At 41.0% G+C, this 144,179-nt stretch overlaps 1 protein-coding gene across 1 annotated transcript; it reads left to right on the top strand.

Moving 5' to 3' along the window:
* Positions 1-44,690: 44,690 nt before the first annotated feature.
* Positions 44,691-106,003, top strand: fmn2b (formin 2b; the record flags this gene model as incomplete). Its single annotated transcript, XM_083933397.1, has 19 exons — positions 44,691-46,300; positions 49,149-49,390; positions 51,043-51,221; positions 60,648-60,798; positions 81,846-81,895; positions 85,299-86,182; positions 87,987-88,131; positions 91,540-91,627; positions 93,591-93,652; positions 95,540-95,631; positions 95,759-95,888; positions 96,161-96,307; positions 97,994-98,053; positions 98,386-98,506; positions 98,674-98,766; positions 99,977-100,028; positions 102,621-102,770; positions 103,040-103,121; positions 105,977-106,003. The coding sequence occupies 19 exons, from the start codon at positions 44,691-44,693 to the stop codon at positions 106,001-106,003; spliced, it is 4,365 nt and encodes a 1,454-aa protein (XP_083789523.1).
* Between the last annotated feature and the right edge of the window lie 38,176 nt (positions 106,004-144,179).

Here is a 144,179-nt window from a genome sequence, read left to right as displayed (position 1 = left end):
AGGAAAAGTGGGTGATATCAATTAAATAATGCAGTTCCTTTGTCACTTTTCTTATTAAATGTTGATTGATTTTTCTATTAGTTTGAAGATGCCACAGGGGTCAACTACAACCACCTGCGTGGGCTGCAAAGCAACTATTGGTGTGGCCACGAAGAAGTTCAAGTACTGCCAGTCGGAGCAGCCGAGGAAGCAAAGACTGGCCAAAAAACTGCAAAAATTTGACGCGAGAAAGGAGACGTGGTTAAAAAAACAAAAGAAAAACCAAACCTCCACACATTTTTTGGATGAGGCTACTGTCTTGGTATGTGTTTATAAATTATGGAAAGCTAGTTCAGGCAGACAACTCAAGCTGCGCCCATTCAGATCAGCTGATCAGTCAGTTGCTCTTCTCGACCAAATAGGGCGGGTTATTTGAACTTGCCTGCTTATCCCTGGCCATGCTGACGCTATTGCTGCTGCTGCTGCTGCTGCTGCCACTGGTTTACAAACTCACCTTCTCCTCAGCATTACTTTGTGGGCTCTGTCTCTATCATCTCCTGCGAGGGTCTGCTTCATTCCCTATAATGTCTGCCAAAGCAGATCATTCAGGATCGAATAACTGAGTCAGAGCCTGACACTAAACCTGCTGCAGCCATGCTCAAGGATACATGCTGTGCTTCAGCTTGCAATGCTTACTGTAATCTCAATTCCTGCTCCAACCATGCTCAAGAATATGCTATCTATGCTGTATTTCATCTTGCCATGCTTACACTTTATAAATAATGTATTATTATGTAAATAATAATTGTCATTCCAGAGTTGTCTGACTGAACTTCTGTAGTTATTATTTACATAATTACAGCCCACAATGTTTCACACATTTATAATTGTTTATAAATTATGGAAAGCTAGTTCAGGCAGACAACTCAAGCTGCGCCCATTCAGATCAGCTGATCAGTCAGTTGCTCTTCTCGACCAAATAGGGCGGGTTATTTGAACTTGCCTGCTTATCCCTGGCCATGCTGACGCTATTGCTGCTGCTGCTGCTGCCACTGGTTTACAAACTCACCTTCTCCTCAGCATTACTTTGTGGGCTCTGTCTCTATCATCTCCTGCGAGGGTCTGCTTCATTCCCTATAATGTCTGCCAAAGCAGATCATTCAGGATCGAATAACTGAGTCAGAGCCTGACACTAAACCTGCTGCAGCCATGCTCAAGGATACATGCTGTGCTTCAGCTTGCAATGCTTACTGTAATCTCAATTCCTGCTCCAACCATGCTCAAGAATATGCTATCTATGCTGTATTTCATCTTGCCATGCTTACACTTTATAAATAATGTATTATTATGTAAATAATAATTGTCATTACAGAGTTGTCTGACTGAACTTCTGTAGTAATTATTTACATAATTACAGCCCACAATGTTTCACACATTTATAATTGTTTATATTTCTGTATACATTGTATAATATATATATTTATTTTCAGGTTGAAAAGTTAAACAGTCTCGGATATAAAGCAACTGTCTTCATTGCCAAGAAAAAAAGGCAAACACCTGGTCTGCGCAAGTCTTGCATCCTAGATGGCAGCTGACAGACCAGAGTGACAAATGCCTTGACAGGATGAAGGTTCTCTACGAAGTTTTCATTTTTGGTAAGTGTGTGTGATTATTTAAAATCCTACTCCACAGTCAACATACAAAGAAATGTGGCAAATGTGGAAAAAATAGCAATTCCCCTGTTGATTCATCAAATTAGGTCTTTGCTTTATCCAGTAGGTGTTTCTTTTAGAGCTATTACTTGATATTTAAGATTAATAATCAATTAAAATATTAATCACAAACAAGTTTATATATTAATATACATTTCTACATCAAAACTGGTCAGAATTTAAAAAAAAATCTCCTGATGCTTTATGGACCTTTGGCGAGCGTAGGGAGGACACAAGACACAGATATAACAAATTGCCTGTGTTCAAAGGGTAGGACTGCGACAGCGCCACCATGGGACTTTCACCCAAAGATTTAACTCCGTCAATTGATCTCAGTGTAGGAGAGTAAGCCTACCTTTATTATGGCTAGAATATATTAGTCGCTGAATCAATTATGAATTAACTTTAAAATTTAGGATTTATTCTACCTCGAAGTAGGGCACCACACCAAAATAAGACAGGATGTTTATTAAACTTTGGTGAAGGTTTAATACCTGTTAGTGATTTAAAGTAATCGATTGTTTAAATTTTATCAGTCTCGTCTTGAACGCGTTAATTCGTACCACAACCAAACTCACTGACTTTCTAGACTGGGTCAGCTGCGCGGTTGGATCGGCGGGGCTCGTCTGCTCCCGTCCCGGCTTGGATTCGACTCTTCAGGTGGCTTGCCTCTGGCTGTTGTTTGTGGGTTGACAAAAATGTTCTGATCGGTTCTGGACTAGAGTTTGATGCAATTTGTCAGCCGGATAAAAGGGAAAAGAAGAAAAAAAAAAAAAAAAACTAGTCGTAGAAACTTATAAAGTTGCGCGGTTAAAATAGATTAATATACGAAAATACTTAAGTAAGAAAACAAAATATAAAGTAACGTCTCTTGCTAACTTTGGGGAAACAAAGGAGACAAAACGCAGGAAGCGCAGAAGAGGGGGAGAAGAAAGAAGTGCAGGAGGTGAAGTAAAAGAGGGGGTCATAGGTGCGAAGAGGTGCAGAGATGCAGAAGTGAGTAAAAGAAACCTCTGTCTGTTCCTTTATCTCACAGTTGAACGAAAAGGGGGGGTCTTGGCATAACCCAACCATTTGGCTCTGAGCGAATCAACTGCTTTTTATGCCAGAATTATAACAGGGAAGATTAAACTACCTTTGGTTGATTTTCCATTATTAAGCTTTCTGATATCCAATTTAACCAAAATCTTTAGGCAGACAGTTTTAACAGATACAGATACTGAGTGACGGGCCTATTATTAAAACACAAAATATTTCAGGAATTAGACAGAGACTTTGCACTTCTGAAACCACATAAACATAATCACAACAAGATACAAATAATGCATATACTGTTACACACTTGCAAAAATGTCTTTGAACAGCCAGTTGCAATGAAACATCGAACTTTAACTGTTTTCCAAACTTTTACTCAACACACACACACTTTGTGAATAACGAAAAATCCCAGGGAAACACAGCACACAGGGAAGGAAGGGACACCACCACCCCGGTCCCCAGCACCACCACCACCACCGGCCTCTGCAAAGAAAACAAACAAAACAATAGTCACATAGTGAAACAAAACTAGTATAAAAATGGACACTGGGCAAATTATGATTAAACCAAACAAAATATATATTGCCCGGAATAAACCACGAAAAGAAAACAAATAGCACCGATTGGATGCAAACAAAACTAAACCCCACCTGTCCTAAACAAAGGAATTGCACTAGTTAATTAAATCAAATTAACCCAAAGGATATCAAAGTCAAGACAGGTGGGAGGAAGGAAACAAATTAACAAAAAAACAAGTTACGGGGTCAAAATGAAGCTAAACACATCAATGAAGGCACACATGGTAACAGTGACCTGGCCACGAACAGCCGCCAGCAGCAGAGAGAGCAGCAACAAAGATGGAGACAAAGCAAAGCAGCAGCGGTCAGCTGATTGTGACTTCTCTTATATCACATGGATCGTTCAGCCCAATGGCCGTATCTCATCTAAAAAAAAGCACAAAACATTAAAATGAGCCTACCATACTGGTTCCAAGTAGGGCACGTCGGCTCAGCCGCTCTGCAGCAAAACATACATGTGCTCTAAGAACAAAAGGGTCAACACCTGGCTACGTGGTAAGGACGAGCAGTGTGCAATCCTACCTGCCGAGAGCCAAAACTGCAGAGGTCACTGGGGGATGTTGCCTAAGGATCAACAGATCATAATCAAATGCAGTCATTCTCAGCAAGTGGTTGTTCCACCGATGGTGGATCTTGAGAGGGAGCACAACCGGATGGCTCTGCGCCAACCACAGCTTTCAACATCTTGCCATCTCTGCTCAGCTGCAGACAATTTAGCAGAGGACAAGCTATCGGCCGCACCTTTCCTGCTTGTTCCTGAGAGAGCACTGCCCCCAAGCCACCATGACTCACATCCACCTCCAAAACGAAGGGGAGGGAAAAATCTCCCTAGGCCAATACTGATACCCCAAACTTAGACTTTTTACCCGTCTTAGTGTTTCCAAACTCTGCCACAGCCTTATGCAGAGGGGCTGCCAACTTGGCAAAACCTTCCACAAACCGCCGATAATAACTGGCAAAGCCAAGAAAAGGCCGCAGGTCTGACACTGTCTGGGGTGTTGGCCAATTAGCAACTGCCTCAACCTTGCTGGGCTCAGTGGAGACATCATCTCCAGATATCACATGGTCCAAAAAATGCACCTCCTTCTGGAAGAAGGAGCACTTGCTGAGCTTGGCCTTGAGGCCCTCTTTTTGGAGTCGGTCAAGCACAACCCGCAACCGCTCCAGATGTTGTTCCACGGTCGATGAAAAAACAACAATGTCATCAAGGTACAGCAGTAATGACTCACACTGTTTATCCCCAAAAATACGCTGCATGACCCTCTGAAACGTGTTGGGTGCGTTACAAAGCCCAAAGGGCATTCTGTTCCACTCAAACAAGCCAAATGGTGTACAGAAGGCAGTTTTTGGCTTATCCGACTCAGTAACTGGCACTTGATTGTAACCAGTGGCCAAGTCCAGGGTGGTAAACCAGCAGGCACCTGAAAGCGCATCAAGGGACTCCTCAATGCGAGGCAGAGGAAAGGTGTCCTTCATGGTTTTACTATTGAGTTGTCTGTAGTCAACACACATACGCAGGCTACCATCCTTTTTCCTCACCAACACAATGGGGGAAGCATATGGGCTGCTACTCTCCCGGATTACCTGTGACGAAAGCAGTTGATTTATGTGTTCCTTCACCACTTCATATCCTGAGGGTGGGATGCGCCTATAACATTGCCTTACAGGGATCTCATCGGCCATGGGGATGTCATGGGAGATCAAGTTGGTACAGCCCAGATCCCCATCGTGGGCTGAGAAGATGGGGGCGTACTGCCCAAGCAGAGACCTCACCCGGAGCTGTTCCTCTGAGGACAACGATGACGGGTCTACACCCTCGACCTGCTGCTGTATAGTAGGGGCCACTGTCTGAGCGACAGAGTGGCAACACAAGGGGGCACCTCACTGACTCCCGATGGGAGGCTGATGATATTCACAGCATCTAGTGTGCCAACAACAGTGCGGGCATGCAACAACACATCGGTGAAGCCTACATTAACGACCGGTATGTAAGTCGTACCTCTGATCACTTGAACCAGGGCAGGGGACGCAAGCAAGCCAGCAGGCAAACCAGAAGCAGGGGGCTCAAACAACACTGTGGCACCAGGATACGTTTCAGCGCATATGGCTGCCACGATCTTCATGATGCCGCCAGGAATTCGCCAAGCCCTTTTACCTCTGACCTTTGCCCTCCCTGAACTATCCTGATGGGTCTGAGCATTTGCACGCTGACACTGCTGCGTTACAACGCCTGCATATGACAGGGTCTGCACGAGAAGGACGGCTGCGCCAGTTTGAGTCCTGCAACCGTGCGATGCTTTCAGTGAGCTGGTTGAGCTGCTCTTGTTGCCGCTTAAGCATCTCTCTCATCTCACTCACATCAGGAACTGGGGGTGAACGGACAGCACCATGATGGCCACCTTGAACACCATACTGGACACCAAATACCAAGGGGACCGAATGACTGCTGCCTCTCGCCCCGCCAGGCAAACCTTCCCGCTCCCAAGGTGCAATCAGGCTGTTAACGCACAAACAGCTTTAACTCACGACGCAGGGAACCCTCCAACACATGCTCAAGGAATTGGTCTCTCAGAAGAGCTTCGGCATTTAGCATCCCAGTAGGTGCATGCTGTCTCACCTTCTCAACGAGAGCCATCAAAGCGAGGGAGAACTCCTGAAGAGTATCTCCCTCTTGCTGCTTCTTAGAAAAGAAGGCCTTCTGCAGTGCAACATAAGACTCGGTGCACCCGTATAGTTCCTGCAAGATAGCAAGTATTTTATCAGGGTCCTCTCTGTCTGCACAAGAACGATGCTTGATCTCCTCCTTAGCCTCACCCTCTAGATGGTCAGACAGGAAAAATGCATGTCATACAAGGATAAACGCTGCGCCCTCATACATGCTTTTACCTCTTCTATCCACTCAATAAGGCCTATACCCGTCCTCCCCCTAAAGATGGGACACTTCCTATCTCGGAGTACGAAGACTAATCTCTCTGATACAGGGACATTAGAAGTGGAAGGGGGGGTAGATGTCGTGGAAGATGCACTAGTGCCAGCTTGCTCCTGCCGCAGCCGGTCGTTGTCAGTTTTTAACTGTGCAACCAATGCTCTAAGTTCCTGTAACTCTTCCCCCATGACTCGAACACTCACTACACAACAGGTAAATACTATGGCGCAATAGCACAGCCAACACTAAACCTGTAGCAAGAAACCTCACCCGAACTGACACGGAGATCCGCTGAAAACCACTGCTGCTTTGTCTTTTACAGCTGCCCAGTGTGCCTACATGAGAAAACACAAGGAAATGGAGAAAGGATAATAATTACATGAACACACGTCTTGTGGCAAGGAGGAGGTGAAAAGAAAAGAAAAGAAAACTAATACTAAGAGCTTGACTACGGCACCATGGGAATTTCACCCATATAATTATTTATCTTACGCAAGGCACACAGGTTCATAGTTACTTAAAGGTGAGAGACGTGGTAACAAGTTTTTAAAAAAGCATTTTATTTTAATATATTTTTAAAAATCAATAAACTCATTCACACAAAAAAACAAACCCTATCAGGGCTGAGGCCGAGGTGATGGACGAAGACTAGTGCAGGGGAGGAATCCACCAAAATAAAGAAACAAAATTAAATCACCGGGCACACGTGGCAGACACACTCAGTGAAGAAAAACCCACTCCAAGGGCACTGAGCGCTGTGACTGCCGTTCTCCATAGGATTTAAATTAAAAGTAGACGCCAAGAGAGCCAAAACCGTGTTTGGTGGACACAGCCCCTTATACACAGAAGAATACAAAGGGCATAAATTCCCTTATGGGGCACACTCACTGATAGAAAAAAAGGGGACATATGTTCTTTTTACAGGAGGTTAATTATTTCCTTTGCCTTTTTGTGCCATTGAGGTTGTACTAACCAGCAGCCCACCATCCAGCCACCATCCGGCACCCCATCCAGCCTACCACCAGTTCCACCATCCAGTCCAACATCCAGTCTACCACCAGTTCGACCATCCAGCCTACCACCAGTTCCACCATCCAGCCCACCATCCAGCCCCCCATCCAGCCCCCCATCCAGCCTACCACCAGTTCCACCATCCAGCCCCCCATCCAGTCCAACATCCAGCCTACCACCAGTTCCACCTTTTAGTCCCCCATCCAGCCCACCACTAGTTCCACCATCCAGTCCACCATCGAGCCTAACACCAGTTCCACCATCCAGCCCACCATCCAGCCTACCACCAATTCTACCATCCAGTCATGCAGTAGGTGTTTGGAGCCTCATTTGTAGTGGTATAGAAATCACTTCACAATGTTTCCCCTACAGTGTATTTGGCGGGGCGGTCGGGACAGGACAGGACCCTCACCAAGAGATTCAAGAGATTAAAAGAAAGGAGCTATAATATCCGTCTAATGCGTTGCTATCATTTCATTACATTCATTACGATGCATTTCTCCTCTCTCCTCTGTGACGGGTGGTGCTCCTCCACACCCCTCTCACACACATGCCCTCAGTGAGGCATGTGTTCATCCCCGTCCACTACGCTTTCTAAGCTCCTTCACCAACTGCCGACGCCACTAGTGGACCTTTTGGTCCGAGTGGACCTGAGGCCTGTGCTACAAAGCACGATTTGAGCTTAGTGAGATAACTTCATGGTTAACTCTGGGTTTTTTGTACTACAACAGTGGTTAAATTCTTACTCGGATATGTAGGTACTGTAGGTTTATTGGATCAAAAGTGTGACTATCAAATTAAATATTTAAAAAAGAAAATGTATAACTTTAATTCATTAAAAACTTCACACGGAGAACCAATTTAATGTAGGGCCTTGACTCACGTTCAGATTATGAGATTGAGTATTCTCAATAAACGTAATAATAATAATAATAATAATAATAATAATCGTTAATCAAGTAAATATAAGCTAAAACCAATAATTATCAAAGATAATAATAAAAATTACTCTGTTTGAACCAGAGTTCCTCGGGGCACCAGCGTCATAGATGGAGTGACAACTAATATAAAAGTCTCATTAAATATATTTAACTACTAATTAAGGGTTGCACACCGGTAAATGTAATAGTTTAATCAGTTGAAGGATTTAAAAGTTCTTTTCTTAGTAGAGGCTGGCTCAATTATCTTTGTGTAATATTAAATAAACAGACATATGGTAAACACAAACATTTATTAAAAAATAAATAAATGCAACAAACAAAACACAATAAACTAACTAAAGCTAACAGCAAATAAGACAAAGAGAGAGGGAGGAAGGGTGTGGGGCTTGGACCCCTGCAGAGGAGGTGTGAACATTTAAGTCACACAAAAGCCAGCAGGCTGAAGATCTCAGTTCTTATTCAGGTTATAACAAAGTTACAGTTCTATGCTTAGCCGTTCATACAGTCTTATAACATGTAGTAATGCCCAGTTGGTTATTAATTACCAGTCCATAAGATGGGAGATGTCATGGTTGTTGCTCTTAGAAAAAAGAGGAATCAGGTTGCTCTTTGTTCTGCTCAGCTGAGTTGGTAACCGGTTGGTTAACCTGGCTGATGATCCTACTCCATACAAGCCATGTTCAGGGCCTAGGGAGGCCTTCTCATAATCAAACTGAAAGTTCACGTTAATCCAGAAATGAACAATCATCTTTGGGATGCCGGTTGCACCTACAAATACATCGCCATGGTTACTTATGCTGAATGGCTAACCTGGTCCGGTGCAGGTTATGCTCCAGATTGAGATCGCCAGCTAGAAAAATTCGGGCTCCTGACCAATCATTCTCTTGGGAAATTACATTACCATGACACAATGAGCGCACAACACGGTCTGATCAGCTGACAGGTGGTCAGTCCCTCAGATGAAAATGTATCGCTCATATAGCCTATATGTGGGAATAGAGAGAGAGATCAATACATTTATTACAATTATTTTTAAAGCCTATATCTATCTACCTATATGTGATATATAAAGTTCTCTTAGAGATGATCATCTAAAAACTACCAATCCCAAGGGTCTGACGGCACCTGAACACTCTCTTCTGACTGACCCTCTCAAGATCAGCGCTCTGACCATAGGCCGAGTTTTGGTTTTTTTTTTTTTGGACAATTAGTGTACCCTATGTCAGTATTCACACACGTTTAGAGGAATACATAAATGTGATTCCTGTCAGAGCAAACACATATAAAATATGATTTAGTAAATTTACGCATTTACACAGTTAGTAATTCTCTTCAGCTCGTCCTTCACTTTGCTGCAGTGACTGTTTCTTTCTCTCTGTATTTGATCTTTCAGTTCTTCATATTGTTGCATAATCATTTTCTGCTCCTCGTTAATTAAACACTCCACTCTGCTGCTGCAGCTTCTGTCAGACGCGTCCATGATGCTGCCCATTTCATGTGAAAGCGCCTGTGAAACCCAGAGTTGACTTAGTGAGTCCATAATCACACTTGTGTGACCGCTTAGTGGGATCGTCGTTGTTTGGTGAAGTGAAGCCGGGTAACTGAAAGATACCCTTGGTCTGTTGAACCTGCTTAGTAGTAGGCCCCTGTTGGTCTGACTAGAACAGTTCCTCTACCCGAAGCACCCGGTAAGAAGCTGTAGACGGATCGAAACGGCGCTATTCCACCTCTGTCTGATTTTTAAATAACATCGCTGATTTTTAAATACCAACATTGCTTTAGTCTACTGTGTATATCGTGAGCTCCAGCATCTTTTCTTCACCTATTACTCACCTGTCTCCGGCCCTGAGACCCACTGGTCTGCAATCCAGTCCACCTATTGTAAGATTTTTAATGTTAAAACCGAAAAGCTTTATTGTTTGTTTGCAAAGATTCATATTTTTAATGTCATGGGGAATGGGTATGCCATGGACACTAACACACCCCCATAGAATCACAGATGTTGGCTTTTGAACTTAGATTTTATAACAATCTGGGAGGTCCTTTTTCGTCTTTATCCCAAGGCACTTCGCGTCCATGATTTCCAAAAACTATTTTAAATGTGGACAGCACCTGTAGCACATAGTGGCCGTAGTGGCAAACTGTGTTAACTGACAATCATTTTTGTCAGGTTCAAGCAACCTAAAACATTCAAAACATAACAAAAGAGAGAAAGACAAGAGTTATATGTTTTACTTGCAAGGAGAACGGACAGAGATGCGTTCAGTTACAATCTCCTCCCGCTCTGAAGCACACTCTGCCGAGCCCTTTCTTTTTATTTCCTTTAGTCCCTATTTACAATATGAGTTAAAGCTCTAAAGGTGAGGGGGCACACAACTGCAACTCGTCACATTTAAACAATTCATTATCTTTATGAGTTTACAACTCTAAGGGAGAGGGGGCACATGTTACTCGTCCTTAAAACATGTTCTGTCTTTAATCAGATAAGCAGTGTCTGTTTTTGCACAGATACCTCTTTGGTGACTTATCAGCGGTCATGCTTATCTGATTTCTTCTACCTGTGAAACAACTCTACACAAATTAGCTGTTCACACACACCAAGTAAGGTTAGATTATATGTAAAGGCAATTTGAGTAAATATGAGATTACTTTATGTACAATTATTCCAACATTTCCCTCCTTTTTATCACATATTTGCTCAAATTCTCACATCACTTTTAGTCAGCCACGTGTCTGATTTTCAGCTGTAGGATTATTTTCACGAGCACAAATACATTTACACTCAGAAGTTTCTTAATACTTGTCAGAGTCATAGTCTGTTGGATCAGGATGCAGTTCCGGCAAATAAAAAGGATTTTTCTTGTCGTCGTCATCGTTGCTTTCATCATCACTTTGGGGATCGCTGCCGAGCAAAGGATACATTTGCTCCACTTTGTTCTCCATGGGTGAAATAACTGTAGTAATGAGAGGGTTAAGCAAAGCACACAAACAGGGAACACAACAGCATCCACACAAGGTTAAAATTGCAGCAAAAACCGCTTTGGAGACTAGGACAGAGGACACCAAAGTTCTATACTTCCCAAAAGCATCCATCCAGGAGTCCCACATAGTGGTATCGACTCCTGAGTGTTCTTTCATTTTACTGTTGAGAGTACGGAGCCCTTCTAATTCAATTCAATTCAATTTTATTTATAGTGTCAAATCATAACAAAAGTTATCTCAGGACACTTTACAGAGTAGGTAAAGACCACACTCAATGACTTATTTATGATTTACATAGACCCAACAATTCCTCTGTAGAGTACAGTGGCAACGAAAACCTTCCCTATAACAGGCAGGAACGTCAGACAGACCCAGCTCTGTGGAGGACGGCCATCTGTCTTGACCGGTTGGGGAGGAAGAAAAGGAGAAAGAGAGAAAAGACACACAGATGGACAGAGAGAGACAGACAGACACACTTCCAGAGATGCAAGCCAAGCCTAACAGTAACTATAATATTTATAGTAATGTGAATATAACGTATATGTTAAGGCAGTTAATACAACAGAATAGTAGAAACAAGCACAGCTAAGGTGACAGAATATGAAAATGATAATAATTATGGTGGCAAACATGATCAATGATGAGTAGTGGCAATAGCAGCTACGATACAGCTACAAATTTTATAGTGATAGTATATATGAGTAACAGTGACAATAGCAGCAGGAAGCGTCATGTAGGACCACGGCAGCAAGCACCACCACGATCAGCAGAGACCTGCGAGACGACAAAGCACAAACAGCTCCGGGGAAGAAGCTGAATCAGTAACATGCATTGATGGGACATGAATGATTCAGACGGAGAGGAGAGAAGCTCAGAGTATCAGGAAAAGTATTATCCCCCGGCAGACTAGGCCTATAGCAGCATAATTAAGCAGAATAAAGTCTCATCGTAAGCCCTAGCTGTAAGCTTTATCAAAAAGGAAAGTTTTAAGTTTACTTTTAAATAAGGGGACAGTGTCTGCCTCCCGAATAACATTTGGGAGTTTGTTCCACAGGAGAGGAGCTTGGTAGCTGAAGGCTCTGCCTCCCATTCTACTTTTGGAGACTCTAGGAACGACGAGTAGCCCTGCATTCTCAGAGCGCAGAGATCTAGTTGGGTGATACGGTACTATGAGCTCTTTAAGATACGACGGAGCCTGACCAATAAGAGCTTTGTACGTAAGGAGAAGGATTTTAAATTCTATTCTAGATTTTACAGGTAGCCAGTGCAGAGAAGCTAATACAGGAGAAATATGTTCTCTTCTATTTGTTTTAGTTAGTACACGAGCTGCAGCATTTTGGACCAACTGGAGACTCTTAACAGACTTATTGGAGCAGCCTGATAATAAGGAATTGCAATAGTCCAGCCTAGAAGTAACAAATGCATGAACAAGTTTCTCTGCATCTTTCTGAGACACAATGTTCCTAATTTTTGCAATATTACGCAGGTGAAAATATGCAGTCCTTGTTGTTAGTTTTATGTGAGAATCGAAGGACATATCCTGATCAAAAATAACACCCAGATTCCTTACTGTGGTGCTGGAGGACAACACAACATCATCCAGAGTAACAATGTCTTTAGCTATTGAATTTCGGAGGCCTTTGGGGCCAAGTACAATAATTTCAGTTTTGTCTGAGTTTAACATCAGGAAATTGCAGGTCATCCAGCTTTTTATTTCCTTAATGCACATTTGAAGTTTATCTAACTGATGGGTTTCTTCTGGTTTGATCGACAAATATAATTGTGTATCATCAGCATAACAATGAAAATTTATGGAGTGCTTCCTTATAATATTTCCTAAGGGAAGCATATATAAGGTGAAAAGAATCGGTCCAAGGACAGAACCCTGTGGGACTCCGTGACTAACTTTAGTGTGCATGGAGGATTTGTCATTAACATGTACAAACTGAGATCTATCTGATAAATGACTTAAACCAGCTCAGTGCGGTTCCTTTAATGCCGATCAGATGCTCTAGTCTGTGTAGCAGGATGTGATGGTCAATAGTGTCGAAGGCAGCACTAAGATCTAGTAAGACAAGTACAGAGACAAGTCCTTTGTCTGAAGCTATTAGAAGGTCGTTAGTAATTTTCACCAGTGCTGTCTCAGTGCTATGATTTGCTCTAAATCCTGACTGGAAATCCTCAAATAACTCATTCTTCTATGGCCTTAGTGAGGCTGCCATCAGCAGCAGTGTTGTTAGGGATAAAAGTGCAGCACTGTTCACCTGAACATCGCACAAACCCCTCCTTTCTCGGCCAATAGCATGTCTAGGGCTATTCGTTTTTGGAATGCCATGAGGGAAGTTGCAACTTATTGATCGTGAACTGCTTCGAAACCACTTTGTGTCCAATTTCCTAGCTTTTGCACGTTGTAGTGGATGTAATTGATTCTGTATACGTTCTTGTTAACTGTACACCACAAGCAAAAAATAGATTCAAAACCTGAAGATATCTGGTTGGCTACTTTATATTCATCTGACACCCCTCGTTGAACTCCTATAGCATCAATGTATGTTGGATCTTTTACATCTACCCATTTCGTAGATCTTTTCTCATGTTGCCACTGTTCAGGCATTACACTGGATCGATGAGCTGCTAAATATGCAGCAGACATAGGATGAATAGATATTGGCAAGAGCAATGTTATGAGAGCACAGTATCCCGTCTCATCTCTCTGGAATTTATCAAACAATCTCTCGTCCCCACACCACCACCAGTTTGCGAACTGCAATGCTCTATCTCAACTAGTTGCCAGGTGCGCTTGTGCAAGCTGGCTATTTCATTGTCTTTGTGACCTTGACTGACTGCCAGAAGTTTGTGTGCTTTTGGAGAAAGCAGAAAAGCTTGAGCCTGGTCAAATAATAGCAGAGGCACATACTATCACATTCTTAAATGATTATACTTTTTGCGTCTTATTATCACACTCTCATTAATCATTACTAATACACACACAATGCACTGTCAACACGTTTGTGTGACCTGTTACTGCTGCTTTTTCTGTTTCGTCTGCAAATGCATTTCCTAGGGAAACAGTATCTGTGCTGGACGTATGTGCTGCACATTTACATATTGCTAATGCTTTTGGCAGTTGCACTGCTTGCAATAGATCTGTTAAAAGTTCAACATGTGTTACTAGTTTCCCTGTTGAGGTTATCATGCCTCTGTTCTTCCAATATTGTGCAAAAGTATGAACTATAGCATATGCATATTGACAGTATATATATATCAGTATAGATAGTTACTTCTTTGTTTTTCATTAATTTACATGCTTCAGTTAGTGCTATTAATTCAGCAGCCTGTGCTGAATAATGTGATGGCAGTTGTTCTGCTTTTAGTACCGTTGTGTGAGTTACAACTGAATCTCCTGTCAGGGTTTTACGTAGTTCATTCTTTTTAGAATAACCATCTACAAATATCACTCCTCCTTTTTGTAATGGTTGGTCTCTCAGATCGGCTCTGCTCTCAAACAGTGAGGCAGTGCACATGCTACACTGTCTAGTTTAGATGAAAAATATGCTATAGGTTTCTATATGTCTCCATGTTGTTGTTCTAATACAAAGGTCATAAAATATAATTTGCAATCTACCATTTGAACAAAAGGTTTACTATAATCTGGTAATGCTAGAGCTGTGCTACATACCAAAACTTGTTTTCGTTAACAGAATGCTTCTTCAGCCTCTGCATTCCAGCATAATGGGCATGTCATTTTTAGATCTTCTTTATACATGAATTTACTCAAAGGTGCCATTATTTCTGCATAGTTAGGCACCGAAGTTCTACAATAATTTGTCAATCCTAAAAATGACATAATCTATTTTTTTAGTCACTAGTTTAGGAGCTTGGAGGATTGCAGTTTTTCTGTCTTCTACTATTGTTCGTCCTCCTGCACTAAGATTGTGTCCCAAGTATTTTATCTATTCTTTGCACATCTGCAGCTTATTCTTACTTGCTTTGTGACCTTCAGCTAAATATTTTAGGAGTGCTATTGTGTCTTTTGTACATGTCTCCATATCAGGGGAGGCTAGTAAAATATCATTTACATACAGGAGCACTTGGCTTCCCCCTGGAGGTTTGAATTTAGCCATACTTGCACTCATCACTTGAGAGTAAATACTTGGACTCTCACAATAGCCTTGGGGCAGTCTTCTTTAATTATTACTCCTACAGCAATTAAATCCTCAATTACAGGTTTTATTCCCTCTTATGCATCCTGTTTTAATGGATATTGTTTCACACATGGTCTGTACTCAGTTTAAGGTCTTATTTGGACTGGTAATGCTCCTTTTACTTATCCCACATCAGTTGGTCCTTTAGACCATAATTTATCTGTAACACTTTTTAGCAGTTCTTCCTCATTTTCCGTTAACATGATGTTTCAGTGAGCGCTTTCGTCCAGATGAGTATCTCCCTGTATTTGTACTGTCGTAAACAATGCTTTTCTGGTCAGACCTGTATTTGAGCTGTACCACGTGTTCACTGATGTGGCAACCCAGTCTGTTACACTCTCCCCCATTTGCACTATTTTACCCAGATCTTTCCATTGTTGATTTTTACTTTTATACAGGGAGATGTGAGGTGGGGTCCACATCCGATACAGCTTGGAGGTTTCACCAAACCGCTGTACTTTCTGAATCTCCATACAAATAAGTTACAGTGATTTTAGCAGGAGTGGCTTTCTCTAGCTTAGCTTCGTATTCTCTATCTGGTCCAGGTGTAGGTAGAATAGAATAGAATAGAATGACTTTAATTATCCCAGACTGGGAAATTATTTTGTAACAGCAGTAGTGGGTCAGCAATTAAAAACTTTGTACATAACATAAATAGAATCCAATATATACATAGTGTATATATACAGTGCACAGTGTGCTATAAACAATAAACAATAATAATATATACAACAAAATATGCAAAATATACTATAACAATAATAATATATACAAAACAGAACAACACCAAAAAAACAGTAGAGAGAGGGAATGTTAGGATGCAGCGTCTGTATCTGGGCGACAGCGGAGTGGATGACGTCACAGGCCAGCGCTGCATCAGCTGAAGGAGGAACGTAGACACCGATAATGATGGCAGATGTGAATTCCCGGGGCAAATAACAAGGCCTCATCCCCACAGTAAACAGTTCAATGTCCGGGGTACAGAGACGTCTCCCCACGCGAACGTGTCCGGGACCACACCACCTCTCACTCACGTACAGTGCAATCCCTCTTCCTTTTTTCTTTCCGCTGCTTGTCACGTCCCTGTCCGCCCGAACAGTGCTGAAACCGTGAATCGCCACGCTGTGGTCCGGGATGTGTGAGTGAAGCCATGTCTCCGTGAAACAAAACACACTGCACTCACGATATTCCCTCTGAGCCTTTATCAGCGCGGCGAGCTCGTCTTGTTCCCCAGAGACCTCACGTTTCCCATGACTATCGCCGGTAGAGCCGGTCTGTGTCTCCTTCTCTTCACCCTCCGTTTCACTCCAGCTCTGCAGCCACGGAGTCTCCTCCGCAGCTCCTTCAGGACCTCAGGTCTGGCTCCGGGCAGCAGTACAGGTTCACACAGCGCAATCAGCTGGTCCATGTGTAAACAATGCGCTCAGTGATGCTCCTGGCCCTCCGTTGCTAGGGTTAGCGAAACCATCACAAAAACAAAAACAACACAAAAAGTGCCGTGAAAGTTCAAAAAAAGAAAGGTGTTCGTCCTCTCCCAGTCTCCGGAGAAGAGTCGCCAAAAGTTGAGCAAAAACCAGAACACAAACACAACAAAAACTTTTTTAAAAACTTAAAAACTTAAAAACCCACGGGAGCTGCTGTTACAGGCTGCCACCTAGTACGGCTCCATAGCATTATGGTATTTTATGGCAGGCATTAGTGCTAGTCCTAACAACAACAAGCGTCTCTGCCCAAAAGGTTGACTGGACATTCTGGAAACATTAAGATGGACAGCTGACAAGACAGCCCAGATGGATCTGGGTCTCTTATCCACATGGGTTCGGTCTCTGGCACCTGAGTCAGCTTTCCACTGGCAGATCTCACAGTGACACTTGTTTGATTTGGTTTAAACCCTGGTATCCACATAGTATATTGTAATATAGTGTTTATCTGCGATACAGTACTCTTATTATAGTTTATGTTTTGTATTGTATATTGTGTTTTATTTTATTTTTTTATTATTATTTTTGTTACTTCTGATTGTTTTGTACCGCTGCTACGATGACCTAATTTACCCTCGGGGATAAATAAAGTTATCAATCTATCTATCTATTTATCTATGTATTTATCTATCTATCTATCTATTAGTTATCTGCAGGTAGTCCTGCAGGCACCTATGTCACATAAAAAGGTAATAGGTTTACCTTTCACATACAAAATGACCTCTGGTTTTATACTATCCATAGAGAGCAGGTCCTGATAATTTAACAGCACTTCCCCTGTGTCCCTGTCTGTTTTGCTCTCTCTGAAACCTCCACTACCCCTACCTCCTTGGTAGTAAATCTCCTCTTCCTCGTCCTGAAAGAAAGTACTAACATAATCTCTTCACTACGACCTTTTGGCCCTGCAGCAACCACTTGCTTTGCAGCAGCTCCTCTTCTTCACTTTCCTCATCCCTATGTCTCTCCTGTCTTCTTGTCACTGGCCCTGTCTCATCATCCTCCTTCCTATGAAACAGCACCTCTTTGGCATTAGCTTTCTCTACACTTTCAAGTATCTGTCTTTTACTTTTTCTTTTCTCCAGCGCCTTCATCCAATACTCCCTATCCTCATACCCTTCTTGTTTAACCTATTTTGGATTATTTTTGGTCTTTGTTTTTAATTGCATCTTGTAGTGCAATTATCTTTGTGTGTTCAGCCGGTCTTCAAATTTGTATTTTTTATCCATTTATTTATTTAATTTTATCAGGATCCTGTTTTTCTATAAACTTCCAATCTTTAATTAACAGTTCATCTTTTGGTTCGATTTTGCTTCCCCCTTTTCCCATTTTTGACATTTTGGTCCAGTCCTGTTAACACCTAGGGTGTTCTAAAAACTGTTTTTAATCAGTAGGGTAGCGATTAAACTACCTTTTGTGGTAACTCTCACTTCAACTCTTCCGAGTGGAGAATTCTTGCCTTTGCATCCACAATAGGTTCGCTACTTGTAGTCCTACTGTTTGCATGAGGTAAAATACCTAGTGGTATTTTGATCTCCAATCACACTTACAATCACACTTTCATTCGCACAATTTTACCGGTTTTTACTTCTGAACTTTTAAGACGTCCGGACCCCACTTGTCCTTTTACACAGAGCTTTCGGGTCTCTGTCTCCCAGTGGGTTTAACATCACAGGACCCCGCCGTCCTTTAGACAGAGTTATTCATTTTTATTTATTATCATTTTTTATTTTATTTTTAGTTTTTTTCGGACCTCCATTGCCTCTACTGGATTTAAGTGATCGCTTTTACCTGATAGTGTCTAGAATTGTCAGGGCTTTATACACGCAATGACCCTCAGTCATTCGTCATCTTTTTAAGTGAAACAGTCACCACTGTGGCACCACTGTTGTCTTTCCCCTTTACGGATTACCGTCAGCCGCCAGATCCCAGCGGGTGGGCTGATTTCCAGTTCTGGAAAAGGATCTTAAAAGGCTCACTCTATGGAATCTGCCGTGGCCACGGTCTTTCCTGGAGTCCCCCACCCCCGCCGGAATCCTTCAGGCGTGTTGGTATCCGGCTCGAAGGACCAAGTAAATGTCAGGTTCAAGCAACCTAAAACATCCAAAACATAACAAAAGAGAGAAAGACAAGAGTTATGTTTTACTTGCAAGGAGAACGGACAGAGATGCGTTCAGTTACAATATCCTCCCGCTCTGAAGCACACTCTGCCGAGCCCTTTCTTTTTATTTCCTTTAGTCCCTATTTACAATATGAGTTATAGCTCTAAAGGTGAGGGGGCACACAACTGCAACTCGTCACATTTAAACAATTCATTATCTTTATGAGTTTACAACTCTAAGGGAGAGGGGCACATGTTACTCGTCCTTAAAACATGTTTTGTCTTTAATCAGATAAGCAGTGTCTGTTTTTGCACAGATACCTCTTTGGTGACTCATCAGCAGTCATGCTTATGTAGCACTTTATGTATAGGACCAGAGTCTAGGTTCAGGTGAGTGGTTGGTCCTAGTGTAAGAATAACAGACCACAGACCAGTGAGATAATTTTAACTGCCGGCTTTTATATGTAGAGAACGTAAGAACAATTGGTACCAAACACTTTCACATACATACAAGACATGAATTACTAAATCTCCCCTCAACCATTCAAAATGAAACCCAAAGTTCAGAAAAATAAGGTTATTTTTCCCTATTTGCTATTTGGATTAAATCCAGCCTATTTGAGCTGAGATAAGTTTGTACTTAGGTTCCTATGTTGGTTGTTTAGTTCCTGGTATCTATTTCGAGTTTACTCAGTTCAAGTTCTCATTTTATCTTAGTTAGGCCTATTTATGAGTTTAGTTCTATGTTTCTGTTTTCTCTTTGGTTTGCTTAACCAGCTCTGTTTAAGCTTCAACTCAATTTATACAACCCATCCCTGTAATACCAATTCGGCACACAGTAAGGAAAAATTAATAAACAAAATAAAACATAGTTCAAGGAAACTTATCAAAATACAAGTCAATCCAATTTCACAGATTAGTATAACCAGTAACTCAGATCTCCTCTGCTTGGTATATGACCGGTCTTCCAGTTAAGTCCTTTATCAGTTCAAATTAAATCCACCTTGTATTGCTGCAAAACCTGTAAGTCTTGTCCTACCGCGATCCCAGTGTTGACGTTAGTGTCTTTGTCCGCGTGTGCAGGTGAGTTTTGCAGAATAGGTGATCATCCACTCCAACTCGCTCTCTCCTATGGGTGGCTCGCCATCTTCTTTCCACAGCTCCAGGGGTATTCACACATCAGTGATCCACACTAAAAAAACCTGGCCTGCCATTCAACAAGGCAATGCACATGCAGAATTTTAGCTTCACATAAATCATGAAATTAAATGAAAATAAAGTACTAGTACTGAAATACAGAGTAATTATCGACTCAAATCCAAACCGCACCCTAAAATGGCGGCACTGCGCTCGCTTCAACTCTGCCGCGAGGCAGACTTGACCGCGTTTGCAGTTTTCTTTTTAGCTCTTAACTACACAGTGCACAAAATAAAATAACAAAATACACAGCATGACAGTTATTTAGACTTAGCTTAGCTGCGAGTAATATCTCCTTCACACTGAACTCATACGAAAAACGGATACCTGCTAACACACGCACTTGAAAAAATATATACTTTTCCACTCACCAAATCCTTGTTCAAAAATGAAAGAAACAGAACCCAGCAACGTGAACAGCAGCTGAGTACGATATCCTCCCAAAAATGAAGAAACAAAGTGTAAAACATCAAAATACACTCGTTTTACTCCTATTTAGTGACTCTTTTCCTCACGTTCTAGTCTTTTCCATCTGTAGCGTTCTGCTCTTGCTCTAATTATCCTCTCTCTCTCCAGCAAGCGGCGCTGCAGTCGCCTGATTGGCTGTTACCACTGCACTTGCTGAAGGAGCAGTACACACAAAATAAATGATAAACTAAGCAGTAACTGCTTTTATTACATTCTTTTACGATAAACAGTCATTTAGTTTACGTTAAGGTTTGATCTTAGGTTCTATCAGTTTATTACCTTATTCACCTGGGTTACACCCTCCCCCGTAAACTCTATGCAAGTCCCTTTGCATAATATTTACAGCTCACACTATTTCCGGTTCGGGTAGTGGTGTAAGACTAGGTTCCATTAGTGAATCTGTTATTACTGCGCTTAAGCTTTGAAATAGGGATTGGACAATAGTCACTAAGGGGTTCCCTAACTCAGGATATGTCAACCTTTTTGACTGTTCTCTTCGCCTTGATGATCTTCTCACATCACTTATCGTTTCACTTCCACTTTGGTCATTTCCTGCTCTGTTGACATCTGCTTCAGTTTCATGTGTTACTTCATTTTCAATATGTTCAGATTCATTACATCTCTCATCATTTTCTCCATCCAGAACTTCCTGTATGTCTCCAGCTTTGGCTGTGACTACTTCGGCTTCTGTTTTATTCATAGACTCATCCAATGTTTGTCCAGGTAGGTTTTCCTTTTCAGGTTTGTCACTTCTGGGTTCAAGTTCCAAGTCAGGTTGGTAATCTCTTTCCAGTAATGTGTCACTTTCAGGTGATGTTTCAGCTAATTCCTCTTGAGCATCGCTAGAAAAGGCTTCAATGTCATATTCCTGAGTGAACCTGGTGGTTCTCAAGGATGGATCTAGAAAGGAATATGTTAGATTGACGTCCTCGTAATCAGAGTTGAACTCTAGTTCTTGTTCATCAGGATTAAGATCTGGATGCCGACGTGTGCTTGGACACGTGCGAGGTTTGTTTGACACTGCAGGTGGGTCGGCCTCAAGCGATAAGAACCCACATGATAACAAAAGATCTCTATGCAAGGTTCTAAGAGGACCATCTTGGTTTTCTGGCTTGACAGTGTAAACTGGAAGATCGGCACAGCGATTGACAACAACATACACAATTCCTTCCCACTTGTCTGCCAGTTTATGTTTTCCCCTCAGACGCACATTCCTCACCAGCACACGGTCGCCCACATCCAAGGACGATTCAGTGACATGTTTGTCAAACCTGATTTTGTTTCTTTCAGCAGTCTTCGCTGCATTTTTGAGAGCAAGTTGATAACTTTCTTGAAGATGGGTTTTCAGAGTTTGCAAATATTGTGAATGAGATTTGTGATGATCACGGTTCAATGGGACATTAAAGGCAAGATCGATAGGCAACCAAGGTTGACGCCCAAACATTAATTCATAGGGTGTGAACCCGGTCGTGTCATGTTTTGTACAGTTGTAGGCATGTACTAACGGCTTTACAAAATCTCGCCAATGCTGTTTTTCATCTGTCTTGAGTGTACCAAGCATGTTTAAGAGAGTTCTGTTAAACCTTTCCACAGGGTTTCCCCTTGGGTGGTAGGGTGTGGTTCGCACTTTACGGATCCCAGCAAGATCACAGAGCTCTTTGATTGTTTTTGACTCAAAATCTGGCCCTTGATCGCTATGCAATTTTTCAGGGAAACCGTAATGAACAATAAAATTCTCCCACAAATGCTTAGCTACAGTTCTAGCTTTTTGGTTAGGAGTTGGTATTGCCACTGCATATTTTGTGAAGAAATCAGTGATTACCAGCACATCCTTTGTGTTGCTGCGGTCTGGCTTTATCGAAAGAAAGTCCATACAGACTAACTCAAGAGGTCTGGTGGCCTGAATGTTCACCAAAGGCACTGCCTTCTCGGGCAGTGCCTTTCGACAGACACAGCGGCCACAGCTCTTGATTTTTTTCTCAATGTCATTAGCCATTCTGGGCCAAAAGAATCTGGTTCGTGCCATGTCAAGGGTTCTATCAAACCCCAAATGACCCATGTCATCGTGAAGACTACGCATAACCATGTCTCGCAGCTCCTCTGGAAGGACTAGCTGATAATGGTTTTTCTCACTAACTTGCCTCTTTCTGTAGAGAATTCCATTTTGGAGCTCAAATTTATTCATCTCTCGCAAAAGGATGGAAAGTTCTGGAAGCTCTCTTCTCACAGTTGGAGGAGCAGTATCGCCTGTCTCCAACTGATGAATGATTTCACCTATAGCAGGATCAGCCCTCTGCTTTTGTTTTAGTTCCTCCTCCGATATGCTTGAAATGGTCGGAAACCCATCACATTGCTCAAAGCTGTCTTGAACCGCTCCAGCTGACATGGCAAGAGACGTCACCAGAGGAACAATGGAACCATTTCCATCATTGTCCACAGATGGACAAACAAGATGTTTCTCACAAACAGCACTAACAACGTTACAAGAGACATGAGTGACATCGTCACACTGAGGTGAGTGATGCTTCAAGAATTGATGAATTCGCTCCTCCTCTTTTTGAGATACTAAATCATTGACAGGTGCAGGATGAGGGCGTCGTGAAAGGCCATCTGCGTCAAGATTGCGTCTCCCTGCTCGGTACTGAAGTTGGAAATCGAAAGTGGAGAGGGCAGACAACCAGCGATAGCTTGTTGCATCTAACTTAGCTGTTGTCAGAAGGTAAGTAAGTGGGTTGCTGTCTGTGACTACTGTAAAAGAACTACCGTACAAATAGTCGCAGAATTTATCGGTCACAGCCCACAGAAACTCAAGTTTGTGGGCTGGATACCGAGATTCGCTTCTAGACAACCCACGGCTGGCAAACCCAATGACACGCATCATCCCATCTTGCTCTTGATAGAGCGCTGCCCCTAATCCAACTGTACTTGCGTCTGTATGTAAAACGTATGGCAATTTTGGGTTGGCAAAACCCAACACAGGGGCTGTAGTGAGCCTGTCAATGATTGTTTCAAAAGCTAGTTGACAGCTGTTTGTCCACCTCCCACCAAAGAGTTCACTAGGCTGGAAGTACTGACCACTGCCGTCCTTTAATCTGCTACCCTTCTTTAGGGGTGGATACCCAACAGTGAGGTCATTCAATGGCTTTACGATCTTAGAAAAATCCTGAATGAATCGTCGGTAGTAACCGGCAAACCCCAAAAACGAACGCAACTCTTTAAGGTTTCTCGGACTTGGCCAGGTTTTAAGGGCCTCAATTTTCTGGGGATCTGTCTCAACACCTTCCCGGGACACAATGTGTCCTAAGTACTTCACTGATGCTTGGAAAAATTTACATTTCTCCAAGGACAGTTTTAACCCATATTCTTTAAGACGATTGAGCACATGGAGAAGACGGGTTTCGTGTTCCTCGAGAGTGTCTGAGAACACTATCAGATCGTCTAAAAACACAAGGACTTCTTTTAAATTGATGTCCCCCATACACCTTTCCATCAACCTCTGAAAGGTACTGGGAGCATTAGTTACGCCCTGGGGCATCCTATTAAACTCCCAGAAACCCAAGGGACATACAAAGGCAGTTTTGTGTTTATCAGTCTCATCTACCTCGATCTGGTAATAACCAGATTTGAGGTCTAACACTGAAAACCATTTGGAGCCTGAGAGTGCAGAGAAGGTCTCCTCCAGGTTAGGCAGAGCATAGGCATCCTTAATCGTCTGTAGGTTTAATTTTCGATAATCAATGCAGAGTCTTATGTCTCCATTTTTCTTTTTAACCACTACAATGGGTGAAGAGAAACAGGATTCAGACTCACGGATTACTCCTGCCTCCCTCAGCTCCTGCAGGTGCCTGCGAACAGCGTCGAGATCTTGTGGCCGTATGGGCCTGGGTCTATGTTTAAACGGGGTTTCGTCACTTAACTTAATTTGGTGCTTTACTTTGTTTGTTCGACCAAAATCAGAATCATGTTGAGCGAATACCTCTGGCATAGCGCTCAGCTTCTGCTCGACTCGCTCTCGCCATTCAGGGGGAAGTGGAGAGTCATCGAAGTTAAAGTGTAACCCTACATCTTCAGGTGACATTGGGACGCTAGTTGGTGGCGTTGTGTCAGTCAGATTTTGTTTAGATGAGAACACTTCCTGTAAGGCATGAATTTCAGCTATGACACTTTTTGCTGGAATAGTGATGTCATGCTTACTTTCATTTCGCAACACAACTGGCAACCTTTGGGAGGGACCATCTGGGAGACTGATTAAACAGTTTGTTACCATCATCCCTCCTGGCAAGGGTGATAATGAAGGGGGTTCAATCACAATCCACCTGTCCGATGTCTGGCTGTTGACATGAACTAACCCCTCTAAGACACAGCTTTGACCTGCTGGGACAACTTTAGGGTCTCTCCCTGTCAGTCTCACTAGCCCTAAACTGCTGTTCTTTTTTTGTTTGTTTCTCTGCTGCATTATTTTCAGAACAACTCTATAACCATAAGGAATGGCTTGGGGAGCTGTATCGGTTGTGGAATAGACCTCATATACTAGATCCAATGTGTTGGTGCCAATCAAGAGTGCATTAGACTGTATGTCTGGGACAACCAACGCAAAGGTGGACACAGTAATCTCAGACCCAAAACAATCATTAGGAAATGTGATGTCTACTTCTATGAAGCCTAAGTAGGGCACAGTTTGACCATTTGCAGCCTCTATCTCTAGCAGCTCGTTCAAGGGATGGATGTCAAGTTTGGAAAGATAACTCATAGAAAGACTGCGATACTGTGGTCACTTGTGACCCGGTATCCAGAAGGCAGGTGGAAGCCTGTCCATCAATGAGTACACTGGCAGTGTACTTAGCTCCAACCAATCCCTTAGGTATTGTTGTAGGGATGAATCTTGTGTGTGGGAAGGATCTCTTTTGTTTCTTGGCTTTGCGACCAGCATCAGAAGTGGGACTGTCATTACTGCTTTCAGCTCTCATCTGTCCCGTAATGAGGGCTGGGTCTAGTTTAAAGGCTGAGAAGCAATTGAACCGGTTTGATTTTCCTACAGAAACTGTTTTTCCTTTAATTGCTTCCTCTTAGCAGCCACCAAAGTTGGATTTGGATCATTAGGACATGAAGATGCGATGTGGCCATCCTCACCGCAATGAAAACAGTACCATGGCTTTGGTCTGCTGCTTGGCCTTGGTTCTGCAATGGAAGTGGACTCTTTGGGCTTAATCAGCGGCTTTGCATTGAACTTTGTGACACTGGTCTTGATCTTTGGAGGTTTCTGTGCTTTTAGGTTTGTGAGCTGGCTCTGGAGCTCAGTAACCTGTCTCTTTAATTCAGCGACAACGCTGTCTTGAGAATGCAGACTGGGCTCTGCTTTCGATGCTCTTAGTCTGGTAAGTTGACTTTGCAGCTCTGTGACTTCCTTTCTCACATCAGTGAGGTCACTATTTACTGTTGTGTCATTAACAAGGGGGCTTGCAGTCAAGAGATGTGCATTAACCTTCTGCTTCGATGAGCCAAGGTGCTTTCTCATCCGGTTCTCTTTCGCAGAGTGTCTATCCTCCTCCATACGTAGATGTAACAGAAGCTCAGAGAAGGGAGGTGGGTCATCCCTTTTACGCTCAAGCTGCAGGTCAGTTATTAACACATCATCCCAACACCCTCTACAAAATTGTCGCAAAAGGTGTTTGTTAGCTTCACTGGCCGATACACCACCTCTTTTCAATGCTTTGGCAAGAACTGTCTGTAATCTGTACAAGAAGTGAGATGGTTTCTCTCCTGCGTCTTGCAGTGTGTTAAGGAATTTGGCAAAAAGCTCATCGCCGTCTTCTACTGTTCCGAAAGCTGAATCAAGTAGTTCGAGATAAGCTGAAGGCAAGGCTCGTGGACCCAGATGTCTTACAACATCAACAGCTGGTGGAACAAGGCTATCCAAAATTTTCCTCGAACGCTGCAAGTCAGAAAGGGCTGTATCTTGCATAAGGAGGTCAACACTGTTGCGCCAAGCATCAAAATCAGTCTCATGACTGGGGCAAGGAGTTTTGCTAGAAAAACTTCTGAGTCTGAATGACACATTCATTTGCGAGACGAGAGCTTCACTTATCACTATGTGTTCTACAACCATTCGCTGCACTTCTGGATGGTTAACATAACTTATGGCTCCCTTAGGTGTTTCATCTCCTTTAGTGTGACTGGGTGTGTTGCTCAAAAAAGTTTCTTCCAGTTCTGTTGTCCTCTCTGAATGAGCTTGATAAGTTACCTGAGGCACAGAAGCTGGCGATTGTGTCAGCTGGCTTTGGAGCACTGCAATGGAAGGTTCGCTTGCAGGCTCACACATGGAATCTGTTTCAACCGATACAGATTTACTGCATTCGGAGAGCTGCTCTTTCAAGATGTCTTCAAAGGGTCTGCCACTAAGTTTAGCAATATTTTGCAGTTCGCTCAAAAAGCACTGGGTGGCGCTACCAGTCACAATCGGCACATATTCACCTGAAAGGGCTCTTATTTGGTAAGTAACTTGACTGGAGCTCTCGAAGCTGTATGGAAGTACAGGTTTGAGGGCATTCAATGCAGATCCACTCTCATACTCTACAATGGCATTTTTGTGGTATGGAGACTTGGGGTCATCTACTCTTACTGTTCTTGCAATAAGCCCATATTCGTTTAAGAAATCAGTTAATTCCTCATCTGACTCAGTATCAGTGAGCCCATTAACAATAACTGAGTTAGGCACTTTAATGTCCTCTCTTTGTACAACTTCCATATTACCGGACTTTAACTATTTTAGGTCTGTGTGGTCTGAAAAATAGGTCAGTTGATTATTTATTTATTCTTTTTCTCTAGTTGGACTAGCAACCACTCCTGGCTGGCTCGCCACTTTTGTAGCACTTTATGTATAGGACCAGAGTCTAGGTTCAGGTGAGTGGTTGGTCCTAGTGTAAGAATAACAGACCACAGACCAGTGAGATAATTTTAACTGCCGGCTTTTATATGTAGAGAACGTAAGAACAATTGGTACCAAACACTTTCACATACATACAAGACATGAATTACTAAATCTCCCCTCAACCATTCAAAATGAAACCCAAAGTTCAGAAAAATAAGGTTATTTTTCCCTATTTGCTATTTGGATTAAATCCAGCCTATTTGAGCTGAGATAAGTTTGTACTTAGGTTCCTATGTTGGTTGTTTAGTTCCTGGTATCTATTTCGAGTTTACTCAGTTCAAGTTCTCATTTTATCTTAGTTAGGCCTATTTATGAGTTTAGTTCTATGTTTCTGTTTTCTCTTTGGTTTGCTTAACCAGCTCTGTTTAAGCTTCAACTCAATTTATACAACCCATCCCTGTAATACCAATTCGGCACACAGTAAGGAAAAATTAATAAACAAAATAAAACATAGTTCAAGGAAACTTATCAAAATACAAGTCAATCCAATTTCACAGATTAGTATAACCAGTAACTCAGATCTCCTCTGCTTGGTATATGACCGGTCTTCCAGTTAAGTCCTTTATCAGTTCAAATTAAATCCACCTTGTATTGCTGCAAAACCTGTAAGTCTTGTCCTACCGCGATCCCAGTGTTGACGTTAGTGTCTTTGTCCGCGTGTGCAGGTGAGTTTTGCAGAATAGGTGATCATCCACTCCAACTCGCTCTCTCCTATGGGTGGCTCACCATCTTCTTTCCACAGCTCCAGGGGTATTCACACATCAGTGATCCATACTAAAAAAACCTGGCCTGCCATTCAACAAGGCAATGCACATGCAGAATTTTAGCTTCACATAAATCATGAAATTAAATGAAAATAAAGTACTAGTACTGAAATACAGAGTAATTATCGACTCAAATCCAAACCGCACCCTAAAATGGCGGCACTGCGCTCGCTTCAACTCTGCCGCGAGGCAGACTTGACCGCGTTTGCAGTTTTCTTTTTAGCTCTTAACTACACAGTGCACAAAATAAAATAACAAAATACACAGCATGACAGTTATTTAGACTTAGCTTAGCTGCGAGTAATATCTCCTTCACACTGAACTCATACGACAAACGGATACCTGCTAACACACGCACTTGAAAAAATATATACTTTTCCACTCACCAAATCCTTGTTCAAAAATGAAAGAAACAGAACCCAGCAACGTGAACAGCAGCTGAGTACGATATCCTCCCAAAAATGAAGAAACAAAGTGTAAAACATCAAAATACACTCGTTTTACTCCTATTTAGTGACTCTTTTCCTCACGTTCTAGTCTTTTCCATCTGCCGTCTGTAGCGTTCTGCTCTTGCTCTAATTATCCTCTCTCTCTCCAGCAAGCGGCGCTGCAGTCGCCGGATTGGCTGTTACCACTGCACTTGCTAAAGGAGCAGTACACACAAAATAAATGATAAACTAAGCAGTAACTGCTTTTATTACATTCTTTTACGATAAACAGTCATTTAGTTTACGTTAAGGTTTGATCTTAGGTTCTATCAGTTTATTACCTTATTCACCTGGGTTACACTTATCTGATTCTTCTACCTGTAAAACAACTCTACACAAATTAGCTGTTCACACACACCAAGTAAGGTTAGATTATATGTAAAGGCAATTTGAGTAAATATGAGATAACTTTATGTACAATTATTCCAACATTTTTCCAAGATGTTCCTAAGCCTATGTGGTAATATCAGTTACAGCTGTGATTGCCTAGGCACATTGAGTACAGAATCTTCATACTTTGTCAATTACTCAGTGAGACCCTGTGCCCTGTGGATTGAAGCATTATTTGTCTGGAAGACACAAGCCCCATCAATATTGAAATTATGGGATGAAGGAGATCTGAGTGGGAGGAAATACATTCATTGTTTTCCTCTAATCTTCCAGGCTTTTCCCTCAATTGCTCATCTGTTAGTACATCTTGTAGTCTATAACCCTTGGTAAAGCAAAAAAGTGACCATACAGCATATGGTTGAACAACAAAATGCTAAAGATTACAATCTATATCTTTCCAATTGTAATGTGGCATTATATATTTGTTATTGGAAAGGCATTTAGACCAGTATTCATTCCTAACAGCTCTTAACTGATACATTTCCTTAATCTCAACAGATATGTCTGAAAAGAAAAAAAACTGAAGAATTCTTCAGCTGTATCAAGGAGGAAACTGAGGGGGTCAAAATCCCCAAGAGCTTATTAAGCTTGCACCTTTTCAAACCAGTCTTCAAATACATTGATTCTTTTGCTTTGGCCAGATATACATAAGTAGTAAATACTTTATGCAATGTGTTGTCTGTCAAAATAGTTTTTAATACTGAACAGTGATGAAGATGTGTGAGGTCAAACTTTATTGTACTTTATTTTGCTCTTTCAGAATGTGACCATGGGATCCTAGAAGGGGACTATTACCCCGTGAAGGCGGTGATCCACAGCAAAACGCTGAGGGTTAGCTTTACTATGATTAAAAGTCTTATATGTACTCAGTGGATTTGCAAGCACCCCAACTTGAAACCCCTTAAGCCCTCAACTTTGATGTTTGTTTAGGGGATCAAAATGGAGTTGGTGGAGTGGGAGCCGTGTTTACTCTGGTATGTACAATTTTTCATAGTTTTGATAGTTTGGAATATTTTAATACTTAAGCACTTTAAAACTTCACATAATAGCCTTGGCTTGTATTTGTTGGCAGCTGTGGCTCAGTGTGTGGAAGTGTGCTTGGGCAAGACACTGAACCCACACTTGCCCCCTAATGTGTCATTGGGTGTCTGAATGTTTCCAAATGGTTGGTCTCGGAAACCTGTCTGCGAACAGTGCTGTATGAATCCCAGAGACTATTCACTGCTTCAGACACTTACTGTAACTCAACAGGGTGGTAGTATTTGGGATGTGGCTTACCTTAAATTTATTTTGTGCAAAACTCTTGCTCAAATCTAAACAAATTATAATTGGGTGCCTGTGGGTACCATCAGATTAATTGAACAGATTAATTGTTTAGAAGGATACTCTGAAGAAGGGTAAACAACTGAAACATTGGCCTTTTAATAAATAAAAAACACTGCAAATAAGAAGAATATGTGTGGGAGCCAGTCAACGTTGCTCTCCTCCAATGCACCTTTCTGTTACCCGGTGTGAAAGAGTTTTCCACTGTAGAATGGAAACTGGAAAATGATTACCTTAACCAAAATATTACTGTAATTTACAGTTATCAGGTTAGTGTACGTGTATAAACATACTGAATGAAGGGGTCTCTTGCTGATCTCATTGCACTTAACCTGCTCATGTTTTGAATTTCATGCATGGCTGATGTAAACACCTAAATTAATAACAATCTCTTTTTATTACAGTGGGAAAACGTGGTCGCCACAGTGGGTGAAATGTGACAACACCAGCAATTAAATAAATGTTTGGCTGAAAGTTCTGATGGTTGTGAAATGTATGTTGCTCTATTATACAGCAAAAAATAAAAAGACTGAATATACTCCCACTTTGTCTCTCATCTCTCAAGACAGACAGACAGATAGATTGATAGATTGATAGATAGATATTGCGTAGTTCCATGAATGAAGTTAACTAAACTTGATCAAGAATTCAGGGAGACACGGTGAAATGGTTGTTAGCACTGTTGCCTCACAGTGAAATGGTTCTTGGTTCAAATCCCGGCTGGGGCCCTTCTGTGTGGAGTTTGCACGTTCTCCCCGTGTCTGCATTGGATTTCTCCAGGTTCTCCGGCTTCCTCCCACAGTCCAAAGACATGCAGGTGTTAGGTTCATTGTTGACTCTAAATTGCCCATAGGTGTGAATGGTTGTCTGTCTGTGTGTCCTGTCCAGGGTGTTCCCCAACCTCATACCCGATGTCAGCTGGGATCGGCTCCAGCCCCCCGCTACTGGTGGGGTCAATTTGACACGCTAGCTTCTATATGATAGCAGCCTCAATGAACGACAACTACTCTGCTAAATAAACAGTCACAGAAGAAAATGAAATGAATGGAAATTAAGTTACATGTCGGGCGTCCATGTTTCATGGATTCAGTAAGAAAGGCTACATGGTAAGCTAACAAAGCAACCCGAGCTTATTACCCTGTTAATATTGATAATATACAAATTCTATACAAAATATAAACAATCCAGTCATCATTAACTTACATCATCACTGACGCACACTGTTGTACAAAGGAATAAAGAAGTACGCTGACGATCGGTGAAGATTAACTCAACTGGTTAACTGCATGGAACGTTGTATCAAACACTGCGCATGCGTAAACAGTCTGTAAGTATCTGCATAGAGCAGTTTGCTGTGGCGTGTACTCCTCCCAGCTGGGAATTCACAACAGTGGTCATTTGTGTCTTTTTTATTTATTTATAATGCTGTCTTTTTTGATCATTTATAGGCACGGCATCTTTATTTATATAGCACATTTCATACCAAGGCAACTCAATGTGCTTTACATAAAGACAAAACCTTTTTTAAAAAGAGCATTAAAAAAACAGTTAAAAGCAGGAGCAAAAAAGAATAAAAAAAGTAAAAGAAAAGAAAATAGATTAGCCCACGTTTAAAGTTATAAGGGGAGCAGCATTTTTGGTCCGCTGTCTGTTCATTTTTATATGTCCATGGCAGGCCCGGAGTGGCTAATCGGGAGGACCGGGACAATTCCCGGTGGGCCGGTCTGACTTTTGGGCCGCGAGGGCCGGTGTTCAATTATTATTTTTATTTATTTTGTGCCGGTGTTCAGTCATGGCACTGAGTGGAGTGGGTATCACGTGTATGCTGTTACCGCTGTCGCTGGTCATATCAGGGAGCTGGCGGTCTGTTAGATCATGCCAATGAAACTGGGACGCGGACGCAGGTTAAGGGCACGCCCACCAACAAGACGCAGACGCAGCCTGATGTAACGTACGTGTCGTGCACTAGTCCGCACACTTCAGTGGTGTTTGCCTAGCTCCAACCACAGATGTACAAGGAAAATAATAAACCAAAATGGAAAATAAAAAGAGCAAGGGTGGCGCAGAAAAAGCGAGGATTAAAAAGAGAAAAGCCCTGGAGACAGATGCAGCCAAATGTGCAAAAATCGGCAACTCTCCTCTCACACTCGGCAGCGCCTGGCAGCGTGCAAATTCTCGGTGACAGCGTCTTATAACGATCATATAATAGTATAATATAATTTTATATATAATATCACGGCCAAAAGCTCTGTGCGCCTCCGGATGGCCGTAGCACGAGGAGCTCTCGTAGGGATTGGGCTTCCCGGGGTTTGTTTACCGGCGTTGCTGTGTGGAACCGGTCTTCCGCGTTCCACACAAGACCGGATTTTTTTTTATTACTGGAAAAAAATAATACAAAATAACTCGGTGTTGGCCTCAACCACTGGTAATACCGCATACCGCGGCAACCCTGAATGTTACTAATAATTGGCATAATAATTTCTTATAGCCTGTCTAACCTAACGTTACATAATTTAAATAATATTATGATGCAACGCCACATAACTGGCCACAAACTTTAGGGGATTTGTAGCCCTTCAGATACAAGATGCATCACCAAGCACCAGCCATTAGCCCACAGGTCCAGAGTGTGCAGGTAGGATTGCTCATTAAGTGAATATTGAGGTGGTTCAGGATCATCTGGTAAGGATGAACCCTGGGCGCCTCCCTAGGGAGGTGTTCCAGGCACGTCCAGCTGGGAGGAGGCCTCGGGGAAGACCCAGGACCAGGTGGAGAGATTAGATCTCCACACTGGCCTGGGAACGCCTCAGGATCCCCCAGTTAGAGCTGGTTTATGTGGCCCGGGAAAGGGAAGTTTGGGGTCCCCTGCTAAAGCTGCTGCCCCTGAGACCTGATCCAGGATAAGCGGATGAAGATGAGATGAGATGAGATGAGATAATGAGGAGTATGGTGTAGACCTAGCCTGGTCCTACCAGACTCGTACTTCATTTCATTTGCACAGAGAGTCTGGACCTACTCAATTGATAGACTTTAACTAACTTGGCAGGCAGGTGTCTGTTGAAATTTAAAACTATTGGATCTGCCCAGTGCCACTCTGGATCTGCCATAACCAATCGCTAACGTTTGGCCGGGAATCACGTTGCGCGCAGGCTGTAAACAAACACTGCATGAAGATGTAAACGAGAGCTGATTGGACCCAGATTGCAATTGATGATGATAGAGGATTCAGCACTACAATAATGAAACTGACTTGAATTTTTGACTTGAAAAAGGGGAGATTTGTGACGAGATTTATGAACATTTTTATGATTTAGAGTCAGAGGCAGAGCCAGGAGCCAGTGGTGAGGAAGAAACAGGTGAGCTAGTGTTTGAACAAGCAAGCATCAGTTCCAATAAAACCACTTTCTTTGCCCCACTGATAGTAGTGGCCCGTTATACTTTTGATCATTAGTAATAGTAAGAATTACAGTAGGAATTACAAGGCTTTAGAGAACAGTGCGCTATTGTTTGCTTAACATGTAAAGTTATAATTACATTATTTTAATATAATAGGTCGTGATCTAAAGTGGGCCGGTCTGAGGTATGAAACTCCAGGGCTGAAAATGAGTACCACTCCGGCCCTGGTCCATGGTCAAAACCCATCAATGAGATCGCACCAAACAGGAAGTTTAATGCATTTAGCATCCGGTAGATTTAAAAATAAAACACAGTAGCTGACCAGCAAATCGACATCAGACGCAACACACGCAGACGGAGCAAAATGGTAAGGGCATCCTATGTGGAATCGGGGGCAGCAGCTAAATGTTAGGCGATAGCAGCCTCCATAGCAGCCAAAACGTTGCAATTTCACATTATCCTAACCAGATCAAAACAATCTTAGCAAAAACCAGCAAGAGAAGTAGCCTATTATGTAAATTCGCTGAGTAAATATATTGAAATCAAACCGTACTTCTCGCTAGAAATGTAATCAAAACCCATTTTAATGCAAAAACTAACTCAAAATATAGATTTTCAACTAAAAATGACAGCCATGTTTTTATCAAAACATTGCAATTTCACATTATCCTGACCAGATCCAAACAATCTTAGCAAAAACTAGCAAGAGAGTTATTATGTACATTCACTGAGGAAATATATTGAAAATAAAATATATATTTATTGCTAGAAATGTAATCAAAACCCATTTAATGCAGAAAGTAACTCAAAATATGGATTTTTTTTCCTATAAAAATTAGCGAATGTCGGTCATGTTCTTTCTTCTCCCAGCCGGAGTCTTAAATGTCACGTGAGGTATAGGCAGAAAAAATGTAACAGTTCCACAATAAAAAGGGCCATTATTGTAACCCCTCTACGTTTTGCACTGTGGACCAACGTAGTCAGGGTGCATTTTCCTATGCGGCTGGGTTGTATTATATTACATTATAATATTACCTTCTGTTTACTAATGACGTGCTGTTTGTTCAAGATATCAGCAGATGAAATGAGCTTATTTAACTAGTTTACACCACAGAATACTGTCCGAGTGCAGCTCAGCATTATGTGAGTGTGTTAAGAATTAACGTTTGTACACTTTTTTTTTTACACTTCCTTTCAACTGCATTGTTATTTATGTTAATGACATTAAAAATATTTAACTAAGAAGCCATTGATATTAATCTTTTATTTTAGGAATAAAAACAGTTACAGTCACCATGGCATGTGCACCCACACTATGTGGTATGAGTAATTAGTTACATATCTATTGCTATTTAATGTAAAAGAGTACAGCAGACATTCTATTTTTTATAATTAAGGCTTTACCTCTACAGCCTTTCTGAGGCTTTCCTCCCATTACAATGTTTTCTGTCCATCCAGCCAGTGTGTGGATCATAGGAGACTATGTCCGGTGATGGGCTGACAGAGCTACAGAGAACAGGGGAACAGCCTTGGCACTGAGGGAGCTGACTTACTGCATATTTTTTTATCAATTATTAATTAATTCTTATTCATTACATTCTTCTGTACACATTTAATTAATTTAATTATTATCTTTACAGGGTTTACATGGATAATGGAATGAATTCAGATTTTAATGGAGGGTCCATCATCCGGCCTGCTCTGCTGGGACGTAAGCTGACGGCGATGCAGGTGGACCCTCCCCTGGTTTCCTGGATTACGGATTACTTGACGGGTCGACCACAGAATGTCAGACTGCAGGACGGAGTGTCTGACACTGTGGTCAGCAGCACTGGAGCTCCACAGGGAACTGTTCTTTCCCCATTTCTGTTCACCCTGTACACCTCAGACTTTCAGCTCCTCTCTGAGTCCTGCCACCTGCAGAAGTTTGCTGACGATTCTGCAATTGTTGGCTGTGTCAGTGAGGGAAAGGAGGAGGAATACAGGGGCGTTGTGGACTCCTTCGTCGACTGGTGTGCAGCTAATCACCTGATTCTAAACGCCACCAAGACTAAGGAGCTAGTGGTGGATTTCCGCAGGAGTAAATCTGCCCCCACACCCATCTCCATCAACGGCGTGACTGTGGATGTTGTCCAGGATTACAAATACCTTGGAGTATACCTGGACAACAAACTGGACTGGTCCAAGAACACTGAGGCTGTTTACAAGAAGGGCCAGAGTCGTCTCTATTTCCTGAGGAGGCTCCGGTCATTCAATGTATGTAACACCATGCTGAGGATGTTCTATCAGTCAGTGGTAGCCAGTGCCATCTTCTTTGCTGTTGTGTGCTGGGGCAGCAGACTGAGGGCAGCAGACGCCAAGAGGATCAGTAAGATCATCAGGAAGGCTGGTTCTGTCCTGGGGGTCAAACTGGACTCTTCGGTGGCGGTGTCTGAGAGGCGGATGCTGTCTAAACTGCACAGCATCCTGGACAACAACTCTCACCCTCTCCACCATCTGCTGACTTCCAGCAGAAGCACCTTCAGCCACAGACTCATTCTCCCCCGGTGTAATACCGAACGCCGGAGGAAGTCTTTTCTTCCGGCGGCCATCAAACTTTATAATTCATCACCCCCTGGTCAGGTAAGGAACAGTGGAGACACTGTATCCTGATAAATGTCACTTCGTCACTTTATATCATCACTATTTATTTGGTTGTACTGTCACTTACTTCAGTAAGAAATGCTGCTACACTTACACTGTCACTTTATACCACCACTACATCACTTTATTTTGTGGTAATGTAACTTACTGCTGCTACACTTTACACTGTCACTTTATATCACCACTACTTCACTTTATTTTGTGGTACTGTAACTATCTGCTACTACACTGACTGTGCTTTAGGACATGCTGCTACATTTCACTGTGGTTTACTGTAACTTACTGTAACTTACTTCAGTATGTAATGCTGCTACACTCCACTGTGCCATACTGTCACTTAGTTCTGTAGGAAATGCTGCTACATTGTTAACACTTATAACTTATCGCTCCTTCTTACTTATTTAGTTTGTACTTATTTAATTTTAATCTGCTGCTAAACTGCACAGTGCGTATTGTTGTATATTGTATATACCTACGCTTAACCACAATGTCTGCTGCACTCGTTAGCTTTATTTTGATTTGATTTATGTTTCTATGCTTATTGTTACTCTGACCCTTTCCCACCTTTGTATTGAAACTGTTGCACAATAATTTCCCTCGGGATAAATAAAGCTTCTTGAATCTTGAATCTTGAATGTGCAATAAAAGTTCTTATGAAGGTCTTGCCAAAAGTGTGTTGATGTTTTGTATGGTGCAGATCTGGTATGAATTTTAACATTATCAACATGTACGATTTTGTAATCATACAACACATCGATAAAAGTTTTTTCCACTACTTGTAATCAGTTACACCGCTCCTTATGTTAGCTGTTATCAACATTATAGAAATGTGTGATTAACCAAGCAAGAGTATTCTGTAGTTCATGTTACTCAGTACTGTAAAATCACAGCAGGAAAACAGAAAACTACATCATTTATTACATTTTTCATTTACAGATAGAAGATGTAGATATGAATAAAAGTAGTGTGCACATTAAGGACAGAGAATAATAAATGAATTACAAAAACTGCAGTGGGTGATTTAAAGAGCTCACAACATTAACAGAGCCTGGTGAGCATCAGTGATTGGGTGATGATCCTCCTTAACAATAAAACCGATTTTCTCTTGTGTAGCATAAAGTGAATACAACTTGCATTTCATTGTGCAACCCTGTGTCGTAGAATCACGTATAAATCCATCCATTCATTATCACCACACATTTGAGAACTAAAAAGGTTGTCCATGCAGTCGCCCTTCTCTACAACCAGATGAATGACACCAAATCTGCCCCTCCACAGATTAGCTCTTCCTTCTGTTGGCACCGGTCACTCACTTTTCTCTGTGTGGAAACTCTTTACAGATGTAGCAAAAAGACAAACAACATCAAATCAATAAATTATACCCCTTAAAATAAAGAGAAAACCTCAAACGTTACCGGATGTTAGTTTTTATATTCACCACTAGTATTGATCCATTTACTTTGTAATCAGTGCATCATAAAGCATCTGTCTACCTTCTTGTCTAAAAATAACTGATCCTCCTCAGAGTGTGTACTGCACAGACCTGACGTGTCTGATGGATTCAGTTGTCTCCTCATGTTCACCAACCACTGCATCAGCCTGCCTCCATCACCTGAAGGAAATCTGTTTGAAAAAACGTGTTTACTGTTGTGCTTTCAGATTCTTCATTATAGTATAACGTGTATATTCACATTAGGTTTTTCCCACTAACATGTGACCACATCTGCAACGTACATCTGCAATGAATATGAGGATTGTTTATGACAGTTATCTATCACAAAATGATGTGCAAATAAACTGTATAAACTAACAACTTACTACATCTGCAATATATAATATAATATAAACTATGCAACAGTTACCGACAACAAGCAGCTACTAGCACATAAATGACGAAGGTAATATCAGTTAACATTATCGCTAGCTTGGTGAACAACGTGCATCCATGTTAACTGTGATATTAGCTGACATGCTAAGTTTGGTTAGCGAGAGTTAAGGCTTAAAATAACATGCAACGTTACTTACCGGATAAACTGAACATCCGACTCCTTGGAGTGTCTTTAGTTCAACCGGTTAAACTGAAAACAAACTGCGAACACTGAAGAACAACATCACGGTGCACCCCCCCATTTTTCTGAAAAACATGAATTGTCCCCCCAATAAAAATACCCTTAATTATTCAAAATTGAACATATGTATTTTCAGACTTCACATTATAGATTCACTATCTAAAAAGAAATGATTCGACAAATCTATTTCTGACTCCACATCCATCTCTGCTCTCCTCCACTGCAACACAAATGAACAGGGAGTTTCTTACACAGACACTGATGATCAGCAGGCTTTTAAAAAAAGGGCTTTATATTTGATATTCATCCATATCAATGAATCCTGCATAAAGTAGTCCCATACACTTGGAGAAAAGGAAGATGGAGAGAAGGACTGGGGCTGAGCAGACATTACATGCATGAGACCCTTATAATGATGATTAAGTAATAAAAAAAACGAATGTAACAGTTGGCAAGCTGCCACACCTACAATATTCGGGCCAGTCAAGTCCATTGCCTGTGGAAGATTTTCCCTGGTATAAGGTTGGTCATAGAGCTGCAACAGTCTGCTCCTGTTTAATCATCAGCATCATTTACTTTGAATATTTGCCCATTTGTTGTTTTTCATTATAGATATTAATCCGACACAGTCTGACACAGCACCGTGAAAGTGAAACTACAGCTCTAAAAGCACCGTCAGCTATTGTCAAAGAAAGATACAAACAAAACACATTTATGTTACAACAACAAATACTTTTGAAGATGCTCCTATCAGAAATCAGAAATCACATCTCTCAGTAACCCTTTGCCTGACACGCGTGACCGTGCAGCGCTGGCCTCACGCGCACCCGCCGCTGTCTGCTTCATGTCTATGGCTCGCCAGCCCGGGTCGGAGGGTTTTTCATGAGCAAAAAAAAACCTGATTCGACGATTAGTTGACTATAGGCAAGACGTGGCCAATCAGATTCGACTATGAAAAGTTTTAGTCGGGGGCACCCCTACTTAACATGTTTATTTTAAGTGCTAGATGTAGCATGCTGAATTATTATTTGCCTAGAAATGGCTTGCTGTTACATGGTCCATATTGTGTTAGCCTTATGTTTGTCAATATTCATCTTTGGGCCAAATGTAATCTTATTTAGCTTTGACCATGCCACACAGATATTTTGACATACTTCCACTTCAGTGGTGCATAAGTTGATAAGTGACTTAATGTCATGATGGACTAATAGGGACACTGTGTCTGTCATGTCAAATGTCATGAGAAATTACATAAGAAAAATAGCATGATGAAGATAATGTATTCTGTGGTAACAGGGCAGGACTAGATATGCTTGATAAGCTTTTGCTTCCATCACTTTACCATTTGGAATAGTGAATTGTATGATTTAAACTAAGATAATGTGTGATGATGATGATTGATCTAACTGATAAGCCCGAAATAAACGAAAAAATAAATAAATGTTCTAATTTTTGACCGTGGACTATACGGTTACACATCAATATTGTCAATGACTTTTGCTTCTACTCCTTGCGGATGCCAGTATCCTTGTCTTTCAGACAAGGGCTATAGCCGGCTCAGTTTAGAGCTAAGAAAGGCATTGGTACCAACCTTGTTATGCAATCGCTGTTCTTTTGGCCTATTCTAAAATGAAGTATTTGAATATTTCTCTTCTTTATCTAGGAGTTGCATTAATTGTTTCTGACTGTAAAGCTGAGACTCTTGTGGATTCAATGAGCCCTGGGGCCTGTTTCACAAAGCAGGTTTAGTGAAAACTCTGAGTATGTTAACCCTGAAATGAGGGAAACTCTGAGTTTTCCGTTTCACAAAGGGAGGTAACTCAAACCAGAGACAGAGGGGTAACTCTAGCCTGTTTCACAAAGAGAGGTAACTTAACCTCTTGGTCAGTTACCATGGTAACATGCTCTCTGAAACTAACCTGGTCGGGACCAGGTTTTTCTCAGAAAACCTTGAGTTTCTCTCTGTCTCCGCCCTCTTTCAGCCACACACGGTGTTTGATTTCCTCATTCATTCAGTCAGCGGGCGAGTTTTGGCGAAGTATAGTTCCGTCTGTTTTTTCAGAAAATCACTGCAAACATCAGACATTAGAAGTTATATTAGGTGGCAGCTATTTCACTACCATGGCGTGTCCTTCTGATAACAATCCCGTGGATGAAGCTGCAGCATTACTGCGCAGAGAATTAAATATTCGTCGGGAGATGATTATCAAACTATTGATTATAGATGTTCTTGCATTTCCAGGCAATTCTCTTATTGAGCGGTACCGTTTTATATCACAGCAGATATTCTGTGTTGCGCTGCGTTTTTTTGCAAACGGGAGTTTTTGTATACAACGTATAAAAGTCATTCAGTAGGCCTACATTAGAAGTTATATTAAGTGGTGAATATTTACACTACCATGGCGTGTCCTTTTAATAACGATCCCGTGAATGAAGGTGACGCATTTCGCAAAGAGAATTAAATATTCGTCGGGAGAGGATTATCAGACCGCGCATAGACATCCTTAATATACTGCAGCCATAACTACAAAATGAATGAAATGGATCTTTTGAGCAAGTTGAATGTATTTGACTTAGCGTTTCTAAATATAATCCCAGCTTTTCTTGCAATATATAGGTTCAAAAGTGTGTGCTTTTAATTGGGTTACCGCTATATAAACTACTCCTATATTGCCTTCTGATCCAGAATATCACCTATAATGCGAGGGGGCTGAATACGGCACAACACCGTTTCATGTCACAGTCCATCTCATCCCTCCTTACATTTCCAACATTAACAACCAGTCATGCTCTCATATCACAGCAGATATTGTGTGTTGCACTGCGTTTTTTTTGCAAATGGGAGTTTTTTATACAACATTGATATGTTGTATAAAAAACAGCCACTTACGGTAATATTTACTTTACGATGTAAAACATGCTCAAAATGAGGCGTCACCATGAGACTGTGCTGAGGTTTTACCTGTTTGAAAAATGTTTTTATGTTTCATCTTAAGCTGCGCTTCTCCCCCGCGGGGTTGCACTTAAATGAAATAAACTAATAGGCTCCCACTCATGCAGTTCCCCCTGTGATATTACTGTGATTGCAACAGGACTACATTTAAACTTATGCACTGACTCGAGCCGTAATGTTCTCCAGCACCGTCTCCCTCTCTTTTGCTGCAGCAGCGGTGTAAACCTGCTCAAACTCTCCGTATGAGCGCATTAATATTTCCACTTCCAGTTGTAGCGTAGCCCTTCGCTTCCCCGTTGCTATGGTGACTCGTCGAATCAGGGCTCCATTGATGCTGTCTTTTTTTACTTGTGGTGCACGCGCTTAACTCCAGGTCAAACTACTCTGAGTTGATCAACCTAACGCAAATCTGCTGTTCTGGAACCGAAAACTCAGAGTTTCCTATCTCAGAGTAGATCAACTCAGAGTTCAGGGTTAGACTCAGAGTTTTTTGAACCTGCTTTGTGAAACAGGCCCCAGCTGTTTTCATGTGTGATGATGTTAGTTGTCATAGGAGCCATTTCATGGTAGTGAGATCATTTTTTGTATACAATGAGCTGTTGTGAGCTCTAAGGTCATCACAGCCTCATGATCTAGAATATCACCTATAATGCAAGGGGGTGCATTTCGCGGCAGGGGTGCTGAATACGCACAACACCGTTTCATCACAGTCCACCATTTACATACACAACCTCATCCGTCCTTACATTTCCAACATTAACAACCAAAGTCATGCTCTCCCATCACAGCAGATATTGTGTGTTGCGCTGCGTTTTTTGCAAATGGGAGTTTTTTATACAACATATAAAACAGCCACTTACGGTAATATTTACTTTACAATGTAAAACACGCTCAAAATGAGGCGTCACCATGAGATTGTGCCGATGTTTTACCTGTTTGAACAATGTTTTTATGTTTCATCTTAAGCTGCTGCCGAGTGCGCTTCTTCCCCGTGGGAATGCACCTAAATTAAATAAATTAATAGGCTACCACCCAAGCAGTTTCCCCTGTGATATTATTGTGATTGCAATGGACTACATTTAAACTTAGGCACTGACCCGAGCAGCAATGTTCTCCCACACCGTCTCCCTCTCTTTTGCTGCTGCAGCGGTGTTACACTTTCGGCGAAAAACATGCTCAAACTCACCGTATGAGCGCATTAATATTTACAGTTGCAGTTGTAGCGTAGCCCTCCCCTTCCCCGTTGCCATGGTGACTCGTCGAATCAGAGCTTCATTGATGCTGTCTTTTTTTACTTGTGGTGCACGCGCTTAACTCCAGGTCAAACTACTCTGAGTTGATCAACCTAACGCAAATCACCTTTTCTGGAACCGAAAACTCAGAGTTTCCTATCTCAGAGTAGATCAACTCAGAGTTCAGGGTAAGACTCAGAGTTTGTTGAACCTGCTTTGTGAAACGGACCCCTGGAGCATTCAGAGGATGGATGGATTTCCTATGTATACTGACAATAAGAAGGTTTCTGAGCAGTTTCAGCTTTTCAGTTTGTGTGCTGTTCAAATCAAGTCAACAAATCAACTTTATTTATATGGCACTTTTCATAAATTTGACTAGCACAAAGTGCCTCACAAACAAAACAAAACAAAACCCAACAATAAAAACAAAACAAAACAAAACATCTTCAATTCAATTCAATTTTATTTATAGTGTCAAATCATAACAAAAGTTATCTCAGGACACTTTACAGAGTAGGTAAAGACCACACTCTATGACTTATTTATGATTTACATAGACCCAACAACAGCTGCTGATGGTGAGGTTCAGTTTCCCTTTTCCTTCTTTACCTCTTCCTTTTCTTCCCTCCCTATTAATTCTATTACATTATCAAGCTGGCAGATGTCAACAGAGCCTACATGGAAAAAGGGAAATTTGGTGACAAATCCATGTGTTGAGGAAGATCATGCGATGTGATTGAGAGCTCCTGAACAGCTCCTAAGGGGACCTTGTAGTGAGTTTTTTTCTTTTTTTCAACTAAAATGATCACTCATCTCACTCATCTTCAACCGCTTATCTGGGGTCGGGTCGCATGGGCAGCAGCTCCAGCAGGGGACCCCAAACTTCCCTTTCCCGGGCCACCTTAACCAGCTCTAACTGGGGGATCCCGAGGCGTTCCCAGGCCAGTGTGGAGATATAATCTCTCCACCTAGTCCTGGGTCTTCCCCGAGGCCTCCTCCCAGCATTGATCTTAAAGTAAATGTAGTTGTAGTAGTGTTTCGATAATAATTAGAATGAAAACTTATCAACAATGATATAACTGAAACCCACGCTTCTTGTACTTAAACAAATGGTTAAGCTTCATTTTTATTAAGAAAAAGCATTATTATTTGTGTGTGTTGAAAATGAAAATGAAGGCCATTTCGGACACAAGATTCCATATTCTGCAGTGACAGAGAGCTGCATGAGTCTGTCCCATACTTAGAACTATTGTGTATTGTGGGCAGGAGTTAGGGAATCATGGGAAATGTAGTGAGCTACTGTGTGATAAGCTGCAGTGACAGATCGCAGGAGAATGCTCAGCCATTAGGAGGGTTCACATTTCTACCCCCACATCCAGCCCCTGCAGCACCGGCACAGTGTCACAGTCACTGGCAGCTTCTTTATTCCGATGAGGAATTTTTATTCTTCATCAGGCTTAGCTTTGTGTCCCCATCCTTGTAGCTCTGCATCTCTCCAAGTCTGCCTCACTGTCAGACATCCAGTGAGCATGCAGTGCTTGCGTCACTCCTTTCAGCAGATGGAGAGGAGGAGGAGGGTGGCAGAGAGAGAAAGGGGAGGAGGAAGAGCGCGCTGTATGTCTCTCCTGCATCAGCGTCAACATCACTGTCACACCAGCCTTCGTCACCGGAAAACAACGAGGGAGATCATCGCACAACAGAGATGTAAAAGAACCACCATTAGCACCAGCAGCTCCTCCTCCACCAGACCCGAATCCACAGATAAGGCCAAGGCGGTTCTCGGTTCCACCAGGCACAGGCATCCAAAAGCTCCCCCAGGGCAGGAGGAGCTCTCATTAGGCATGACCTGAAAGGAGAGGCAGGAAGCCATTGGACGCTCTCTAGCAACATGGGCAACCAGGAGGCTAAGCAAAGGAAAGCTGCAGCAGCATCGGGTAATGGAAGCTACCCTTCACTCGATGAAGGATGGAGAGAAGGAGGAGGGGACACCACAAAAAAAGGAGGAAAGAAACTCCACGGTAAGCATGGAGGTAAAGGAGCAGCCAGCGGGGGAGGAGGAGGAGGAGGGGGGATGCATGGCACAGGACCAGGAAAGAAGAAAAACAAATCTGAGTCCAAGTCCTCTGTTTTCTCCATCCGGAAGAGAAAGGGCAACCTGAAGGGGAAAGGAGATGCATGTCCGTCAGTAACAGGCTCAAAGGAAGACGTTTTGCTATCTCAACATGATGAACTGGACAGCACAAAAACACCTGAATTGTCTGCAGATGAGCTTGGACAGTCAGACACTGAGGCTGAGAAGAAAAAGATACAAAAGCCAACGAAAAAGGATGAAGATGAACAAGAGCAGAAGCAGGAGATGCAGCGGAAAGCCGCAACAGCAGCAACATCTCCCACAGAGGAGGGAGGGCAGAAAGGAGGGAGCTCGGGGTCCGACACAGATATCTACAGCTTCCACTCAGCAGCTGACCACGAGGATTTGCTAGCAGACATCCAGCTCGCTATAAGGCTTCAGCACCAACAGGAGCATGGAGGGATTAACTCACCACAGGGAGGGGCAGACAAGGATCTGAGCTGGGGGCGCAGAGATGGGAGGAGGGAGCAGAGTAATGGAGTAATTAAATTAACTCCTCCCGAGGTGCTTGACCTGACTCCAGAATTAGAACTGGGATCTGATGCCCTGTCATTCCTGGAGACGGTAACTCTGTCTGGCTCTGTCAAGCACACAGGACTGCCACCACAACCACACCTCCCCTTCCACCCAGAGGTGCACGAGAGAAGGGAGGAGATGGAGAATGAGGGGGTGGAGCAGCCGGAGCTAAATGGGAAGGGGCAGAGGGGGAGTGAAGCCTCTCTTTGTGTTGCCACATGCACAAAAGACCAGCATGCTTTGGTGCAGCAGCCCCCTCACACAGCCATCACCATGGATACTATTGGGGGGGCAGCAGTCAGCCCAGTCACCATGACAACCAGTGGTTACAGCTTCCCTGATCTCACATTTGACAGTGCTGGGAACCCCCTAGGCAATGAAGAGGAAATTGGAGGTGAAGTAGAGGAGGAGAGGGATCCTGGGATGGATGTGGATCTCTGTCCTCCACCCACAGACAGTCCTGAACCCACCGAAGGGCTAGGCTCAGGGCCCGTGTTTGAAGAAGGTGAGGGTCAGTTGGGCTTGGGTACCAGTGCCGAGTCCCTTGAGGACTGCACTGGATCCAAATCCAACAACTCTGTATCTGCCAGCACCAATGACTCTCAGTCCAGGAGGAGCAGCGTGTGCTTCACCCCGCTGCCTCCCCAGGAGAGCTCCATATTGGCCAAACAACTCCTCAGGTCCTCCCACTCCTCCACCTCCCCTCTCCCTGTGGTGAAACCCTACCCTCCCATCTTCCCCTCTTACATCAAGACCACTACGAGACAGCTCAGCTCCCCAGGACACTCCCCAGCCTGGTCCCCCTCCCATAGTCCCCTATCCCCGCGCAGGGCCTACCATCACCTCCACAGGTACCTGTGGTGTTGCAACATGTTAATTATAATAATTATATTATAATAATTATGTTATTATCTTTGATTGGTTTTACCTTGAACCTTGAATTTTATTTTAACTATATCATGTGATGTTAATTAGGGTTGCAGATAAACTGAATTCCTGGAAACTGGATAGCTAATTAGTAATTGCAGTATATATCGATTTGGGAGTTATTTTAGCAATTTTGAGCATCATCCTTATTGATACATACTCATAAAATTACTGAGGTCTGGTGAACTATTGTTGCTAAAATGAAGACAGATGGCAAGAAAACTAAAGAGTCTGATGATCACAAAGCTTGTAAACAAACCTCCTGGTTTTGTCAAACATTTCAACAATTATAAAATTATAACCCAAACTTCTATCAGTTTACATTTCCTGGTTAAACCCTGACCTACTGTACTATTCTTGCTGCCATTTCCCTGTGCAATTAGGGATAACTAGCATTTCAACATTTGAGTTTTATTTCCAAATATAGTGGAGGAACCATTGGTTTATATAGTTTGGCTAAAATATAGGCCGGTTTACAACCTGTCTGACTGACTGACTGTACCGTGTAGTAATGTCACCATGTTTCCAGATCTTGCCTGTTAAGCATTCCAATTTCAGACTGAACATCTTGAACTGTAATGGCGGTGGATTTACCATTGAAGTAGACGAAATGCAGTCTATTTTGGTCGACTGTCTGTTGCTGACTGTAATTATTTAGGCAGATTATCTCTAGTCTAGTTGTATCTAACTAGTTAACAAACATCGGGATCAGCATGCATGAACTAGCATTGTAAGAGTTCAAATTACAAAAGAACAAGGAGAGATTAATATTTCAAATGCAGTTTGAATGTTAAAAATCGGTGGAAATGTAAATTTTAAAAGTCAAGAAAACTGTCATGGCCTTAAATTTGCGGGCAATTTGAGAAGTCTAACATCAGCAAGCTATAAGCTGTAGATGGGTGGTTTAGACCATACATTTGACTTAGGGAAAATCATTGATACATAAACCCTTTGAAAGGTCTACTTAATGAGTCATATGAAGAGGATCTTGAGCTAGGGAAGATGGGAGCCTCGGAGTATAGAACCCTGGGAACATAGATATGCTCCCCTAAAGCTCTGTGAGTTGGCTGAAAACTTAACCCCTGCCTGACTCATATGATAATAAGAACCCTGACAAGATGTCTTGAATACGCTTTTGATGGCTACATACGTACATGATATTATGTTAAGAGCACATTGAGTAGGATTTTCCTAATGGACTCAAAAACAATCCCTCTTAATCATCATTTATGACACACTAGAAGTGTGTGGTTGTGTCTGTATCCAAAGAGATCCTGCCCTCTGCCTGTATTTTCTTAATTGGCTGTGTTAGGGACATATTTGGGCATCAACCGCAATAGAAAACATAGTGACCAGGCACCAGACTGTAAGCATGCATCCAAGAGGAAACTATGAAAATTGCGGACACAGTGGCAAAAAATGCTATAGCGAGGGAAACAACGTATGAACAAATCTTGCTCCAAAATAAAAGAGACTCAAGAGTTTTCCTTTCACCTGCTAGCAAGCACTATAACCCTCAATGAGCTGGGGAAGGGGGCCGATTTTGAACGTTGCAACCGACAAATCCATAATCATACTGCATTTAACTGCCTGCTTTGTAATGATGCAAGAGGCTAAAGCTAAGGGGTAAAAGTCAGCATCCTCACTAGTTGATCCTGATCCACGGAGAAGTCATAGAAATAACAAGCAGAAATGTTCTTCTTCTTTGGTAGAGCTAGCTTTTCCTTTATTTTCATTAAGCATCTAAAATCACACCCATGTTTTTGGCCTGCTCACAAGGTTTTACAGACAGGAGATTTAACAAAAAGTGTATTTGATGCCTCAAAACTCTGGAATCTACTAAAAGAATCTCTCTTTTGTCCTAATCTATCACTATTGTATATTTGATTAGCAGTGCACTGAAGGAGGTCATTTACTAAGGTAGTTGGCAGACACCAGATATGTAGAACTGTGTCATCAGCAAAGGAATGATATGAAATGTTGTATCCTTGAATGATGGACCCAAGAGAGCTTATACAAATTAAAAAGTAGTTGACCAATAGTTAGCTGGACCAGATTAGCCCATTCACCAAAATCCCTTACAGATATCTACCCCTGTATGTTATATAACAGTCTCAATCTCAATACTCCTGCACTGCAATTTCCCAGCTTGGGATCAATTAAGTATTTTTATTCTATTCTACAAGGTGCCAAATATCACGTGAGCTTACAGCTCATTCCATAAATATCCTTTCATGTCTTAATTATAGGGAACGTTAGCATAAAAGTTACAAAAAGTAATTACTTGGATAGATGAAGCCAGCTTTGTTACGATTTTCATGTCTGGAAACAGTAAACCTGCCTTTTCCAATTCAAGACAGCAATATCTTCCATTAATCCCCATATAGTATTAAAGTCAACTTGCACAGACAAAATATTCTGGTGATATGCATTGATTAACAGTAAGAATGATGCCTGTTTATGTTGTTGTCAAAATAACGATTTTGTATGAAATTGCAGTGCAGATCAGTGCCCCTTTCATTTGCATTCATATTTAGATGGGTTACTTAACTGAAGCAGGTTTTGGGTTTTTATAAGTAGACTTTCATAAATTAATGAAAACAATTGGCTGCTTGAAAAAAAAATCGTAAACACCAATACTCAATTTTCATACCGAATATACTGCAAAATGCAAGAACAGTGGTTTTGTCCTTCAAAACCTATTTTATATCATTCCAATATGTCCTGTCGTTAAATAGTACTAGTGATAACCTGAAATGTCATTGTTGACAGGACGATGGCTGAAGGTCAACAAGTCCGTAGACAGCGCTCTCGAAGTCTTGCTGGGTCTCTGAGTCGTTCGGCTGACTGGACGGAGGAGCTTGACAGGAGGTTGAGGGGCAGAGAGGAGGATGGAGGAGATTCAGGAGAATATCTGGTGGGCTACAGAGGAGGGGGCAGCCAACCCCTCTGTGCTACCAAGGGATCCTCCTGTGGGCAGGTTTCTACCTGTGGCTTTCAGGATGTCTTCACAGGTGAGTACAGGGCAGTTTAAATACTACTTCAGTGATTATTATTGTTTCCTTGTTGCAAAAAGAAAGCAAGATACTAAATGTATCAAGTATGCATTAAAGGCTCTGACGACACAAAGAAAAGAAGTCAGCATACAGAGAATAGTCACAATTCCATTTAGGTAAAATGTTGCCACCGGTAAAGTTTCAGGGCACGCCCTCTCAAATGTCCTGCATTAAAAAAAAAAGACCCCATAGGTATTTACCAGACTCCAGAGGTGACGTTCTCACACTGAAGGGGTTTCCATCGTTGCAGAATCATTTAGCGACAGTTTCAACCGTGATGTCACATACGCAACGCATTTACCACGTGAGATTATACCATCTAGTCTAACCATTCACACCACATTCACACACCCATGCACAGCACAGGGAGCAATTCGGGGTTCAGTGTCTTGCCCAAGGACACTTCAACATGCGGACCGGGGGAGCCGTTGATTGAACTATGGATCTCTCTAATGGAGGACGACCCACTCTTCTACTGAGCCACAATATGTTAAAACTCTACTGGTTTTGTTTTAATAAACTCACAAAGAACAACTTTTTCTGCATTCTCCTTTTGTATTATTGAAAAAGGTAGAAGACAAAAAATCACTTTAACAAATCTATGAAAAGGTTCACACAGCACACAGTAAAATAAAACGTTTGTAGCCTATAAATACTAAGAAATGTATATAAAAAAGGCACACGGTTATAAGAATGCAAAGTACAAAGGAATAATTATTTGTAAAGGAGTAATGGCTTGAGTATGCAAATGGGCCATGACTTAAATAAATGCTCTGCTTGTTTTCTTCTGCTGATCCATCTTTTTCTTCTTCTTCTTCTTCTTCTTCTTCTTCTTCTTCTTCTGGATAAAAATACTCTCTACTTTGCTGGCTTATGGTGTGTGTTGTTGTGGTGTTGAGTACTACCTACGGCAGTTATATCAATCAGCAAACAGGCTTTTTTCAGGGGAAAAAGGGACCTGCTCTTCGCCAGGGCCAATAAAAGCAAACCAGCCTTTAGGGGCACATTCAAATAAATGGCCTTTCGGTGAAGGCAACCCACCTTATACCGGTTATTCCACTGTAATTGGTTTATCCACTGTAATTGAAACACACCTACACACTTGGTAATCCAAAGTCCACACCTACACACTTGGAAATCCAAAGTCCAACTCAAACTGAAACCAACACAAATTCATCTCAAGTTTACTGAGACAGTAAACAGTTTACTGTTAAATACAGGTACAAGTTCTAAGTAAACCCATGTATTCTCATCAATAGGTTAATATCATAGAAACAAATTAGTATGATATCTTTAAAATATGACATTCTCTTCAATGCCGTAAAACAGAGACCAGTAGTTGACCGTCACAGTTATGTTTAGGCATCAAATGATTTCGTTAAGATTAGAGTACAGTACAGTTCAAACTGCTTTAAAGTCTACATTCTTCACTTTGCTGTCATTCCAGATGTGTGTAAACAGTCTGATTTTCTGTTTAACCTGTTTTCCCTCATCTGAGATTTTAGTAAATTGCTTTATAAAATCCCATAAATTTTCCTACTCGCTAAGGATTTGTGGCCGCAGGTTCTTACATACAGTCATGAGCCTTGTTTTCGTTGCTGTCTGTCCAGGTCGAACTCTTCTGGAGAAGCTGTTCCTGCAGCAGCAGCAGGAGGAGTCGGAGGAGGCTGAGAGGCTCTGCTCCAGAATCTTAGCCATGGGTCTGCTGTTGCCTTTCACTGACTGCTTCAGAGAGCAGCTGGGAGGCAGCACCACCCACATCACCTCCACAGCATCAGCCAAGTTTGACGTATGTAGTCACACTTTATACACCTTTCCCCAACTTTGTAGTTAGATTATGTTTGTTGTTGAGTTGTTTATATATGTGTTGTAAATGGAGGCCTCTTCACACCAAGCTCCCACCACAGTGACTTCCTGGTTGATCCACTAAGGAAGTGCCAAAAACTACAGTTATCTGAGTGTCCACTAGGTGGCCTCTTGAGTGACAGCTAGCCTCTGGCCCTCACTTCCCCTTGGAGGTAAACGTCAGCCAGATGGACGTATCTCCCTCCCCCCCAACGTCATATAAATGCCCTTTTTTGGTAAGAGGAAATGAGGCTGAGTCAAAGTCCGACAAGATGGAGAATCCTGTAGGTGAGGACGATTGGATTAAGTTGAGAGAACGGACCTTAACGGGTATGCTACGCCCATTTTTTATAGAGTCCATGTTTCACAATGATAGAGGGTTTGGTTTTAAACGTTATAAGCATTTTAAATATTGCATAATTACGCAATGTCAAAAATGTATTATCATTCAATTTGTGAATTCGCTTTTTTTCATGTTTGGATTTAAACCATCATCATCAATTTGTTCGTACTGTGACCTGCAAAAGGGGTATTTTACTCACCACAGAGGTGTCAATCTTTGTCTTGACCAGTAGTGGTTGTAGCCTTGGAAGACCGCAAGCAAATATGTGAATTCTCTTACCCATCAGTGCATTAGCAAAGAAGCATGTTGCCACAAAAGCAACTTGATCCAACTGACTGCAAAATGATGTGGGATGTAATGAGATTGGCTCATTTCCAGTCTCAGTTCAAATTTATATTTTACATCCGTCAGTATTTTAAAAATCAAGGTACAGATTCAGTTTTCATACCTATAAGTTGCATTTGTTTGTTTTCTACCACGCAAATGTATCATTTCCAGAACATCTGGAAGTCAATATGAATCCTGATTCCATCTCATGTATTAGCATCTCTGGCCCCGATCCAGTTCTTTGCTATTATGGTTACTGTCAGGTTTAAGCAACCTAAAACACCCAAAACTTAACAAAAGAGAGAAAGACAAGAGTTATTTTACTTGCAAGGAGAACGGACAGAGATGTGTTCAGCTACAGTCTCCTACCGCTCTGAGGTAATCTCTGCCGGACCCTTGATTTTATTGGCTTATGGTGTGGTTACAATGTTTACAATGAATTACCATTCTTAAGGTGAGGGTCACATAGCTGCAACTCAAGACATATGGAAAATTCATAGTCTTTATGACTTTACAACTCTAAAGAAGCCTTAAAACATGTCTTGTCATTAATCAGTTGAGCAGGGTCTGTGTTTTCACAGACCCCCCCTTTTGGTGACTCCTCAACAGTCATGCTTATCTGATTTCCTTGACCTGCATCCACTCAGCACGAATTGGCTATACACACACACCAAGTAATGTTAGTTTAAATGTAAAGATAATTGGAGTAAATATGGGATTACTTTATGTACAATTATTCCAACATTTCCCTCCTGTTTATCACATATTTGCTCAAATTCTCACATCACTTTCAGTCAGCCACGTGTTTGATTTTCAGCTGTAAGATCATTTTCATGAGCACAAATACATTTACACTCAGAAGTTTCTTAATACATGTCAGAGTCATAGTCGGTTGGATCAAGACACAGTTCCGTCAAATCAAAAGGAGTTTCCTGGTTGTCGTCATCTTTGCTTTCATCATCACTTCGGGGATCGCTGTCAAGCAAAGGATACAGCTGCTCCATTTTGTTCTCCATGGGTGAAATAGCTGTAGTAATGAGATGGTTAAGCAAAGCACACATACAGGAAACACAACCACATCCACACAAGGTTAAAACTGCAGCAAAAACTGCTATTGAGACTAGGACAGAGGACACCAAAGTTCTTTCCTTCCCAAACGCATCCATCCAGGAGTCCCACATAGTGGTATAGACTCCAGAATGCTTCTTCATCTTACTGTTGAGAGTACGGAGCCCTGCTACGGCCTTGGTGAGGCTGCCATCAGCAGCAGTGTCGTTAGGGATTTAAGTGCAGCACTGTTCACCGAACATTGCACATACCCCTCCTTCCTCGGCCAATAGCATGTCCAGGGCTATGACATGAGGGAAGTTGCAGCTAATTGATCATGAACTGCTTCGAACCCACTTTGTGTCCAATTACCTAGCTTTTGTACATTGTAGTGGATGTAATTGATTCTGTCAACGTTCTTGTTAACTGTACAACACAAGCAAAAAATAGATTCAAAACCATTAGATATCTGATCGGCTTCTTTATATTCCTCTTGCACCCCTCGTGGAACACCTATATCATCAACGTATGTTGGATCTCTTACATCTATCCATTTTGCAGATCTTTTCACACGTTGCCACTGTTCAGGCATTTCGTTGGATCGAGTAGCTGCTAAATCTGCAGCAGACATAGGATGAATAGATATTGGCAAGAGCAATGTTATGAGAGCACAGTATCCCGTCACATCTCGGTAATTTATCAAACAATCTCTCGTCACCACTGCACCACCAGATGTCGCTCCGTGACACAGGTTTATATTGTCCATCTACGGGCACAATTACTTCACACCATTCATTTGAGAGATTGCCTAGTCGTTTTTCTCCTTCTGTCATGTTTATACATGTAAAGTTGCCTGGTGCTACTTTTCTAGAAAACATTACTTTCTTAAGGTCGATCGCAGTGATTGGGAAAATAGAATCCCAGTATCTACAATTTTCCCTAGGATTTGTGTTATTCATTATGTCAGCTACACATATTTAGATAATTATAGCTGGGAATATTTGTAAAAGGGGTCTAGGACTCATACATGCTACACAATTCTGTTTAGACATGTTAGCAGCTTGTTCAACCATTAATAACCAATTGGTATTATGTCCAGATACCCTCTGTTGCCGCCTGGAACCATTCATCTGGAGTATACGCTACTGTAGGTTCTCCAAATGCAAAAAGTCCTTGTTCACTACATTTATACATGCATAGACTTATTAGGAACAAAGGATCATTATTATTAAACAGTTAGATGTCACTCAGCAATAAATGGCATCTCCTAACAATCTTTGGATCATTTTGGCCAAATCTCCTCTACTTGGTTTGGTGTCTTATAAACGCTTCACTGACTTTCGGGTCTATCCAGCCTCTACACGTCTGAATCCACCCTATTATCAGATTTTGCTCACCTCCCCTAACGGAGTCTTTAACCGAAATGACCTTTTTGCAATGTGTTAGATGGATCCATGTTAATCATTCTGCTATCTTTACTGCTGTGGGAGTTGTTAGCAATACCTGATACTACCCTTCACACTTAGGTGAATACCAATGTTTCTTTTTATGATTCTTATTAAACCCAGTCTCCCAGTTCCTAGGTGGAGTTCCTGCTGGGGGACGGAAAGGTTTTTCATTAGTTTGTTTCTGTTTTTGTTTTTCCAACATGGACCTCATCTAATCAGCTAATTTAGCCTCATCATCCGTTTCCCATTAATTAATTTTTTTTTAATTGGGGTAGTCTATATGGTTTTTCAAAGAACATTTCATAAGGTATCAATTTAAAAAGTACAGGTGATATTTATGTATAAGTTTACTAAATCCAAACATTGCGTCCATGTCTTTTCTTCAATGCACTTCTTTAATCTATTTAATAGTTCCGTTCATTATTTCTACTAGGCCAGCACTTTGTGGTTGGTAAGCACAATGATTCTTCAGATCAATATAAAACATTATATTATATTATATTTTTTACTATCTGGTTTACAACATGAGTTCCATTATCACTATAGATTTTCTCAGGTATCCTTTACCTGGGAATAATGTCTTGTCAAAGCATCTATTATGAATGGACTACTTTTTCCCACTTTTTCCTTCACTTTGGTTTAATTCTATAAAATCCATGTGGATTATTTGGAATGGATATTTAGGTGTAGGAAACGTTCTTCTACGCGGTCTTAGATTACCTTGTGGATTGTGCCTGGCACTCGTCAGACATGCTCTACAGAATTTCTTTTTTTAAATTTTATTTTAAATAAGACTTGAATCCATAGGTTGGTGTATCTGTCCTACCATCCCTCCTGTTGAGACATGTGTTAACCCATGGCTCAATATTGCCGCCCATTTATACAAGTTTCTTGGTAGGATAGGTTTGTATTCTAGTCATATACATGTTGCCTTGTAGTTTTGCTCCATTTCTTATCCAAACTTCTCCTTTAGTTTGTTCTCACATTTATTTTAAAGTAGTTTGATCTAGAGTTGTGCATTATTGCACTGTCAACACAGTTGTGTCACCTGTTGCTGACGCTTTTGCTGTTTCGTCTGCAAATGCATTTCTTAGGGAAACACTATCTGTGCAAGACGTATGTGCTGCACATTTACATATTGCTAATGCTTTTGGAAGTTGCACCGCTTGCAATAGATTTGTCAAAAGTTCAACATGTGTTACTAGATCCCTGTTGAGGTTATCATGCCTCTGTTCTTCCAATATTGTACAAAAGTATTAACTGTAGCATATGTATATTGACTATCAGTATAGATAGTTACTTCTTTGTTTTTCATTAATTTACATGCTTCAATTAGGGCTATTTATTCAGCAGCCTGTGCTGAATAATATGATGGCAGTTGTTCTGCTTTTAGCACCGTCGTATGAGTTACAACTGCATCTCCTGTCAGGGTTTTATGTAGTTCATTCTTTTTAGGGTAACCATCTACAAATATCACTCCTCCTGTTTGTAATGGTTGGTCTCTCAGATTGGCTCTGCTTTAGCTGTCTGTTTTGCTAGTTCCTGGCAATCATGTTGTACACAATCCTCTAGGAGGGGTAACAACGTAGCAGGATTCAGAGTTGTACATCTTTCAATGGTCAGATGGTGTTGTGACAGCAAAGTAGACATGCAAGACAGATGTCTAGCCGGTGATTTGTCTCCATGTTGTTGAGATAATACAGAGGTCACAAAATATCCTTTGCAATCTACCATTTGAACAAAAGGTTTCCCATAATCTGGTAATGCTAGTGCTGTGCTAGATACCAAAACTTGTTTTATTTTACAGAATGCTTCTTCAGCCTCTGCATTCCAGCATAATGGGGATGTCATTTTTAGATCTTCTTCATACATTAATTTACTCAAAGGTGCAGTTATTTCTGCATAGTTAGGCACCCAAGTTCTACAATAATTTGTCAATCCTAAAAATGACATCATCTATTTTTTCAGTCACTAGTTTGGGAGCTTGGAGGATTGCAGTTTCTTCTGTCTTCCACTATTGTTCGTCCTCCTGCACTAAGATTGTGTCCCAAGTATTTTATCTGTTCTTTGCACATCTGCAGCTTGTTCTTTACTTGCTTTGTGACCTTCTTCAGCTAAATATTTTAGGAGTGCTATAGTGTCTTTTTACATATCTCCATATCAGGGGAGGCTAGTAAAATATAATTTACATACAGGAGCACTTGGCTTCCCCCTGGAGGTTGGAATTTAGCCATACTTGCACTCATCACTTGAGAGTAAATAGTTGGTCCCTCAGTCTTGGGAAAGTCTGGTATATGTGTATCTTTTCCCCCCAAAGGTGAAGGCGAACCAGAATTGACCTTTTTTTTTTAATTTAATTTTTTTCTACTGGCACCAAAAAGAATATTTTACTGATATCTACTACAGTGAACACTTTTGCATCTGGTCTTAAAGTATTTAGCAGCGTATGAGGGTCAGGAACACACGGAGCTCTTTGAATTACAGCATTATTTACTGCTTGTAAATCTTGCACCATGCGCTGGAAAAATAGGAGTGTTGCAGGGGGAGTCTTCGCATATAATTATTACTCCTGCAGCAATTAAATCCTCAATTACAGGTTTTATTCCCTCTTGTGCATCCTGTTTTAATGGATATTGTCTCACACATGGTCTGTACTCAGTTTTAGGTCTTATTTGCACTGATTATGCTCCTTTTACTTGTCCCACATCAGTTGGTCCTTTAGACCATAATTTATCTGGAACACTTTTTTAGCAGTTCTTCCTCATTTTCCACTAACATAATGTTTCAATGAGCTCTTCTGTCCAGATGAGTACCTCCCTGTACTTGGACTGGCCAAAACAATGCTTTTCTGGTCATACCTGTATTTTATCTGTACCACGTGTTCACTGATGTGGCAACCCCGTCTGTTGCACTCTCCCCCATTTGCACTATTTTACCCAAATCTTTCCATTGTTGATTTTTAATTTCATATAGGGAGATGTGAGGTGGGGTCCACATCCGATACAGCTTGGAATTTTCACCAGACTGCTGTACTTTCTGAATCTCCATACAAATACGTTACAGGGATTTTAGCAGGAGTGTCTTTCCCTAGTTTAGCTTCGTATTCTCTATCTGATCCAGGTGTAGGTATTCGTGCTAGTCCTTACAACAACAAGTGTCTCTGCCCAAAAGGTTGACTGGACATTCTGGAAACATTAAGATGGATAGCTGACAAGACAGTCCAGGTGGATCTGGGTCTCTTATCCACAAGGGTTATGTCTCTGGCAGTCAGCTTTCCACTGGCAGATCTCACAGTGACACTTGTTTGATTTGTTTTAAACCCTGGTATCCACATAGTATATTGTAATATAGTATGTATCTGCGATACAGTACTCTTATTATAGTTTATATTTTGTATTTTATATTGTATTTTATTCATTCTTTATTATTATTTTTTTATTTATGTTACTTCTGATTGTTTTGTACCGCTGCTACAATGACCTTATTTCCCCTCTGGGATAAATAAAGTTATCTATCTATCTATTTATTTATCTATCTATTCATCTATCTATTAGTTATCTGCAGGTAGTCCTGCAGGCACCTATGTCACATAAAAAGGTAAAAGGTTTACCGTTCACATACAAAATGACCTCTGGTCTTATACTATGCATAGAGAGCAGGTCCTGATCATTTAACAGCACTTCTCCTGTGTCCCTGTCTATTTCGCTCTCTCTGAAACCTCCTCTACCCCTACCTACTTGGTAGTAGATCTCCTCTTCCTGTCCTGAAAGAAAATACTAACATAATCCCTGCACTACGACCTTTGGCCCTGCAGCAACCACTGGCTTTGCAGCAGCTCCTTTTTCTTCACTTTCCTCATCTCTATGTCTCTCCTTTCTTCCTGTCACTGGTCCTGTCTCATCATCCTTTCTTCTTATAAAACAGCACCTCTTTTGCTTTAGCTTTCTCTACACTTTCAAGTATCTGTCTTTTACTTTTTCTTTTTTCCACAGCCTTCATCCAATACTCCGTATCTTCATACCCTTCTTGTTTCATCTTTATGGGATTCTTTTTGGTCTTTTTTTTTTTTTTTTAATTGCATCTTGTAGTGCAGTTATTTTTCGGCCTTCAAATTTTTACTGTTTTATCCATTTATTTATTTAATTTTATCAGGATCCTGTTTTTTCTATAACATTCCAATCTTTAATTAACAGTTCATCTTTTAGTTCGATTTTGTTTCCCCCTTTTCGAGATTTTGGTCCAGTCCTGTTAACACATAGGGTGTTCTAAAAACTGGTTTTAATCAGTAGGGTAGCGATTAAACTACCTTTTGTGGTAACTCTCACTTCAACTCTTCCGAGTGGAGAATTCTTGCCTTTGCATCCACAATAGGCTCGCTACTTGTATTCCTACTGTTTTGCATGAGGTAAAATACCTAGTGGTATTTTGATCTCCAATCACACTCACAATCAAACTTTCATTCACACAATTTTACCGGTTTTTTCTTCTGAACTTTTAAGACGTCCGGACCCCACTTGTCCTTTTACACAGAGCTTTCGGGTCTCTGTCTCCCAGTGGGTTTAGCATCACAGGAACCCGCCGTCCTTTACACGGAGTTTTTAATTTTCATTTATTATCATTTTTTATTTTTATTTTTAGTTTTAAATATTTTTTTGCGGACCTCCGTTGCCTCTACGGGATTTAAGTGATCGCTTTTACCTGATAGTGTCTAGAATTGTCAGGGCTTTATACACGCAATGATCCTCAGTCATTCGTCATCTTTTTAAGTGAAACTTCACTCACCACTGTGGCACCACTGTTGTCTTTCCCCTTCACGGATTACCGTCAGCCGTCGGATCCCAGCGGGTGAGCTGATTTCCAGTCCTGGAAAAGGATCTTAAAAGACTCACTCTATGGAGTCTGCCGTGGCCACGGTCTTTCCTGGAGTCCCCCACACCCGCTGGAATCCTTTAGGCGTGTTGGTATCCGGCTCGAAGGACCAAATAAATGTCAGGTTTAAGCAACCTAAAACACCCAAAACTTAACAAAAGAGAGAAAGACAAGAGTTATTTTACTTGCAAGGAGAACGGACAGAGATGTGTTCAGCTACAGTCTCCTACCGCTCTGAGGTAATCTCTGCCGGACCCTTGATTTTATTGGCTTATGGTGTGGTTACAATGTTTACAATGAATTACCATTCTTAAGGTGAGGGTCACATAGCTGCAACTCAAGACATATGGAAAATTCATAGTCTTTATGACTTTACAACTCTAAAGAAGCCTTAAAACATGTCTTGTCATTAATCAGTTGAGCAGGGTCTGTGTTTTCACAGACCCCCCCTTTTGGTGACTCCTCAACAGTCATGCTTATCTGATTTCCTTGACCTGCATCCACTCAGCACGAATTGGCTATACACACACACCAAGTAATGTTAGTTTAAATGTAAAGATAATTGGAGTAAATATGGGATTACTTTATGTACAATTATTCCAACAGTTACAGAGTTGACTGGAATAAGTTTCAGTCATTGGTTGACACTCAATATAAATGATGCATGGTTCTGCACTACTAGTTTGTGGAAGGACTGCTGCACGTAAATTAGATGATGAATCTACACCAAACGTGAGTAAAGAAAAGAGAGGGGGGACTTGAAAAAATGTTATCTACAGATGGGGGGCCCTGCAGAAAAGGTTTGGGAACCTCTGCCCTAATGCAACATGATATGGCATTCTGTCAGTCAGTCTGCCTGACAAGTATATATATATATATATATATATATATATATATATATATATATATATATATATATATTACTAATTTTCAAACAGTACAGGTTGAGACATTTAATTAGAATAATACAGACGATGCTACATATATCGTAATCACATATCAATTATCTGTTATCCTATCAGGTCATTGTCTTTATTGTGTTTACCCTATGTGACAGTTCACATCTAATGCAAAACCATTTTACTCTATAGACCAAAACCGAAGCCATAGTACTCTACAAGTCAAATTTCTGAATTAAAAAAGAAACACCACCTGCACTTATACCACAGAGCAGTGGGCACTACTCCTAGCACAGGGTTTCAGATCATTAATCACAAAGTCACCCTTAGACCTTAACAGGAGATAAAAAAAATAAGCATTCAATATGATATATTTTCACCACTAATATCAGTGTAACTGAAAAATAAAGCATTTAAAAAGAGTTTTGTTTCCCCAGCATGACCAGCTGTATACATGGGCCGCTGTTAACCAGCCGCCTCACTCCCTGGATCCTCTTGAAGGGAAGCTACCAGGGCAGCTGAAGGGCTTCTGGCCTCCAGTCAAACCAGGCGGAGACAACAGGACTGGACTCAAATCCACAGAGGCAGGTAAGATCATCTCTCACACATGGTCTACATCAATATCACACACTGGCTACTGGTATTGTTGTTACAGGGAGCCTTTCTCAATTGTAGCTGTCGTTTTGTAGTGAGTAAATAATTGAAAACCACCACCATTTGGATTAACTACTACTTTTTTGTTGAGCCTACTTTTCATGTATTAAAAGCTGTTCAGGGTTTACAGTGTGTGTTCAGACTGTACTGGGTGTGACCAATGTTATCTAATACCATCCAAACTGAAGTGCAGATAATAGTGTCTTATATATGGCAGTAACTCAAATGCATTTTTCTACAACATACCACAGTAAATAAGCCCAATGGGTTAAGTCTTCACTGTTACTAAACAGCAAATGCCCTGGTAGGTACAGTAGGCTGCCTCAGTTGTTCTTTATTCTGTAGGTGGTTATCAGTGTTAAAAAACTAAGTTACGTGCTGTAACTTTTTCTTAAAAAACAATGTTGTATCAAGTTTTTCAGTGTCTTGAGCTACGCACAAACGTGAGACTGGTATTGATCTTTCCTGGAAAGACAGTAAATGAGCATATTTCCCAAAGTTTTAAAATATTAAAATATAATATAATACTTCACCAATTTGCATTAAGCTTTGAATCGTTAGAAACCCTGTCATATTTTTGAATGGTCGTGCATCATTCCCTCATTATAGGAGAGATAGGAGAGAACTGTATCAACATCTAACACTTTCTGCTTTGTCCTTTTGAAGCAAGAAGTGTTAGAGAGACGGGCTCTCGCGAAACTACAAACACCAGTTCATAATTTTTCAAATTTGTAATGTTGAACATTGGTGTATCAGTTATTTTTATTGTTCACAAAATAGTGATGCCTCTGATGGGCGAATTTGTAGAGCAGTGAGTGGCCTATATAGCCATGCATTGTGGTGGATTATGGGAGTTGAAGACACCAAATTAGTTGCAGTAGTTACATTTCGACTATAATATGACCCACTTTCCATACAGATTCATGTTTCCACCCGTGAAGTATTCTTTTAACAAGAGGTGGTATTGTTGAGATGTTCCAAATATTATATATTCTTTTTAAACTCCAAACTACAGTGGAACATACTTTAAAAAACATTTCCCACTACATACATGTTTTAAGTTAATATTACAGGTAAGAACAGTTTTGACTCTGTGTGTCAAAACAATTTGTTGCTTTATGTCATCAGTGTTTTTTCTGACATTGTACTCTGGCTTTCTATAATGTCACCCTCTAACTGCCAGGAAGAAGGGAGCATTTTTACTCCTGAAAAAGATATCCAAGTGTTTCGAATGTACTGATATCTGATCTCCATTCAATTTCATGCAAGGACTCTGACCTTTGTGTCTGTTCCCTTTATTTCCTTTTCTTATTTTCATCTGAATGGGTTTTTTCCATCTTCATGCTTTGGTGTTTTAGAAGACAGTCAAGGTGAGTACTAACTTCTGTACGTTGTAGGCTGTATTTTGGTGCTTACTCAAAGCCAGAGAATTTGCAAACCCTAGCATATTGACATTGTTGTTAGGCCCCAGCCGAAGATTTGTCTGCACGTTTCATAATATCATAGCTTGAAATAAACCAGCCGCTCCATGGTAGGTGTAGTGTCCCAGCTGGTAATGTATAAACGCTGACCATGGTCACAAAGTACAATATTGGTATTCACTTTGGCCAATAAATGTGCCTAATCACAGCTCAATTGGCAGCCGTAAATGTTGACTTTTGTTAGCTAATATGCCCATATATACTTTTCCAGTATTATATGAAGTCCCGTTATGCATGCTGAGTTTGCTCCTTTTAAAATTGAACAAAAAGATCCCACAACACATTTTGTTATATAACAGTTGCTTAACTTATTATTATTATTATTACTCATTATTATTCTCTGAAGTGTCCGTCATTATGTGTGTCATCCATGTGAATGAGTCACCCTCAGTAAAGCAAAGATGGTTCACTCACCCAAATCATGTAACCCTCACTGCATGCTCCCTACATTTAACAGTTTAAAATGACAAGCAACTACAGTGTTAAATTAAAGTATTAAAATGAAAGTATTAAAGTGCAGTATAGCATGTATTAATGCTTTCATAAACACTTACTGTAATTGTTTTGTCACTAGAACCCTGCTCTCTGCCCTGTTCGGTTTATCAATAAATAGAAAATACTGCAGCAGATAATTGTATTGGAGTTAATCACTAGCCTCACAAGTCTAGTTAGAGCTGGTTAATGTGGCCCGGGAAAGGGAAGTTTGGGGTCCCCTGCTAAAGCTGCTGCCCCCGCGACCCGACCCCAGATAAGCGGTTGAAGATGATATAAATTGGTATTATCTTACAGCTGGTCATGTTGCTCAGCGAACCAGCAAGTAGCATGCTCTCAACTACATGTGCCCTTCATTTGGGGTTTTCAAGTGTAGCTACATACATACCAAGTTAAATACTGTTCTACAGATCAACATAGCTGTGCTAGTATTGCAGTATATATCACAAATTCCAGTGTGTTATTTTTACTGTATCACAGTTCAGTATCAGTGTTTTAAAGAGTCACTTAATGCCCCCTGAAAATCGTGTCTTTGTTGACATACATTGGTTTAACTTCTCACCTTTCTGCAGTGATGTACAGGTGTACTAAACAACACTGTGGCATCACTGTTGGGTGTGGTTATAGGTTCACCAACATCACATCCAACCAACCCCAGCAGTGATGGTGTGGTCAGAAAGAGCTGAGGGTGACTTGCTTTTCAACATGGCGCTAAGATCATCTACAGTTAAAGTTTAATTCTAGTGTAAAATCATCACAGGGTCTTTTTTGGCAAATACATTCATCAAATAAGCCATCCAGACGATTTTTTTTGTGTATGAACAAATAACAGATATTCCGGGCAGTCGCTAACAGCCGCTAACACGAAGGGCGCACTCACACTGTTCATTCGTACTGTGCCCTGAAAAGCACGTACATGTACTGGCATGAGCGTGTGCACGTGTACAAGCAAGAGCATTGACGGCGGTCCTGAGACTATTTATATACATCTTTTCCTCGCGACGGACATTTAAAAAGATGCTGCTGAATGGTTTGCGGTGGTCTGATGTGGAAGTGGATTGTTTCCTGCAGAATTGGACGGATAAAAATATTCAATTCAATTCAATTCAATTTTAATTATAGTGTCAAATCATAACAAAAGTTATCTCAGGACAATTTACAACAAGTTGAGTAGGTAAAGACCACACTCAATGACTTATTTATGATTTACATAGACCCAACAATTCCTCTGTAGAGTACAGTGGCAACGAAAACCTTCCCTATAACAGGCAGGAACGTCAGACAGACCCAGCTCTGTGGAGGACGGCCATCTGTCTTGACCGGTTGGGGAGGAAGAAAAGGAGAGAGAAAGAGAGAAAAGACACACAGATGGACAGAGAGAGACAGACAGACACACTTCCAGAGATACAAGCAAAGCCTAACAGTAACTATAATATTTATAGTAATGTGAATATAACGTATATGTTAAGGCAGTTAATACAACAGAATAGTAGAAACAAGCACAGCTAAGGTGACAGAATATGAAAATGATAATAATTATGGTGGCAAACATGATCAATGATGAGTAGTGGCAATAGCAGCTACGATACAGCTACAAATTTTATAGTTTAGTAAACTAGTGATAGTATATATGGTGACAATGATAATGACAATGACAGTGACAATAGCAGCAGAAACAGTCAGACAAAACTTCCTCTCTGAGGGGTGATGATGTATAAGCAAGACGCATTGGAGCAGAGGCTCAGATTACTTCAAGTTATGTGAGTACAAACCAGGGGTGACAGTAGTTTTTATTTCTTTCCGGTACTATCATATTGACCAATAGTGCGCATAGTGAGCGCACAGAAATGTTTTAAATTGCGCTGATGAACATACAATTGTGACGTAGTTTGAGAGGGAAAGACCAAAGGTCATGTGTGACTCCTGTCGGGGCAGGCCTACGGAATAGGTTAATGTTTCTGTATGTTAATGGTTAATGTTTAACGCGTTACCCGTTAACTTTCAGTTGAAAGCATCTGCAGTTGCCATAGTGACGGCAGATGTCAATAACAGCATAAGAATGTATAGCTGTCCTCCTGAATTCCTCTATGTTTAGTTTTTCGTTACAATGTTAAACAGAACGTCACCTCCCTGATCAGTCTTTATGGTTTTGTTTGAGAAAATGTGTCAGTGGCGTTTTGTTCATTTCTTGTTGTTAAAATAAACAGGTAGAGAGAGTTTTTCCTAATCATTTCTAATTCTAATTCATTTTCTAAATGAAACAACTTGTCTTTAAAACCTGCCTGTGTAAACACGTTTGCGTAGAATTTTATTCATCACTTAAAATAAAAAAAACTTTTTTAGTAGATTAGTAGTCATGCCGTTGTGGGAAAAGAAATGAAAGTCAAGAGATTAACTCGGTGCACCACCAGCCACAAACCTAGTGTAGTAAAACAGATCTCAGAGGATATCCTTTTTATAGAATCTATGAGTATCTTTCTGAAAATCATAATCCTGTTTTTATCATCTGCAGTCACTATGGCAATCGCAGAGGCACTCAGCTGAAAGTCTCCAGTTGAGTCATTGTTAAACCAAAACGAGGGGAAAGTCAGTCTGCTTTAAGTTTGATTTTAAAGTTATCAAGTCAGTCTGCTTTAAGTTTGATTCTGAAGTTATCGAGTCAGTCTGCTTTAAGTTGGATTCTGAAGTTATCAAGTCAGTCTGCTTTAAGTTGAATTCTGAAGTTATGAAGTCAGTGTGCTTTAAGTTTGATTCTGAACTTATCAAGTCAGTCTGATTTAAGTTTGATTCTGAAGTTATCAAGTCAGTCTGCTTTAAGTTTGACTCTGAAGTCATCAAGTCAGTCTGCTTTAAGTTGGATTCTGAAGTTATTAAGTCAGTCTGCTTTAAGTTTGATTCTGAAGTTTTCAAGTCAGTCTGCTTTAAAGTTGATTTTAAAGTTATCAAGTAAATCTGCTCTAAGTTGGATTCTGAAGTTATCAAGTCAGTCTGCTTTAAGTTTGACTCTGAAGTTATCAGGTCAGTCTGCTTTAAGTTTGATTCTGAAGTTATCAAGTCAGTCTGCTCTAAGTTTGACTCTGAAGTTATCAAGTCAGTCTGCTATAATTTTGATTCTGAAGTTATTTAGTAAGTCTGCTTTAAGTTTGACTCTGAAGTTAATAAATCAGTCTGCTTTAAGTTTGATTCTGAAGTTTTCAAGTCAGTCTACTTTAAGTTTGATTCTGAAGTTATCAAGGAAGTCTGCTTTAAGTTTGATTCTTAAGTTATCAAGTCAGTTTGCTTTAAGTTTGATTCTGAAGTTATTAAGTCCGTCTGCTTTAAGTTTGATTTTAAAGTTACCAGGTCAGTCTGCTTTAAGTTTGATTCTGAAGTTATCATGTCAGTCTGCTTTAAGTTTGATTCTGAACTTATCAAGTCAGTCTGATTTAAGTTTGACTCTGAAGTTATCAAGTAAGTCTGCTTTAATTTTGATTCTGAAGTTATTTAGTCAGTCTGCTTTAAGTTTGACTCTGAAGTTAATAAGTCAGTCTGCTTTAAGTTTGATTCTGAAGTTTTCAAGTCAGTCTGCTTTAAGTTTGATTCTGAAGTTATCAAGGAAGTCTGCTTTAAGTTTGATTCTGAATTTATCAAGTCGGTCTGCTTTAAGTTTGACTCTGAAGTTATCAAGTCTGTCTGCTTTAAGTTTGATTTTAAAGTTACCAGGTCAGTCTGCTTTAAGTTTGATTCTGAAGTTATCAAGGAAGCCTGCTTTAAGTTTGATTCTGAAGTTATCAAGTCAGTCTGCTTTAAGTTTGACTCTGAATTTGTCAAGTCCGTCTGCTTTAAGTTTGGTTTTAAAGTTACCAGGTCAGTCTGCTTTAAGTTTGATTCTGAAGTTATCATGTCAGTCTGCTTTAAGTTTGATTCTGAACTTATCAAGTCAGTCTGATTTAAGTTTAATTCTGAAGTTATCAAGTCAGTCTGCTTTAAGTTTGATTCTGAAGTTATCAAGTAAGTCTGCTTTAAGTTTGATTCTGAAGTTATCATGTCAGTCTGCTTTAAGTTTGATTCTGAACTTATCAAGTCAGTCTGATTTAAGTATGATTCTGAAGTTATCAAGTCAGTCTGCTTTAAGTTTGACTCTGAAGTTATCAAGTCAGTCTGCTTTAAGTTGGATTCTGAAGTTATCAAGTCAGTCTGCTTTAAGTTTGATTCTAAAGTTTTCAAGTCAGTCTGCTTTAAGTTTGATGCTGAAGTTATCAAGGAAGTCTGCTTTAAGATTGATTCTGAAGTTATCAAGTCAGTCTGCTTTAAGTTTGACTCTGAAGTTATCAAGTCCATCTGCTTTAAGTTTGATTTTAAAGTTACCAGGTCAGTCTGCTTTAAGTTTGATTCTGAAGTTATCAAGGAATCTGCTTTAAGTTTTATTCTGAAGTTATCAAGTCAGTCTGATTTAAGTTGGATTCTGAAGTTGTCAAGTCCGTCTGCTTTAAGTTTGGTTTTAAAGTTACCAGTTCAGTCTGCTTTAAGTTTAATTCGGAAGTTATCATGTCAGTCTGCTTTAAGTTTGATTCTGAACTTATCAAGTCAGTCTGATTTAAGTTTAATTCTGAAGTTATTAATTCAGTCTGCTTTAAGTTTGATCCTGAAGTTATCAAGTAAGTCTGCATTAAGTTTGACTCTGAAGTTATCAAGTCAGTCTGCTTTAAGTTTGATTCTGAAGTTATCAAGTCAATCTGCTTTAAGTTTGATTCTGAAGTTATCAAGTCAGTCTGCTTTAAGTTTGACTCTGAAGTGTTCAAGTCCGTCTGCTTTAAGTTTGATTTTAAAGTTACCAGGTCAGTCTGCTTTAAGTTTGATTCTGAAGTTATCATGTCAGTCTGCTTTAAGTTTGATTCTGAACTTATCAAGTCATTATGCTTTAAGTTTGATTCTGAAGTTATCAAGTCAGTCTCCTTTAAGTTTCACTCTGAGGTTATCTAGTCAGTCTTCTTAAGTTTGACTCTGAAGTTATCAAGTCAGTCTTCTTAAGTTTGATTCTGAAGTTATGAAGTCAGTCTGCTTTAAGTTTGATTCTGAAGTTATGAAGTCATTCTGCTTTAAGTTTGATTCTGAAGTTATGAAGTCAGTCTGCTTTAAGTTTGATTCTGAAGTTATCAAGTCAGTCTTATTTAAGTTTGATTTTAAAGTTATCGAGTCAGTCTGCTTTAAGTTTGATTCTGAAATTATCAAGTCAATCTGCTTTAGTTTTGATTCTGAAGTTATCAAGTCAGTCTGCTTTAAGTTTGATTCTGAAGTTATCAAGTCAGCCTGCTTTAAGTTTGATTCTGAAGTTATCAAGTCAGTCTGCTTTAAGTTTGATTCTGAACTTATCAAGTCATTATGCTTTAAGTTTGATTCTGAAGTTATCAAGTCAGTCTCCTTTGAGTTTCACTCTGAAGTTATCAAGTCAGTCTTCTTAAGTTTGACTCTGAAGTTATCAAGTCAGTCTTCTTAAGTTTGATTCTGAAGTTATGAAGTCAGTCTCCTTTAAGTTTGATTCTGAAGTTATGAAGTCAGTCTGCTTTAAGTTTGATTCTGAAGTTATCAAGTCAGTCTTATTTAAGTTTGATTTTAAAGTTATCGAGTCAGTCTGCTTTAAGTTTGATTCTGAAGTTATCAAGTCAGTCTTCTTAAGTTTGATTTTAAAGTTATCATGTCAGTCTGCTTTAAGTTAGACCCTGAAATTATCAAGTCAATCTGCTTTAGTTTTGATTCTGAAGTTATCAAGTCAGTCTGCTTTAAGTTTGATTCTGAAGTTATCAAGTCAGCCTGCTTTAAGTTTGATTCTGAAGTTATCAAGTCAGTCTGCTTTAAGTTTGACTCTGAAGTTATCAAGTCAGTCTGCTTTAAGTTTGACTCTGAAGTTATCAGGTCAGTCTGCTTTAAGTTTGATTCTGAAGTTATCAAGTCAGTCTGCTCTAAGTTTGACTCTGAAGTTATCAAGTCAGTCTGCTTTAAGTTTGATTCTGAAGTTTTCAAGTCAGTCTGCTTTAAGGTTGATTCTGAAGTTATCAAGGAAGTCTGCTTTAAGTTTGATTCTGAATTTATCAAGTCAGTCTGCTTTAAGTTTGACTCTGAAGTTATCAAGTCTGTCTGCTTTAAGTTTGATTTTAAAGTTACCAGGTCAGTCTGCTTTAAGTTTGATTCTGAAGTTATCAAGGAAGCCTGCTTTAAGTTTGATTCTGAAGTTATCAAGTCAGTCTGCTTTAAGTTTGACTCTGAATTTGTCAAGTCCGTCTGCTTTAAGTTTGGTTTTAAAGTTACCAGGTCAGTCTGCTTTAAGTTTGATTCTGAAGTTATCATGTCAGTCTGCTTTAAGTTTGATTCTGAACTTATCAAGTCAGTCTGATTTAAGTTTAATTCTGAAGTTATCAAGTCAGTCTGCTTTAAGTTTGATTCTGAAGTTATCAAGTAAGTCTGCTTTAAGTTTGACTCTGAAGTTATCAAGTCAGTCTGCTTTAAGTTTGATTCTGAAGTTATCAAGTCAATCTGCTTTAAGTTGGATTCTGAAGTTATCAAGTCAGTCTTCTTAAGTTTGACTCTGAAGTTATCAAGTCAGTCTGCTTTTAGTTGGATTCTGAAGTTATCAAGTCAGTCTTCTTAAGTTTGATTTTAAAGTTATCATGTCAGTCTGCTTTAAGTTGGATTCTGAAGTTATCAAGTCAGTCTGCTTTAAGTTAGACCCTGAAATTATCAAGTCAATCTGCTTTAGTTTTGATTCTGAAGTTATCAAGTCAGTCTGCTTTAAGTTTGATTCTGAAGTTATCAAGTCAGCCTGCTTTAAGTTTGATTCTGAAGTTATCAAGTCAGTCTGCTTTAAGTTTGACTCTGAAGTGTTCAAGTCCGTCTGCTTTAAGTTTGATTTTAAAGTTACCAGGTCAGTCTGCTTTAAGTTTGATTCTGAAGTTATCATGTCAGTCTGCTTTAAGTTTGATTCTGAACTTATCAAGTCATTATGCTTTAAGTTTGATTCTGAAGTTATCAAGTCAGTCTCCTTTAAGTTTCACTCTGAGGTTATCTAGTCAGTCTTCTTAAGTTTGACTCTGAAGTTATCAAGTCAGTCTTCTTAAGTTTGATTCTGAAGTTATGAAGTCAGTCTGCTTTAAGTTTGATTCTGAAGTTATGAAGTCATTCTGCTTTAAGTTTGATTCTGAAGTTATGAAGTCAGTCTGCTTTAAGTTTGATTCTGAAGTTATCAAGTCAGTCTTATTTAAGTTTGATTTTAAAGTTATCGAGTCAGTCTGCTTTAAGTTTGATTCTGAAATTATCAAGTCAATCTGCTTTAGTTTTGATTCTGAAGTTATCAAGTCAGTCTGCTTTAAGTTTGATTCTGAAGTTATCAAGTCAGCCTGCTTTAAGTTTGATTCTGAAGTTATCAAGTCAGTCTGCTTTAAGTTTGATTCTGAACTTATCAAGTCATTATGCTTTAAGTTTGATTCTGAAGTTATCAAGTCAGTCTCCTTTGAGTTTCACTCTGAAGTTATCAAGTCAGTCTTCTTAAGTTTGACTCTGAAGTTATCAAGTCAGTCTTCTTAAGTTTGATTCTGAAGTTATGAAGTCAGTCTCCTTTAAGTTTGATTCTGAAGTTATGAAGTCAGTCTGCTTTAAGTTTGATTCTGAAGTTATCAAGTCAGTCTTATTTAAGTTTGATTTTAAAGTTATCGAGTCAGTCTGCTTTAAGTTTGATTCTGAAGTTATCAAGTCAGTCTTCTTAAGTTTGATTTTAAAGTTATCATGTCAGTCTGCTTTAAGTTAGACCCTGAAATTATCAAGTCAATCTGCTTTAGTTTTGATTCTGAAGTTATCAAGTCAGTCTGCTTTAAGTTTGATTCTGAAGTTATCAAGTCAGCCTGCTTTAAGTTTGATTCTGAAGTTATCAAGTCAGTCTGCTTTAAGTTTGACTCTGAAGTTATCAAGTCAGTCTGCTTTAAGTTTGACTCTGAAGTTATCAGGTCAGTCTGCTTTAAGTTTGATTCTGAAGTTATCAAGTCAGTCTGCTCTAAGTTTGACTCTGAAGTTATCAAGTCAGTCTGCTTTAAGTTTGATTCTGAAGTTTTCAAGTCAGTCTGCTTTAAGGTTGATTCTGAAGTTATCAAGGAAGTCTGCTTTAAGTTTGATTCTGAATTTATCAAGTCAGTCTGCTTTAAGTTTGACTCTGAAGTTATCAAGTCTGTCTGCTTTAAGTTTGATTTTAAAGTTACCAGGTCAGTCTGCTTTAAGTTTGATTCTGAAGTTATCAAGGAAGCCTGCTTTAAGTTTGATTCTGAAGTTATCAAGTCAGTCTGCTTTAAGTTTGACTCTGAATTTGTCAAGTCCGTCTGCTTTAAGTTTGGTTTTAAAGTTACCAGGTCAGTCTGCTTTAAGTTTGATTCTGAAGTTATCATGTCAGTCTGCTTTAAGTTTGATTCTGAACTTATCAAGTCAGTCTGATTTAAGTTTAATTCTGAAGTTATCAAGTCAGTCTGCTTTAAGTTTGATTCTGAAGTTATCAAGTAAGTCTGCTTTAAGTTTGACTCTGAAGTTATCAAGTCAGTCTGCTTTAAGTTTGATTCTGAAGTTATCAAGTCAATCTGCTTTAAGTTGGATTCTGAAGTTATCAAGTCAGTCTTCTTAAGTTTGACTCTGAAGTTATCAAGTCAGTCTGCTTTTAGTTGGATTCTGAAGTTATCAAGTCAGTCTTCTTAAGTTTGATTTTAAAGTTATCATGTCAGTCTGCTTTAAGTTGGATTCTGAAGTTATCAAGTCAGTCTGCTTTAAGTTAGACCCTGAAATTATCAAGTCAATCTGCTTTAGTTTTGATTCTGAAGTTATCAAGTCAGTCTGCTTTAAGTTTGATTCTGAAGTTATCAAGTCAGCCTGCTTTAAGTTTGATTCTGAAGTTATCAAGTCAGTCTGCTTTAAGTTTGACTCTGAAGTTATCAAGTCAGTCTGCTTTAAGTTTGACTCTGAAGTTAACAAGTCAGTCTGCTTTAAGGTTGAATTTGAAGTCATCAAGTCAGTATGCTTTAAGTTTGATTCTGAAGTTATCAAGTCAGTATGCTTTAAGTTTGATTCTGAAGTTATAAAGTCAGTCTGCTTTAAGTTGGATTCTGAAGTTATCAAGTCAGTCTTCTTAAGTTTGACTCTGAAGTTATCAAGTCAGTCTGCTTTTAGTTGGATTCTGAAGTTATCAAGTCAGTCTTCTTAAGTTTCACTCTGAAGTTATCAAGTCAGTCTTCTTAAGTTTGACTCTGAAGTTATCAAGTCAGTCTTCTTAAGTTTGATTCTGAAGTCATCATGTCAGTCTGCTTTAAGTTTGATTCTGAACTTATCAAGTCAGTCTGATTTAAGTATGATTCTGAAGTTATCAAGTCAGTCTGCTTTAAGTTTGATTCTGAAGTTATCAAGTCAGCCTGCTTTAAGTTTGATTCTGAAGTTATCAAGTCAGTCTGCTTTAAGTTTGACTCTGAAGTTATCAAGTCAGTCTGCTTTAAGTTTGACTCTGAAGTTAACAAGTCAGTCTGCTTTAAGTTTGAATTTGAAGTTATCAAGTCAGTATGCTTTAAGTTTGATTCTGAAGTTATCAAGTCAGTATGCTTTAAGTTTGATTCTGAAGTTATAAAGTCAGTCTGCTTTAAGTTGGATTCTGAAGTTATCAAGTCAGTCTTCTTAAGTTTGACTCTGAAGTTATCAAGTCAGTCTGCTTTTAGTTGGATTCTGAAGTTATCAAGTCAGTCTTCTTAAGTTTGACTCTGAAGTTATCAAGTCAGTCTTCTTAAGTTTGATTTTGAAGTTATCAAGTCAGTCTGCTTTAAGTTTGATTCTAAAGTTATGAAGTCAGTCTGCTTTAAGTATGATTCTGAAGTTAGCAAGTCAGTCTGCTTTAAGTTTGATTCTGAAGTTATCAAGTCAGTCTGCTTTAAGTTTGATTCTGAAGTTATCAAGTCAGTCTGCTTTGACTTTGATTCTGAAGTTATCAAGTCAGTCTGCTTTAAGTTTGACTCTAAAGTTATCAAGTCAGTCTACTTTAAGTATGATTTTAAAGTTATCAATTCGGTCTGCTTTAAGTTTGATTTTAAAGTTATCAAGTCAGTCTGCTTTAAGTTGGATTCTGAAGTTATCAAGTCAATCTGCTTTAAGTTAGACTCTTAAGTTATCAAGTCAATCGGCTTTAGGTTTGATTCTGAAGTTATCAAGTCAGTCTGCTTTAAGTTTGATTCTGAAGTTATCAAGTCAGCCTGCTCTAAGTTTGATTCTGAAGTTATCAAGTCAGTCTGCTTTAAGTTTGACTCTGGAGTTATCAAGTAATCTGCTTTAAGTTTGATTCTGAAGTTATCAAGTCAGTCTGCCTCAGGCTTGATTCTGAAGTTATCAAGTCAGTCTGCTTTAAGCTTGAATTTGAAGTTATAAAGTCAGTATGCTTTAAGTTTGATTCTGAAGTTATCAAGTCAGTATGCTTTAAGTTTGATTCTGAAGTTATCAAGTCAGTCTGCTTTAAGTTCGATTCTGAAGTTATCAAGTCAGGCTTCTTAAGTTTGACTCTGAAGTTATCAAATCAGTCTGCTTTAAGTTAGACTCTGAAGTTATCAAGTCAATCTGCTTTAGGTTTGATTCTGAAGTTATCAAGTCAGTCTGCTTTAAGTTTGATTCTGAAGTTATCAAGTCAGCCTGCTTTAAGTTTGATTCTGAAGTTATTAAGTCAGTCTGCTTTAAGTTTGACTCTGGAGTTTTCAAGTCATCTGCTTTAAGTTTGATTCTGAAGTTATCAAGTCAGTCTGCCTTAGGCTTGATTCTGAAGTTATCAAGTCAGTCTGCTTTAAGTTTGAATTTGAAGTTATCAAGTCAGTATGCTTTAAGTTTGATTCTGAATTTATCAAGTCAGTATGCTTTAAGTTTGATTCTGAAGTTATCAAGTCAGTCTGCTTTAAGTTGGATTCTGAAGTTATCAAGTCAATCTTCTTAAGTTTGACTCTGAAGTTATCAAGTAAGTCTTCTTAAGTTTGATTCTGAAGTTATCAAGTCAGTCTGCTTTAAGTTTGATTCTGAAGTTATGAAGTCAGTCTGCTTTAAGTTTGATTCTGAAGTTATCAAGTCAGTCTGCTTTAAGTTTAATTCTGAAATTATCAAGTCAGTCTGATTTAAGTTTGATTTTAAAGTTATCAAGTCAGTCTGCTTTAAGTTGGATTCTGAAGTTATCAAGTCAGTCTGCTTTAAGTTAGACTCTGAAGTTATCAAGTCAATCTGCTTTAGGTTCGATTCTGAAGTTATCAAGTCAGTCTGCTTTAAGTTTGATTCTGAAGTTATCAAGTCAGCCTGCTTTAAGTTTGATTCTGAAGTTATCAAGTCACTCTGCTTTAAGATTGACTCTGAAGTTATCAAGTCATCTGCTTTAAGTTTGATTCTGAAGTTATCAAGTCAATCTGCTTTAGGTTTGATTCTGAAGTTATCAAGTCAGCCTGCTTCAAGTTTGATTCTGAAGTTATCAAGTCAGCCTGCTTTAAGTTTGATTCTGAAGTTATCAAGTCAATCTGCTTTAAGTTTGACTCTGAAGTTATCAAGTCTGTCTGCTTTAGGCCTGATTCTGAAGTTATCAAGTCAGTCTGCTTTAAGTTTGAATTTGAAGTTATCAAGTCAGTATGCTTTAAGTTTGATTCTGAAGTTATCAAGTCAGTATGCTTTAAGTTTGATTCTGAAGTTATCAAGTCAGTCTGCTTTGAGTTGGATTCTGAAGTTATCAAGTCAGTCTTCTTAAGTTTGACTCTGAAGTTATCAGGTCAGTCTTCTTAAGTTTGATTCTGAAGTTATGAAGTCAGTCTGCTTTAAGGTTGATTCTGAAGTTATGAAGTCAGTCTGCTTTAAGTTTGATTGTGAAGTTATCAAGTCAGACTGCTTTAAGTTTGATTGTGAAGTTATCAAGTCAGTCTGCTTTAAGTTGGATTCTGAAGTTATCAAGTCGGTCTCCTTAAGTTTGACTCTGAAGTTATCAAGTCAGTCTTCTTAAGTTTGATTCTGAAGTGATTTAGTCAGTCTTCTTTAAGTTTGACTCTGAAGTTATTAAGTCAGTCTGCTTTAAGTTTGATTCATAAGTTATCAAGTCAGTCTGCTTTAAGTTTGAGTCTGAAGTTATGAAGTCAATCTGCTTTAAGTTTGATTCTGAAGTTATCAAGTCAGTCTGCTTCAAGTTTGATTCTTAAGTTATTAAGTCAGTCTGCTTTAAGTTTGACTCTGAAGTTATCAAGTCAGTCTGCTTTAAGTTTGATTCTGAAGTTATCAAGTCAGTCTTCTTAAGTTTGACTCTGAAGTTATCAAGTCAGTCTGCTTTAAGTTTGATTCTGAAGTTATCAAGTCAGTCTTCTTAAGTTTGACTCTGAAGTTATCAAGTCAGTCTTCTTAAGTTTGATTCTGAAGTTATCAAGTCAGTCTTCTTTAAGGTTGATTCTGAAGTTATGAAGTCAGTCTGCTTTAAGTTTGATTGTGAAGTTATCAAGTCAGACTGCTTTAAGTTTGATTGTGAAGTTATCAAGTCAGTCTGCTTTAAGTTGGATTCTGAAGTTATCAAGTCGGTCTCCTTAAGTTTGACTCTGAAGTTATCAAGTCAGTCTTTTTAAGTTTGATTCTAAAGTTATCAAGTCAGTCTGCTTTAAGTTTGACTCTGAAGTTATTAAGTCAGTCTGCTTTAAGTTTGATTCTGAAGTTATCAAGTCAGCCTGCTTTAAGTTTGATTCTGAAGTTATTAAGTCAGTCTGCTTTAAGTTTGACTCTGGAGTTTTCAAGTCATCTGCTTTAAGTTTGATTCTGAAGTTATCAAGTCAGTCTGCCTTAGGCTTGATTCTGAAGTTATCAAGTCAGTCTGCTTTAAGTTTGAATTTGAAGTTATCAAGTCAGTATGCTTTAAGTTTGATTCTGAATTTATCAAGTCAGTATGCTTTAAGTTTGATTCTGAAGTTATCAAGTCAGTCTGCTTTAAGTTGGATTCTGAAGTTATCAAGTCAATCTTCTTAAGTTTGACTCTGAAGTTATCAAGTAAGTCTTCTTAAGTTTGATTCTGAAGTTATCAAGTCAGTCTGCTTTAAGTTTGATTCTGAAGTTATGAAGTCAGTCTGCTTTAAGTTTGATTCTGAAGTTATCAAGTCAGTCTGCTTTAAGTTTAATTCTGAAATTATCAAGTCAGTCTGATTTAAGTTTGATTTTAAAGTTATCAAGTCAGTCTGCTTTAAGTTGGATTCTGAAGTTATCAAGTCAGTCTGCTTTAAGTTAGACTCTGAAGTTATCAAGTCAATCTGCTTTAGGTTCGATTCTGAAGTTATCAAGTCAGTCTGCTTTAAGTTTGATTCTGAAGTTATCAAGTCAGCCTGCTTTAAGTTTGATTCTGAAGTTATCAAGTCACTCTGCTTTAAGATTGACTCTGAAGTTATCAAGTCATCTGCTTTAAGTTTGATTCTGAAGTTATCAAGTCAATCTGCTTTAGGTTTGATTCTGAAGTTATCAAGTCAGCCTGCTTCAAGTTTGATTCTGAAGTTATCAAGTCAGCCTGCTTTAAGTTTGATTCTGAAGTTATCAAGTCAATCTGCTTTAAGTTTGACTCTGAAGTTATCAAGTCTGTCTGCTTTAGGCTTGATTCTGAAGTTATCAAGTCAGTCTGCTTTAAGTTTGAATTTGAAGTTATCAAGTCAGTATGCTTTAAGTTTGATTCTGAAGTTATCAAGTCAGTATGCTTTAAGTTTGATTCTGAAGTTATCAAGTCAGTCTGCTTTGAGTTGGATTCTGAAGTTATCAAGTCAGTCTTCTTAAGTTTGACTCTGAAGTTATCAGGTCAGTCTTCTTAAGTTTGATTCTGAAGTTATGAAGTCAGTCTGCTTTAAGGTTGATTCTGAAGTTATGAAGTCAGTCTGCTTTAAGTTTGATTGTGAAGTTATCAAGTCAGACTGCTTTAAGTTTGATTGTGAATTTATCAAGTCAGTCTGCTTTAAGTTGGATTCTGAAGTTATCAAGTCGGTCTCCTTAAGTTTGACTCTGAAGTTATCAAGTCAGTCTTCTTAAGTTTGATTCTGAAGTGATTTAGTCAGTCTTCTTTAAGTTTGACTCTGAAGTTATTAAGTCAGTCTGCTTTAAGTTTGATTCATAAGTTATCAAGTCAGTCTGCTTTAAGTTTGATTCTGAAGTTATGAAGTCAATCTGCTTTAAGTTTGATTCGGAAGTTATCAAGTCAGTCTGCTTCAAGTTTGATTCTTAAGTTATTAAGTCAGTCTGCTTTAAGTTTGACTCTGAAGTTATCAAGTCAGTCTGCTTTAAGTTTGATTCTGATGTTATCAAGTCAGTCTTCTTAAGTTTGACTCTGAAGTTATCAAGTCAGTCTGCTTTAAGTTTGATTCTGAAGTTATCAAGTCAGTCTGCTTTAAGATTGATTCTGAAGTTATTTAGTCAATCTGCTTTAAGTTTGATACGGAAGTTATCAAGTCAGTCTGTTTTAAGTTTGATTCTGAAGTTATCAAGTCAGTCTGCTTTAATTTTGATTCTGAAGTTATTAAGTCAATCTGCTTTAAGTTTGATTCCAAAGTTGTCAAGTCAGTCAGCTTTAAGTTTGCTTCTGAAGTTATCAAGTCAGTCTGCTTGAAGTTTGACTCTGAAGTTATCAAGTCAGTCTTCTTAAGTTTGATTCTGAAGTTATCAAGTCAGTCTGCTTTAAGTTTGATTCTGAAGTTATCAAGTCAGTCTGCTTTAAGTTGGATTCTGAAGTTATCAAGTCAGTCTGATTTAAGATTGATTCTGAAGTTATTTAGTTAATTTGCTTTAAGTTTGATTCTGAAGTTATCAAGGAAGTCTGCTTTAAGTTTGACTCTGAAGTTATCACGACAGTCTGCTTTAAGTTTGATTCTGAAGTTATCAAGTCAGTCTGCTTTAAGTTTGATTCTGAAGTTATCAAGTCCGTCTGCTTTGACTTTGATTCTGAAGTTATCAAGTCAGTCTGCTTTAAGTTTGACTCTAAAGTTATCAAGTCAGTCTGCTTTAAGTTTGATTTTAAAGTTATCAAGTCAGTCTGCTTTAAGTTTGATTCTGAAGTTATAATGTCAGTCTGCTTTAAGTTGGATTCTGAAGTTATCAAGTCAGTCTTCTTAAGTTTGACTCTGAAGTTATCAAGTCAGTCTTCTTAAGTTTGATTCTGAAGTTATTAAGTCAGTCTTCTTTAAGGTTGATTCTGAAGTTATGAAGTCAGTCTGCTTTAAGTTTGATTGTGAAGTTATCAAGTCAGACTGCTTTAAGTTTGATTGTGAAGTTATCAAGTCAGTCTGCTTTAAGTTGGATTCTGAAGTTATCAAGTCGGTCTCCTTAAGTTTGACTCTGAAGTTATCAAGTCAGTCTTTTTAAGTTTGATTCTAAAGTTATCAAGTCAGTCTGCTTTAAGTTTGACTCTGAAGTTATTAAGTCAGTCTGCTTTAAGTTTGATTCATAAGTTATCAAGTCAGTCTGCTTTAAGTTTGATTCTGAAGTTATGAAGTCAATCTGCTTTAAGTTTGATTCTGAAGTTATCAAGTCAGTCTGCTTTAAGTTTGATTCTTAAGTTATCAAGTCAGTCTGCTTTAAGTTTGATTCTGAAGTTATCAAGTCAGTCTGCTTTAAGTTTGATTCTGAAGTTATCAAATCAGTCTGCTTTAAGATTGATTCTGAAGTTATTTAGGCAATCTGCTTTAAGTTTGATTCGGAAGTTATCAAGTCAGCCTGCTTTAAGTTTGATTCTGAAGTTATCAAGTCAGTCTGCTTTAAGTTTGATTCTGAAGTTATCAAGTCAGTCTGCTTTAAGTTTGATTCTGAAGTTATCAAGTCAGTCTGCTTTAAGATTGATTCTGAAGTTATTTAGTCAATCTGCTTTAAGTTTGATTCGGAAGTTATCAAGTCAGTCTGTTTTAAGTTTGATTCTGAAGTTATCAAGTAAGTCTGCTTTAATTTTGATTCTGAAGTTATTAAGTCAATCTGCTTTAAGTTTGATTACAAAGTTGTCAAGTCAGTCAGCTTTAAGTTTGCTTCTGAAGTTATCAAGGAAGCCTGCTTTAAGTTTGATTCTGAAGTTATCAAGTCAGTCTGCTTGAAGTCTGACTCTGAAGTTATCAAGTCAGTCTGCTTTAAGTTTGATTCTGAAGTTATCAAGTCAGTCTGCTTTAAGTTTGATTCTGAAGTTATTTAGTCAGTCTGCTTTAAGTTTGACTCTGAAGTTATTAAGTCAGTCTGCTTTAAGTTTGATTCTGAAGTTATTAAGTCAGTCTGCTTTAAGTTTGATTCTGAAGTTAGCAAGTCAGTCTGCTTTAAGTTTGATTCTGAAGTTATCAAGTCAGTCTGCTTTAAGTTTGATTCTGAAGTTATCAAGTCAGTCTGATTTAAGTTTGATTCTGAAGATATCTAGTCCGACTGCTTTTTTTTTTTTTTTTTTTTGACGGCACAGAGGTCCGGGGCTACAGCCCCGAGTGCCCAGGTGTAACGACGCGCCTGGCACATGCACACCGAAAAATGCACTTAATTATTTATTATGGTCTACTTACCAAGCATTCACCAGGACTTCTTATCACTCAAGTACTTTTTATCACACTGCTAGTGTTAAAGTCTCAGACTTTACAACAAATGTCTGTCTGCTAAAACACTGTGATTACCAGCATATACAACTGAACCAGATCTTGTGCCAACGTATGCTGCTCGCTCGTTGTCCGTCCAGGCAAACACTGCACACATAAAAACTGAAGACTGAAACATCAACATATTTTTCTGTATATGTTGTTTTTATTTAGGAGACTTTGCAACATACACCTGTTTACTAAAACACTTTGGAAATCAGCTGCGCATGTTGTTGCAGGATGGTTGAGCAGTATGTGCGCTATCTTGCTCCTTGTCTGTCAAGTGAAGCGCTGCACTGAAGGTTCAGACACAATTCAGAGACAGTTCAGAGCGACTTATATGCAGTGCATATTGTAGAAAATGTGTTGCCCTTTGGTCATTTGACATTAGCAGGTGTGTTGTCATGCTGAAAGTGCAATTTTTTAGAGACAGTAGTAGTAGTAGTGGGAGCTGCCATCTTGTCAGACTTTGACTCTTCCTCATTTCCTCTTTCCAAAAAAGGGCACTGATGTGACATTGGGGGGAGGGAGATACGTCCATCTGGGTGACGTTTACTTAATTAGCCACATTAGCTCCACCGCCTAGGAGTTAGACTAATAGAACATGCTACTAGATAAACGGGAGTGGAAGTCAAAGTTGAGATTATGTTCTGGGACCGAGAGGGAACGGGAGTCATCTTTTTTTATTTTTTAACAGGACCAGGATTTTTTAGAGGGTAGAGAAACACGGCACTCCAGGAGTGATGTGCAGGCAGCATTTATGATCTATGATTTAAACTTATATTCAACACAGTACCATGCCCATAGACTGTAAAACACCTACCCGAATCCTCCTGCTGCTCCAGATTAGCATCTAGTGTATGTGTCATCGATAGTAGGTTGTACTGCAAGTCATGGTGCAAGTGCAGCTATTTAATTAGCATAACAGACCTAACAAGGTGTGTTCTGAGATGTCAGAGTTAGCATGCTAACTCAAGCAATCACCCTAAAGCACGGGGCACAGTACGAATGGACAATGTGAGTGTGCCCTGATTAGCTCGGGGCAGTACAGTGAAGGCTTTAAAACGTCTTTTTTAACCACTAATACTGCTCAAAATAACGCCAAACCTCTGCAGTAGCATGATAAGAGTCCTTACACAGAAAACAAAGCACCAAAAACTTAGTTAGTGAACCCAGAGTTCATAGTAAAGTCCATTCAAGTGGATTACCAAAGCCAATCCAAAAGGAAGGAGCCCATTGAGGATTTATTTAGGAATTGGTGCGGTGAGAATCCTCCATAGCAGTATCACAGCGTGTTGCAGTATTCAATGATTCCAGGCCACGATGAAATATGTCACTCTGTTGGCATCATAAACATTCTTCTTTGGTGCCCATGGGCTCACAGTACCCACAGGGACACTAAAAAATGCCCTCCTCCGCTGGCTGTTGTCCCATCCTCCGAATCCTTTCATTCTGTTCCTGCAGTTCTTACTCTCTGTATTCTGACTCAAATAGCTATGGGCGCCAATCTAAATCATAGAAGTCACCTGTCTGATTAAAATCTGTTGTCATTACGGTTCAATCTTGTCGTCTTCAAATGCTTGGACACTAACATGACCCACTGACCTATAGTGAGCTAACACTACCTGTAGCCTGTAGCCCCTTCCGGAAACAGATGCCCCCTGAGATCAAGCGGGACCTTTCGGTGCTGCTATCAACTTAAATTTTACCAAACTGCCACAAACCACAAAGTTTACGTGTTTTGCTGGAGTAAATCATGAATAGGCTCCTTCCTTTTGGATTGACTTTGGTAATCGACTTGAATCGACTTTACTACGAGAGAGCTGGTACAGGGGCCAGTAGGTAACTCTTTCAAAACACATTTTTAATAAACTCCAGGTTCTCTAACTATGTTGTTGGAGCTTCATTTTATGTGTAGAGACTCTTCTCATGTCACTGCAGAGGTTTGGTGTTATTTTGAGCAGTATTAGTGGTTAAAAAAGATGTTATAATGCCTTCAGCCCCACGGTGTTAGCCACATCTGGCTGTTAGCGGCTGTTACCGACTCCCAGTATATCTCCGTTAATAGTTTATACACAAAAAAATTTGTCTCGAGGGCTTATTTGATAAGTGTATTTGCCAGAAACGTCCCTGGGATGACTTTGCGCCAGAATGACACTTTAATTAGCTCAAGCAGATATTCAGACCCACGAGATCTAATTACAATTATCAGAATCAGATGGCCATCAGACAATCACAATGTAATATCAGTCCTAACCGCTGTATACTGTATATGACTTTTATCAACCTATGTAATATGTAACTTCATACTTTGTTCACAATTGTCTACAGAAGACATACAAACCTCCTAAAAAGTGTTTCTGCTTGACTGTATTGTGCTGACCTGCTGATGTGTCGCTTTGTTCAGAACACCAAGCAGCCATCTTGTGTTTGACGCGACAGAAGGAGAGCCAAGAGGTCAGTCACTTAAAGCTGAGGCAAACATTATTTTTAGCGAAATGCATTCAGAGCTATTTTTTATGACTTGTGCTACAACTTGAACCTAGAAGAGAGAGAGAGAGATCTAATGTGAATTATGTGAATTGTGTTATGTGCTGAAGTAAGAGGTCTCAATGGGCTATAGACAGTGTGATGGATGTGAATTAAAAAAAAACATGAACACATTGCAGTATGGAATGGTTAAGTTGACATTGGCTTGAGAGCCCAGAACTTTACTTATAATAATAATAATAATAATAATAATAATAATAATAATAATAATAATAACTTGGGCGCTTGAAGTCTGACCGGTCCATTATCTGACAAGGTAAACTAGGGATGCTTTCACATGATTCTGTTGGAATATTTTTGGATTAATAGTTAATTATTAAAACTATTATAAAGGTCCTGTGTGTAATATTGAACATCCGGCCTGTTAATATTTTTCACTGCCAATTGGGCGAAAAGGTTGTTACGCAACTTAAAAATTGAGAACTTCATCTACTTTCTCGGTTGTCAATTACAGCCTGAGGACTGACTTCTATGTAAAGGTTTCAAGACGGATTTTCCGGTAAACTCCAGGAGGACTTAATGTTATGTGTGTTCCAGAGTCCACACATGTTGTTCTCCCCTTCTTCTGTGAAGATCAAAATTATAGAACAACGTTTTAATTCTTGATTTATTCTGAAATACTGTTATTTTTTATTGTTCATAATTCACTAGAATATCCTCTGTGTCTATACCACTGCTGTACTAACATGTTTTTTTTTTTTAAATAACCAAGGGACTTCAACAAAAACCTTTACTTTGTGTAAAAAATAAATAAATAAAAATAAAACAGTGATCAAAATTAGAGAACACTTTCAGATCCTTCCCAGTTATTGGTGTTAATCTGGCACCAGGTGACAATTGACTTCAAGGACACAGATTCATTTAAGTCCCTCAAAAAGGCCGGTCGTCCACGTAAAACAAGTGCACCAGAGGAGAGGACTCTCAATGGGGAATCAGTTCAACGAGGAGTTGGTCTCCAGTTCAATGCTGAACAGGACAAGGATCTTTCTCTGCAAACAGTGTCTCGTTGTTTGAGACTTTCTGGAGTGAAAGCTCACTCTGCAGTGACCAAACCTCTTATCAGCAGAAAGAATAAAAAGGCAAGACTTGCCTTTGCTGAGGAGCAATTTGTGTCGACAGAACTGATCCAGAGTGACTTCAGTGATGAGAGGACATTTAGTTTATTTGGGTCTGATGGAAACATTATGTTGGGCTTAGGACTGGGGAACGACTGAACCCAAAGTGTGTAAAGAAGTCAGTTCCATTGGAGGAGGAAGTGTCATGGTTTGGGGGATGTTTTCTGCAGCATGAGTTGGGCCTCTTGCTACATGGCAGGGTAAATCCAAATGTTTATGTGAACCTCCTTCAGCAACATGCAATATCTCCAATGCAACTGTCTCCCGATCAGCTGCAATATTCATGCAAGAAAATGCCCCCTGTTATGCTATATTTACACCAAACGCGATAGACAAGAATTGAGCGACCACTCTATATTGAATATCAATGTAAATAGGCGATGACACGCAATTCAGGCGGAGTCGATGTGAATGGCGTCTGGCGTGACAAGATGCAGCACGAATGAAGCATCTAGAGCATTGGTGTCAAACTGATCCAGTAAAGGGCCGTGTGGCTGCAGGTTTTCATTCCAACCAAACAAAAACACACCTGGTCCAACAAATCAACTGTGTGAAGACTGTTCAGGTGATTGAGTAAGTCGAGTCAGGTGTGTTCTTGCTTGGTTGGAATGAAAACCTGCAACCACACGTCCCTTTACTGGATCAGTTTGACACCCATGATCTAGAGTGTCTAGCACAATGATAAAATTATCGAACTTTTCATGCAACATCGTGCCGCAACAGCCAATCAGCGTTGAGATTGCGGTAAGCATCATCAAAGCTCTCCTGAGACATCCAGGGGCTCACAGGGCTCACAAAAGCCACTATTGTTGCAGTCTTTGGGGCAAACCACTCTGTTCCTGTGGATATAATATAACAGATGGCAGCAACGTGCCTTTAGGCATCTATTCTGCTGGAAATCCAGAAGAAGAAGAAGAAAGCCATCAGTGGAGAGCGGGCAGCACCTGTACAGCTACAGCGGTTTAATCACTGACGGCCTTCTCTCCCTACAACACAGCAGCTCTTTTAAGAGCTACATACTTCATCTGAGAGCTAATTTCTTTTCTTTTAAAAGCATTCAGATCTCTTTTAGCACTAGCATCACTTTCCATTTAGTACAGCAGCAGAGAAGGCTGTGTTATCTTCAGTTAGCTAGCCGCCTCGGCTCCTATATGCGAGAGACGTGAATGAAGCGATGATCAAAAATGTGACAAATGTGAGCAAGCGGCGCGATACTTGCGTCTTTAGCGATTGTATTCGCGTCATTTGCGTTTGGTGTGAATGCAACATTACACTGCACAACAGGTGAAGCAGTCACTTGAAGCTAAGAATATTGAAACAATGAAATGGCCAGCCCAGAATCCAGATCTAAACCCCATAGAGAATCTCTGGAAAGTCCTTGGCAACAAAAAGAAACCCACTACAGTTACTGAACTGTGGAAGAGACTGAAGAAGAATGGACCAAGATCAAATCAGAGCAGTGTGAGAAACTAGTGATGTCCCATTCAAAGCTGTGGCATCTACACTTCCTATTCATTTTTTAATCTTATAGAGGAAAACATTGTTGAAATATTCTCTTCTGACACAATGGTAACTGTTCTCTAATTTTGTTTCTCTATAATTCTTTGCTGGTGATTGGATTGGAAGTAAATTATCTGACATGCTGTTTTTGTAACAAACACTTGAGCATGTATAGGATTCTATATTTGTAGAAGCCCTATAGACAGAAATTTGGGCAAAGAGAGTCCTCTATTCTGGTTCCATGTATGGACATACAGACCAGTGCTGTAGAGGCTGCTGGTCATTATTATTCCAAAAACAATTTAATATGTTTATATTAACTTTATGGATAGTTAATGCTACAAAATGCATATCTAATCTGATTTTCCTAATCTACCATAGCATAGAACATTCTGTTGGGTTTTTCTAACTTTTTCTTCACATATGACCTTATCTGATATTAGAGCAGAAAGGTGAATGTGTTTCAGTAAAGTTTACAAAAGAGCAAAAAAAGTCAACACACATGATTGTGACAAGATGAAGGTTCTGAAAGAACAGGCTCACCTGCATCTTACTGCCAAAGACGCCGCTATAAACGACGCATCTCAAATCTTATGCAACTTTAAGATCAATGATATTTTTTTTTCTGAGGGAGTGATTTTTCATCCGGCAATAAGCTGATTTTGTCATACCTCTTTGTTCTCTCTTTTTTTCAGGAGGAGTGTGTCCTTCCATCAGTAAAACTGAAGGAAAAACATGTCAATGTCATCCAACAGCTGGAACAAACCATAGAAGATCTCAGGACTAAGATTGCTGAACTGGAGCGCCAGCCCCCTCTGCTGGACAGGGACAGTATGAAACCCCCCACCTCCACCACAGACAGGGAGTGTGGAGGAGAGGAGGGCTTGCAGAGAGTTGTGTGTGACGCTCACCTGCAGACTGAAGCAGCTACCTCTCTGGGCTGCCTGGAGGCCAAGTCGGTGCAGACCTCACCCATGGACGACAGCTTTAAGTTCAAAGTGCTTTGTAGTGAGCCGGGCGGAGTGACCAACTTCCTGCAGCCTCCCCAGAGGCAGGATGGCATCCAGTGTTCATGTCAGCTGCAGCCTCCACCTCCTCCACCTCCACCTCCACTTCCAGGAGGAACAGTACCTCCTCAGCCTTTACAAGGACAGATCGTATCACCTCCACCCCCACCACCTCCACCTCCACCATTTCCAGGAGGCTCATTGCCAGCTCCCCCACCTCCCCCTCCAATCCCTGGTGCTATTGCTCCACCCCCACCTCCTCCTCCACTTCCTGGTGGCCTTGCTCCACCCCCACCACCTCCTCCACCTCCTCCTCCATTGCCAGGAATAGGAGGCCCACCACCTCCACCGCCACCTCCAGGCTGTGGCCCTCCTCCACCCCCTCCTCCACCAGGAGCCATTTGTGTTCCACCAGTTCTTCCAGGGGCTCTGGGCTCCCTGCCTCCTCCTCTGCCGTTGGGGCTGTATGCTCTGGGTCTGACCCAGGAGAAGCCACCCAGGAAGGCTGTGGTGGAACCTCCCAGACCCATGAAGCCCCTCTACTGGACCAGGATCCAGCTGAACACCAAAAAGTAAAGATGGTGTAGTCCAAATAGCCTGAAAATGGTGCTGTAGTTTGTTCAGATTCCCATTATTTATTGTACATAGTCAAGGACTATTTCCTTGACTATGACTATGAGTTCAAAGACAGGATCTGAAATAATATTAGTTCAAATATATGTTAATGTACTGCTGAATATACCTGACATAATAACCTTAAAGAGAAGGTTTTATATTTTCAACAAATCCCACGAGCAGACCCAAAGCAACAATGTTTTAGTCTGTCTCTTACTACATTCTGACTTCTCTGCCCTGTCTGTGGCTCTCAGCTCCAAGTCCATTGGTTCCTACTGAAGACATAAATCTAAAAAAAAAAAAAACTTCACAAGTTTATAGCTAATTTTATTTAAAATGTCAAACAGCTGAACACTGCAGTTTGACAGGAGGAAATAGTGCATTTGTTAGGAAATGTTTTCAGCAGCTGATTATTCCACATTCGGGGTTCTAGTGACTAGCTCAAGAGTTAACACATGTCCTGTATCTGGAAGTTATGAACCATTGTGTTACTATTGTACTATAGTAACACTATTGTATTACTTTAAAGTGAATGCACAGAAGTGGTGCTTACAGACGTCAGTTTTGTGCATGTATCTATATTTTTTCTAAGACTAAAACAACATTTGCATGTGTTTTTTGGAACCAGAGAGGAGTATTATTTTGACAGCACCCCACAACAGAACATTCTCTTTTTGATCTTCTTACTTGTGTTGTCGCATCTGGGTTAGTTTGCACTAATGTGTGGTACAGCAGCAATCCGCTCTGATATATTTCCTCTTGCTTACTAATGAACAAACTCCCTATCCCCTACTGATATTATGTTCAGTGGTAGACTTTTTTAATTAATCTGCACTCTCGACTGCATTTAAACTGCTCAACAATAAGATGCCATAGCTGTGGCAAAAATAAAACAAGATGTATTCTGTTCATGTTCTGTTAATTTCCATTGTGTGCTGGAAAGGAAATCACTGGCTGCATTCCAAAGATCTACAGCGGCATGCTTGGTCAATGATGTCTCTGTGATTTGAAAAACATGCTAAACCATGTTCACTCTTAAAAACAGAGCTGAAGTGCCAGAGTAGACTGGATACTCACACCAGCTGTGATGCCAAATCAGGCCAGGGGCGTTAGTCTTATTCTCGCCAGATGAATTTCGTTCCGCATTGCTTCCGTCTTCACTCCAGCTCAACTCAACCATCTGGGATCGCTACATATGAAAGTGATTTCAGGTGGTCAAGCCAATCAGGACCGCCGGGCAGAGTCTTATAGATGTGACATAGCAGAGAAACAACTGTGGCTGCTCGCATTGAAACAAACGTCAACATGGATGCTGCTGTTTCATCCGTGTTGTCCAATCTAGAGAATCTTTCTTCTTTAAAAGAACACCAGAGAACAGCTCTGAAGGCTTTTGTTGGTGGAAACCATGTCGGGTGTTCTGTTTGGCTTTTCCCTGCGTCGCTCTCATCAACGTCACATGTTGGATTCGATGTGAGTGGTTGAAGTAGCACGTCAATAAAGATGATGGACAAGTGGGTTATACAATCATATGCAAGGAGTTTTGATAAGGCCCAGCCTCCTGAAATCACTTTCCTATGGAGCGATCCCATAGGATCTATTATCAGATTTCTGCTGTGTGTTTAAAATATCAAATTCACATTCAGATTTAATGCCAATCTATGCAAAACTGCAGCAACTGTTTTAGGCCGATAAGATCCGGGGGAGTAATCATACTTTACTGCTGAAAAACCTACCATCTAAATGCTCTTTTGTGTTTCTCAGGGAGGTTTCTTCTTCGTTGGTGTGGGAGACAATTGAGGAGCCTGACATGGACTTTGAGGAGTTTGTGGAGTTATTCTCTAAAACAGCTGTGAAAGAGAAGAAGCAGCCACTCTCTGACACCATCACCAAGTCCAAGGCCAAGCAGGTCTGTGTTTAAGTGTGTTTTGCATACTGTACAGTACAAGTAGTATCCTGTCTTTAAGTCCTGGTGTAACGCCCTTTGAAAGTACTATTTGCAGGCCCAAGCTGGCCCAAGCCTTGTATTTCTACAATGCCGCAGTGCTGTGTTCCCCATTGTTTGAACAGATCTGTTCTTTTTTTTAAAACAAAAAACGATGAAATTGTCATTTTAATTAAATTTTATTTACAATGCCAAATCATAACAAAAGTTATCTCAGAGTAGGTGAAAACCACACTCTATGACTTATTTATCATTTACATAGACCCAACAATTCCCCCATTGAGTGCACAGTGGCAACGAAAATCTTCCCTTTAACAGGCAGGAATGTCGGACAGACCCAGCTCTATGGAGGACTGACATCTGTCTGCACTGGTCGGGGAGGAAGAAAAGGAGAGAGAAAGAGATAAAAGACAGACAGATGGACAGAGAGAGACAAAGACAGACAGAGAGACAGTCCCAGAGATGCAAGTAACCACAAAAGTAGCAGGAATTCTAACAATATCTGGAGTAATGGGATTATGACTTATATGTTATAACAGTTAATTCAGTAGAATAATAGAAACAAGCAGAGCTAATAAATATGATCAATGATGAGTAGTGGTAATAACAGCTGTGATACAGTGACACATACCACTGATGGTGTTTTTATGGCTACAACTTTTATCATTCATAAAACTAATGATAGTATATATGAGTAATAGTAATAATAGCAGCAGGAAGCGTACACACAGAACCACAGCAGCAGGCACCACCACGATCAGCAGAGACCTGAGAGGCGACAAAGAACAAATAACTCCGGGGAAGAAGTCTAATTAGTAGTAAAGATATGAGTGATACAGACGGAGAGGAGAGAAGCTCAGAGTATCAGGAACAGGATTGTCTCCCGGCAGACTGGGCCTATAGAAGCATCATTAAGCAGAACAAAATCATCTTGAAAATAAAAACATAGCTGAGGGCTCGTAAGCCCTAGCTGTAAGCTTTATCAAAGAAAAGAAGGTTTTGAGATTACTCTTGAATATAGGGACAGTGTCTGCCTCCCGAATAACACTTGGGAGTTGGTTCCACAGGAGAGGAGCTTGGTAACTTAAGGCTCTGCCTCCCATTCTACTTTTGGAGACTCTAGGAACGACAAGTAGCCCTGCATTCTCAGAGCGCAGCGATCTAGTCGGGTAATATGGTACTAGATTTTATCACTTTCCTATCGATGAAAAGGTTTCTCACTGAAGAAAGAAGTGATCCTAAAAGGTTGACATGTTCTGCCGTTGTTTGATGGAGCGTTTTGACCCAGAAATAGTATTTTGAAAGGGTGTTACACCAGACTTAAAAACTGGATTGTCACAATTACAAGGTCAACAACCAATGATATTTCTTTCAGGTTCAGAAGGTAACTTAAAAAAAAATAATTATACCATATTTTCTCAAAGTGTCACTATATCCTGATAGTAGTACATGAGACAGCTAATCTGGAATAAACAACGTTCCTCTGTCTACGTGTGGGTTCTAATAAACAGTCAATAACAGCCGAAGAATCTCTAATGCAGGGGAGGAAAATATTTGAGTGTACTGTTTAGCTGTAGATGAGAAAGTTTGTGACCCTGTTGAAAACTGTCAAAACCAAGCATCGACCACCAGCCAGGGGAGGCTTCCATATTGGATTAGAGACTCCCCGGCCCTGATTGGTTGTTTTCCTTTGGCTTTATACAGTGGCAGATTAAGGTGATAATGGGCCCCTGGGCTACTGTTTGTTTGGATCCCCCGCATAATTAATCATGCTTTATCAGAAAAAAACAACCGCTTGAACAGAAGAAGAGCCTGCAACCATAAAAAATCCTGTCAATTTTCTTTAGTAGACTTAGTAGATCTTGGTCCTGCTGTTCTTTCAGTCGATGTGATTTTCTTTTACGTGCTCCGCTATCACATTTCCATTCTGACATTTTTCTGCTATACTGTCTAGTAACAGTGAGTGAGGTATCATTTGACAACAAAACTGATATTATGAACTCGGTCACATGTTACTAAGGGTCCCAATAGGAGGCACGTTTTTCTTCCCAGTGAGGTAAATTAAAAAGAAATTAAATAGTCTGGCCAAACCAGGGCCCCTGCGCTGCAGCCTAGGCCAGCCTATGCAATAATCCGCCTCTGGCTTTACAGATACCATAAGGAGCACCAGGTGGAGGCAAAGGAACATAATTTTTTTTCACAGATTATCTGTATCATGCATGGAATGTAATGAGAGATTGAGCGATTGAGATTGAAGGTTAAACGGTTGATATGGTTTATTATGAGTTCTATGGATGTCACTTAGTGAGTCATTATAATAATCACTACATTTTATTTTAAAAGTTTGATGATATATAATGGACATCTATCATATATAAAACCCAAACATACAGACATACAGACATACATACATAAACATTTGTAAAAAGAATGCCCATAACTGTGTATGAAAATATAAAGTCATTTTACTCTTTTTTTACGCATTTTCATGTGCAAAGTATATAATTAAACATTTGAAAACATGTGATGTTAATATATTGGCTAGATTGTCACTGAATTTGCTGTGCATATTCCCAGAGGATGGGAATTTCTAAGCATTCAATGTTGAATGTAACTTTCAGTCCATTTATTGTGTTTATACCATAGTCTTTGAACTCCCAAGTAAACTGCTTATCAGTTGAAACTGTGTGGACCATTTAAAAAAGAAAAGAATGCAATTAAGTAAGTAACCGTAGCAACATGACACAAATTTTCCGGTTTCAATTTATTGCAACAAGATATTTAGCCTATCTGAACAGGCCTAGGCCTAAATGTCCACTGGCTAAACTAAAAGTCATAGCTGGCATTAGGCTCTGGCTTCAATAAGCTGATAATTATGTTCAGTCTCCATGCACCGCAGGAAAAGCTGCTGTTATTGGTTCTTGCTACATTTACCGTTATTAGTGTGCATTGGCATTCACAACCATGACAGCATTTAGTCCAGCAGCAAGGCCGGACAGTCACTTGCTGTTTGTTGTTCATGTTCCCCTTTTTATAAAAAAAAAAGAAAAAAGGGTCAGATGTTCCCTGCTTTCCCAAAAAGGTTCCTATGTTCCCGGTCTGTTATTTTTTCCACAATCAGTGCCAAATTCTTCTTACAAATAGGCTAATGTAGACCCTAACCCTACCCCCTAACCCTGACCCTGACTGTAACCCTTAACCCTAACAAAATACTGAATTAAATTCTCAAAGTTATAGACCTATGTTCCCCAATCAGGGAAACAGGACCCGGGAAAAACATAGAGATGACCCCATGTCACACAGCATGTGCTGCACAGGGAAAGCAACAACACATCTGAGCTTTTGAATCTGACCTCATATGTGTGTTTTTAGGTTGTGAAGCTCCTAAACAATAAGCGTTCTCAGGCAGTAGGAATCCTCATGTCCTCCCTGCATCTTGACATGAAAGACATCCAACACGGTGAGTTCATTAGTTATGCCATAGCTGGATATTTACACTCAACAAAAATATAAACGCAACACTTTTGTTTTTGCTCCCATTTTTCATGAGATGGACTTAAAGATCTAAAATTCATACCAGATACACAATATTACCATTTCTCTCAAACATTGTTCACAAATCTGTCTAAATGTGTGATAGTGAGCACTTCTGCTTTGCTGAGATAATCTTTACCACCTCACAGGTGTGCCACATCCAGATGCTGATCTGACATCATGATTAGTGCACAGGTGTGCCTTAGACTGTCCACAATAAAAGGCCACCCTGAAATGTGCAGTTTTGTCTTACAGCAAAATGCCACAGATGCCACAAGCATCGAGGGAGCGTGCAATTGGCATGCTGACAGCAGGAATGTCAACCAGATCTGTTGCTCGTGCATTAAATGTTCATTTCTCCACCATAAGTCGTCTCCAAAGGCGTTACAGAGAATATGGCAGTACATCCAACTGGCCTCACAACCGCAGACCATGTGTAACCACACCAGCCCAGGACCTCCACATCCAGCAGGTTCACCTCCAAGATCGTCTGAGACCAGCCACTGAGACAGCCGCTGAAACAATTGGTTTGCAATACCAAACAATTTCTGCACAAACTGTCAGAAACCGTCTCAGGGAAGCTCAACTGCATGCTCGTCGTCCTCATACTTCCATGAACATCACCTCATGTTTCAGCAAGATAATGCACGGCCCCATGTTGCAAGGATCTGTACACAATTCTTGGAAGCTGAAAATGTCCCAGTTCTTGCATGGCCAGCATACTCACCGGACATGTCACCCATTGAGCATGTTTGGGATGGTCTTGACCGGCGTATACGACAGCGTGTACCAGTGCCCACTTATATCCAGCAACTTCGCACAGCCATTGAAGAGGAGTGGACCAATATTCCACAGGCCACAATTGACAATCTGATAAACTCTATGCGAAGGAGATGTGTTGCACTGCATGAGGCAAATGGTGGTCACACCAGATACTGACTGGTTCTGAGTCCCCAGACCCCCAATAAAGCAAAAACATGTACTGTACATTTCAGGGTGGCCTTTTATTGTGGACAGTCTAAGGCACACCTGTGCACTAATCATGATGTCAGATCAGCATCTGGATGTGGCACACCTGTGAGGTGGGATGGATTATTTCAGCAAAGCAGAAGTGCTCACTATCACACATTTAGACAGATTTGTGAACAATGTTTGAGAGAAATGGTAATATTGTGTATCTGGTATGAATTTTAGATCTTTAAGTCACTCTCATGAAAAATGGGAGCAAAAACAAAAGTGTTGCGTTTATATTTTTGTTGAGTGTACATACAGTAATACAGGGTTATTATTCCTCCCTCACTTGTGAAATACCATAATGTAGACAGATGTATTACACACAGGGTACACTGAGGAAAAGATTAATCTCACCAAGTAATTTAGTCTCATATTCAGCTGCCAGAGTCTATTTTGGCCATTGCCATGCAATGACCTACCAACTTTTTATCTGTATGAATATTTAGTGCATGGATATTAATCTAGCCAAGTCAAAAATAAAAAATAAAGTACAGAAGGCAAAGATATTTTGTTACTGCTAATCGGTACATTTTTACAAAACAGCTGTGGTATAACAGCCACATCTGGGGCATGACATTGGGTACAGTACATAGACATATTTACTGTATATTGCTCTAAATGTGATGACTGTGCATTTTGCAGTATTAGTCTTTGTTCAAATCCCAAACATTATCTGACAGGATGTTCAGGAGTGAACCTCTCAAGCACGTCTTGTTCCGTTTCTCATATTTTGTTTTGCATGTAATCACAGCATTTCAGCTGTAGTCTTTATAAAATATCACATTTTCTACGACCATGTTTAAACGCTGAGGTACAGACTAAGCCTTGACTATTACTGAACAGACTTGTGACTTCTCCTTCTCTTTGTCTTTAAGCCATCCTGAACTTGGACAACACCGTAGTTGACCTGGAGACCCTTCAGGCCCTGTATGAAAATGTAAGCAACATTATTATTATTTTGGGGAAAAAAAACAGTGATCAAAATGAGAGAACAGTAACCATTGTGTCAGAAGAGAAGATTTCAACAATGTTTTCTTCTATAGGATTCAAAAATAAACAGGAAGTGTAGAGGCCAAGGCTTTGAATGACTTCAGCACATCTGCACCCACAGGACATCACTAGTTTCTCACACTGCTCTGCTTTGATCTTGCTCAAACCAGAGCATTACTGTATTGCCAAGGATTCTCCAGAGATTCTTTGTGGGGTTTAAATCTGGACTCTGGGCTGGACATTTCATTGTTTCAATATTCTTAGCTTCAAGGAACTGCTTCACCTGTTTTACAGTGTGACGGGGGACATTGTCTGTATGAAAATTGCAGCTGATACGGAGACAGTTGCAGTGGAGGTATTGCATGTTGCTGAAGGAGGTTCACATAAACATTTGCATTCACCCTGCCATGTAGCTGTACAAGAGGCCCAACTCCTGCTGCAGAAAACATCCCCCAAACCATGACACTTCCTCCTCATAATTGAACTGACTTCTTTACACACTTTTGGTTCAGTCTTTCCCCAGTCCTAAGCCCAACATAATGTTTCCATCAGACCCAAATAAACTGAACATGCTCTCATCACTGAAGTCACTCTGGGCCAGTTCTCCTCTGTCCACACAAATTGCTCCTCAGCAAAGGCAAGTCTTGCCTTTTTATTCTTTCTGCTGATGAGAGGTTTGGTCACTGCAGAGTGGGCTTTCAGTCCAAAAAGTCTTAAATGATGAGACACTATGTGCAGAGACAGAGCCTTGTCCTGTTCAGCACTGAACTGCAGATCAACTCCAGCTGCAGTGTTGAACTGATTCCCTATTGAGAGTCTTCTCATAATCCTCTCCTCCCGTGCACTTGTTTTACGTGGACTACCAGCCTTTTTGAGGGACTTAAATGAATCTGTGTCCTTGTAAAGTTTCAATCTTCTTGAAATCACAGTGTGAACGCCCAATCTCTCTCTAATGGCTGAGAGGGTCATCCCTTTGGCCTTTATCTTGACAACCTGCTGACTCAGGGTTTCAGTCACCTTAGAGCAGCTCGCCATCTTGCGAAGTAACCTAGCTGCAGCTAAATAGAGTGTGTCCAACAATGAAGTTAGTGTTCACCAGGTACCAGATTAACACCAATAACTGTGAGGGGTCTGAAAGTGTTTTGATTTTGATCACTGTTTTATTTTCACAAAATAGTGTTTTTTGTTGAAGTTCCTTGGTTATTTAAAAAAACATTCTAGTACAGTAGTGGTATATACACAGAGAATATTCTACCAAATAATGAACACTAAAAAATAAAAATGTTTCAGAATAAATCAAGTATTTACAATTTGTTATCTAATTTCAAGTTTCAAGCAAATCAAGGGGGCATGCCACAACACCTGTCACTCATTTTGAACAGTCTATTCAGGCACTCAAAGATGAATTTAAGCTGATGCTACTGTTTTTTTTTATTTTCACATACATTACATTTACACATACCCTGTGTTTTTCTGGTGGTTAGTTGGCGCTGTTGCAACCTAAGTATGCTTAAACGTGATTGGTCAGTACTACTCAGGACTAAAAACCGAAACCAGACCACTTCTGCTTCCAAAATTTCGTCCCCTGGCCTACAGATTCTACATTCATGTGCTGAATCTGTTTAGAGATTAGTCCTGTTCTAGGTTCTGCCACAATTTAAAACAATGTGTTGTATTTTTCTTAAGTGTTAAGGAGTTGCAGCAGTGACTCATGGAGATGATTAAGGAACTAAGCACCCAATTGTTCAACAGTGTCAGACTTTTTAAAACACCTGGTGTATACTTATGTTGAATTGTATGAAGGTGGGGTCAGTGTCTTGTGTCTCTCCCTCAGAGGGCACAACAGGAGGAGCTCGACAAAATTGAAAAGCACATCAAGTCTTCAAAAGACAAGGAGAATGCCAAACCTCTGGACAAACCTGAGCAGTGAGTTGATGTTATTCCTCTGATGCCTCAACACTGACAATCAGAGATAATGGTGAATGTTGAGTGGAGAGATGGCAGAAGACATGTGTTGGCTCCAAAGCAGCTGGTGTTTCCTCTTATGTTGCAGATTTCTCCACCAGCTCTCCCTGATCCCAAACTTTTCCGGCAGAGTCTTCTGCATCCTCTTCCAGTCGAGCTTCTCTGAGTGCATGTCGTCCATAATGAGGAAACTGGACACTCTGCAGAGGGTATGCAAGGTGAGTCTCCAAACTGAGGGGAAAAAACGGTTTCACATCTTGATGTCTGCCATAAGAACCTTGGTGGGTGCTGTAGGATGACTCTTGAGAAGAGAAGTGATAACACTACCACTCTAGCCACTAAGAGAGGAAGTAGGAAGTTAAAACCCCTGACCCGATTTGGCATCGCGATTGGTGTGATCCCATCTCAAGTGTGTCTCTCGTTGTTAGTACTTTGAGTCTTCCATTTTATTTGTATCTCTGATTCACACACCTCTTGTCCATCTCCACAGATGCTGAAGGACAGTGGGACAGTGAAGCAGGTTCTTGGTCTGATTCTGGCTTTTGGTAACTTCATGAATGGTGGTAATCGAACCCGAGGCCAAGCTGATGGCTTCACCCTCGACATCCTGCCCAAACTCAAAGATGTCAAGAGTAGTGTGAGTAAAGAGGGAAATCTGCTGAAACGAACTTTGCTGGAACAAATCAAAATGCTGCTCTTCTACCCTGGACCTTGGGGCTGAGAAACGTACATGCCTTTTGTGCTGATTATAATGGAAGAAGCAGGAAAAATGTATTTATGCACTCCATTGTTATTAAGCACTCAAACATCAGCCTGAAACACACACATAAAGACCCACCAACTTAGAGTTAGAGTGATGGGGCTGCTCATGTTACCAAGAGCTGTTTTGTTGCCTTGCTCAAGGTCACATTGGCAGTTTGTATCTATTGAACATTTATCTGATTTTAACATTAATAATCTGTCTCCATTGTGTGCTCTTTGTGGCTTAAACATGTATTAATCCTATAGCTATACTGAACTGGAATAAATTGTCTTGCTCTTGGTCAAAAAGCACTTAAAAAAATAACTGCTTTGATTTGGAACAAGCATCCAATCCAATTTCTCATCAGTTGCGAAGATCTTTGCACATAGTTAGCAGATGTTTTTTGCATTTTTCTTAAGGTGGTTAAAAGGAGTCCTGCAAAGTTACACTGTATAATGTGGAAGATCCTTAATGTTCAAGCTCCAGGGTGAAAGCAGTGATACAACCCTGTTTAGTAGTGATGCGTTAGACATTACAGTTGCTGACCCCGGCCTCATTCGTATTGTGACATTTTGAAAGGGGGCTGGTTAAATTGTATTGAATACTGCTGTGTTCCTTCAAATTAGCCTCCTGTTCATTGTAGAGTTAATTATCCTATCTTAATCGTTGTTTGTAATGCACACAAAAACCAAGTAACAAGGAAGACCAATAAAATAAATATATATATCTTGAAACAGGTATTGAAAAATGTTGTTACTTTTGACAACCTTAAAGTGTAATTCCGGTGCGAAATCATCCCATGGTCTTTTTTTCGGCACTTACAAACATCAGATAAGCCATGGAGACAGTGAATGGATTTCTCCGTTAATAGTTCATACATGAAAAAAACTAACAGTTGCTAACAGCTGGACGTGGCTAACACTGATTAGTTTGGGGAAGTACGGTGATTAATTAAACATCTTTTTTACCGACTAATACGACTCAAAATAACATCAAACCTCTGCAGCAGCATGAGAAGAGTCCCTACACAGAAAACAAAGCACCAACAGCATAGTTAGAGAACTCAGAGTTTATTAAAAGAGTGTTTTAAAGACTTACCTACTGGCCCCTGTACCAGCTCCTCTCATAGTAAAGTCCATTCAAGTGTATTACCAAAGTCAATCCCGAAGGAAGGAGCCCATTGGTGCTTTGTTTTCTGTGTAGTGACTCTTCTCATGCTGCTGCAGAGGTTTGGTGTAATTTTGAGCAGTATTAGTGGTTAAAAAAGACCTTTTAATGCCAGCTGTTAGCGACTATCCCGGATTTCTCTGTTAATAGTTCATACACCAAAAAAAACTGTCTCCATGGCTTATTTGATGTATATAAGTGCCGAAAAAGACCATGGGATGATTTTGCACCAGAATGACTCTTTAATATGAAACTGTGGTGTCTGCTTGGGTTTACTAACATTGGACAAAACCAGGTGATTACCACCATTATCAACTTTGTAGTGCTAAACTGTGTACAATCACAGATAAACACTACAAATATATCTTCACCACTCCTGTAAATATGGGATCTTTTTCTTTTCTCCATATGCAGGACGGCATGAAAAGTCTTCTGTCTTACATTGTTGCATACTACCTCAGGCACTTTGATGAGGTAAGCTTTTAGCTGTTATACCTACTGTACTTTTTAAAAAATCTTTGTCAATTGCTTATTTTGTCCCTGTTTTTGTAGTTTCATATCACATCAGTACTTTCATATTCAGAAGCACCTATTACAGACATTCAGTATGATACATTTCCACATCACCCTGGTGCTGCATCTTATCGCTGTAATGCTTTTAAAGTTTATATTTATTAACAGCCAGTAAATTCAAAATTATGTCTCTGGTGGTCCTAAAACAGTGTCAGGCATTTATGACTAAATGTCCTAATTGTTTTTTGTTAATAATTCATTGTTAAATTAATTGTGTGTCTATCCATCACCAGGATGCTGGCAGAGAGACGTGTGTGTACCCTCTCCCTGAGCCACACGATCTGTTCCAGTCTTCACAGATGAAGTTTGAAGACTTTCAGAAAGACCTGACTCGATTCAGGAAGGACCTGAGAGGTAACACACAAAAATAATTTTGTGAAAAAAACTTGCACCACTTACACAAGGGATTTAACCACCTTGGTACCTCCAGTATTCAGTTTATTAAGCATCCTGTAATATGTGTCTAGTTTCTAATTTTACATGAAATGTACTCTTGATTGATATTTATGTCTGCGTTACAGCTTGTACATCCGAAGTGGAAAAGGTGTGCAAGGTTTCAGAGGAAGATAACCTGCAGCCTTTTAAAGACAAGATGGAGAACTTCCTCTCACAAGGTGACTGACAAAAGAGCCCATTATCCAGAGAAACTACTTTCATATTAAACAAATCTGCACCTCACAATTTATGTCCAGTGTCAACATTCAGTGCTGATGCAGGAATGAATGTGTCCTACAGTTTATATAGCAAGGCAGAAAGTGAGGAGGTCCCATCACACTTGCAATTAATGTTTAACCATGATCTTTAACTAACCACAAGTATTTTAGTGTGCGTGAAGTTAGAGGGGCCCTGTGTTTTCTTGTAGACAAAGTTTCTATGTTTCACTGTTTCTACTGTGTGTACCCTTGACTTGAACATTTAAATGATGTATTGTTAACATTAACTTGTTACGTAGAAGTCTTATTCTTTCTTGCCTTTGTGGGCTCACTGCTGTGTTTTTTTGGTGCATTACCGCCACCAACTGTCAAAATAGCTTGAAAGTTGCAGCAGGAATGGGTAGTGTGCGTGCATGTGTCCTCATGTGTATGCATAATACAATATGATAAGCTATTACACATTACACCATAGATGACTAAAGCCTGGACCAAACAAAACAGGAGCCCACTTGTATACTGCACACATTGTTCCAAAGTGGTCAAAAACTCCACAGAGTACCTTAACCACAGTTCCTACCCTGACCACAATCTCTCATTGTTTGTAACCATAATGTAGTTGCCATGCACATTTTATTTTAAAAACATTAGCATTCAATATAAATAATGCTGTCATCGAACATAGTCTAGGGTTTTGTTCAGCATCAGTGTTCTTGTTTAATACATTTAAGAGTGCCTTTATCAAAGAGACACTGTTGACAGGACACCTCCAGTTAAACATAAAGTCAATCATTACTCTTTGCATTATGAATTGTTAAACCAGGTTTGAATTTATATATAGATTCCAGAGTGCAAAAACTATTTTCTTATGTCTGAAATATGTATGTAGAGGGGGTTGTCCACTAATCAAAATTAAAGCATATCCATCACCAGCTCCTCCAGTCCACATGTCAAAGTATACTTAGGAAGGTGAGCTTTGAGTGGTCTGAAGACAAGAAATACACTATATAACTATATATATATATACAACTATATATATTTATATATAGTCCATTACCAAATCAATGGAAAGTCTATGGGACAGACAGGAGGGCAGCAGTTGCAAACAACAAACCAAATTTTTTTTCATGTTTCAATTTTGTATTTACATCTGGTATTCTTCCTCCTTTCTTAGCTCAAAGTGAACTGGAGACCCTGGATGATCAACTCAGCAGCACTCACAAACTGTAAGAAAAACACTTTACATTACAAACAACCATCTGTAATATTTCAACTGTCTCCATCACTTCTGTTTTTTGACTGACAGGGAACAGTTTTTTGAACCGGTGCCATTCAGAATTCTTTGAAGCGTGGTGATACCTAGCAAACCAGCCCGCATTTCCATCAGTTTAGTGGGAACCACTGTAATCAAGGATGAGGGTGTGTATATAAAGCACAACGGCAGTAAATGTATTGTGTGCAGTGTGCATGATGTGTTGCGTGTTACTGGGGCGCATAAACAACCTGAAATAAAAGCTCTAGAAACACACACTACGTAGTAAACTGTTTACCAGAGGGAACTCAAATTCATTCAGTGCCTTCCATTAAGATGAAACTATAAAAATCTTACGGTAGCTCAGTGTTAGCTGTTCAGAAATCACAGGAGGAGACACTTATTTTGTCTCCTGAGTCTCACTTCACTCAGCAGCAGAAACAACAAACAGGACTCCTCCACAGGTCTTTATTGTTCTCAAACTGAAAACTGTAGCTGCTGTACATTCACTTGGTATCTTCACACATCTTGATAAACATTATCTCTGCTCACTTTCTCATTCGGAGAGAACACATCTCCTTTCATATTTTCATGTAATTTATTGGTCACGCGGGGAACAGATTTTTGAACTGGTTCCACAAGAGGTTCCAGGCTACCTAGCAAACCAGCCTGCGTTTCCTCCAGCTCCGAACAATTGTAATCATGGATGCGTCAGCACGTGAGGGCGTTGCACAATGTACACCACTGATGTCCTCACAGCTGAACCAGTTCAGACTGAAAAAAAATAGCTATTTTGCGGTTCCAGTTTGGAACCAACTTCTCAGGTTCGAAACTGATTTTTGGTCGAAACTGTAACCGATAAACAAACAGGCTACAAAACTCCAAGCTTGTCAGTTCGGACGAGGGAATAAACACGTAAAACAAATGTGGCAAAAAACACCACACAAACAAATTGAAAATCACTCCTGAGGGAGGAAAGGACAACAGGCAATAACTACACTGATCTGAATTACTTTCTATGAAGTTATACAAAAGAATATCGCTCACAGAAATATAAGCGAGGCAATACTTAGACTCAAGACAAGGCTGTGGAAACGGCTGTAGGTACACGACAAGACGATATACTCTGGCAACAAGACAGGGGAAGAGCTCATGCACAGCCAGTGTGTCTATAGTACAGTCCAGCATGGTCACAAATTTTGGGCTGCTCATGGACGTCCACACAGGGGTCTGCGGGGACCCTCACAGATTGTGTCAGATGACACAAATGTATGTCACATGAACCTCATGGCCTGCTGATCCTGAAAGCAATAAATTGGCCCTGCTTCCCAAGGGCCTCTAACCATAGCACAAGTTATGCCTATGTAAGGTCTACATTTATTTCACTACATTACTGTATAAGCATATTTTTGAACCATGTTTGTTTTAGCCTCTCAGGCTCTCACTTGCATGTGTAAACTCAGCACAGTGAAGGCATTAAAACTTGTTTTTATCCACTTTCTTTGAAAATTCTCAAAATAACAGCAAATCTCTGCAATAGCATGAGAAGAGTTCCTACACAGAAAACAAAGCACCAACAACGTAGTTAGTGAAGCCAGAGTTTATTAAAAGAGTGTTTTAAAGACTTACCTACTGGCCTCTGTACCAGCTCCTCTCATAGTAAAGTCCATTCAAGTGGATTACCAAAGTCAATCCAAAAGGAAAGAGCCCATTGATGATTTATTAAGGAATCTGTCACCTCTTCTAATTCATTCTGGGGACATGTAAAAAAGTGTCCAGTACGGTGCTGTTGATGAGGGAATCCCCCATAGCATTCACATAGCGTGTTGCAGTATTCAATGATTCCAGGCCACAGTGAAAAATGTCACTCTGTTGGCATCATAAACATTCTTCTTCTGTGCCCATGGGCTCACAGTACCCACAGGGACGCCAAAAAATGACCAACACACGCCCCCACCCCGTCACATGACATTTCGCTACTGCAGGAAAAGTTGCTGTCTGGGATTTTTCCAAAACTTTTACATCTATTATCAACTTATATTTCACCAAACTGCCACAAACCACAAAGTTTACGTGTTTTGCTGGATTAAATCATCAATGGGCTCCTTCCTTTTGGATTGACTTTGGTAATCCACTTGAATGGACCTCACTATGAGAGGAGCTGGTACAGGGGCCAGTAGGTAAGTCTTTAAAACACTCTTTTAATAAACTCTGGTACTAACTATGTTGTTGGAGCTTTGTTTTCTGTGTTAGGACTCTTATCATGCTACTACAGAGGTTTACTGTTATTTTCAGCAGTATTAGTGATTAAAAAGACGTTTAATGCCTTCACCGGACTGCCTAGAGCTAATCAGTGTTAGCCGCAATCAGTTGTTAGCGACCGTTAGCGACTCTATCGGATATCTCTGTTAATAGTTGTTACACGAAAAAAAATTGTCTTAATGGCTTTATTTGATGAGTGTATTTGCCGAAAAAGACCCTGGGATGGATTTACGCCTAGATGTCACTTTAACTCATGGGTAAAAAGGGAATGTCAATAAATAAACTTGTGATTGTGTCCTGTCAGGTTCCTGGAATTAACAGTGTTCTTCTCAGTGAAGGCCAAGGCAGGAGAGAAGGAGGCTTCACCCCACACTTTATTCTGCGTCTGGCACGAGTTCTCCTCTGACTTCAAGGACCTGTGGAAGAAGGAGAACAAAGTCATTCTCAAGGAGAGGTACAGGAAAACATGCATCTAGAACCTGCTTTGTACTTTCTTTCTTTAAAAGCTAAATATTAAATTATAAATGTTGTATGTTTTAGCTTGGTATTTATTTTAGTGAGTTTTTATTTTAAAGTAAAAAATTGAGCAAGAATGCCTTGAATTCAAAATTAAGACAAGCCAGTTGGATAACCACCATGACATGAATCTTGGCTGCTTAGTTAGTAAAAGTTATAGCAATATGTGTGTTCATATTAGCTGCATTTATATTGTGTGTGCTGTAGGTTAAAAGCAGCAGAAGAGTGTTTCCGACAGGCCAAGGAGAAGGCTTCCTACAGCGTCAAACCCAAACATGCCTCTGGCATTGTAAGTTTACCTTTCACCCTTGTTTTTATGATCACTCTGTTTATATAGACTGAAAAAGAAAAGCTAAAAAAATGTAGATATACTGTATTTCCACTCCAATAGCATAAACTCCACACACACAATACAGCATTTAGATGCAGTATACAGTATAAACATCTAAAAAAAAAAAAAAGGTTTATAACACTGTACGTGTTTATCTGTGTCAAATCGACTCACCCACCGGAAAAATACATCATTGAAATTGTACATTTCTGCAAGCCACAGATTATGTTGAATATCAAGGATTCTGATGGACACTTGTTGAGTCTCCACCATCACAGGTTTAAACACGTGATTCCCTGAAGGGAGTTTGAGGCTTGTGATACTACACAAATGTACCAGGCCAACAATTTTTCTGGGGACCAGGCTGTTCAAAATATACAAAGTAGGAGAAGTACTGCAAAAAGTGATCTAAAATTTTGTTAAATATATTTTGAAATTTTGAATGAATAAATAAATTATTACGTGAGGGAAAGGGGTCTCTTGTACACATTTTTGATTTCTCTATCCAAGTTTCCTCCTGGGGCTACAATTACCTAGTATTTCTCCCGATTTATGAAACCTTTTCACTTTTTTCTGTCTGGAACTGTACAGTAGTCATGGATGATGGTTTGTGGCCACGGGTGGGTAAAATAATATATCATTAGTGTAGAAAATATGAATGGAATTTTCTAAAATGTGAACACAGCAGAGCTGAGGCTCAATTTTGCGCATTTACGCAGGAGGAACAGCAGCGTAATTACATTAATTATTTCTGAAGCTTAAAGTTTAGTTAAGTTTCCTCTGTCAAGTTTATAACTAACCATTTTTTTCTGTTTAACTAGCTCAATATTTAATGCTGTGATATTACTGCATGCATGGAGACGTTCAGTGAAAGCAGCAGAGTGCACAGACTCTCTAAGGGGCAGGGGCAAAAAATGAATGAATGTAATAAATTAATTTATGAATAAAAATAATGATGAATATCGTTTTTTGCCAGAAATTCACACAAGTTCACACCCCCCGGCCTAGGGGTAACCTGAGCATAACACAAAGTGCCCTCCCCTTTTTCACAACTCCCAGAGATGAAGACGACCAGAGTTAGTCCAAGACAAATTTATTTTTAACACAAGATATATAAAGTGAAATTCCGGTGTAAAATCCTCCCAGGGTCTTTTTCGGCAAATACACTCATCAAATAAGCCATCGACACAGTTTTCTCATGTATAAACTATTAACAGAGATATCCTGGAGAGTCACTAACAGCCATGGCTAACACTGATTAGCTCTAGGCAGTACGGTGAAGGAGCCCATTGGTGCTTTGTTTTCTGTGTAGGGACTCTTCTCATGCTGCTGCAGAGGTTTGCTGTTATTTTGAGCAGTATTAGTGGTTAAAAAAAAGAAGTAGCCGCATTCTGCTGTTAGAGACTCTCCACGATTTCTCTGTCTATACACGAAAAAACTGTCTCCATGGTTTATTTTATGAGTGTATTTGCCGAAAAAAGACGCTGGGAGGATGAACAAAATATCCTTAAATTGAAACTAACTTAAAATAGAAAAACAACACAAAACAGGAGAAAAAAGATCCCCAAACAAAATAGCTTCTCACCCCACCTACCAGGATTGTGCTAAATAAAAAAGTTTCTTTGCTCACAAATACTTGACAAAGATACACACTTGACAATCAAGTCTACACAACATAATATAGGACAGCATAGTCTGGCTGGAAGTCGGGACAAAGGCAGAGAGGAAAGCTGTGTTTCATTAACTGTTCAACATGCCCTGCTTCACTATTACGTAACAGCACATATCACATGGAGGCCGCTTGGAGAGCTGAGGGAAATTTTGCGGGTGGAGGAGCACCTGCCCTCGGTCACTTGAGCCCAAACTATCATGGATCCACCACAAGGTGAACGTTTAGAGCTGTACTGCTTCTGACTACTAATCACAAATACCTTTAGACTCAATTTAATGAGCGGAAGGTTTTTTTTGCAGATTATTGTAATATGTCTGCACCGTCGGCATTTTGTAAACAGCTGCATCATCTTTGATTCAGAAACTTCTGTTTGTGATCTGTATCATGATTATCATCATTATTATTGCTCTGATAATTTGAAAAATAACATTTATTCCATGGGTTTACAGATAATGTTGAGAAGAAACCAAACAAGTCAAGTATAGATGTATAAAGTGAGCAGACTAAATATTTACTGTAACTAGTCATTTTACAGTAAATATAAAGCATCAATGACATTTTCTTCAGAAACTACCTGATAAACAGGCGAACAGCCCACACATGTAAGAATAAAGACTTATAAGATATTATTTATAGAAAACTGAAAAGCATGTCAGAAGGTGAAGATTTCTAATGATGATAAAAAGTTGCTTTATTTATGTTAATATTGTTCTTCTTTAGAGGTGAACAATCAGAGTTTTAAGTCCATTACTGTCACCTACCCATGGATGTATTCTCTTCCACCAAATGCATAACTGCAATGAATTGTGGGTGATATCCACCTCTGGAGTGACCATCGTTGTTCACTCAATCACTCAGCCCTTCAAGGGTCCATCTCATCAAGTTACCTTCAGTTTTTCAGACTATTGGAACGACCCTCAAGATGGGGGCGGGGATTCCCCCGAGGGCAAGTGAACCAGGGCATGTTGGACCACTATTGGAACGCAGCAGTAGACATCTCCAGCAGGCATCCTTGAAGTCAGCCTGATCAGCTCCTGACCAATCAGCATCTCTTTTTTATGTAGCGTTGCAGTGCTTTTATAGTGAGATGATAGAAAGGTGTAATGCACTCAACCTCTATGATCCTATGTCCTTTCCACAGAAAGCCAAGCTTGGCATGAAGATTTAACTCAGTGGACTTTGAAAACTTGTTTTCCTGATTTGGGGCACCAGCAGTGAGTCCTGGACAAAAAGTATGAAGAGGACAGAAGAGAAAAATACAGGCATGTATGTGCAGTAGGGGTGTGACGAGATATCATCCCACAAGATCATGATATCAATATGTAAGTGGAAATGGCAACAGTGACAGATAAGACAAACTTATGTAAGCAGTGAGCACTGTAAAAAGATAGTGCTGTCAGCACCATAACACATAACAGGCTACAAGTCATCTAGTCACAGTGTCGGCACCTGACGGACCTGAAGCCTCCGTATGTGACAAGAAGAGAGAACATGTCGGTCTCTTCTGTCTGTCAGCAGCTCCTGAGCTGAATGACAGCTGCTGGAAAACCTGCCTTCACCAGCTGACTGACAGACATTTACTAAACCAAAATAGTTGTCATGTCGGCTCCATGGGAAGAAATCAACAGTGATTAATTGACTGTGACTTTATTTCTCCACCCAGTGCAGCGAGTGAAGCAGCTGGCAGCAGGTGATACACAGACTGAGTTGATCAGTCACTATAGATATGGTTCATATGTTCAATACACATATAGGCCTACGACGGTGGAAAACATGGGTGTGGGATGATAATAACGAATGACGAAAGTTAAAGTTTCCTCTAGTCACACAAGTTAGTTGTATGGTAAGGATGTCCTCTTACCTTTTCTTAGCTGACAGTTTCCGCTGTACTCCAGCCTTCCTCAGAGCTGCTGTTTTCTTCCGGGTATGACGCGTTTTATGAAAACAGCTGACCATATAATTAATTTGTCTGACTAGAAGAAAATGTAACTTTCAAAATCAATATCATGTATCGTCTCTTCTCATGAGCTGATGGTCACGTCGCACCCCTAATGTGCAGCGGAGTCCACTCTGGACATTCCTTGATTTATTTTTTTGAGTATTATCAGTTTTGCGTGCTCTGTCAGCTTGATGCCTTATGTTGTTCTCTTCCAGCTGTCTTATAACTGAATCCACCACACAAACATGGATGGTTGCTGTAGCAGGGCCATAATGCATCAGGGATCATGTGTAGCTGGATCACTTCAGCTCAGAAACACATATGCTGTTCCAGCCTATATGCTCACATTTATAAAAAAAAACAAATGTCTAACTCATCAAGATTTTTCAGCAGATTGATAAGATAAAGGCAAACACAGTTACCACCTGAATTGACAAAGGTCAGATGATTGGGTGTGGTCACTAGATATGAGGCAGTATGGCCCTTCTCTACCTGCTAGTTGGCTCAGTAGGCTGTTATCATCTATTCCATTGGTTCTCAAACTGTGGTCACTGGTGGTACAATAGCTCTCTTTGGTGGTACTTGAAGGAATCTCCAAATAAAAAAAGGAAACATAACTAAATTATATATAAATTATTATTAAGAAAATACTTCAACTTTTAGGATCCTTGAAATGTCATTTTAAAAGGTATCCAGCAATTTACCAAAAATGTAGCGCCCCTTTGCAACCCTAGCTGTGAAGGGTTAACTACAGTGTCTCAACCACATTTTCAGAATGCTATAGGTAAGTGGAAGGTAGGAAATCAATGACACCTCTTGGTATGTTTGATCAAATAGTTCAGTCATGGAATTTAGCCGAATGTGATGGCAGGATAGTAATTCGAACATGTCACTTCTGATGTTAACCTTTCAGACAGTGTGGCTGTGGCTGAAGACCGTCAACAATAAATGATCTTCTCATTAGAAATAAACCTTCCTGTCTGTAGCTGAATCGTGTCGCCTACACTACTGTATTTTAACATTGGTCTTAGTGGTGGGACTCCAGAGAGCCTGATATAACATGTACAAAGTTTGAGAACCACTGATCTATTCTTTTGGTAAGCTGAATCACCCATCCAGTTCGCTCTCAGCTGCTCAATCGTGGCTCTACATGACGACGTAGTAAGGAGTATAAGAGATTTAAAACTCTGGGAGAAAAGGGAGAAAAGTTGGTGGGGTAGATAGGTCAAACACAGAACTTTAACCACAGATAGTGGAGTTTGCGTCCCATGTGACACCAAATGTCAGCAGTAACATTTAAGTTATTTTTTTTACATTACATTCTTTAGTATTTTAACCCGAACCACTGTCTTTTCCTCAACTGAACAACATAATTTTGTTGCCTTAACCTAATGTTTGTTTTGTTTGAATTCACAACGGGACTACTGGAGCATTAAAAAGTGACTCCATGGGGTCCTTAGGACAAACATTACCATGTGAATAGATGAATTGCCTTCTGAACCCACTGGTAGGTGTAGCAGCCCCCTTTTAACCCATATCTACGGACACAGCCATATAACGAAGTGATCATGTCTGAATATAACCCATGCCACAAATACCATCAAAAACAGGGGCTTATATTTAGTTATTTAAAAATCTTAAGGATTATAACTTCAAACTGCTCCCAGATATGAAAGATTTTTTGCAATAGGTTTCTGTGAACATAGCTTGGGGACAATGGATATAAGAGCAGTCAGGAGGATGTAAGGCTGCAAGGTAAAACTCAACAGGGAGAGGGACAGTGTTCATGTGCAGTAACACTGATGGATCTAGCACAGCACAAATATCTACCGAGATGTGTCATTTCATTACTTGTATGTTAAGCTGAGGCAACGCATTGGATTTTCTTTTCTTTATTATTCTACATTGTGATCCCATCAGATTTAGCCTTTCAGTAGGAAATCAACTCATGCATTTGTACCACAGGGTTGACAGGCAGGAGAAGATTGCCACTGTAAACTTACATGTGTAATTTCAATGTACTGTATGTTCAATGATATGCCATATCATACCAGCTATATCATAGTGTGTGTGTGTGTGTGTGTGTGTGTGTGTGTGTGTGTGTGTGTGTGTGTGTGTGTGTGTGTGTGTGTGTCTCATCAACTGGTTGATCACATCTTTGTGGTTAAAAGCTATGTGATGAAGGATGTGTATAGTGCATTAAATTACAGCTATTGCATTTTTTGCAGAATTAATGACTTTGACTTAATTATCAATGTAATAAATTTAAAAAAAAGTATGGTTGGACACGTATTGTGTTTCTTTCATTGATGTCCTTTTCTGCTGGCCAGCATGATAATCTCAACAGGAACTTGACTAAGTTTGAACAGTATAATTTGCAATAAATGTTTATACATGTATATGAAGAGATACATGGGGTCTGGGAGTGGTGTAATTTATGTAAAATAAAGATAATGAATTCTGCATTGTTTTGGTGTTACAATATTTCATTGGGATAAAGGCATGGATGTGACAGGAAAGTCGCTGACCGGGCTGGGAGATGAATGACTACATGCTGTTGACTTCAAATACTTGACACTACTTGAAGTCAACAACAGTGACATTACTGCTGACAAAATGAACAATATGTCTGTTTCCTGTAACCATCAATAAAATACTGTAGTGTTTCCGAGAGTACAGGAAGCTGAAGTCCTGCTGTTACATTCAGGCTAGCCTCTATTCCACAAGCTTCTGTAACTCACACTTTGTCAAATTAAGGCGCCCCAGGTACAAGTTGGTGTTATAAAACAACATGATGTTCATTATTGTAGTTTGTCTTGTTGATTTGGCTCGTTACACAGTTGGAGCTGCAGCACTGGGTGTGATACAAAGCTCATGGAGGCAGTTAAAGGGCTACTTCGCTTAATAGCAGACATTAGAGTGGAAGCAGTCCGCCAGTAAAAAATGTCTGTGTACCTCCAATGCTCCGAGCTCTGTGTGCTTTGGCCACAGAGGGAAAATGAAAATGAACATTGTTCATCTTACCCAAAATGATCTCTGATAAAACATTATCTCAACTCTTAAGGTGCCTGTGGATTAATTTTTCTGCTATGGATCAAGTATGAAAAAAGCCAGTAAATCTGATGGAACGTGCATATATACAGTAAGTAGTTCACAATTGGTGAAAAAAGAACTCTGTTTACTTAACTTTTATTTTTGAGTTCTTTGCAGTTTGTGTTCTGTCCAGAATGAACCAGGACATCCTGAAGGCTGTCAGCCTATTACTACACTGTCAGATGTGAAAACAAGCTTAGTATACCAGCTGTTTACCTTCGACCAGCAATAGTTAGTGTTGAATATGTCAGTTATTACTTGTCACAATGTCAAATGTAGGCTGATTTGTTACTGTATGCATGCTGTGTAGCTACTATTGCAGGCTAATTACAGAAAGTAATGCAATGTAATTTGAGTGTATTCTACATATTTATTAATTATAAAGTCAAGTCAAGTTTATTTATATAGCCAAAAACCGCATTACCCTCTCCGGGAACCATCGGCTTATCGTGGTGGAGAGGTTTGTGTGTCCCTGTGAACCTGAGGGCTGTGTTGTCTGGAGCCTAGTGCTCCTGGTAGGGTCTCCCATGGCAGAGTGGTCTCAGGTAGGGGCCAGACTAAGAATGGTTCACAAAGACTCAATGGACAAACAGGGAAGAGGAAGAGAGACCCTGCCCGGAGGAAGCCCGGGGCCCCTGTCCGGAGCCAGGCCCAGACGGAGGGCTCGCCGGCGAGCGCCTGGTGGCCGGGTTTGCCACGGAGCCCGGCCGGGCACAGTCCGAAAAAGTGACGTAGCAACTCCCTCCTCTCCATCCTGTGGGCCCACCACTCGCAGGAGGAACCACTTGGGTCGGGTGCGGACCAGACACGGGCAGCAGAAGCTGGCTCTGGGGACATGGAAAGTCACCACTCTGACGGGGAAGGAGCCGGAGCTTGTGCGCGAGATGGAGCGCTACCAGTTAGATCTGGTGGGGCTTACCTCCAAACACAGTCTCTGTTCTGGAACCGTACTTCTGGATAGGGGTTGGACCCTATTTTTCTATGGAGTTGCCCAGGGTGTGAGGTGCCGGGCGGGTGAGGGGATACTCAAAAAACCCCGGCTGAGCGCTGCGGTGCTGGAGTTCACCCCGATGGACAAGAGGTTCGCCTCCTTACGCCTGTGGGTGGTAGGGGGGAAAACTATGAATGTTGTTTGTGCATATGCACCAACTTGGGCAATGATGGAGACACCTAGAGAGGCGTAATTGGGAGGAACGGCCTCCCCGATCTAAATCCGAGTGGTCGTCAGTTATTAGACTTCTGTGCTAGTCCAGATTGTCTATAACTAACACCATGTTCGAATATAAGGATGCTCATAAGTGTACGTGGTACCAGAGCACCCTAGGCCAATGGTCAATGATCGATTTAGTGATCGTATCATCTGATCTGAGGCCGTATGTTTTGGACACTTGAGTGAAGAGAGGGGCAGAGCTGTCAACTGATCACCATCTAGTGATGAGTTGGGTCAGAGGATGGAAGAAGACTCTGGACAGACCAGGTAAGCCCAAACGAGTAGTGCGGGTGAAATGGGAACGTCTGGAGGAGGCCCCTGTCCGAGAGATCTTCAACTCACACCTCCGGCGGAGCTTTTCCGGCATCCCTGTGGAGGTTGGGGGGGCATTGAACCAGAATGGGCAATGTTCAAAGCTTCCATTGCTGAAGCTGCAGGGATAAGCTGTGGCCTCAAGGTCTTAGGTGCCTCAAGGGGCGGTAACCCACGAACATTTTGGCGGACACCGGTGGTCAGGGAAGTTGTCCGACTGAAGAAGGAGGCCTTCCGGGATATGTTATCCCAGAAGACTCCGGAGGCAGTTGCAAGGTACCGACAGGCGAGAAGGGCTGCAGCCTCTGCTGTGTCAGAGGCAAAGCAGCGGACGTGGGAGGAGTTCGGAGAAGTCATGGAGAAGGACTTTCAGGCGGCACCAAGGTGCTTCTGGAAAACCATTCGACATCTCAGGAGGGGAAAAAGGGGAACCGTCCAAGCTGTTTACAGTAAGGACGGGACGCTGGTGACCTAAAACGATGAGATAATCGGGCGGTGGAAGGAGCACTTTGAGGAACTCCTTAATCCCACTAACACGCCCTCTTTTGTAGAGGCAGAGCTGGAGGCTGATGGGGAATCATTGTCAATATCTCTGGCGGAAGTCACTGAGGTAGTCAAACAACTCCACAGTGGCAAAGCCCCAGGGATTAATGAGATTCGTCCAGAAATGCTGAAAGCTTTGGGTTTGGAGGGGCTGTCTTGGTTGACACGCCTCTTCAACATTGCGTGGAAGTCTGGGACAGTGCCAAGGGAGTGGCAGACTGGGGTGGTGGTTTCTGGTTGTGGTTAAAAAGGGGGACCAGAGGGTGTGTGGCAATTACAGGGGTATCGCACTACTCAGCCTCCCTGGTAAAGTCTACTCCAAGGTGCTGGAAAGGAGGGTTCATCCTATACTTGAACCTCAGATTGAAGAGGAACAATGCGGATTCCGTCCTGGATGTGGAACAACGGACCAGCTCTTCACTCTCGCAAGGATCCTGGGGGGGGCCTGGGAGTATGCCCATCCAGTCTACATGTGCTTGGATCTCGAGAAGGCATATGACCAGGTCCCTCGGGAGATACTGTGGGAGTATGGGGTGAGGGGGTCCAATCTCTGTACACCCAAAGCGAGAGCTGTGTCCTGATCCTCGGCAGTAAGTCAGATTCGTTCCCGGTGGGGGTTGGCCTCCGCCGGGGATGCGCTTTGTCACCAATCCTGTTTGTGATTTTCATGGACAGGAGGCGTAGTCGTGGTGGGGAGGGGTTGCAGTTTCGTGGGCTGAGGATCTCGTCTCAGCTTTTAGCAGATGATGTGGTCCTGATGGCACCGTCAGTCAGTGGCCTCCAGCACTCACTGGATCGGTTCGCAGCCGAGTGTGAAACGGCTGGGATGAGGATCAGCACCTCTAAATCTGAGGCCATGGCTCTCAGCAGGAAACAGGTGGATTGCTCACTCCAGGTAGGGGAGTGAGTCCTTACCCCAAGTGAAGGACTTCAAGTACCTCGGGATCATGTTCACGAGTGAGGGGACGATGGAGCGTGAGTTTGGCCGGAAAATCGGAGCAGCGGGGGCAGTGTTGCAGTCGCTCTACCGCACCATTGTGACGAAAAGAGAGCTGAGCTGGAAGGCAAAGCTCTCAATGTACCGGTCAATCTTCGTTCCTACCCTCACCAATGGTCATGAAAGCTGGGTCATGACCGAAAGAACGAGGTTGCGGGTACAAGCGGCCGAAATGGGTTTTCTCAGGAGGGTGGCTGGAGTCTCCCTTAGAGATAGGGTGAGAAGTTCAGCCATCCGTGCGGAAGTCGGAGTAGAGCCACTGCTTCCTTGCATTGAAAGGAGCCAGTTGAGGTGGTTTGGGCATTTAGTAAGGATGCCCCCCGGGCGCCTCCCTAGGGAGATGTTCCAGGCACGTCCAGCTGGGAGGAGGCCTCGGGGAAGACCCAGGACTAGGTGGAGAGATTATATCTCCACACTGGCCTGGGAACGCCTTGGGATCCCCCAGTAAGAGCTGGTTAATGTGGCCCGGGAAAGGGAAGTTTGCGGTCCCCTGCTAAAGCTGCTGCCCCCGCACCGCGACCCCGGATAAGCGGTTGAAGATGAGATGGTGAGATGAAAATCGCATTACATGCCCCAATGGGCTTCACAAACGCAAATTTAAGGATTGAAGCGGGCAACCACTATCATGCCATAAAAGGTGCTTTACAAACAATTAGAAGCAGTAATGCATACAAACAAACGAATAGCATTCACAGGCCTAAAACCATTCAAAATAAATAAAAACGTCAATGGAAAGCAGAGGATCATTGGTCACTTTAGTAAGTGCTGTTTCTGTGGAGTGGAATGATCTAAAGCCGGATTGGAAGGGTTCATGGAGGGTATTACAAGAGACATAATCAGTAAGTTGGTTTGCAATGGTTCTATCAAGGATTTTGGAAAGGAAGGGAAGGTTCAAAATGGGTCTGTATTACTAAATATTTCTGGATCAAGGTTTATTTTTTGAGTAAGGGTTTGATAACATCAAATTTAAAGGCTGATGGCACCACGCCAGTGGACAGTGACGTGTTGATGATGTTAAGCAGTGAGGGGCCAACCATTAGAAGAAGTTCTTTAAAAAGTTTTAGGCTTGGCAGCGAGAACCATATTGGTACTGAGTGAAAGCATGTCAAAACGAGATAATTTACAGTTATCTGACGAGCAGAATAGGGCACTTGCAAAGACATGAAGACACATTGTTTCGAGAGCAAACCATCAATTTGATCTCTAATTATGTCAATCTTATAGGTAAAAAATTCAATAAAATCATCAGCAGAAAACACAGTACTAAGTGGAGGTGGTTGTTTCTGGGTGAGTTTTGCCACTGTGTAGAACAGGAATTTAATGAGCGTAGAGTAATAGAATGTTTATAGAGTTCACGTTTGTATTTAAATAAGCTGTCGTTCCAGGCAAGACAAAACGCTTCAAGTTTCTTAGCACGCCCCTTATGCTCAACGTTTTGACAGGTCCTTTTGAGGGTGATCGTTTCCTCAGTAACCCACGGTGAATGTTTATGTGGGCATTGTTTCAGTAACCTTAATGGTGCAACAGAGTCCAGAGTGTCCCGCAGTGCTGTATTCAAATTATTCGTGTAAGTGTTAAGGGGGCCTGACAAGGACGAGAAAGGTGTGAGAATATTTGGCAATTTTGAGCCATTTTAGGAGCTGTGGAGGCGTCAATGCGCTGACAAGAGAATGTTTCATTGTTGTCATGGCGAGAGAGAGACAGAGCAGTCTGAAATGTAATGAGATAATGGTCGGATAAAGCTGGAGCATGAGGAGAGACTACTAAGTCTGACGCAGTAAGGCCACGTGATAAAACTAGATTAAGGGTGTTGCCTCCGTTGGGAGTTGTTTGGTGGACCGACTGGGTGAAGCCAAAAGTGTTGACAATATCTGAAAAAGCCTTGTTGAGGGGATTTGAAACTTTGTTAATGTGAATGTTGAAATCACCCACAATTGATATATTATCAACACAAGCAACCAAATCTGATAAAAAAAACTTCAGAAATCCTCCAAAAATTGGGAGTATGATCCAGGAGGACAGTAAAGGACAACTAGAGAAAATGATGCAAGGGCACAGATGAGTGACTTGAATGTTTTACTCTGGGAGACGGACGCAGTAGCAGCACCTCAAATGATGAAAATGTACAATTTGTGTCAGAGCCAAGGTTTAACTTTGAATCATAGATTAATGCTACTCCCCCTACTTTTTTAGATGTACGGGCCAAATGTGTACTAGTGAAATTTGGGGGTAGTGCCTCATTTAGAGGTAAGAAGTCATTAGGTATGAGCCAGGTTTTACAGAGGCATAACATGTCAAGACTATGGTCACTGACTAAGTAATTTATTAAGATTGCTTTGGTTGGTAAGGAACGGATATTTATGAGACGAACCTTCAATGACTTTGTACAAGCAATATTAAGATCAGGAACTATCATGGGTGATGTTGTAAAAATGGGCCTGACCAGATTAGAAAAGGGTATGCGTGCTGCATTATAATGTTTGTGTGGTCTATTATTGATCAGGACCAGAATGCTTGAGAGACTCTCTGGGTTACAATAGTTATGTGTGCTGTAAGGGGAGCTGTTGGACCAGACGGGAGGTGAATAGAGGTCACAGTGGACTAAGAGTAATCAGTGACCAGTGAGCAGTCCAGAGCATGGTCCAGAGGTGTTTTGGAGTGAATGGTGGTCAGTCAGTGGCGGGTGGCTGTAGTTACTGCATGGCAGATGTTAACTGAGAGTGCACCCAGTGGAAGCTGGGCTGGATACCATCGTTGCTAAAAAAAAAAGGAAGCTTGTTCAGAGAGGGAATGGGCCCTGAAATGAAGACGGACTTTCCACAGTTTTTCAGTTTGTTAAAAAGATGGTTCAATTCTGTTCAACACTGCAGGCTGCCACTTAGTGGTGTCATTTGTATCAACATGGATAACGATGTTTCAAACCTGCGAGTGTTTGCTTAGAAGACCTGGGATCTGCTGCATCATGTCTGCAATTTTAGCACCTGGAAGTAGTGGTTCACCTCTTTTTTGGATTTAATGTTCCTCAATATGGAATAACCAACAATCAGAGATGTAGGTGTCTGCGTGGGCTTGCGGTGGGGAGGAGTGGACAGATGTCTGGTCGAAACGTGTCCACCTTCTGCGGGAGTGACAGCCTGCTTTGATCGGTAGTCGTGTCCATAACAGGGAGCACCGGTGGGCAACAACGCCGTGGCTGTAAGGCCGTGGTGGGATGGAGGTCCTGTGCAAGCGGTGGGAATTCCCTGTCATTCAGAATGCTAAAGTTGTTGGAAAGTAGAAGTTCACAGGAAGGGGAAGGAAGACACGGGGGCAATTAATTTTTCCCCAAGCTCCGAGGAGGACCAGGGATCCTGATTGAGAGTGGAGTTGCAGATTCTTGAATTAGATGTGAAAATGAGTCTAATCGGTTTCACTTCACCTGGCTCCTTGCCGTAGCCAGGGGTCTTCAGCGTGAGATTGGACAACCGTAATAGTGGAATCCATCTTGTGATCAGCTGATCGGGTTAAAACAGCACCAACTTTAACAACCATCGAATCCATGAACTGTTCCTCATTCCGCAGTTGGTAGAGATCACTGAACAGTGAAGACTGCTTTGCCACAAACTCCACTTTTCTGGACCTGCTCACCTGCTGCGGTGACGTATTGCGTAATTTCCGCTGCCTGTGTGTGTTGGTCTCTCGTTGTTTCACTGTTTGCTGCTCTCGCTAAATTCAGCTGTTTTTGCTATAATATTCACCACAGCAGCTAACTACTGCTTAACATTTAAACATCCACTAGTTCTACTCTTCTTTCAGTCTCTTTCTCGCTAATTCTATAGTGTTTAACATTACACCATGTCTTATGTTTAGCTACTCCTTTGCCTCCTTTAGTGATAATGGTAAATTAAATAAGTATAGTGTATTTGTAGCGCTGGAGGCGAGGCTTATTGAGTTGGAGGCACGGCTCCGCACCATAGAAGCTTAGTCTTATGCTACTGTAGCTAGCCGACCACCTATAACTTTAGCCGGTGTGAAGCCACATAGTGTAAAATTAGCTTCTGCCAGCCCTCCCCCGGCAATCCCTGAGCAGCCAGGGTGACTGTGAGAGGAAAGCATAGCTCTAAATCGTAGCCTATGGTTAACCATCTGCCCGTTCATGTTTCAAACAAGTTTTCTCCACTCAGTGACACACCTGCTGAGGAAACAACACTGGTTATTCGCAGCTCCATTCTGAGAAACGTGGACTTAGCGACACCAGGGACCATAGTAAAATGTGTCCCAGGGGCCAGAGCGGGCAACATTGAGTCCTATTTGAAACGGCTGGCTGAGGATAAACGTAAATATGGTAAGATTGTTATTCATGTTGGCGGTAATGACACCCGATTACGTCAATCAGAGGTCACTAAAATGAATGTGGAGTCAGTGTGTGCATATGCAAAAACTATGTCGGACTCCGTAATTTTCTCTGGTTCCCTGCCCAGAATTGACTTGCGATGACATGCATAGCCGCATATCATCATTCCGCCGCTGGCTGTCTGGATGGTGCCCAGTAAATAATGTTGGCTTTGTAGACAATTGGCAGTCTTTCTGGGGAAAACCTGGTCTTATTTGGAGAGATGGTATTCATTCTACTTTGGAGGGTGCCGCTCTCATATCTAAGAACCGGGACGAAGTTGTTAGCGGTCTAAAACCATGACAATCCAGTGTTGGGATCAGGAAGCAGAGTCGCAGTTTAATACACCTCTCTGCGCTGCCCTTACCACAGATGCACAGGAAGCAGAGTCGTAGTCTTACACACTTCTCTGCGCTCCCTGTGGAGCATTTTCCAGCTCAGTATCCTATACAAACGCTGTATGCCCCACGATCATCTAAATTAACCAGATCAAAAATTAACAGAAGAGGGGCTACACAGAAAAACTTGATAAAAATTAACACCAAATCTGCAATAACACAGCAAAGCTGTATTAATAAATTATCTGATATCAGATAACCATATTGATTTACTTTGTCTGACTAAAACCTGGCTGTGTCATGAAGAATATGTTAGCCTAAATGAATCCACTCCTCCCAGTCATATTAATACTTATATTCCTAGAGGCAGTGGTCGAGGAGGAGGCGTTGAAGCTATTTATGAATCAGGCCTATTAATCAACCCTAAACCTAAACCTAAACTAAATTATAAACACGGTGGTGTAGTGGTTAGCACTGTCGCCTCACAGCAAGAAGGTTTCAGGTTCGCATCCCTCTGTGTGGAGTTTGCATGTCCTCCCCGTGTCTGCGTGGGGTTCCTCCCACAATCCAAAGACATGCATGTGTTAGGTTAATTGATCACTCTAAAATTGCGCATGGCGTCCTGTCCAGGGTGTACCCCGCCTCACGCCCAATGTCAGCTGGTATCGGCTCCAGCACCCCCCGCGACCCCGCCCCCGGGATAAGCGGCTGAAGATGGATGAATGAATGATTGAAAGTCTTGTTCTTATTCTTTCACATTCAACCTGGAAAACTGTCCAGCCAATTATACTTGTTATAGTGTAACGTGCTCCTGGTCCCTACATAATTTCTATCTGAATTCTCAGAGTTTCTGTCAAATTTAGCCCTTAAATCTGATAAAGTATTCATTGTAGGAGATTCTAATATTCACGTGCTGTTGATAATAGGGGTGGAACAGTTCACAAAATCCACTGTTCGGTTCATGTCACGGTTTTGGGGTCAAGGTTTTTCAGTTCGGTTCGGTTCGGTTGTTCTTTTTCTTTTTCTAAAAATACCATGTATCAGATCTAAAGTAATTAAACCTAACAATTAAAAAAAATATAATCAGATATTCTTAAGGACATGTCATGCAATAATGCAAAAACTGAAATAATGAGGCAGCTTGTTTAGGAATTACTGTAACAATCTTAAATGAAAGTGAAGTGAGATTTTGAAACAGTAGGAGAGACATTGCTGCATTTATGCATTTATATATTTATTTGGCAAAAAGATAAACAATTGTTTGCCTTCTAGGTAAGAATATAAACACTTTTACATTATCAAATCTTAGAAAATACACACAAACAGCAATCACTGAATTGACTGAAATAGGCTACATTGGGGTTATTAAATTAATTTGGAATTGGGGCCGGTTGACGAAAATGATCCAAAATGAGGGGCTGGAATAATATGAGCATCACATTAATGGATATTGTAAAACAATGCAGCGACATAGGAGTGCATACATTATATTGTCTTCATTGGATCAATGTAAATAGTAGTCATGACCTCAAAGTGCAACAAGCTTGTCAAAAACAATCCTTGTTAAATGAACAAACATGTTAACCAGAGGTTTTCACTTAAGTATTGGACTAAAGTAAAGTTTGAGGCTCTTGTCCTTTACTTGAGTATTTTATTTACATGCTACTTTATTCTTCTACTCCACTACAATAAGTGGAAATATTCCACTTTTTACTCCACTGCATTCGTCTGATTACTTCAGTTACTAGTAACTTTGCCAGGCTTACAAGCACATATGAAACATTAGTTTATTAATAAAAAACTGGACTGACAATAATGAACGTAACATAATGCAGAGTAGCATGATTATTCGGAAAAAGCCTTCTCAACTTCTCCTCTTTACACTCAGATATGGCTGCAGAGTAAACACAGGCTTTACAGAGACAGAAACAAAAACTCCTCTGTCCATTCTCTGGTGAACTGGTGGTTTTCTATGACAATCTTTCTTTTTTCAGAGTAGAAATAGACATTGATGTCGGATTTAACCACGGATTTAACCAGACAGAAACGATTGAGAACAACAACAGAGCGGAGCTTAGCGAGCTGTTGCCAACAGGATTCGGAAACCCACGAAGAAGAGCGTAGCGAGAGCGGGAGCGTAGCGAGAGCGGGTGCGTAGCAGGAGCGTTGCACCGTAAACCGAATGGTAAACACGTGTACCGAACCGTGACATTACTTAATAACTTAATAACTTTTGAATTAGTATTACAGGACTACTCACCTCTAAGTAAAACTTTCTACACTAGATGTTTATCAGATAGTGCTATAACTAAATTTAAGGAAGCAATTCCATCGGAACTAATATTCAAGATTCCAGCACTAACGTTAGTTTCTCTGAAATTGATCACCTTTTGTATTTTGTATTTAAACATTTATCTCACTAATTACTACTCAGTTCAACATATTCTATTACAGGTCTGGAGGACTGACCTGGAGTATACTGTGGATGACTTGGATATGCAAGTACTGTGCATTTTTCACACCAAACCAATGCACCATTATAAAGCACTACAAGTTAAAGCACTTACATTACAGTAGATCTTGCCCCTTGCCATGCATTTATAATGATTGTGTGCTCTTTTAAGACACAATTGGCTTTGAAAAATCATTTGCTGAAGCATGGGTCTCAATGTTGTCAATCTGATGGACTGACTTACCAATTACGGTGTGACTTGTGACAGGATAAGCACAAACATTTAAGAGATGACCTAGTTTCTGATTATAGTCCACCAACTCCGACCAGCAATGGAACATACTGAACAAGCTGTTTCTATAGAAAGTGCAGACAATTTTTCATGTCTACAAAACGGCTAAACAGGAAATAGCGAACAAACTCTATGAACTTGGTGTTTTGGCACGACAGTTCACTAGTCGGTCCATTGAAAATGTGTTAAGGATACATTATCCTAACTTGGAGCACGCTGTTTTAGGTCTTTTGACAAAAACACTACAGGAAACACATCCACTTAATTTACTTTCAAGGACAGGTCCAGTTGGCTCTGACTACAAGAGGTCATTGTATTTCAAAGATAATTTCCCTGTCATTGAGCCGGTGGAATACAATTAAGATGGTGGTGACACAAAAAAAACCTTTGTGTATGTACCGATTCTGAATGTTTTAACAGAGCTGTTAAAGAGAAATTATATTCTTGAAAAACTGTTAGTTGAACCTTGTAACTCCCAGTCTGGGCATTTTAAGTCATATCTTGAAAGCTCATTCTTTAAAGAAAATCCACTCCTGTCGAGAGAAGAGCTTACTTTTGCACTGCAGCTATATATAGATGACTTTGAAATCTGTAATCCTCTAGGTACAGGAAAAAATGTAAAATATTTGCTTTTTATTGGGTTTTAGCCAATCTACCAATTATTTATACATTATCTTTGTCATCCATATACCTTGCTGTATTGTGTAAGAGCAATGATGTTAAAACATTTGGATACGAAAAAATGTTGTTGCTGTTGTTGACTGTTCATCCAGAGGTTAGGGGCAAACATCAAAGCAACTGTTCCCTCTATCTCTGCTGATAACTTAGGGGCTCATTCCCTGGCTGGTTTTCAAGAATCTTTTAATGTTGAAAATTTTGCAGATTTTGCTTGGTCATTCGTGAGGATTTTAAGACAACTGAAGTACAAAGTGCATTGTTCTCTCTCAGGACAAAATTGTCCCATGAGGCTGATATTGTTGAGCTTGAACAAAATGGAAACATACAATGAGTAAATGGTGTTAAAAGAATCTTTGTTTTAAACAGGTTGACATACTTTAACACAGTGACTGGATTCCCACCAGACTTTCTACATGACCTTTTGGAGAGGGTTGTGCCCATTGAACTGAACTTTTGTCTGATGAAGTTAATTTCAAAACATTACTTTACTTTAGATACATTAAAGACTGCTATTCAGAGCTTCCCATACTCTTTCTCTGATAAGAGGAACAAGCCACAGACAATACCACAGACATTCAGAGTAAGCTGTTCACTCACTGGAAATGGACATGAGAACTGGACGCTACTAAGACTGCTTCCTTTGATTATTAGTGAATTGGTCCCAGAAAATGAAAAGGCATGAATTGTACTTGTTGAAAGACATTGTGGAACTCTTGGCATCATTGTGCTACTTTGAATCTAAAATCTCTTCCCATCGGCATCTACTCCTGGAGGCATTACCTGATTTTAAACTGAAGCCAAAACATAATTTCCTCGAACATTATCCCTACCTCATCCAATGTTTTGGGCCTTTTCTGGAGTGATGGACCATCCGCTCTGAAGGAAAGCATAGCTTCTTAAAAAAAAACTGTGAGGATGTAAACAATTTCAAGAACATTTTGCAAATGTTAGCCGCAAAACACCAGCTCATGTTGGCTTACTTGCTAGACATGCCTAGCATTTCCAAGCCGCCAGTGGAAGTTTCCAGTGTATCCATGATTTCCTTATGTATTCTGGATGACTCTGTCAAACATGCAATCCAGATGAAATATGAGAATGTTACATCTGTGTCTCTGGCTACTAGTGTCACCCTACATGGCACAAAGTACTCTGATGGAATGTTTGTTTCGTTTGGTAGCACAAGTGGACTGCCTGCTTTTGCCTAAAATTCTGAAAGTGCTGATTGTGGGTGACAAGGCATCATTTATCACTGAAGATTTTTCACCCTGGTACCTGGCGCAGCTTCGTTGCTATGAACTGAACAAAAAACCTCCCACAGATATTTTGGGTTTAGAACCGGAAGACCTAAATGACTACTGCCCATTGAGCCCAAATATGGTGCAAGGGAAGCTCCTGGTCTCACCAAAGGCATTTCTTCTTCACTGAGGTATGAAGTTTTCCTGGGGCTATTATTTCTAATGATTTATCAATACATTATTTTTGCAATTATGCATTTTGAAACTTGAATTGATCCCAACCACTTTCTTAAAATTACGAATTTCTTCTTTTTAGTGGCCAACATATTGCTGTGCATCGTCCTTGCAGTTTATGACATTAGGAGAGTGCAGAATGACAGCCTATCAGAGACAGTGGATGATATAAAGATTCTAGCAAAAGGCAAGCTCAACCTAACAGGCAATATAATTGTCCAGTTTAGTGACCCAGAATTCAACAATGAATTTTGTAACGTGATGGACCTTTCTAAGCTACCATTAGAGAAGGCAAGCTTGAAGATAATTATCAAGGAACAACCCAGCTCACCTCCCTCTGTATCCTCATCGGACACTTGTGGTTCAGAGCACCCTGCAAGTGGGTCATCAGTTGAGTCTCCTTCAACTATTCATTCCAAGCACTGGCCTCACCCATTTATGATACCATCCTTTGCTTACGTATTGAACTCAAAATCAGAAAAGGGAATGCGGTCTATGCAAAATTACGGTTCCCTGCTGACAGTGGTCCCTGCTACGAAGAGTAACATACTTGATAGAGTAGGTGCCATGTTTGAATTTAACAAATATCCAACAGCAAAACAAATTGAGGATGTTGCCAAAGTCCTGGTTGATAAGCATCCCTGTTTGAGGGATCCAGGCTCTTCAGATAGATGGCAAAGCTGGAAGTTCGCCTTGGGTTTCAAAATGGGTAATCTTAGCCAGAAGTATAGCCGGTTGCCCAGAGCTTACAGTAAATCAAAAGAGGTCATCAGATTCAGGCAACAAAACCAAGAAAATGAAGAGAGCTAAGAGATCAGAGATCAACTTCCTGCCAGATGTTCCTCAAGGACAGACTCCTAAAAAACAGTTTGTAAAATCAGGCTATAAAAATAAGATTGCCATGCTTTGCCCTAGAATCTTTAGAGTAGGTTACCAAATTTTAGTGTTTTCACCTTCTGTCTACAGTTGGCAGATTCGGAGAACGAAGTGGCAAGAGGCTTCAGTGTAGGCCTACTCTTCATGACCGGACAATCTGATGATGGTGACATGATCGCAGACATTCTGGATGTTGCAGTGAAACTGGAGAATAAAGTTGTCATCCATTAGCTAAAAAGTGTTCCAAACGCATTTGCTATCCTAATTGGCCTACTGTATAGTCTCAACATTGACTATCAAAAGGGACTGAAATACAGCTTTGAAGTGATCCAGAAAGTTGTCATGGATGTTGGCAGAGCAACATGCTCATCCAAAGTTCTTGCACTCAAAAAAAAGATTCTGCAGGTATTGGTTTGATCAACACTGAGCCTGGTCTGTGTTTGTATAGTTCAGTATGGCTGCCTTCTCTGTGTCGTGTAAATGCAAATGTTGTATTTGAGTAAAGTTGTTATTGTAACCCATTAATTATGCAGCTCAGCAGAGAAATGACATCTTTAGATATTTTCTGGATAAATACAGGGGGGACCACAATTTTTTTTTTACCATTTTTGGACTGTTGTAACTGTTAAAAGTGACCTAACTAATGTCATGGTCTGCTTGTTGTTTATTTGTTTACATGGTTTTTAGAAATTTGCAGTATTGTGTTCAAATAAATATTTTGTGAAAAAAAAGTAATTTCTTTATCTATTCCTTAGTCATTTTAGAAAATAAGTGATTTAGTTGACCTGACATATAATGCATTTGAAGGTATTGATCAAACTTAAGATCGTTAGTGTGGTCAACTTTGACCTAAAAAGTTACCTGGCTGCCTTAAAATGTCACGTTGATTGAACTGATGGTCTTAGCTGGAACAACTTAAGTTTCATGGTATGAGAAACAATCTTAGAAATACATGTTTGTTGGTCCGACTTGTAATATAATGTCACCTCAACTAGGTATCGAGTCCATACAACTTAAATTTAAATTTAGTACAAAAAATATTATTAACTGAAAATATTAAGTTTACCCAACTGCTTTTTTCAGTTTTTGATTAATCAATTAAACCTATTATTTTAAGTGGTAACAACTTACATGTACAGTAAGTGTAAATAACTAGACTTCAAATTTTCAACCGTGCATTCCTACCAAAAGCGATGGAGGCGATCAAGTTGCCACAAACGCGAGTATCGCGTCGCTTGATCACATTTGTGATCATCGCTTCATTCACATGTAGCAGCCGAGGCAGCTAGCTAACTGAAGCTAACCCCGGCTCAGCCTGCTCTGCTGTTCTGCTAAATGGAAGTGATGCTAGTGCTAACCAGGGATCTGAATGCTTCTAAAACAACAGAAATGAGCTCTCAGATGAATTGTGTGGCTCTTAAAAGAGCCATTGTGTTGTAGTGAGATCAGGTCGCTATAGCTGTACAGGTGCCGCCCGCTCTCCAGTAGGTGAGACGCTTCACTCTGCAGTTACGACTTTCTTCTTCTTTGGATTTCTGGCAGACGAGATGCCTAAAGGCACGTCGCTGCCATTCAAAGTTCATAGTTATATCCATTATAGCTTCATGCGATGTCGCTTGAAAAGTTAAAAATTTCCAACTTCAAGCGTTGGACGCTTCATCGCTTTGCTCTTATTGCTTAGAACACGTCGCCTTCATCGTCGCATCATTTACATTGATTTTGAATGGCAGCTTGACGCTTTCATCACTTCCATTGCATTTGGTGTGAATGCATGGTAAGGCAGCCAGGTAACTAGTTTTTTAAGTTGAGCCAACAAATTCATTTTTACTGTGTGCATACTGGCTCTGTGTAGGGGCAGGTGCATATAAGGGGCTGGTTGTAGTTGCTGTGGCTATAATACTGCTGTTGCAAGGGGATTGACTGGTGGTCCCTAACTGGCCTTCTATGTGAAGGTGTGGCGTCATAGCCTGCCGTAATGTGTCTTTAATCTGAGCTATTTTTGCACTGAGCCCTTTGAGAGAAGTGACAACTGTCTTAAGTTCTGCTAACTCCGTTAGTAACTCTGGGGGAACCTTCACCTGAGCTTCCTTAACTGGGCCTTTTGCAGATGGCCTCTCTTCTGACTGCACTACACTTACACTTGTAGCTGACTGTGGTGCATTAAATCTCTTTTTGTTGGACTGGACTTGGTAAATGGACTTATTTAGCGCCTTTTTAGTCTTCTGACTACTCAAGGCGCTTTCACAGTGTGTGTCACATCCACCCATTCACACAGACATTCACACTGATGGCAGTGGACATCTACATACCATCTAATCTAATCATTCACACCACATTCACACACCCATGAAAAGCACGAGGAGCAATTTGTGGTTCAGTGTCTTGCCCAAGGACACTTCGACATGTGGACCGGGGGAGGTGGAGACCACAGTTGCCCCAGTTCTTTCTTTCTGACTCGTTAGCAAAAGCAAAGTTTAATCTCTCTAGCAAAAGCTCATCTGAGGTCTCGCTAGATCTAAAAGCAGGGGCTGCATATCTATCCTGATGCTGTCATTTTGGAGACCAGAAAGTACAGTGTGTAAGCACATATGTTGGACTAGAGCTGGGTCGTACTTAAGCCCAGATTCTGACTCTTGGGATGCAAAAAGTACTTTCTGCCTAAGGTCTAAGACTCGCATTAGGAAGCTTTGAGGGGTCTCCTTGCTGGGTTGTGCTTCTGAAGCTAGCTGCTTGTAAAGCTCTGTGGCACTCTTCTCTTGGAAATGGGAGCGCAGGATTCGTCTGAGTGTGCGAAGAGTTAGGTGGGGTTTTCCCTCCAAGTAGCTGCGTAGCTGAGAGCCTGGAGAGATAGCCCCGATAACAGCATCTACTATTTCTATCTCAGGGTACCCTCTATTTAGTCCATTCTCAATCTGATGAGCTAGGCTGGAGAATGTCAGTTTCTCTCAATCTCTCTGCCCTGGTTCGCCTATTTAACTAGAAATTTTGAACTCTTTGCGCCAGTATGAGCTCGACTGATGCTGAGCACTGGGTGGGGGCTGCATGCTCACTTGAGGGATAAGAGTCGTTCGTGGAAGATGCAGAGAATCTTTGTCAACGTTAACAGTAGTAATCTGCTCAATTTCCAATTCTTGTTGTTGATTTACAGTACTCTGTTCCTTTGTTTGTAGTGTTTTGCTTTTGATGCCACTCATCATCTCTGTCATTTTGTCTTTCAGTAGCAACAATTCTGACATTCCCTCATCCTCTAGCTCTGTCACCTCCCATCTTTCTACTTAAGAATATGAGTCATTAATGAAATGCGGGATTTTCCTTTAACATTTTCTTCTTGGCTGCTTGATAGGTTGAGGAAATCACAGATTTCCAGTAAATCTTTCTTAATCAGGGTGTGCAATACTCTTACTACCTCTTCCTGTAGTTCTTCCAAAGACCTGGATGGTCTTTAATGTCCCTGATGATCCCACTGGCAGGTAACTTGTACTCCACCACCAGCTTACAGCTCCTCTCGAACAGCAACTTGTTCCTCACTGCAGCCTGCCTGGGTGTTAGTTTGGGGATTTAGCTGGCTCAGAATTCAGCGGCCAGAGTGTGGATGCCGCACATCTAAACAGCAATCCCAGCGGTGCCTCCAAAATGTTACGCCCCTGAAAGTGGGGAGAAATAATCACGAGAGTGATGGTCTGCTTGTTTCTCAGCAGTAACTTTTAGTTGTGAGTTTGCAAAACAACATTACAATATACAATACCAAATAATTACATATTTTATAACTCACATCTATGTCAGTAAAGTGCACAGAATATACATACAATAGTGCCAATTACAACGTACACGATAAAAATGCGTGCCTACTATCTATGCTGCGTACAGTTGGCAAAGCATGGCAGCCGGCTGCACATGGCTCACTCATAAGTTGACCTATGTTACCAAGCGAGGACCTCACACACACACACTAAACTGCTAAAATATAACTCAGAATGCGGCATAAAACCCTCTAGAAACTCTTAACAGATCTAGTAGGTTATAACAATCAAGTCTACTCTTTCTCACACCAACAACATACCTGAAAGTGGGGAGAAATAATCACGAGAGTGATCTAAGTGTTTCTCAGCAATAAATGGTTGTTGTGATGAAAAGACAGAAGCAAACGACCTCGGGCTCTCAGATTCAGGATCCTTTACAGATCACAGAGAACCTTTTACATCCTGGATAATAACATAACGAATAACAAATCTGACAATATAGCAGGAAAGACTTTTAAATGTTTTAACCCTTTCAAAAGGTGGTATCTTACCCACCTTTGTGGTAGTTTATCATAATGAACTGTATTTGATCTTTTTACGATTCCATCACAGCATTTTAAACATTGCAAATCATGAACTTACTTCATGTTTTTTTCTGTGCAAATAATGTATCAACTTTCAGCTTGTCACACAGTCAGATACAACTCTACTAGTCCCTCAATGATAATATTATATAATAATCTCAGACATATAATGTGATGAACTCATCTCAGCTTAAACTGGACTTGTAAACACCTCAAATACAATTCAACTGCAGACTCATAAAAACAATAAAGTTAAATCATCTCCAAACCAGTTTGAACATACACATTATAAACTTCATGCATATATAATAAATTGTAGGGCTCTTGTGTCAGACTACGTTATTTTTTTATTTATTGTCAGAGGTTAATGCAACAGTTTTATCAGAGTGGCAGTCAGGGCCGGAGTGGTACTCATTTTCAGCCCTGGAGTTTCATACCTCAGACCGGCCCACTTTAGATCACGACCTATTATATTAAAATAATGTAATTATAACTTTACATGTTAAGCAAACAATAGCGCACTGTTCTCTAAAGCCTTGTAATTCCTACTGTAATTCTTACTATTACTAATGATCAAAAGTATAACGGGCCACTACTATCAGTGGGGCAAAGAAAGTGGTTTTATTGGAACTGATGCTTGCTTGTTCAAACACTAGCTCACCTGTTTCTTCCTCACCACTGGCTCCTGGCTCTGCCTCTGACTCTAAATCATAAAAATGTTCATAAATCTCGTCACAAATCTCCCCTTTTTCAAGTCAAAAATTCAAGTCAGTTTCATTATTGTAGTGCTGAATCCTCTATCATCATCAATTGCAATCTGGGTCCAATCAGCTCTCGTTTACATCTTCATGCAGTGTTTGTTTACAGCCTGCGCGCAACGTGATTCCCGGCCAAACGTTAGCGATTGGTTATGGCAGATCCAGAGTGGCACTGGGCAGATCCAATAGTTTTAAATTTCAACAGACACCTGCCTGCCAAGTTAGTTAAAGTCTATCAATTGAGTAGGTCCAGACTCTCTGTGCAAATGAAATGAAGTACGAGTCTGGTAGGACCAGGCTAGGTCTACACCATACTCCTCATTATCTCATCTCATCTCATCTCATCTTCATCCGCTTATCCTGGATCAGGTCTCAGGGGCAGCAGCTTTAGCAGGGGACCCCAAACTTCCCTTTCCCGGGCCACATAAACCAGCTCTAACTGGGGGATCCTGAGGCGTTCCCAGGCCAGTGTGGAGATCTAATCTCTCCACCTGGTCCTGGGTCTTCCCCGAGGCCTCCTCCCAGCTGGACGTGCCTGGAACACCTCCCTAGGGAGGCGCCCAGGGTTCATCCTTACCAGATGATCCTGAACCACCTCAATATTCACTTAATGAGCAATCCTACCTGCACACTCTGGACCTGTGGGCTAATGGCTGGTGCTTGGTGATGCATCTTGTATCTGAAGGGCTACAAATCCCCTAAAGTTTGTGGCCAGTTATGTGGCGTTGCATCATAATATTATTTAAATTATGTAACGTTAGGTTAGACAGGCTATAAGAAATTATTATGCCAATTATTAGTAACATTCAGGGTTGCCGCGGTATGCGGTATTACCAGTGGTTGAGGCCAACACCGAGTTATTTTGTATTATTTTTTTCCAGTAATAAAAAAAAATCCGGTCTTGTGTGGAACGCGGAAGACCGGTTCCACACAGCAACGCCGGTAAACAAACCCCGGGAAGCCCAATCCCTACGAGAGCTCCTCGTGCTACGGCCATCCGGAGGCGCACAGAGCTTTTGGCCGTGATATTATATATAAAATTATATTATACTATTATATGATCGTTATAAGACGCTGTCACCGAGAATTTGCACGCTGCCAGGCGCTGCCGAGTGTGAGAGGAGAGTTGCCGATTTTTGCACATTTGGCTGCATCTGTCTCCAGGGCTTTTCTCTTTTTAATCCTCGCTTTTTCTGCGCCACCCTTGCTCTTTTTATTTTCCATTTTGGTTTATTATTTTCCTTGTACATCTGTGGTTGGAGCTAGGCAAACACCACTGAAGTGTGCGGACTAGTGCACGACACGTACGTTACATCAGGCTGCGTCTGCGTCTTGTTGGTGGGCGTGCCCTTAACCTGCGTCCGCGTCCCAGTTTCATTGGCATGATCTAACAGACCGCCAGCTCCCTGATATGACCAGCGACAGCGGTAACAGCATACACGTGATACCCACTCCACTCAGTGCCATGACTGAACACCGGCACAAAATAAATAAAAATAATAATTGAACACCGGCCCTCGCGGCCCAAAAGTCAGACCGGCCCACCGGGAATTGTCCCGGTCCTCCCGATTAGCCACTCCGGGCCTGGTGGCAGTGATCCCCTAATCTACACAATACAAGAAAAGTGTTTTTAGCAATGTTTTCTACATACTGGATTTTATTTTTATTATTTTTACGTCTGTGATTCGTCACAAATGTTCAAATTGTGAACTGCATAATCTGCTTTTTCTCCAGAATTCTCTCGGCAGTCCTGCTTTTTAACCATGATGGCCGCTGAGAGGTTGATGGACGTCTGATCACCCTATCAATGAGAAGCTGAATCACTGAATGTGATCTAAAAGCATGTTTGCTTCCTCAAAATTCACATTGACCCTAACAGAGTCACAGAGAGAGGACGACATAACATCATCATCTCATCAAAGACTGTTGTACTAGAGAGCAGTGCTGCCTTATCCTTTCCACATCCTGCCAAAAGACAGTTGGCCTTTCTCTGACACAACATTCACAGTTTAACACAGGACATCAGTGTGAAAGTTTACTGTTTAAGATTGTTATTAGTCAAGAAAAAGTCAGATCAAAGTCTACAATTCATATGAATCAAAGGAATTAATAAATGTTTTCTAAACATTGCAAGATATTTGCTTTTATCTTTTTCACTATTCACTTTTGCATAGTTGAGAAAAAAGGTTGCATATATCTCATGATTGTCTATGTGTGCATTTTGATCAATTAAAACATTTTTCTAACACTAGAATAGTTAATTTAGGATTGTACAAATCTAGTGAGTTCTTTATAGGTTTAAATGGATACATATTTTTTCCTTTTGACCATTTGGTACATCCACATTCATATTTTAAAAAGACCCAGACTTGTGTTTTGAGTTTTGCTGGTGCAGTAAACTCTAATTTACATTTGTATTTCATGTTTCTCATTGTTTTAACTGCAGTTCCTGAATATAATAATACATTAATAGTTTGTATATTTAGGGACGCTGGTTAATAGTCTTGTAGCTTCTGTATACAGGCCTAACCATTAAGGTTAGGCCTGTATACAGAGTCTCATATTAACTGCATAAAATGTTTTTATACAGTAAGACACATACATTTTGTAGCTTGTCACCCAAATGAGACATTTCATAATTTAAATTCCTCCTCCTTCTGGAAACTGTCTCCTGATGATGAACCTAGTGAAGGTAAGGGCTTTGTAATGTGCCGGCCACAGGCCGAGCAGACGACCTGCATCCTAGCTGCGTAATAATAGTGCCTGGTTGTAGGGATAACTATATCTACCGTTAATAATAATATTAACATTAAAGGCAGATATAGGTAGTGTTGATGTAATATTTTTAAAATAGTACAGAAAATAACCGAGATCAATTTTTACTATAGTCCTCAATTTAAAGTTTTATTTATAGGATACCTTTTTTATGTTGCTATTTATTAAGACGTAGTAATTGCAAGTTCAAAGAAGTATGGTATGGTACATGTCAAGAGTCGGTTCTGTCAGTACCCTCCTCTCTCCATTTTGTGTTAGTTTGTCTCCCTCTGTCTCTTTCCCTGCATGTGTCTCCCTCTTGTGTCTTGTCATCTAGGTCCGGTAGGCGTGTTTCCCCCAAGCTGCAGCCTGTTACGCTAATCACCTTACTTACTTATAACCTGAGCTGACAGGCATGCAGCGCCAGACCGTTGTTATCCTTCCCTTGGTAAACTATTCCCCCCCGGATTGGCATTCCTTACTCGTTTGCGGTTTTCACTTTCCCCGTCGTTAATTATATTAATCGTTGCTTGTCTTTTGTTTTTCTCTGTAGTTTCCCTGTGTACCTGTTTCCTTGTCCGTTTCCCTGAACGTCCGTTGTTACCCTGTTCCTGTTTTCCTCAACCGTCTCGTACCTAGTTACTTGTTACCCTGTAGTGTTTTACGTGTTTTGATGTTGTTTATATATTAAACTTTTGTTGTACTTTTATCCCGTGTCCGTGTCTGCATTTGGGTCCAGTCTCTTTGTGTTGTCCGGCCATAACATGGACCCCGCGGACATGGAAATCAATCCCCCGGGTTTTTCCGTTCGTCACGCGGTTACCTCCCAGGGAGTACTGCTCGGTAAGCATTCGCAGATGCTGCAAGGAATCATGGACAGTCTCAGTCAACTGACTGCCTGCGTAGTTCGTTTGGAGGCAAGACAGGTAGGACCTCTCCTTGCTGCTCCTGTGAATGCTGAGTCATGTGCTACTACCGTGAGTACTCTCCTTCTGTTTCAATGCTCTCTGGTTTTTGGTCAGCAGTCTCTCACATACGCTAACGATAGCACCAAGATAGCCTATGTGCTCGAGTCTGGGATGCTGCGTTTTGGAATAATCTCCTGACTCGGCAGGCTACTTTCCAACAGTTCTCCAATGACATTATGTCAGTTTTCGATCACCCTGTTTCTAATTGCAATTCCAGCAATCGGGTTCCGCTTGTGCTGCAGATTACTCCGTTGAGTTTCGCACTTTAGCGGCAGAATTAGAATGGGATGATTGAGCTCTCCAGAGTATATTCTTTAAGGCACTTAATGAGGAGGTTAAGGACAGTTTAGTGGGTAGATCTGAGACTGCTAACCTTCAGGAGCTTATTAGCCTCGCCATAAAGATAGACAACCGTCTACGTGAGAGGCGGTCAGTTCCGGTAGGGTTGTGAGTTGGAGCAGCAATTGCCATTCATCCTGCCTTCGTTCAGCTCCTCCTAGATGTTCCAGTAACCCCAGTCCCTCACTACCTGAACCTCCTGACTTGTCTTCCATGCCTCCCGTGTATCACGATATCGCCAAAGTTTTGTTTTTCTGGAACAAAATTCTTTGACAAGATCTGAGTTGAACTGAGGGGCTTGGTCAGTGTGCAAACTTTGAGGCACACCATCGTGGCTGAAGTAATCTTGAAACAAACGTTTAGCAATAGTGATTCATCAGGGATAAGTACAGGTCAAGGTAAAATAGTCCATTACAACAACTACATACTAGGGATGCAAACAATTAATCGATTATCAATGAATTGTTGATAAGAAATTGCTTGATTAAAATAAATGAATTGCAATCAATTGCGTTTTGAACCCGTAATTCTGCGCTAGTCCATGTGGGGCCGCACTTGACGGCAGTTGTACTTGATGCACACGCAGGAACACAAGCGTTACATCCCCATTGGGTATGTAACATGGTTACTACAGACATGCTGCCCATTAATGTCGTCGACGGACAGGGATTTCCAGAGGTAATAAAGTACATGGAGCCAGGGTACAATATCCCCTCCAGAACAAGCTACGCAAGGGAGAAGGCTGAGGTGAAAACACAACTTTCAACCGCCAATGTGGCCCTCACAACAGACTGTTGGACTTCCTTGACTACAGAAAGCTACATCACAGGTCCATGCCACTACATTGAACCGGACTGGCAGGTAATGTCAGCAGTCCTATACAGAGAGCATGTCAGTGATGCATACGGCCTCACTGGCATAGTATTGTATTCTTCTATTCAGGAATGAATTTTATGCTGCTGCTATTAATGTTTCCAATGTTGCAGGTTAGAGAATGCCCAATTTATTTTCATGTCAAGTAGCCTGTGTAAAATTTTGATATTTTCTATTCAGAATATGTTTGATATGCTACCAAAATGTAATCTTTTTAGGGAATGCTCTTTTAGTCAAACACTGTGGCAAGATATTAACCGCTTTTTAAACAGAAAGTTAGGTATACCACTCAAACTCAAACTTTATATTTTGGGGTATTTTTGAAAATACATTTCCTGTTAAAACGTAGTATGTTTTTAATATGTTCTTATTATTCGTAAAATTCTATAAACATACCACCAAATTTGAAAACAAGAAACCTAATTTTAACTTTAACTCCTACCTGGACACACTGAAGTACTGCACCAACTACAAAGCTGCGAAAACCAAAGACATGTGTAATGAATTTGATCTGTAAGGATTTATGTACTTCAATGTTTTGTTTTATTTATGATACCTCTCCGGGAACCATCACCTTATCATGGTGGAGAGGTTTGTGTGTCCCTGTGAACCTGAGGGCTGTGTTGTCTGGAGCCCAGTGCTCCTGGTAGGGTCTCCCATGGCAGAGTGGTGTCAGGTGAGGGGCCGGACTAAGAATGGCTCACAAAGACTCAATGGACAAACAAGGAAGAGAGACCCTGCCCGGAGGAAGCCCGCGAGCGCCTGGTGGCCGGGTTTGCCACGGAGCCCGGCCGGGCACAGCCCGAAAAAGTGACGTAGCAACTCCCTCCTCTCCATCCTGTGGGCCCACCACTCCCAGGAGGAACCACTTGGGTCAGGTGCGCTGCTGCACGGGTGGCAGTGAAGGTGAGGGGCCTCGACAGACCAGACACGGGCAGCAGAAGCTGGCTCTCTGGACGTGGAATGTCACCTCTCTATCGGGGAAGGAGCCAGAGCTTGTGCGGAAGGTGGAGCGCTACCAGTTAGATCTGGTGGGGCTTACCTCCACACTCAGTCTCGGTTCTGGAACCGTACTCCTGGAGAGGGGTTGGTCCCTATTCTTTTCTGGAGATACTCACAAACCTGAGCGCCGCGGTGTTGGAGTTCACCCCGGTGGACGAGAGGGTCACCTCCTTACGCGTGCGGGTGGTAAGGGGGAGAACTCTGACTGTTGTTTGTGCATATGCACCGAACAGCAATTCAGAGTATTCGGCCTTCTTGGAAACCCTGATTGGAGTCCTGCATGGGGCTCCAGTAGGGGAGTCCATAGTTCTGCTGGGAGACTTCAACGCCAACGTGGGCAATGATGGAGACACTTGGAGAGGCGTGATTGGGAGGAACGGCCTCCCTGATCTAAATCCAAGTGGTCGTCAGTTATTAGACTTCTGTGCTAGTCACGGATTGTCTATAACTAACACCATGTTCGAACATAAGGATGCTCATAAGTGTATGTGGTACCAGAACACCCTAGGCCAAAGGTCAATGATCGATTTTCTGATCGTATCATCTGTTCTGAGGCCGTATGTTTTGGACACTTGAGTGAAGAGAGGGGCAGAGCTGTCAACTGATCACCATCTGGTGATGAGTTGGGTCAGAGGATGGAAGAAGACTCTGGACAGACCAGGTAAGCCCAAACGAGTAGTGCGGGTGAATTCGGAATGTCTGTGGGAGGCCCCTGTCCGAGAGATCTTCAACTCACACCTCCGGCGGAGCTTTTCTGGCATCCCTGTGGAGGTTGGGGGCATTGAACTGAAGTGGGCAATGTTCAAAGCTTCCATTGCTGCAGCGGTGAGCTGTGGCCTCAAGGTCTTAGGTGCCTCAAGGGGCGGTAACCCTCGAACACCTTGGTGGACACTGGTGGTCAGGGAAGCTGTCCGACTGAAGAAGGAGGTCTTCCAAAATATGTTATCCCAGAAGTCTCTGGAGGTAGTTGCAAGTTACCGACAGGCCAGAAGGGCTGCAGCCTCTACTGTGTCAGAGGCAAAGCAGCGGGTGTGGGAGGAGTTTTGAAACGTCATAGAGAAAGGCTTTCAGGCGGCACCAAGGTGCTTCTGGAAAACCATTCGACATCTCAGTAGGGGGAAACGGGGAACCGTCCAAGCTGTTTACAGTAAGGACGGGACGCTGGTGACCTCAACGGATGAGGTAACCGGGCTGTGGAAGGAGCACTTTGAGGAACTCTTTAATCCGACTAACACACCCTCTTTTGTAGAGGCAGAGCTGGAGACTGATGGGGAATCATTTGTCAGTATCTCTGGCGGAAGTCACTGAGGTAGTCAAACAACTCCACAGTGGCAAAGCCCCAGGGATTAATGAGATTCGTCCAGAAATGCTGAAAGCTTTGGGTTTGGAGGGGCTGTCTTGGTTGACACGTCTCTTCAACATTGCATGGAGGTCTGGGACAGTGCCAAGGGAGTGGAAGACTGGGGTGGTGGTTCCTCTGTTCAAAAAGGGGGACCAGAGGGTGTGTGCCAATTACAGGGGTATCACACTACTCAGCATCCCTGGTAAAGTCTACTCCAAGGTGCTGGAAAGGAGGGTTCATCCTATAGTCGAACCTCAGATTGAAGAGGAACAATGCGGATTCCGTCCTGGACGTGGAACAACGGACCAGCTCTTCACTCCCGCAAGGATCCTGGAGGGGGCCTGGGAGCATGCCCAATTAGTCTACATGTGCTTTGTGGATCTGGAGAAGGCATATGACCGTCCCTTTAGGAGATACTGTGGGAGGTGCTGCAGCCAATCTCTGTACACCCAAAGCGAGAGCTGTGTCCGGATCCTTGGCAGTAAGTCAGATTTGTTCCCGGTGGGGGTTGGCCTCCGCCAGGGGGGCGCTTTGTCACCAATCCTGTTCGTGATTTTCATGGACAGGATATCGAGGCGTAGTCGTGGTGGAGAGGGGTTGCAGTTTGGTGGGCTGAGGATCTCGTCTCTGCTTTTAGCAGATGATGTGGTCCTGATGGCATCGTCAGTCAGTGACCTTCAGCACTCACTGGATCGGTTCGCAGCCGAGTGTGAAACGGCTGGGATAAGCATCAGCAACTCTAAATCTGAGGCCATGGCTCTCAGCAGGAAACCGGTGGATTGCTCACTCCAGGTAGGGAATGAGTCCTTACCCAAAGTGAAGGAGTTCAAGTACCTCGGGATCATGTTAACGAGTGAGGGGACGATGAAACGTGAGTTTTGCCGGAGAACTGGAGCAGCGGGGGCGGTGTTGCTTGTTGTTGACGAAAATAGAGCTGAGCCGGAAGGCAAAGCTCTCGATCTACCGGTCAATCTTTGTTCCTACCCTCACCTATGGTCATGAAAGCTGGGTCATGACCAAAAGGACGAGGTTGCAGGTATTTCAAAATCGCGGGATTTCAAAATCCACCTGCCACAGTGGTTTTTCACCAGCCACATTTTTTTTTACTAGACCTACATAATGACTTACAATTGTATCTGAGCTGGTGTGGCAGAAATCGGAATAGAAAATAACAGAAATAAAAACAGCCCATCTCACTGATCTCTCATTTATTTAGTTAACACCAAACTGTAATCCATTAGTCACTGTTTCTTTGTACACTGTAGTGTCATGAGATACCCAGGTTCAACTTTTTTTTTTTTAGATTAACAATAAACATTACATTTATAACAAATTACTTAAGTTTATGTTGCTTTTTAAGATAAGACATATATTGACTGAATAACATTTAGATAAACAACAACAACAATCAAAATAATTAACAGAAACCAAACTATAATGTGGAGGTCAGACACTGATTGAAAAACCCTTTCACAGAGCACAGAGCACAGACTGAGGGCTCTGAGTCCTCAAAAGAGGAGGAGGAGCCGACACTCTGCTTTCTCCACTTCCTCCACTGCTGCAGCAGCTGGGTTTTCCATGAGATCTGGTCTCTGTGACCTCAAGCTGCAAGCATGCCACACCTTGACCACTGGGCTTCGGTCAAAATCTTTTATTGACGGAGATGACAGGTGGACCGTGAGCAGGTCCGACAGTGTCTCACACTTGAGACTAGACCGCCAGTCAGACTTCACCATCTTCATCACATTAAACCCAGACTCACAGTCCGCTGTGGATGCTGGTATGCATAACACCAGATCCACAAGGTCCAGGATGTCAGGACACGATCCTCTCAGCTTCCGGTTGACTTCAGACCAGGTGAGTATCTCCAAGGTCGTAGGCTCCTTGTAGAGGACTTGACAATGGTCCACTGGTCTGGGATCAGATCAACATCAACTCCAGCAGAGATCAATAGCCTGAAGTGATCTATGAGCCTCTCCACCTCTGAATCGCCAAAGTCTGACATTATATGTGTGAAAGAAATTCTCTGGAGTCCTCTGTGTTTCTCAAATCATATCTTTACTAAATACTGCATGCATACAGGAGAGGTCATACCAACAGCCGGGTCTCAAGAATCGCTGCCTCTCTTCAAGTCACTTCAACATTTATACCTTTACATCAAAAGATCCTTACAGGCACAGGCACATCAAAGTAATCAAAACACACTACCCCATGTTTATGACCCCAGTGGGTGTTATCAGTGTTTACGACCCCCCTTTTGTCACCATTTGCAAACCCCCCTGTGACTCCTATCCACAATCATAGATAAATAAGGTAGGTCAATCTTTGGTTATTTCTCACATATGAAAAGAGGAAGTTTGTACTATAAGTTTTTCTTTATGTTTCAAGACAAGACACTTTGACTATTTGACCATTTTGACTGAAATATTTACAATTTGATGGTCCAGATTTTATTGTAACTGTTCTAACGCTCTGCGAATTTTTTGTGTGTAATACCTGTTCTTTTTTTTTTTTTTTTAAGATGCCCACCTGCATTATTTTCATTAGGCCATTGTTGGAAGCTCACTATCTTCGTATTGCTCAGGATTCCTGACCCGACATCACTAAACCTGTTGTCCGTGCTTTCTGACAGCTTGTCCAGAAGTTTGTCTTTGTTAGCCATCATTTGGCTGGTGTCACTATGGCTAAGCTTGACACCCTGGTAGCTGTCCAACAATCCAACACCTTGCTCAGCATAGGTCCAGGTCTGTAATACCAAATGAAGTTTTAGTTTACATTTATTTTAAAGCGTTTTATACATCAATAATTTATATTTCTATTTGTCACAATACCATCACAATGAAAATATTTATATATGGTTCAGTGGATACATGCTGTGAATATGAGGTTATTGCTGTATCATTTGAATAAATCCTCCAAATATATGTGCTTCATGAGTCATGCCAGCAGAGGGAGAGGAAAGGAAGGTCACTTATTTGGAGGTAAAGAACAAATGCAATGCAACAGATGGAGCCGCAGTAATGACAGGATCCAAGACAAGCATGGTCAGTCAGCTTCGTGGGGAGAAGTCCTACATTCTAGCATGTAGTTCACTTTTAGTCTAATGAATTTTGTTTTTGTGTTCTAAAGACCAACACATTTAAAATTACAAACCGTAAGCAATATTTGTATTTGTGTATCACAGCCTGAGTGGAAGTAAGACAATTGTCGACATAAGCCACTGTCAAACATGACTGCGGCAGTGTCACTGACAGGTTGGCAAGATGAGTCAAGGTGTCGGGCAGGAAGCAGCAGAACTTCAGAGTGGCTCCATCTGTTGCCCACTTGCAGATGCCTGGCATTGACCCTTTCAGTGTCTAGTGATTCGGTCTTTAGAAGACAAAAAAAAAAATTATTAGACTTAAAGTGAACTGCATTTAGTGGGTTAAATGTTGACAAACATAAATAGTACTTGTACAATACTACCTATTAACTATCACTATACCTGCTCAAGGTGGTGAACAATTCCAGCCATTATGGAGAATAACTTGGAGGCTGATATCTCCACTTTCAACTTCTGCTATGGAGTGCATGAAGACTGGGGCCTGGTTTGCATTTATGTATGTATTCCCTACAGCTAACCGTTTCTGTTCATCCACCCTAAAAGTACTGTTGTGGAAATTATTCAATAAAGATCAACAAACAGGATCAGCTTTTTCTCCGTGGTTTATTTTGCCAAAGCATTTTCAATTCAATTCAATTCAATTCAATTTTATTTATAGTGTCAAATCATAACAAAAGTTATCTCAGGACACTTTACAGAGTAGGTAAAGACCACACTCAATGACTTATTTATGATTTACATAGACCCAACAATTCCTCTGTAGAGTACAGTGGCAACGAAAACCTTCCCTATAACAGGCAGGAACGTCAGACAGACCCAGCTCTGTGGAGGACGGCCATCTGTCTTGACCGGTTGGGGAGGAAGAAAAGGAGAGAGAAAGAGAGAAAAGACACACAGATGGACAGGGAGAGACAGACAGACACACTTCCAGAGATGCAAGCAAAGCCTAACAGTAACTATAATATTTATAGTAATGTGAATATGACGTATATGTTAAGGCAGTTAATACAACAGAATAGTAGAAACAAGCACAGCTAAGGTGACAGAATATGAAAATGATAATAGTTATGGTGGCAAACACGATCAATGATGAGTAGTGGCAATAGCAGCTACGATACAGCTACAAATTTTATAGTTTATTAAACTAGTGATAGTATATATGAGTAACAGTGACAATAGCAGCAGGAAGCGTCATGTAGGACCACGGCAGCAAGCACCACCACGATCAGCAGAGACCTGCGAGACGACAAAGCACAAACAGCTCCGGGGAAGAAGCTGAATCAGTAACAGGCATTGATGGGACATGAATGATTCAGACAGAGAGGAGAGAAGCTCAGAGTATCAGGAAAAGTATTATCCCCCGGCAGACTAGGCCTATAGCAGCATCATTAAGCAGAATAAAGTCTTATCGTAAGCCCTAGCTGTAAGCTTTATCAAAAAGGAAAGTTTTAAGTTTACTTTTAAATAAGGGGACAGTGTCTGCCTCCCGAATAACATTTGGGAGTTTGTTCCACAGGAGAGGAGCTTGGTAGCTGAAGGCTCTGCCTCCCATTCTACTTTTGGAGACTCTAGGAACGACGAGTAGCCCTGCATTCTCAGAGCGCAGAGATCTAGTTGGGTGATACGGTACTATGAGCTCTTTAAGATACGACGGAGCCTGACCAATAAGAGCTTTGTACGTAAGGAGAAGGATTTTAAATTGTATTCTAGATTTTACAGGTAGCCAGTGCAGAGAAGCTAATACAGGAGAAATATGTTCTCTTCTATTTGTTTTAGTTAGTATTTTCCTCTGCAGACCAAAATACGTTCATCCCTGCATCCTCACAAAGCTAGAGTCTAGCAGGAATGACAACGAGCCAAATCGTGCACAGTCTTTTAGAGGAAGGGACAGGACGCAAATAGCCTTGGTTGGGTGACGTCTTTAGACCAAACAAAAACATGCCATAGACATTACAATTCTGACCATTCTGAACCTCTCTCATCACAAGGTCTCTAACACAGGGTGCAGATGCACAAATATGCCATTATACCATCATGAGTTAGTTATTTGCATTAATCATTAAGAAGGTGAGACAGAGGAGACACTGAACTGTGTCTGACCTGACAAAACTATGATTATGAATTACAAATATCCAAAATTCCCACAACAGTACGAATGACAATTCACAGTTAGCTTGATTACACACACGTACCAATAATACACTGTACCGTACATATGCACGCACACGCATACACACACACACACACACATATTTGTAACGATAACAGAGCAGTCATTGCACTGTGTCACTATGCTTTACTTTAGTTATAGTTACAAAAGTTAAAGCAGGTTAGGTGCTTTGAATTAAACCACCTGGCTGAAATCCAAAGTTAGTGTGTTTGAGGGATCCTGTCATGATTCCATCTTGGCAGTCCTTCTCTCCCCTTTTGTCTCTGTTTTGTCTCTCTCTGTCTGTGATTCCCTGTATGTGTTTTCCCTCTCATAATTTGTTTGTTGCAAGCTGGAGGTGTGGTTTTCCTCGGGCAGGCTGTTCCCTTCCTATATTTTTTTTTTCCTGTATATAAGAACAGACCTGGAAATTATTCAGGGCCAGATTGTTTCATCAGCAAGAGCTGTAGCGTGTAGCAAACCCTGGCTTCATCTGTGCTTCGTTGTTTTTTCCTCTCATTCCTCTGTGGACCTGTTTGTGACTGTTCTTTGTGCATTTTGCTCCAGTTGCCCGTTTCCCTGTCTGCCTGCCTGCCTGTCTCCCAGCCTGTCTCCCAGCCTGTCTCCCAGCTTACCACCCGCTTGTGTGCTCATTCCCTGTGGCCATTCTTTTCCACTCATGACTGGCACCAGCTGCAGAGGACGCCATTAGACGTGGATGAACGGACCTTCGAAGAGGACTACACTGTGCACTTAAGTTGGAGTTGTTTTCATTAAAACCTTTAAAACTGACTCTAGCATTCGTGTCTGCATTTGGGTCCCAGTCCTCTGTGTTTCCTGTGTGTTGAAAAAATTCTATAATACATAAGTATTAGTTAGATAGATAGATGGCGCTGCGTGAGTGGCAGCCTGTTACAGCAGCTCTCGCTCACTTTTGAGTTTTTCCTCTTTTTATATTTCTTTTGCACTTTTTTAACTATTCTTTCTTAACACTCTTTTGAGCTCTCTCTTGGGCAGTATGGAGACCAGACTTGCGTACTTCGTTCTGGTCACAATACTTATTTTTTCAACTTTTTCCGTTGTGTCCGGGGAGCCTGTACGCAGCCCCATTGTTTACAGTAAGGATCAGCTGTTGGCCCTCAGTAGCGCTGCAGTGCATCCGCACAAGCGGCCTGATGTCCCCTACGAGCTGAGGAGGAGGAGACGCGGGTGCCGTTCCGGAGCCGCTCGCCGTCGCAGGAGGACACACTACAGACCCGTCCTCCCGTCTGTCATCGTGAGGAATGTAAGATCTCTTCCCAACAAGATGGACGAGCTAACGGCGCTGACCCGGCATCATAGTGCTCACTGAGACGTGGCAAACGGAGCTGACCCCCGACACGGATGCTAACCTGGACGGGTTTCAATTACGGTGGGCAGACAGACCAATGACAGTTGGTGCAACTCTGGGCACATCACTGTTAAAGAGCAAGTCTGCAATAAGGACATCGAACTCTTAGCTGTTAGCATGAGGCCATACTACCTCCCGAGGGAGTTCACACAGGTGATTGTGTTAGCTGTGTACATCCCCCCCTCTGCTAACGCTGATGCAGCTTGTGATGTTCTTCATTCAGTCTCAAGCTCACTGCAGACACAGCACCCACAGGCCCTCTTCCTCATCTCTGGGGACTTCAATCATGCCTCGCTGTCCTCTACTCTGCCCACATTCACACAGTATGTCACCTGCCACACCAGAGACAATAAAACGCTGGACTTATTGTACGTCAACATCAAGGAGGCATACAACTCATCTCCCCTCCCTCCCCTGGGATAATCTGACCACAACCTGGTGCATCTTCTGCCTGTGTACAAGCCCCTTGTAAACAGGCAACCAGTGGAAGTCCGCACAGTTAAAGCATGGACTAAGGAGTCTGAGGAGGCTCTGAGGGACTGCTTGGACTCAACTGTGTGGGAAGAACTGTGTGTTTCTCATGGGGAGGACATTGACAGCTTAACAGACTGCATAACGGACTACATTAACTTTTGTGTTGATAACACCGTACCCACCAGGACTGTACGGTGTTTTTCAAACAGCAAGCCCTGGATTAATCCTGACATAAAGGCCCTTCTTAAGGAGAAAAAAAAGGCCTTTAGGTCAGGAAACAAAGAGGAGCTGAAGGCTGTGCAGAGGGAGCTGAGGAAGAAGATCAGAGAGGGGAAGAACAGCTACAGGAGGAAAATGGAAAACCAGCTGCAGCAGAGAAACGTCAGTGGAGTCTGGAAAAGCCTAAAAACTATCTCAGGGCAGAGGACACCAGGCTCCCAGGCTGCGGGGGATCAAACGTGGGTGAACAACATGAACCTGTTTTTCAACAGGTTTGATCAGACAAACTATTATTATGTTATGTTCTTTGATTTCTCCAGTGCCTTTAACACCATTCAGCCTGCACTTCTGGGGAACAAGCTGGAGCTGGCAGGGGTGAACCAACACCTCACATCCTGGATCCTGGATTACCTCACTAACCGGCCACAGTATGTGAGGACTCGGGACTACGTGTCTGACACAATAATCTGCAGTACGGGGGCTCCACAGGGAACGGTCCTGGCTCCTTTCCTGTTCACCCTGTACACCGCAGACTTCTACCACCAATGCCCTCACTGCCATGTGGTGGTGGATTTCCGCAGGCACAAACAACCCTGCACACAGGTGAACATCTGGGGAACGGACATTGAGATGGTGACATCTTACAAGTTCCTGGGAGTTCACCTGAACAATAAACTGGACTGGTCTGACCACACTGCAGCAACATATAAGAAAGGTCAGAGCAGACTGTATCTTCTGAGGAAGCTCAGGTCCTTTGGAGTGCAAGAGGCACTCCTGACCTCCTTTTATGACTCTGTGCTGGCATCAGCCATTTTCTATGGAGTAGTCTGCTGGAGCAGCAGCATATCAGCCGCAGGCAGGAGAAGACTTGATAAACTTATCATGAAGGCCGGCTCCATCCTGGGATGTCCTGTGGCCTGTGGTGCAGGTGGTGGGAGAGAGCAGGATGCTGGACAAGCTGTCGTCCCTGCTGGTGCAGGAGTCCCACCCCCTGCAGGTAACTCTCACAGCACTGGGCCACTCCTTCAGCAACATACTGATACACCCTAAGTGTGCGAAGGAGAGGTATCGCAGGTCC

The sequence above is a fragment of the Echiichthys vipera genome (genome assembly GCF_963691815.1).
Source record: "Echiichthys vipera genome assembly, chromosome: 18".
Classification (NCBI taxonomy): domain Eukaryota; kingdom Metazoa; phylum Chordata; class Actinopteri; order Perciformes; family Trachinidae; genus Echiichthys; species Echiichthys vipera.
The sequence above is the reverse complement of the archived record's forward strand: the minus strand, read 5'-3'. Positions and strand labels throughout refer to the sequence as shown.